The 140,890-nt window shown below is 55.3% G+C and overlaps 1 protein-coding gene across 10 annotated transcripts; it reads right to left on the bottom strand.

The window, feature by feature from the left end:
- Positions 1-27,040: 27,040 nt before the first annotated feature.
- NECTIN1 (nectin cell adhesion molecule 1) lies at positions 27,041-119,150 on the bottom strand. Of its 10 annotated transcripts, XM_073808090.1 has the most exons (10): positions 118,169-119,150; positions 78,934-79,013; positions 67,477-67,700; positions 66,820-67,170; positions 65,985-66,287; positions 65,442-65,559; positions 63,859-64,010; positions 61,625-61,747; positions 55,484-55,594; positions 50,016-54,319 (listed from the first exon to the last, which is right to left on the bottom strand). In XM_073808090.1, exons 4-10 carry the CDS (start codon positions 67,133-67,135, stop codon positions 53,769-53,771), a joined length of 1,674 nt encoding a protein of 557 aa, XP_073664191.1. In that variant the 5' UTR covers positions 67,136-67,170; positions 67,477-67,700; positions 78,934-79,013; positions 118,169-119,150; the 3' UTR covers positions 50,016-53,768. The 10 variants fall into 10 exon arrangements, 9 of the variants coding, with proteins under 9 accessions (XP_033717808.1, XP_073664191.1, XP_033717807.1 ...); XM_033861916.2 differs by lacking the exon at positions 67,477-67,700; XM_033861915.2 differs by lacking the exon at positions 78,934-79,013.
- Positions 119,151-140,890: the final 21,740 nt, after the last annotated feature.

Raw genomic sequence — 140,890 nt, 5'->3', positions numbered from 1 at the left:
GAATTCAGTTATAGAGAGGTAAAGAAATTCACACTTCTGCATATCTCAGTTATGACTATATGTTTAAAGCTGCTACATCCATCCTAAATGCTTCTTGGATCTGACCATTCCTCACCATCTGCACTGCTACTTCCTTTGTTTGCGTCACCATGATCTCTCACCAAGACTCTGTAACAGCCTCAGAACTGTCAGGACTTCTCTGCCTCTACTTTGTTTTTCTACCCCATGGCCAGAGCACCTTTTTTCTAAAATGCAGACAAAAAATATCACTTCCCAGCTTAAAACCATGGCTTAATGGTTTGTTTTTTTTTGCGGTACGCGGGCCTCTCACTGTTGTGGCCTCTCCCATTGTGGAGCACAGGCTCTGGACGCTCAGGCTCAGCGGCCATGGCTCACGGGCTCAGCCGCTCCGCAGCATGTGGGATCCTCCCAGACCGGGGCACGAACCCGTGTCCCCTGCATCGGCAGGCGGACTCCCAACCACTGCGCCACCAGGGAAGCCCCCTGAATGGTTTTTAAGGGCTTATTTTTAAAAAACTGACACATAATTCACATACCATAAAATTCAATATTTTCAAGTATACAATTCAGTGATTTTTAGTAATTTCGCAGAATTGCTGAGCCATCACCACAATCAATTTTAGAACATTTTTATCACCCCAAAAAGAAGGAAACCTGGTACCCATTGGCAGTCACTCTCTATATCCCCTCAACACCTCTATTCCTAGGCAGTCACTAATCAACTTTCCATTTCTGTAGATTTGCCTATTCTGCCTATTTTATTTAAATGGAATCATATAACCTGTGGCCTTTTGCATGGCTTCTTTCACTTAGCATTGTGTTTTCAAGGTTCATCTGTGTTGTACCATGTGTCAGTACTTCATTCCTTGTTATGGCTGAATAATATTCCATTGTATGAATAAACCAGATTTGGTTTTTTGGCACAGAGCAGGCATTCAACATTGTTCGTTCCCTTCTCCTTGTATTAGAAAGTTCTGTCTTAGACTGACCCTTAATTTGTTTCTCTGTGAATTTCAAATATCCGGTCTTGCAGCCACAGTAAAGACATTTCTTATCCACGATGTCTGTCTCATATTCGGAGTCTCTGCCCTTAAAAGCCTCTCCTCTGCAAACTCCACGTCTTCACTTCCTTCAGCTGCTCTGCTCCAGTCACCCACGCTGATGGGAGCATCACCTAGACTTCCTTGTAAGGCAGATCCACCCATGGGTACTGGCTGAATTATCTGTGGTTTTAGGGCATTTCTGTCAGCATGGGAGCCCTGTCTGATTCACTATACCTTGTAGAGTCTTTGCACGTGGTAAGTACTCAATAAAGATGTGTTGACTAAGCCTGCCTCCCTTGGTCAGAATGAGTCCTCTAGCCCTGAGTCCCTCTTCCCTCCCTTGGCTGCTCCTTGAGACCAGGGAGTGAGGCAGATAGTAGTACTGTAGGATCATTCATTCATTCATTCATTCATTCTTTCAACATTTACTGACCACATACTGGTGAACCAAACACCATGCTAGGGACCTTAATAAGAAATGTGTTACTTCCCTAGGGCCGCAGTAACAAAGTACCACCAACTAGGCAGCTTAAAACAATAGAAATGCACTCTTTCACAGTTCTGGAGGCTAGGAGCCCATCATTGAGGTGACAGCAGCGTCATGCTCCCTCTGAGGTTCAAGAGGAAACTCTGTTCCATGCCTCTCTCCTAACTCCTGGTGGCTTCTGACAATGCATGGTACTCCTTGGTTTGTAGAGTCATCATTCCAGTCTGTCTCTGTCTTCACATGGCATTCTCTTGGGTGTCTGTTTCCAAATTTCCCTCTTCTTAAAAGGACACCAGTCACATTGCATTTAGAATCCATCCTACTCCAGTATGACCTCATCTTAACTAATTGCATCTGCAAAGACCCTATTTCCAAATAATGTCAGGTTCACAGGCTCCGGGTGGGCTTGAATTTTGCGGGGAGACTATTTAACGTAGTACAAGAAATGATTCCAGCTGTCAAGGAGTTCATTGTCTAGTGGAAGGGGGAGCAGACACACTAACAGGAGTGATGGAGTGAAGGGCATGTTGGAGCAGAGAGCTCATGACAGGGGGAGGGAGAGTAGGAGGAGGGGAAAGGAGGACATTGGAACCAAGCCTCCTAGGGGGATAGGAGTTGGTAAGGGAAAGGATGTAAGATGGGTATTCCAGGCAGAGGAAACATCATGAGTAAAGGCCTGGAGAAATGCCCTGGGATGAGTAGAGAACTACTAGGAGTTCGTGATGCTGGAGCATAAGGTGGGGATCAGGAAGTGATGATGAGAGAGGAGGGTGGGGAACTGAGCAGGGCTGTGGAGTGCCTTGAACATCACTGGCCTTGTCCTATAGGTGATTGGAAGCCATCAAAAAGTTTTAGGCAGGAAAATGATACGGGCAAATATATCTAGAAAGTAACTCTGGTGTCTGTATGAGATGAGCTGGAGGGGTGAGACTGGAGGTCACTGCAATGGACCGAATGTTTGCGTCCCCCTTGAATCCATATTTGAAATTCTAACACCCAATGTGATGGTGTTAGAAGGCTAGGCCTTTGGGAGGTAATGAGGTCATGAGGATGGAGCCCTCATGAATGGGATTAGTGCCTATATAAAGGAGACCCCAAGGGAGTGCTTTCACTCCCTTTTCCACCATTTGAAGATACAGTAAGAAGTCTGCAACCTGGAAGAAGGTCTCTTCAGAACCCAACCCTGCTAGTACCCTGATCTCTGACTTCTAGCTTCCTGAATAGTAAGAAAGAAATTTCTGTTGTTTGTAAGCCACCCAGTCTATGGTACACCATTATAACAGCCTGAGCTGACTAAGCTAACAGCCCGAGCTAACCAGCAAACTGGTTATAGGCTGTTGCTAGTCCAGGCTAGAGATGTGAGGCTGTCAACTGCTGTTGTGGACCTTGTCCAGTTTGCATGGACTATTCTAGTGATAAACACCATGGACTTGCACCACGAATTCCATTTTGCAGATAGAACTTGACCTTTGTAAAAGGAAGGCAGAGAAAGGAATCAGAAATTGTTTTCCCAGAGCAAAGGTTGGATTTCCAGAGGATCTGAAGTCAAGGCTGAATTTCTCAATGAGCTAGCTGGGCTCCACTTGGCATTTAGACATCCCAGGGTTTGCTTTCCATTGATTTTCCAGCAGAAGCCTTCTCCACATCCCCGGTCTTTTCTTACATTCTCAGTCCTCTGTCAGATGCAGTTTCTGGCAAAGACCTGAAACTTTTCAAAGTGCCCAGCTGGTAAAGGAGCCCTTGGGGCCTGAGTGACCTGGGGATGCCCCTTTCCTGTATGACTGTGTAATGCATCTCTTTCCTGGGCTATGGAGATCTTCCATGGGCCAATGCAAATGTGAGTGGCTAGGAAATCAGAGCATTGCAGGACCCTCATCTGCCCAGCCCACCTGTGCCCTTGATGTTGGCTGTTTGATGTGAGAGGCCCTCTGCCTTTTAGTACATTGTGATGCAACCTACTTTCTCCAGTCTAGACAAAGGAGATGTTCCACAGGCAGCTGTAGTTGTGAGTCTGGGATGTTAGTGTCACTGTGAGTGGGAGTTGATTGGCAGTTGAAAGGCCCAGGGGACAGGCTGTGGGGCCACCCCTTGTCTGGTGGAAATAGGGTGATAAAAGACATGCGCAAAAATGCAATCCAAGAGAGACAGAAAAAGGGGATGGCTGGGGGACTGGACAATTCCTGTGGCAGCCCAGACAACTGCTTTTATTGATTCATTCTACAGGGAAACACTGTGAAAGGCTGAAATGGACCAAAAAGATAATTAGGTGTCCTGACTAGCATATTCTTGTTTTTGTTCAACCTTTCATTGTCTTTGAGCTATTTTACAGCTCTGCAAGTGGTAGAAAACCGATAATAATGCAAAGGCTTGCCGTCTTTAAAAATGTCATTGAATTGTGCTCAGTGGAATGCAATTGGCTATTGCCTGTGGAAAGACCCATTTTACATCTATCTGTAAATTCATGCCAGCATTCCTTATTTGCTTGTTGTTATGGACTGAATGTTTGTGGGGCCCCTCCCACCCCCGCCCCACTCCCGCCCCACCCCCGCCCCACCCCCGCCCCACCCCCAATTCATATCTTGAAGCCCAACCTCCAGTGTGGCTGTATTTGGAGATGCAGACTCTAAGGAAGTAATTAAGGCTAAGTGAGGTCATAGGGTGGGGCTCTGATCCATAGGATTAGTGTCCTTTTAAGAAGAGATACCAGAGACCTCACTCTCTCTCCCCCTTCCCTGCACAGGCACATACCAAGGAAAGGCCACTTGAGGGCATAGTGAGAAGGCAGCGGCCTACAAGACAGAAAGAGAGCTCTCACCAGAAGGGACCCTACTGGCATCCTGATTTGGGGCTTCCAGCCTCCAAACTATGGGAGATAAATTTCTGTTGTTTAAGCCACCCAGCCTGTGGTATTTTGTTATGACAGCCCGAGGAGACAAAGACATACATATTTGAGGTTCTTTGAGTTTTCCTTTGAACGAGTTGTAACATCGGGGTTCCCTCACTAATTAATGAGTGAAATAAGATTTTTGATACAGATTGATTTTATATTTGTACGTGACAGTCATGATTTTATCTTTAAGACAGAAATTATTCTTTGACCATTAACCATTCAGCTTCCGTGAACCAGGCAAACTGTGTTGATGGTTGGGAATACGAAGATGAATTTAACACAGTCCATGTCCTTACAGGGCTGGTTGTCTGGTACAGGGCAAGCAGGGAGGCAAATCAGCGATTGTCATAGAGTGACATTGCTGAGGCTGCATTGGAGGAGGTGGCTTCAGCAGGGATTTCAGGCAGGACTGGGTTTTTCTCAGTGGGAAAAGCGTGAGTTTGGGAATCAGACAGGTCTAGGTCCAAGTCCTAAATCTACCACTTCAAAGCTTTGCAACTTCAGATAAATTAATTTTCTTACCTGTAAAGTAAAAATAGTAGTATTTTAGCCTTAAGGGGTTGTGAGAAATAAACAAAGGTGCTGTGGACAAAGTGCTTAGCCCAGAGCCTGGCACGTAATAAATACTTGATACGTGTTTGTCTTTCATCCCTCCTTGGCTGGGATCTCAGAAGTGTGAGGAAGGCCCCCACTTCCTTTTGCTCCCTGTTAGATGACACCTGAAATTCCTTCAGAAGAGGAAAACCCTTTCATTACACAGCTAGCGAAGGGCTTGCAGTGTAAACAGCCTGGGACAGGAAATACAGTGACTGCAATGTACGTTAACAAGTAATTTGCTGATCCCAGGGCTTCCGCTTAGAGAAGGTTTTGATAAGAATAACCCCTTGCCTGTGAGTGCCTTGGAAAGCACTGTCACATCTCTGACACCATTTAATCCTCCCAGCGCCTTCTGGAGAGGGTAGGGCCGGGATAGTCATGCTCTTCTCAGGGAGGAGGGGATGTGGGCCCCGAGCAGTGAAACTAACAACTTGCTAGCTCCAGGTTCACCAGCTAGACCTGGGACTCTGGACTCAAACAACTCACGCTTTCCTCCAAAGAACAAAAGAAGGGAGAGAAGGAAGGAGAGAGGAAATGGAAGGAGGGGAAGGAGTCGCTCTAAAGAAGGGAACTGGGAGACCCCAAACGCAGAGAAGCTTGGGATCTGCTGTGCTTGGAGGAGACAGAGCCTCTGAGGGTGGTAGATCAAGCTGCCTGATTTTTAACCACAGTGGGCCTCAGTTTCTCCTTTTTTGGTAAAATGGAGGTAGTAATGTCTATTTCACAGGGTTGCTATAAGAATAAATAGGATAAAGGAAGCCAAATGTCGGGCACAGCACTAGGGGAGACGGCTGCAAACTGCACGAGGGCAGGGACGAACCTGCCTCGTTCACCTTTGAATCCCCAGCAATCTGTAACGCGCGGGGTACACGGGGGTGCTCCATAAGTATTCATTAAACGGACGGATAAATGAGTAGCATGTGCTCAATAAAGGGCCACCATTGTAATTGTGCTGGAGAAATGGGGTTGCCTGTGAACTAACCAAGTCTGGGGACATGGAAGGGAGGCTGGAGGCGCTGGGTCTGCAGACATCTATCTCCCAGGTGGCTGTGAGGAGGACAGGCTCAAGGAAGGACTTGAGTTCCTGGGCACCAAGGCTCTCTGGGACACCTCTGCTCTGATTCAAGGGGCCAGGAGCCAGCTTACTCTGCACCCAGGCACACAGTAAGCCCCAGAGTGCAGAGGGATACTGAAGCCCAAGTCCGTGCAGACCGGCAGGGGCAGCTCAAGTGGGTGGTCCAAGGGCCATGCACACAGCCCCTGGGGGGTGGGCAGAGAGAGCTTTGCTGGGGCCCCTGTGCTCAGGGTTGGGGGGGTGGTCACCGATGGCCAGAAGGACCCAAACTGCAACTGGATATCCCGAACACTGCCTCTCTGCCAGCCTGGCCTCACCAGGGGTTAGAATGATCCTTCAGGAGCATCTCCGTTCCTCCTATGACCCTCCTGGGACCATGGATTCGTGCAGAGATCTCTAATGGATTTCTGTGGAGTCAGATATTTTTGACAGAGCCTGTCTTTAGGAGAGGTCAGTGGGACCCTCCGTCCCCGAGCCTCAGAAGTCTCTGGTCGGTCTCCATCTGCATCTTCACTTCTGCTGTCTACAGCCTCCTCCACCCACTGTCTGGCTCCTTCCCACCATCATTTACCCTTGTTCAACTCTCCTTACGCAAAAGAAAACCAAAACCTATCTCCCTCACCCCTACCTGTCTCATCTCATAACATCTTATCCTTTCTCCTCCATATCTTGCTGTCTTATGTTCTCATCTCTCCTTTACTTCTCAGGTGATATTCCTCTGAAGGGAATTGCCAGTGGTCTCTGAAGTACCCCCCCCCCCACCGACCCACTCCAACACCCCACACCCTGTTTCTAAATCCATCCAATGGTCATTCTCAGGATGTTTCTGGAGCAGCATTGGACAACGTGGACCTCTGCCTCCTGCCCCACCCCCCGACCCTCCCGCGTCCACGGATTCCCTGACATGAGTCCTCCACACTCCGTCTGACCACCTGGCCTCTCCTCTCTTGGTTTCTTTGCTGGTTTTTCTCCCTGGGCCCCTCCCTTTTCTGGGGATGCTCCTGGAGTTCTGTCCAAGGTCCTCGCCTCCTCTCTCACACCTTGTCCCAGCCTGAGCTCATCCTCCCGTGGCTTTAATTACCATCTGTAGGCCCATGACGGCCTCTCCAGTGTGGGCTTGTCTCAGGAGCAGCAAACCCATACACAGAGCGGCTTGTGAACATGTCTGCGTGGATGCCTCGCAGGCACCTCCCTCAGCACACGCGCACACTTGATTGAACGCATTGTAAAGGCCCCTCCCTGCCTTCCCACCATGGTCACCCCCTCAGTGAACATCCGTCAGAAACCTGGGCGTGATTCTTGGAGCCATTCTCTCTTTTACGCTCCAAGTTCAGTCCTGTTTGATTTGATCCAGTTTTCCATGAGGTTTTCCCCTCCTAATTAGCTTCCCAATCCACTCCCTTATCTCCTTTCCAGTGGTCCCCAGCCTGGCGTGGAGGCCTCCTTCTGTTCTAGCCTCCGCCTGGGTTCCCTGCCTCCGGGCTCACCTCTGCTCACTCCCCTCAGCTCAGCCGGTCTCAGGCTCTGCCTCATGCCTTTTGCTTTCTGTCGGGCACATCCCCTTCCTTCAAGGTTCCCTCAAGCCTCACCTCTTTGAAGATTACTGCCAGAGTTAGAAGGAGTGGTTCTGGAGCCGACGGACCTGGTTCAAACCAGAGATCATCATGATTTGTGACTTTGGACAAATTTCATAATCACTCTAAGCTCGGTTTCTCCCTGCGTAACTGTAGTCACTGTATCGCAGATTGTTGCCAATGGAGTGTGTGTCTCTAGCTGGTTTGCGTTCTAGAGAAAGGTGCCAGTTGCTGGCAGAGAGACAGGAATCTTTGTTTTGAAAATGACACACTTTGGAGTGTGACAGGTAAAGTTCTCCAGCCTGCTCTCTCACCCACCCCCGCAGAGTGAAATCCAGGAAGAGGGGGCCAAAATGGCACAGGTGTGGGGAGGGTCTAGCAGTGGGACTGGAGGGCAGAGGCTGAAGAGAGGGCTCAGAGGATGTGCCTGGGGATGGGGGGGGGGTGGAACTTGCAAGAACAGGTGTGGGTTTTAAATTTCCAGCTGTTTGCTGGGCTTAGAGAAGCGCCCATCTTTTCCCCAGCTACTCTCAACTTTCGGTAAAGTTCTAAGTCCCTCCTTACGTTAGTAATGTTTGGGGGAAAATTAAGGGAAAAGCAGAGCCACTCCACCTGCCATTTCTTTTAGGAAGCCTTCCTTCCTGGATTCTCCCTGCACCCACCCCACCGCGGGTTGAGTACCCCACTTCTGTAGATCAACAAGAAGACAAAAACGCATGAACTCCAGAACTGAGGCAGAACAGGATTGAGAGAGAAGAGGACATCGTCAGAACGAGAGGGAATCATGAAAACACCAGGTCCTGGCAATTCTCAGGAATCTTGGAGAGCATGAGGAGGGGAACCATATTAATCTGAAGACTAAAGGAAAGGGTGAATCTCAAAGTCTTAAAGGGGCTTCAAGAGAGCATTTAGCTCATTGAGAATTAAATTAGATAATGTACTTAAAGCTCCTAGCACTGAGCCCAACACCTAGGATACTCTTCAAAATTTGGGAGTTGCTAATTTTCAAACACATGATAATGTTCTGTTTTATATTTGGCAAGGGTACAAAAATCTCATCAGAAGCAAGGTGGGCACACATCTGCAGGAGCAGCTGCAGACCTCTCCTGTATCTTCCCTGGCACCCAGTCTCCCTGGTGGGGATGCACAGCTGCTGGCCACAGTCTCCAGGCAAGGGACGGTCTTACCATATTTGGAAATGTCCATTGTTGTTATTGTCGGCTACTATTATTTTTAAAAACACTGTTCTTCATCCTCTGTGTCCGCAGAGCATTTACTGTCTGTCTCCATCCTCTGTCGCTGAGTACTAATCTTAGATCATTATTTTTCTCTTTAGATATAAGAAACCTGGCTGGTTTTCACGTGTGGTTTATGGAAATAGAACGACTATTTTTTGGTTCCGTGGTGTATCCTGTCTCCTGCCTCCAATTATACTGCAAGCTCTTTGAGTCAGAAATCGAGCGGACAGTTTTCCTTTGGTTCCTTTTGTCTTACACACAAGAGTGGCTCCACAGGTGTGTTGCTACCGTGGGTGTTAATTCCCTCCCTGGCTGGGCCCCGAGAGCCCGCACCTGGGCAGAAGGCTGGGATCAGCCCCTGTTCTGTTTTAGTCTGTTTCTTTACTCCAGTCTCTTGAGATATTCTGAGGTGCCCAGATGTGGTCATGGAGAGAAAGAGACAAAGAAGGGGGTCTTTGAGAGAGAAGGGTGAGCAGTGTGAAGTGAGGGACACCCCTAGGGCATGGAGATTACCTTCAGTCACAAAGTCTACTTCATGAGATCTCATCCAGAGACATGGTCCTTGGTTGAGGAAGTGTGTACACTTGTGAGCCATGTATAATTATTGAATTATAGAAGACTGACATTTTCTAGGCTGGAAAGGGCCTCAAGTTCATCACATCCAACTCCGACCCACTACCAGAATCTCCTCTTATATCTCTGGCAGGTTTTATTCAGTCTTGAACATCTCTAATGATAGAAAGTTCGTTGCCATCAGAGCAGGAACTTTTGGTTACCTAATCGTATCTCTTCTCTCTGTCACCCCATTTCCCTTCCCAGTGAATGATTTTGACAAGGGCATGGGTACGTGACATAATTCTAGCTAATGAGGTGGAGGAGAAGCCTGCTAAGGGCTTCTAGGAGAGGTTTCCTCCCTTTTAAAAAAGACACAAGAAGAGCTGGTCTCTTCTTCTAGTAGAAATTTGAGCTTAGATATGATGCCTGGAACTGTGGCCACATCCTGTGACCATGAGGGAAGCTCTGTTGAAGGCAGAGTGGAAAGACTGAGGCTCACAGAGCAAAAACATTTAAAAATAAAACAAATAAACAAGGAAGCAAGTGAACAAACAAACAATGGGGGAATTGGTATAGTCATTGAACAGCTAAGTTAAACAGCATTGGGTTGTATCTACCAATTTAAGCAAACCTCAAAAGCTGCTAACTCATTTGAAACACGTAGTCAATGAAGTTTACGTGAACTGCAAACAAACCAGGACTCTCTCAACCTAAATGTATGTGACTGAATTCTGAACCTAAATAAAGGACTTTACATTTGTCTCTTAAATTTTTTTTTTCATTTCTGTTAAATTTTATTTTTTGGTTTCGATCTAGTTGATCTAAGCTCTTATCTTTTACAGACCTTTTCAATGACCAATTTATGATACAGAATATTCCTAATTCCTTTCAACTCTACCTCTTTTACCCATAAGGTTTCAATAAGCACACTTTCTTCATCCAAAGAAATGATGAGAGCTGAAGCAAAGCAAAAGAGAGAGTCTGTAAGACTACACTGGAAACCCCAGGGCACCAATGTACAGACATTCTGAACCTACCTTGCTGTACCGGGTAGCCCATATTTCTCTATCTTGCCCACCTTTGGAAAAATGCCTTGCTGAAATCAGGATGTAGTGACTATGATATACTGATTCACCCGCTTTATAAAAATGGAACTCAGGGCTTCCCTGGTGGCGCAGTGGTTGAGAGTCCGCCTGCCGATGCGGGGGACACGGGTTCGTGCCCCAGTCCGGGAAGATCCTACATACTGCGGAGCGACTGGGCCCGTGAGCCATGGCCGCTGAGCCTGCGTGTCCAGAGCCTGTGCTCCGCAATGGGAGAGGCCACAACAGTGAGAGGCCCGCGTACGTCAAAAAAAAAAAAAAAGTGGAACTCAAATTAGCAGACCTACGCTGGGTCAGTGTGCTCCCGGGGTTATGACCTTCTCTGTACAAGTTTGTATGTGGTGGGCGGATGGTCAGTCTTCTCTGCAAACGTAGCTGGGTCCATAGTCCTGGTTTGGGGATGAGGACTGAGGTCAGGGATGGTGGGGGAAGGCGGGCAGAGCTAGAGGCTGGGCTGCTGGCTGGAAATGTAGAACGATAGCACAAGTTTTTTCTTGTCAAAGGCCAGAAAGGTTATCTCAGGCCCCTCAGACGAGCTACACACACTTCGGTTGCATTCTGCTGGACCTTTCTCCTCCTGAGCTTCCTGGACCTCTGCCAGGGTAGGGCTCAATCTGATTGATCCCAGAAATAGATCCCAGGGGGCTCTTGAGAAGGGCAGACTTGGTGGGGGAGATGGAGGCCCCCTGAAGCCTCTTCAGCCCATGGGGGGCCTAGATGAAACTGGGAATTCTGGGAGAAAAGATTTATCCTATCCAGGAGATAGGGACATTCCTGAGATGCCCTGGCAGTGACCCGCTCTGGCTCTCCACCCAAGATTGTGTACAAGAGCCAGCCTGGTCCCCTCCTTGCATTCTTTGGCCCAGGAACAAGAAGAAGGTTGACTCTGAGATGACCACGTCCCGGTCCAGTGATCTGGGGACTGGGACAGCCAGGCCCCGCTGCCCGCTCCCAGCTCTCCAGGGCCTGCTAGCCTGTGGGCAGATGTGAGTACGGGGGACAGACGGCACCTTCATAAGGCCCAGCCCAGATGCCCCCAGGACCCTCTCGATCAACGGCACTTGACACTCTGGAGATGAGCTCTGCTCCAGGCCCGAGGGTTGGAGGTTGCTGGAAGATGGGAGCCCCTCCGTGGCCTCCTGGGTTGGCTCTTTCCCAGTCAGAGGAGAGCCCGGTTGGAACAGAAGCTGTGTAGCTCCTGCAGGAGGAGGATCTCATAATTTGGGAGCCCCCAGGTTTCCTGGATCTCTTCCCCTGATGGTGAGCAAGGGCACCTGGCCCGATAGGTATCCCAAGCTCTGAGCGGCCAGCAGAGCGCGTGGCTTGACCTGTTTTGGTGACCTGCCTGCAATGCCTCTGCTGGTGGGGAATGGGAAGAAGGAACTTGCTATTTGAGTTTGGGGGTGATTTGTGGGGGGCTGGAGACCTGGGGGAGCCACCTCATGGGGTCAGCTCTATTGTCCTCTTCCTGTGACCCTAACGGTCAGCTCCCCAGCAGGAGAGGAGAGGCAGCAGTCTCGGCCCTGGCTTCAGGGAGGTGGGGGGCAGACAGTAGTCAGGGCTGGGGCTCTGTCTGGAAGCATCAGAGAGAGGGTGTGGAGTGTGTGGTGCAGGGGAGAGGTACGCACTCGGGCACCAGATTCCATGCATTCACTCTCCACCAGATTCCATGCATTCAACCAACTGGTTTTTTGGGGTTTTTTTTACATCTTTATTGGAGTATAATTGCTTTACAATGGCGTGTTGGTTTCTGCTTTATAACAAAGTGAATCAGTTATACATATACATATGTTCCCATATCTCTTCCCTCTTGCGTCTCCCTCCCTCCCACCTTCCCTATCCCACCCCTCCAGGCAGTCACAAAGCACAGAGCTGATCTCCCTGTGCTATGCGCCTGCTTCCCACTAGCTATCTACCTTACCTGTGCTATGCGCCTGCTTCCCACTAGCTATCTACCTTACATTTGGTAGTGTATATATGTCCATGCCACTCTCTCGCTTTGTCACAGCTCACCCTTCCCCCTCCCCGTATCCTCAAGTCCATTCTCTACGTCTGCGTCTTTATTCCTGTCCTGCCCCAGGTTCTTCAGAACAATTTTTTTTTTAGATTCCATATATATGTGTTAGCATATGGTATTTGTTTTTCTCTTTCTGACTTACTTTACTCTGTATGACAGACTCTAGGTCCATCCACCTCACTACAAATAGCTCAGTTTCGTTCCTTTTTATGGCTGAGTAATATTCTACTGTTGACTCACAAAAAAGCCCCGTGTGTGCCGGAGGGAAGCGGAGCCTGAGGGCTCTGTAGGTCTGGGGGGAGGGGACAGGCATACAGGATGAGGCTTCTGTCCTGGGCTGGCCCAGAGCAGCAGCTGGGGGCTGGGATGAGTATGGGAGAGGGGACAGTGTCCTCTACATGGATGGCCATTAGAGGCGGGTACAGAGCCCAGGGAGGTCAGTGAAAAGAGGCTTGGGGAAGTGGTCAGGTAGGCGGCCAGCTCCAGGTAGCGGTCTTCCCAGAGGAAAGGGTAGCTCTGGAGGGCCAGGGGCCTGGCAGGTCTCATCCTGGAGCTCCAGGGAAAGACAGGAGGGGAAGAGGGAGGGCAGGGAAAAGAACGGGTGATAACGGGGTGTGCCGCCCACTGGGCACCTCCCAGTCCATCCCCTCCTCCCTGCAATGTGGGAGGGGGTCGTTATTCTCCCTACTCCAGCGTTGGGTGGGGGAGAGTTAACCTGTTCACCCATGGCCACACGCAAGTAAGTGGCAGAGCAGGGCCTGAACTCAGGTCTGTCCAGGGCTGACCTCCCCGTGCTGCAGAGGAGGGTTTAGACGAATGGAGCGGGGGAAGGAGGAGAAGGGCGTTCTCTCTGGTGCGAGAAGTGAGTAGCAATGGGGTGACTGGGATCCTGAACTGATCTTCACTTGGCTCCCCGCGACCCTGAGCCCTGGCCAGTATGTCTCGGGGTCCCCAGTCACTCCATCCTGTTCCCACTCCCACCTGAAGTCCTCCAGTTGCTTCCATGGGGGAGCTCACCTTGGGGCTGAGGACTCCCTGGCTGCAGTGGCACGCTTCCAGGGCTGCCCAGCAGGGGGAGCTCTGCCCCACCAGCCCACTTTCCTAGGGTCTGACAGGGCTGGAGGGGCCGATGCAGCAGCTTCCATTCCGCCCTCTGAAGACAGCTGAGGCCAATGAGTGGAGGAGCCTGGCCGGCTCTGGGGGAGGCTCCCCGGCCCTATTCTCCCTGGCCTGCCTGGCCTGCACAACTCCTGGCCTCCCAAGAGATTGGACATAAGACTTGGGCCGTGCTTCCCTGCTGGCACAGTGGTTAAGAATCCACCTGCCAATGCAGGGGACACGGGTTCGAGCCCTGGTCCAGGAAGATCCCACATGCCATGGAGCAACTAAGCCCGTGCGCCACAACTACTGAGCGCGCGATCCACAACTTCTGAGCCCACGTGCCACAACTACTGAAGCCCGCGTGCCTAGAGCCCATGCTCCGCAACAAGAGAAGCCACCGCAGTGAGAAGCCCGTGCACCGCAACGAAGAGTGGCCCCCGCTTGCCGCCACTTGAGAAAGCCCGCACGCAGCAGCAAAGACCCAACGCAGCCAAAAATAAATAAATAAATTTATTAAAAAAAAAAGAAAAAAAAAGAAAAAGACTTTGGCCATTCGGCTCCCAAGCCCCTTCCAGGGGTAAGCCTGGGCCTCCCACCTCCTCCAGGCCTAGAGGGGAGGAAGAACATGTGAGATTGTGAGGGGTCCTGGGAGAAAAGGCCGTCCTCGGGAAGGGGAGGAAAGAGCAACCAGGGCCTGGGAGGTTGCTCAGTCTGCACACCCCCTGCAGGGATTTGCGGGTGTGTGTCTGGGGGTAGCGGGTAAGGTGGCCACTGGCTCCCCGGGCATCGCTCCGCCTTCCACCTCCCACCGTGCCCCGTGCCTGGCCGCATCTGGGCCATCGGGGCTCAACCGAGGAGGCTGGCCTGGCGTGGGGAGCCCGGGGGCAGGAACTTCCCTTGTCCACCTCGCCACCCTAAACGTTCCACAGACACACTTCAAAAGCCTCCACTGCTGGATGCGCGTGCGGAGGAGACGGGCAGAGGCCAGGCCTTTCGGTGGCGCCTCTGTCTGTGCCGTCCAGTGTGGCAGCCCCTAGCCGTGTGTGTCTGTTTAAATTAAAAAGAAAAATAAGATTACACTGACATCCAAGTCCGAGTCTGGTGGCTGTGTACTGGAGAGCTTAGATACAGAGCACCTCCATCAGCGCAGACAGTCCTATGGGGGCCCTGGGGTGTGTGGGGGGCACTGAGCCAGGAAGCAGGTAGGATTTCCTCACAGTGTGTTCGGGGGGGCAGGTGATCTGGAGGGTGGGGTGCTGCCATCTGAAGCCCTGGGGCTAGGGAGTCAGGGACGGGCTTTGTTGGAAGGGGGGCAGACATCCAAGGGAGGGTCCAGCGGGTCCCAGCGGGTGCGGCAGGCCAGCAACGTCGAGCCCGGCCTGTGTACCTAGGCTCTGAGCCCCCATGTGCGCATTTACAACCTGGGAAGAATAATTCCCATCAGATGGTGTAGGGATGGGGGCCTGAGAGAGGCCAGGGCTGGCCGTGTGGCCTGGGGGCAGGTCCCGTCACCTCCGGAGCCTCAGTCACTCCCTGGAAAAGCAGGACCAGTGGAGGCTCCGGTGAGCTGAGAGCTCAGGGCTGTTGGCTGTGGGAAGCCGTGCAGACTGAAGATCTGTGCCGTGTCTCCCCGTCCGGAGGGGGCCTCAGAGGGCCTTGAGTTCTACTTCCTAGGTTCTTTAAAATTATAATGCATGCAGAGCCGGCTGCCAAAGGAGGATTTGAGGCCGCTAACCCCTTATTTTACAAATGAGAAAACAAGCTTCGGGAGGTTTAGGGACTTACTCAAGTCACGTCTTCCTGAAGTTCCCCGATGTTTGGAGCCAAGAAAAGTTTCATAAATGCAGCCTCGGCCTTCCAGCTCCACCCCCCACCCCATCTAGACGCCATCATCCCCTTGAGGGATGTGGGGCTGGGCCGAAGCTGAGGGTGAGGACTTGGGCCAGAGGCTTGGCGAGAAGCGGCCGCCGGGCAGGAGAGCCCAGTCTGGAGATAGAGCTGAGTGTCTGGTGGGGGTGATGGGAGGGGGCTTATCAAATGGCCACTGCGTCCTGGTGAGGATGAGACCCAGAGGTCTGGGTTCAGGTGGAGCCTGTGTGCCCTGTGACCCCCTTGGGGGTGTTAGGACTCCTGTCCTACAGGGCAGCAGTAGGCCTTACTCCCTGGGCACATCTGCCCTGGTCTCTACACACTTCCAGCCCTGGGAGTACTATTGTAGTAGCAGTAGTATTAAGAGCATCAACTTACTGACCAGCAGCTGCAAGACAGTACTAGATATTTCACCTGCATTCTCTCCTTTAATCCACTCAACAATCCCATAAAGTAGATTACAGTCCCGTGTAACACATAATGTAGCTATGTGTCAGAGAGGTTCAGTGACTCGCCCAAGGTCACACAGCCAGTAAGGGGGTGGCTGTTATAGTTTTCCAGCTTGTTTATTGAATCCCAAGTGCTGGGAGCTTTCCTTCAAACACAATGGCCTTTCCAGCACCGGGCTCTGGCTGAGAATGTGCTTCCCGGGGTGCTGGGATGCAGGACTTTGGCCTGTCAGGAAGAGTTACAGTCTTTGTGGGGGGGGGGTGCGCTCCTGGAGAGTCTGGTCTTTGATGGGGGAGCCCAGCTTTGATCTCCTTTTGAAGTTACGGCCCCTGGAACCGGCAACTTCAGTGGGGAGGGCCCAGGGAAGGGGGAGATGAAAGGGCAGAGGCAGCCGGGGTGGGAGAGACAAGGGAGGGCGTGGGGGGCCGTGAAGAGACATGAGAGAGAAACAGATGTGAACCGAGAAAGGGGGTGAGGCGGCTGGTGAAAGGGAGAGTGAGAGGCCGGTGGGGAAGAGGGACTGGGGGACAGGAAATGCTGTGGGCAGAGAGAGGGACTGGCCAGTCCCGGGGCGGAGAAAGGAGACAGGGCCGAGTGGGCTGCGTGGGGCAGGAAGGAGGCGGCGTGGGAGAGGGTGACCTGGGGGCAGTGGCGGATCCCGGGGTCCCAGCTTCCAGCCTCTTCTGCCCGGGAATCTGGGCTACGGGGTGAGCCTGTGGCATGGGGCCCACTGGTCCCTCACCTCCCATCCTCCCTCTCCTTCCAGGGCAGGCACCTCTCTCTCAGACTAGTTCGCCAGTTGTCGGTGTCTAATGGTCTGGAGGTTCCAACAAATTTCTGGCCAAGGCCTCATTGATGGCATCAGATGGCCCAAGGGATGGAGTGAGGGGGAGGGGATCTCCCTGGGGTTTATGGCTCAGGCCTGTGCCCAGGCAAGGGGGTGGGGAGAGACTGGGGGTGGTGTTCTGCCTGCGGCCCGTGCACCTGTTCCTGTCTGACATCTTCCTTCCTCCTGCCGGGAGGGGAAGTAAGAACACGTGGTGGGAAGGGGCCAGGGGCGGGGGGCCAGCTAATTCCCGGCTGGCAGCCTCCTTCCGCTCCACCAAGCCACCAGCTCGGAGGCCCCTGCCCACCCGACCCTGGCCCTAGCTCTGCGCTCCCTCCCCTCCACACTGCCCAGCCTCCCTGGAAGCTGTCAATTCGTGACAGCTTCTCCCCTGTCCTGGGCACCCTGGTCCAGCACCTTTCAGACCCTGGACCCAAAAAGAGGGTCTCCCCGGGGCTCAGGATGGAACCCTTAGCTCTGCTGACAGTGGGAATGTGGGTGAGGTGGGGTGGGCAGTGGGGGAGGGGAAAGGCAGCAGAACCCCTCCCTTTCCTGGGTTTCTGCCAGCTGCGCCCAGGATTACACCCACCCCAACTCCCTGTACTTCAGAGGGGCCGGGAGGGCTTCCAAATTAGGATTTATGGGATTAATGGCTTTTTTCTGCCTCCCCCTGCCTGTCTCCCTCACTGCAAGCCTCATGCCCTCCTCCCGGGCGGTGGCGGGGGCCCTCCCCGGGGCCCAGACCTCACAAGAAGGCTCTGCAATAGCTGAGCTGCTTCCCTTGGTTAGTGGGGGAGGGGGGGAGGCCAGAAACCCCGCCTGGCGCCCAGCCCCTTCCTCACGCCAGCCGCAGCACCCTTTCCTTGGCGAGGGGGAGGCCCTGTCAGAGTAGGGAGACAGCCGATCCCAGCGGCAAGTTCTCCAAGGGTGGCTGTGCAGGGCCCTGGGGGAGGTCCCTGCATCCCTCTGGGTCTTCACTCCTCCATACCCACTGCGGGGGTTTGAGGCTCAAGGAAATCCATCTGCAGAGGCGGCTGGGGGATGATGTGTCGCAGGAACACAGAGCTTGAGAGGCAGCGGGGTGGAGATGGGTGGCATGGGTGGGAGCAGAGTCCTGGCCCTTCTTGGGTCCCAGGACCCAGCTGGCTCCTAGTCGGTGGGGAACGGTCTGCAGGGGCCGCCAGTGAGTCCCTCCTGGGTCCTGCCCCCATGCCAGCCCTCACAGGTTTCGTGGGACTTTTCTCACACTCAGCACTGCCATGTCTCTCCTGGCTGATCCTTCCTTTCTCCCTCCTCCTCTTTCTTTATCCTCTTCCACCCTGCTCATACCCCAGCCATCTCAAGTACAGGGCCCCAAGGTCAGCTTTCCTCATCTGTAGCTGGGTGGGGGGGGGGGGTGTGTGTGTGTGTGTGTGTGTGTGGACCCTTTGACCCAAGTCTCCAGCCCTATGATTCTACTTTCTCAGCTTGAGGGGCCTTCAGCTTACTTTAATCCCTCAAGAAAGCTCACGTGTTTGCTGAAACCCCTCTGACCTCACCATCTCCCCAAGCCAATATCTGAATTCTCAACCCTGTGGCCTCTAAGTGAGTCAGGATCCATGCTGCAGAGAGAGGCCTGCTCACCGCGCCCTGCAGAGCCCAGCTGGTCCCTTTTCACCTCAGGGGCCCTGGGTTGTCACTTTGCTGGGAGCCCCTCAGGGGATAGGAACTTTGCCTCAAACTGTTCAGCTGAGCCAAGAGAGGTCAAGGTCAGGAGGAAATGTGGGGGTGCAGCCTTGAGCCATGGTAAGAAAATAAAATGTGGCACCCAGGTGCCCATGATGGCTAAGGGGCGTCAGTGTCGCAGGAAGTGAGGCCACTTCTGGGAGAGGCATGTTCCCACTGGACCCGCAGAAGGATAAATGGGGGCCGCTGGAACAGGAAGGAGCCCTAGAGATTATTTCCAACCTCTCTGTTTCACAGGTGGAGAAACTGAGGTTCCAAAAGGGGAAATGAAGGTAACACAGTACATTGGTGGCAGAAGGGGACTACATTCCAGACCTCTGGGCTCCTGGTCCAGGATTCCTTCTCCTGCACCTGTCTGGCTCCCCCCCACCCCCCTTTATCCATCACTGAAGGCCCCAGCTCTGCATCACTCCAGGCCTCTGTGCAGCTGGGCATTTGCACTGCTGGGAAGTGTAGTGGGCAGCGTGTACCTGTGGTCCAGAGGCAGGGTGGGCCGCTAGGGGTCGTGTGCTAGGGTGGGCTCAGCTAGATGGTGGCATATTCCACAACCTCTTCAGACCCTAACATGGTGCTCCGTGGCCCTGGCATGAATTCCAGGGCTGATGTGTCCAGCTCTGCATAGTGGATGTCAGTGTTCTTTGGACCAGAGCCCTAGGAATGAGGCAGAAGGGAGAGATGGCAGGAGGGGGTGGGGGAGGGGAGTAAGGACCAGAAGAAGCGCCCCAGGGCCAGGAGTCGGGATGAGATGGGGAGGTGTGGGAGTGAGGTGGGTGCGTGAGGAGAAAAGGGAACCAGGGAGGATTGCACAGTATGGAGAGAAGGAGAGAGAACCAGAAAAACAATCAGTCACCCCAAGCATTTGTATATGCTCCGCTACGCTGTGTCCCCTTGGACTGATGTGGGGATGGGCAGAGGAGGGTGGGTCCCGCTCCTGGGCCCACTGCACTTGCCTCCTGGAGACTATCTGGGCCACCCCTCTCATTTTGCAGAGGGAAGAGAGTGAGGCCAGGAGGGGGGAAGTGATGCGACCTTCCAAGGTCACATGGAAGTAGCTGGCAGAGCAGCGGTGGCATAAAGTCAAGCTTGGAGTCAGAAGACCTGGCTTTGAATTGCAGCTGGACCACTTGCTGTGGCTGGTCAGATGATTCAACCCACCTGAGCCTAAATAAATAAAACAATAAAACAATTCATTACGTGAATCACTGTTGTTAGAACCCCGAGCTCCAACTTCCCCCCTGAGCTCTCTGGCGGCTCTGTATTACTTGATCTTAAGTTGATTTGGAAATTACTGGATAAGAGGGCTCGGAGGGCAGGGGCTGCCATGAAGCTGAAAGGGCAGAGACCCTCCCGGCCTTGCGTGGGCATTAGCTCTACCGACGGCCCCTGCCATGGCTGTGCCTGGCCCCTCTCCCTCACAGGGCCTCGGTTTCCCCTTTGGCAAAGTGATCCGTGACCTCTGAGGAGCTTCCAGCTCTCAGCCCTGGACCATTCCTCACAAGCTTCTCCCCAGCTCACTGCCGACGTTTAGGCAGGCAGACGGATGGACCTGTGCGCAGAGCAGGGGCCGAGGGAGAGAGGGCTCTCCCCAGGTCGGAGGGCAGGGAGGAGGGCTCCACGTCATGCGAGGCAGGCTCCTGTGACCCAGGCTGGTGCCCACTCTCTGCCTCTTGGCGGGGCTGCCTGCATGGCAGGAAGGGCAAGTGTCCTGATTTCAGCAGCGCCTGTCTGGTGCCCATCCGTGACTGCAGTCAGGAACACGTGGCTGGGCTAAGATTAGAGCAATTAGCTCCTGATTTCTCAGAAGTGAAAGTCACGCCCTGATCCCTTTCCTTCCTCAGCCCCCTGTGCTTCCAGAGCCTGCCTGGAGGTGAGGGTGGAGGAAACACCTCTTTTCCAGGAGGAAGGGGTCCGGGGGAGGAGGTTGGAGGTACAAGAGGCCAGAGGTAGGAGGAAGGGGAAGGGGGCTGAACAGATGGGAGGTCTGTCTCCCAAGCCATGAATTGGAGGGCCGATGAGGGTGGCCCAGGGCTGGGCACGTGGGCTCAAGGCAAGCAGGGCGGCATGTGAGTAGGAGCTGCTGAGGGCGAAAGCCCTGACTCGCTTTGTCCCCACGGGGCCCTGGAGGCAGGCGGAGCGTGGACGCCACAAGTCGGGACTCCCATAAGGTGGGAGGGTGGCTGGCACTCTGGGATGGTGTGAAGACCATCCTGCGGAGGCTGGGGACGGATGCCACACCTTGGGTGTCCTCATTCCACACACCCAGGGGTGGCAGGATGAACGGACCCCACCTCTTGACCTTCCCATCAACATGAGGTTGCCTGTGGACAGGTGCTTCAGCGGGATGTGAGGCCGGGGGTGTCCTGGGGCTGCCAGACACAGGCAGGGACCCCTCAGGGGGATCCCCACCGAGGCTGTCTGCTGAGAGACCACCAGCAGTGGGCCCAGTAACTTCTCTACATGGGTCCTTCCCAACTGAGGGCCATCTGTATGGAGCAGACTCGGCTCTGATCCCCACAGAGGCCTGGGAGATTATGGGGTGATGGCAAAGGTGCTTTGGGACCATCTCATGCAGGTGGGTGGAGGGGAGTTCTCCAGGGCAGGTGGGGCTGCCCTGGAAGCCCTGGCACGTTGCCTTCTGTCTTAAAAGAATCCATCTCAAAGAGGCAAGGGAGGAGTGCCCCGAGACTCCTGCTTGGACTGGGGGAACTTCGGCGACAGGTCAGGGAGTCAGCACCCTGTAGGCCAGGCGTGTCTCTGGCCCCAGGCACCAGCTTTTCTCAGGCTCTGCTCCCCATCTCATCCCAGAAGGTACACACCTCTTGGTATAAGTTTGGGGAACTGGTAGAAGTCTCACCCTGAGTTGGCCCCTGGCAAACTCAACCATCAATTCCATCCCAAGGTCATTCCTGCCCTGGAGTTCCCATACTCCCCGCTTTGTCATTGGAGCAGCCATGGACACGCAGCGCTCAGATCTGCCGTGGGGAGCGTGGCTGAACAACAACCCAGCTGCCGCCTGGCTGGATCCACCATGGCATTTGCAGAGGCCTCATGTCCCCTGGCTCCTCCCTCCAGTGACCGAGCATGGCTGTCCTGGTGGAGACCCATTCCTGAAGGGCAGGCCTCCTCTGAGGCTGGCCTGAGGACTCCCCTTTGGCCCGGGGCAAGCTTCCCAGAGCTGAGCTGAAGTCTGAGGCCCCTCCTTCCTTCCCCTCTCCTTTCTCAGGGCCAGACCTGTGTGGAGGCCAGAAGCCTGCCCCGCCTTCTCCTGTCCCCGCCCCTTTATCTGTCACAGGTGTTTCCCCCAAGGAAGCTCTTGTACATCAAATCTCGTCTTGCTGTCTCTTCTTGGAGGCCTCGGGTGATCAAAAGTGGTACCAGGAGTGTCTGAGAAAATAGATGCAAAAGGGAGAGTGGAGATTGGGCCTGGCTCACTCACTGCCTCGCAGCAAGGAGGCCCCACCTTGAGTGGAAAGGAGGGCCCGGAGAGTCCCTGGCACAGTGTGGCAGCCCAGTGGTGAAGCTTCCACCAGCGGGGGCCTGGGAGGACATCATGGTGGAGGGGACGCTCTCTCAGGCACAGTGAATCAGGCGTTGAGATGCCCGGGAAGTGACGCCGGAGGGGCGGCAGAGTTGGCTGGTTATTATTTAGTGATGTTGGCACTTACAGAGGGCTCATGAGAAACTGAGGGCCATTGACCGTTAAAGACTCAATGTGAGAGCTAGAGACCCTCTCAGGTAGCTTCCGCAGAGGCCCCGTCTCCTCCTGCTGTGGAGCAGTGGACATAGCGGCGGAGCAGATGTAGGATTTGAGAGCGGGAATCACAGGGCCCCAGAGATGCTCAGGCACGCCGGCTTTGTTATGCTAAGTGCGAGCTCCGGCTGGAAAAATCTGCAGCTCTGAAACTGTGTTGAGGATAAATGGATAGGAGCCCCCCACCCTGCCGGAGGATGTGTCCCTCAGAGCACATGGAGGTGCCCAGCCTTCCCCTGTAAGGGCTAACACCATTCCAGGCTTGCCCTGCAGGGCTAGAGGTGCCCCCCTTGAGAGCTGCCCCTACCTGTGTTCCTGGCTGCCAGGCTAATAACTAAGCTGGGGACAGCGGGACCTGATGAGGGAGGAGAGATTACACCCAAGGAGCAAGGGGTGGCACACACTTCTAGCACGTTCCAGCAGAAGCCAGGCGAGCATTCCTGGGTGGGATCTGGGGGGATAAACGAGACTGCATTGACCTGCAGGACACTTTCTCAGGATATGGGATTCAACAGCCTGGCAAGGACCGCAGAGAACAGGGCAAATTCACTGCTGGGGATACGGTATTCCCCAGTGCAGGAGTGGAATTGACATGCTGACACCACACTTAGCCCATGGTCTGCGGGCCAAGGGCCAAGTGGAGACCTCTGCGACTGCCCGCACCCCCCCCCCCCCCCCCCCCCCCCCCCGCCAAGAGAGTCAATCAAAAGTGATATAGTACCCGAGGTCGGGGAGAGATCGGTGTTGTCGTAGAGCCCTAAAGAATGCAGGGATGGGGGTCCCTGTCTTATCTCCATTTAATTCCTCAGTCTGGCCGCACAGGATGCTAGAGGATCACTGTCGACCACCCTAGGCTCCATCACGCGGCAGCCCCGCTGTAGCTCCCAATGCCTGCTGAAATGCCAGCTCGGTGGCAATACTCTGGAAGGCCTCTACATGGCGCTGTGGCCCGAGCAGGAAGAATACAAGGGATGAAGACAGGTGTGACCCCACTCACCATCACTCCCAGTGACCCAGTGTGGGGATGGTGTGCTTCCCATCCCTGCCTCTCTGGGCTCTGCTGGGCACACTTGGACTCCTCGTGTTCCAGGCCAGCAGGCAAGGAGTCACATCTTGGCAGGTGGAACTGGCCCTGACGGGCAGGAGGAGGTCAGCCTGCTGTCACACATGAGGCGGGGAGGGCTATGTGACAGGCATGGGTGATGACTTGGGCCTCTTCTGCCTTAGCTGTGAACGGACACATGCAACAGCCCTGGGCTGCGAAGGGTGTCGTCGTCGAGGGCTCAGACGCCTCAGGAATGAAGGCAGGTGACAGCTGAGCGAGGGGAATTTAGAACGGTTTCGGGAAGGAGAGGATGTGCACAGTTGTGGCCCTGAGATCTACTGGAGCAATAGGGGCTACACCCTCAGGAAGAGAGGCCCCGGAATCATGGAGGTGGAGATCCCCAGGGTGCCAGGGTGACCCGTGGCAGCTGTGGGCACACACGACTTAGATTTCTGCTGTGAGCAGCGAGCTGCCACCCCTCTGGATCCACCTCAGCGTTTCTGCTGCACCCACACTTCCCCAGCCTGCTCCCACCAATGACCGAATGTGATGGGGACCTTGTGCAGCTCATCCCTGCGGGATGCGGGGCTCCTCTAATGGCAGCTGTGGCTCGAGGGCTCTCTGTGGCCTGCCCAGAGCTTCTGTAGAGAGTGTGGCCGTTCGAGACTCTTCCTACTCAACCTTCCTTCCTTCCCCCCTCCCCGTCTACTTCTCCTCCCTCCTTGATCCTTCGCCGGTGTCCCCCCCAATGACTCTGTGTGTCTGATTCCATCTTGGCGTCTCCTTCTTGGGGGACCTGAACCAACACAAAAGCTTCAGAACTCCATCCCTCCAAATGTTGTTGCACCCGGTCTTCTGCTTCTAGCCTGGGCTATCCATCCTCATAAGACTGAGGAGATGCAAGCCCCTCTCCTTAAAGGTAAGGCAGTGCTTCTTCCTCCCACCACTGCGAGACATCTACTTTGGAGACTCTGGAAGTCCTCCCTGAGATCTAGTCCTGAGCCAGCCAGCTCTTCAAATTGTACCTGCCACCTGAGCGGACTCTTAGCCCAGAAACCTCGACAGAAATTGAGGGGAGGGTCACACCTTGCTTAGTGCCCTGGCGTGTGTGGGAAGCATGGGGCCTGGGCCACCCAGGCTGGGGCCACTGGGCTGGGACGAGCCTCTGGTTGCTGGCCCCCCAGACCCCTGCAGCCTCCCCTCCAGAGCCCTGCCTCGGTGAATGGCGCATGCTATCTGCCTGGTTCCCTCTCACTACTTGCTGGGAAGGAGAATTGATGACATCATCAATAATGTGACTTGTCTACAAGCTGCACTGCCAACAAACCCGAGCGCCGGGGATAAATCCTCTCCTGGCCCGGCAATTGCTCTGTAAGCCAAAAGGAATTACACTCCTCTTGGCAACAACACCAGCGCCTCCCCAGGATGCCGGAGTTGACCTGCGTACACCACCCCACAGGCCATTCTCCCAAGCGTCCATCCACCTTGATGCCCTAATCCCGTGGCCTCTGGGTGCAGGACACAGAGTGTGCCCATCACCTAGCCCCTCCTGCCCGTGGCGAGGTGGTGGACACTAGCCCACTCTGCTCTTCGTCCCAAGTAGTCGCCTTGTGTCTCGAATGCTTCAACTCATTTGGGGTTTCTGTCAATCCAATATGGTAGAACCTGGGGAGGCAAGGCTATCAGGGAGGGGACAGGGTCAGAGCCATGTGCTGGGGTCTGGGGCTTGTATGAAAGAGAAGAGCGGGAGGAGGGGTCATGGTGGTGGGCGGGGGCTGTCCTGGAGCTGGAGCTGCCAGGCTTGGCCTGGTTCCCGCCGTGCCCCCAGGGAGGGCTGTGCATGCCAGGCGGAGGGGGCAGCAGTCAGAGAGCAGGGCCGAGAAGTCGTTAGCGGGGATTAGGGCCAGCTGCAGCTGTCCCATTACATCACGGCGATCTTTATGCCGAGCCTGGGCCTACTCCTCAGGAGATCCCGCTGGAGTCTTCCATGACTTTCCAAATCACTCCCTTCCATCATCTTCCCTCTCCCCCAGGCCTCAGGCCCCCTGCCCGCCCTTTCCTGTTTTTTTTCTCCTCTCCCCCGCTTTCTCCTTTCACCCAGGGCTCTGACAAGGTTACTGACTCCTAACTCGGGGCTGCGCTGAGGAAGGGGAAGGCTGATTTGGAGAATCCTGAGGGGGAATAACTTTCTCTTTTCTGGAAACATTGGGGTCTCCGCACTCCCTCCTACCTTACCCACTTTCAGGCCTGGGGATAAAGTGTTTTCTCACTGTCCTGAGGCAGGGGTGGGTAAGATGAGGCTCTCCAGGTGGGAGATTCCACCCTGCCAGGTGCTGGTTGTGTGGCCCAAAGTGACACCCGATCTCCCACTCAGGACTCTAAACCCAAGCTCTCAGGGCCACCTTGCGGCTCTCAAGGCCCCTAGAGCTGAGGGGCAGCCAGGCAGCAGAGCTGGGCGTTCTGCTGTGCGCAGGAAGCCTGGGGCCTTGGAGGGCTCTGCCCGGGCTGGCGCCCACTCTGAGGTTCTTCAAGCCTCTCCAGGTAAGCTCCCCACAGGTGTGGCCATCACCGTGGCTGCTGTGTGGTAGGGCCTGGACTTGGGAGCCAGAGGACCAGGGGTTTGAACGATGCTTTCCACAATTACTTGCTGGATGACCTTGGGCAAACCTCGTCACTTCACTGAGCCTCAGTTTCCTCATCTATAAAATGGGGGCAATAATAGGATTTATCACACTGATTGCTGTGAGGGCTAAACAGAGTCGTGTTTGAAAAGTCTCAGCAAAGTGTCTGGCACGCAGTCCGTGCTCAGAACTGTCACTAGACTCCCTTTGCTGGAACCGGCAGGGCCAGGCAGTCCAGCCGGGGACACGGGGGTGTGGGCACCCTCACACAGGAAGGGGTTGTCCAGCCGCTGTGTGAAGAATGGACTTTGTGTCCACTGTGAGTTCTAACTCACTTCCCAGCCTCGAGGTTGATTGAGGAATTACAAACGGCTGGTAGTCTTCTTACCACCTGCGTAGAATCATAAGGGGGCGCTGGGTGGGTCCTCTGGGCTTGGCACCCTGGGATAGCTACCTCCCTGGGGGCAGGATTCGGCATCTCAGGACGGGCTCACTTTGGCACCTCCAACTGAGAGGGAGGATGGCAAAGCTGTGGAGACCATGACCTGGCTCTCCCCCTAGTGCCAGGAGAGAACGTGTTATCTTTGGGCCCAGGCGGTCTGGCCTGGGTCTCTGGACTGGCACTGTATGGGTACTGCTCTGGCCCCAAGTCCGCTGAAAGGAGTGGGCTCTGGGCAGAGGTGGCAGCCATTCAAGTGGACGCCGGCCCTCCGAGCAGCTGGGAGTGGGACCATGAGGAAGGGCTGGGGCTGGCTTTCTGGTGGTCGTTGGCAGGTCCAGGGACTGGGGTGCAGGGTACCGAACCAGGGGTGGGGCTGGGGGAGGGAGAGCTGCACATCAGGTTGGGGCTCTGCCCTCGCTGGAAACCCCACCCTCCTGCCCTGGTCGTCACGGTGCCTGTGGTGGTGCAACAAGGAGGGGCCTCCCCCCCTCAGCGGGGGGCTGTCCTGTGCCCTCCCTGTCCAGTCTCCTCAGCCTCCTCTGACCCCCTGCTCTCTCAGGCAGCTGGGCTTGTGGCCAGGCCGGGTGGAGCTGGGTTGGGGACAGCATCCTCAAGGTTCAGAGGTCCTTACCAAGGGGCAGTAGGGAGGGGAGGTCCCCAGACCATAGTAGGGGGGCTGGGCAGGCAGCTTCTGCAGTTCTTCCTCTTCCTGCTGGGGATGCTGCTTCCCAGGCTCCAGGCGAAGGATCTGGAAGAGAAGGGGCTGAGCGGCTGCACGGACTCTTGCACGGGCCTGCTCCAGGCAGCCCTCCAGGAGGGACGTGGATTCCCCTCCTAGGTTCCCACGCGCCCCCATCCTGCATTCACCACTTTGGTGGCATCTGGGCGGCACAGGGCAGCCTGAGCCGTTGGCTTTGCAGGCTCTCTCTGACCAGCCCGGGGCCACGCATCAATGGTTATTTTTAAATGAATGATCTGAGAGGTGGAAAAAGAGGTTCCCCTCGGGGTGGTGGTGGGGGGCCTGGGTAGGAATGGTCCTAGTGTGTCATTTCTCAGAGTAGAGGAGGGGAAAGCCCTGACCACGGTCTCTAGCCTGGAGCTGGCCTTGTTGGAACTGGCCAGGGCTAGTGGTGCACTTGGGACTGTCCAGGAGTTCATGAAGTTGGGAGGGCTCTGCCTTCAGGTTGGGCCCCCACCCTGAGCCCATTTTTTCAACCCCCTCCCTCACTCGAGCCACCCAGGCCCACCTGGATGTCCTCAGGTGCAAGGTGGCTCTGCCTGTTGGGAGAAGGCTCCAGCTTCTGGGCGAAGGGCAGGGTAGTCCTGGGGGAACAGAATGAGGCTCACATGGGGGTCTCTGCCCCAGTCAGGCCACCTGACAGTTACTGGTCCCGGAGGCCCCCTCGCAAGGATGGCCCCGGGCTCAGGAGGCCCAGGTGGCCTCCTGAGTGGCCAGAGATTGGGAGATGGTTACTCAGCGTAGTGGGATGGAAGCTGAGAAAGGCTCGCCCATCTTCCCAACCTGTCCCTCCCTCCAGCCTGGGCCCAGAGCCAAGTAAGTCAGGTGTCCTAGCTTGAAGGACAGTGGGAAATCCACATGGGCCCTCAGCGGGGGCCGGGACCAAGGCGGGGGGACTGAGGCCTCAGATGCAAAGCCTATGGGGGTGCTGTAAGTCTCAGTCATCGCGATAAAGAATGTTTTAATGCAATATTTAAAAAACCAAAATGAATGCAAAAATCCATGACGAACAAAATATCAACATTTTAAGTAAAGACAAGGTACGTAATAGGGCCACACCAAGCCATATCAGAGCCTGAGGCAAAAAGAAAAATCAGTATTACTGATCCTGTCTTTATTTAAAGTGTTGATATTTTGTTCATTGTGTATTTTGGGCATTCATTTGGATTTTTTTTTTTTTTTTTTTTGCGGTACGTGGGCCTCTCACTGTTGTGGCCTCTCCCGTTGCAGAGCACAGGCTCCAGACGCGCAGGATCAGTGGCCATGGCTCATGGGCCCAGCTGCTCCGCGGCATGTGGGATCTTCCCGGACCGGGGCACGAACCCGCGTCCCCTGCATTGGCAGGCGGACTCTCAACCACTGCGCCACCAGGGAAGCCCTCATTTGGATATTTTTAAAATATTGCATTAGAGTATTATTTCTCACAATGATGGAGGTTTTTGGTGCCTCATTGAACTTGGTGTCAGAGGCGAGTTCCTGCTGGCCACTCAGCTCACCCTGGTCCAGCTGGGAGAAGGTGAGCGTGTGTGAGGCATTTCACCTCTATGCCTCAGCTTCCTCACCGTAAACCGTGGATTATAATCGCACACGTACTTCTCAGAGCTGCTGAGAGGATAAAATGCATCTTCGTAAGCAGCGTAGACGTGGGGAGGTGCCTGTGCGCAGCGAGCCCTCCGAAGGCTTCAGCTCTACCGCAGGAGGGTTAGGGTCTCCCTCCCACCTCTCAGGCGGCAGGAGGAGGAGACAGGGCCTCGGGGGGCGGGGTAGCCCTGAGCCCCTTACAAGTCCGAGTGCTTCAGCAGGAGCCCATGGGGGTGGGCAGCGGGTGGGGTGGGGGAGGTTTGGGGGGACAGAGGATGGGCTGGTTTGCACTCACCCGCCCCCGTCCACCTCCAGCCTGCTCTTCTGCTGCCGGTGATACAGAAAGAAGACAGTGAGAGCCACACTGAGGATGAGGACCACGGCCGCGGTGCACCCCAGGAACCTGGCCATACTTCCTGGGCCCCCCTGGGGGAGGGGTTTTTCTGGAACCAAGAGACCAAGGCAGAGGATGAGAGAGTAGGACAGAGGGAGACATAGAGAGAAGAGAGGGAGAGAAAGAAAACTTTTGGAGTCAGAGAGGTGGGCAAAAAGTAAGAATCAGAGGCTGAGGCGGTGTCCTGCCCTAACCCCTTCACCTGCAGCTCCCCTCCCCCATCATGCTCCAGTTGTGGGGGGGTGTCCCAGTTAGGGCAGGACAGACCTCATATGCTGGCTCCCCAGGGCCCTGTAATCCCAGCCTCTGCTCTGATCTTGGGATCTGGGGCATGGAGGTGGGAATGGGGGCTGGGGAACACAGGCCAGGCTCAGAGGTGCTCAGGGGTGGGGGTCCCCACACCCTCATTCCATCTCTGGCCCTGCAGGGAAGATCTCTGTTGAGGAGTTTAATTTCCTTCCCCTTCCTACCCAATTAAACAGGCAAATGAACTAATTGGTGCTTTGCCCTCCCAGCTCTGGAAAAGTGTGAGGATCTGGGGAGGGGAAGATGGGAGCTTGAGGATGAATGGGGATCCTTGGGGGAAACCTAGTCTGTCCAGTGCCTGAGAAGCTGAAAAACACATAGGGCTGGAGTCTAAGGGGAGGGGACTAAGCCTCCCGCCCCGCTGTCTGGACCCGCCCGGGCGTTGCTCCGGGAGCCCTGGCTCCACGGGTGGGAAGTGGGGCTGGGGTAGGTGGCAATCCCTCTCAGCTTGGTCTCTGATGACCTGGGCAAATCACCCAGGCTCTCTGGGCCTTGGAAAGAAAAGGGCCTGGGAAGTTGTGAAGTTTTGTTGAATGATTTCTCAGCCTGAGGGGCGGCCACTGGGGGAGGTCCCTGAAGACAAGGACACCAGAGCTGTTGGAACTGAACGTGTGGCCAGGGGCACCTGCTGCTTTCTGGCCAGCCCTGCCAGCCCAGGCTTGGAATGGGAAGCGTGGATGACGCCAGGCCTTTCCCTTCCCTCCCTCTGCTGGGCTCCGTTTCTCACCTCTGACCTTCCCAACACCAGGGAGGAAGGGACTGAGGAGAAAATCATATGCACTCCCTTCCCTCCTTCCTCCCCACACGTATTATACGTAATTAAACAGGAGAGCTCCTGAATAGAGATGCTAAATTGCAGTTTGCAATAAACATCACGGAGCCAATTTCCTAAAGCGGGGTTGACGAGCACCTGCCTCTCTCTGTCTCTGTCTCTCTGCTCCATTCCAATGCCCTGAAGGAGGGGCTGTCTGACAGAGTCCTCCGTAACAGATTGGCTCCCAGTGAATCTGCAGCCCCTCTGGCTGGACTCCTGACCGTGACTGGAAGGAGGACTCTTTGCAAAGGCTCTGGGCCCAGCACCTATCCATCCACAGCTGGTGGGCTGTGGTCCTGCTGGGAGGGCAGTGTCTGCGTGTGTGTATCACAGGGACTTAGGAACCTCAGACTCCTCCATGGACCCTTACCCTCCCCCATCTCTCCTCTCCTTTCACAGACCTCTCGGGCTGGGATACTGCAATCAATTAAACAAACTTTGTCCTCTTTTCTCTAAACCTTAGCTTCTTAGCACCCACCATCATCTCCTTCTGGTCCCTCTTCTTTATCCACTCCTGCAGCCTCTGACTCTGCCTCTCCTTTGGTTTAGCAAGCATTTATTGAGGATCTACTGTATTCCAAGGCACTATTCTGACCCTGAGCAGCAGAGATGCATAAGTGCACATACCCTGCCTGGCTCCTGAAGTTCACGTTTTTCTCCTGCCATAGCCAGCTCAGCTGGGTGGGCCAGCCCTGTGTGGGATCCAGGCGGGAGGGAGAGACAGCTTCACGTCAGCCCTTTCCCTCAGCTCCCTGCTCCCGGGTGCCCTCTCCCACGCTCTCTCACCCGTCACCCCCTCAGTGACTCTGGGGCCACTTCAGCAAGACAGGGAGGCAGCCATCCTTCTAAGGGGCCTTATAGCATGCTTACAGTGCAAACACTAATATATGCAAATGAGTTTGTAAAGGCACTAAAGTGGTCATTAGAGAAATCAAGGGCCAAAAAGGGTGGGATACTGCGGGCAGGGCCTCAAAGGTGCCAGGGCCAGAGTGGATAACTCTGATTTTGTTCCCTCAAATTGCCCTCTCTCCATGTCCCTCTCAAAATATAAGTGCAAATTCCCTTGGAGGCCCTGGGCCCTGCCTGCTCCACATGGAGGGCCCCACCCTGGTGGAAGAAATACTAGTGGAGGGAAAATGAGAGATGGGGAAGAGAAAAGGGGAAGGCAAAGAGGAGAATCATTCTGAAGTCTCCAACATGTCAGGCGCTGCCCGGCGCCTTGGCTGATTTGGGGTTAGATCCTCATATCAAGCCTGCAACATTAGATAATGCTATTCCCAGTGAGCAAAATGAGGTTCAGAGAGGTTAAGCGCTTCGCCCAGGGTCACCCAGCTTGTCAGTGGCTGAGCGGCCCTGGAACCTGCATCTGCGTAACATTCCCCAATCAGGCCATGGCGTCTTCTTAGCAGTCCTGGTCCCTCACATGCATGGAACTGCCACCCCCTCTCCCTTACCAGACACAGCCCTACCTATCCCCTCACTCCCAGTTGCTTTGTCTCCGGGCCTCCTCCCCCTGACAGCTGTGAGGTGGGGGCCTGGCTCTGACCCCAGCTGGAGCCCTGGAACTGAGCCCCCAGACACTCTCTGGTTACACCGGGACAAATCCGTTCCCCAGCTCCAAAGGCTTTAGGGCAGGACCAGTCACCTGCAGGCAGCGGGGCTGGCCAGGGCTGGAGCATAGGGCCTGGGAGAGCTGGGAATCTCTGTGAGGGAGAGGGGGGCAAGGGGCCTCCCGGGAGCATCTGCTGTGAGCCAGGCTGGGTGCTGGGCTGAGGTTGGTCACATGGCTTTGTTCTACTAAAAAGGCTCAGAGAGGTTAAGTTAGTTGTCTGGAGTCCCACAGCCAGGAACTTCACAGCTGGAATTGGATCCAGGTCGACTTCTGAAGTCCCTTTTTTCCCTACTCTGTCAGCAGGGGCTGGTCGCTTTGCGTCCCAGATGCAGTCTGCATCTGCCCTGGCTCAGGCTTCAAGGATGGCCCCCAACCAACTCCTTCTTACCTGTCTCTGGGGTCACACCAGTGATATCCCCTATGCCTCAGTGCTCTCACCTGTCACTTGGGGACAGCGTGCCTGGTTTTTGGGTCCCTCAGACTGAGAAACTGAAATCCCCAGTTGGGAAGTAAACACAGACCTGGGTTTTGTCAAGGGGGCTGCAGGCCAGTGACAGTCAGGGGCTTCTTGGCTCTTCCTGGAACCAGACCAGCCCGCTGCCCTGAGGCCCCATGGTGGGGGTGGGAGGAGCTTTAGGTCCCACCCAAGGGTCCAACAGTCTCAGTCTGCTTCTCCCTACCACCCCCCTTCTCAGCCATACCTCGTTGGTCCTGAGTCCCAGCCTTTGCTCAGTGATGGGCAGTGGACCCAGACATCCTGCTTCACAGCCTGCTCACTTGCCTACCTGTTGTCCCCCGCTCAGTTCCATAAACACATCCCAACACCTTTCATTTGCCATGCACTGTGCCAGCTGCTGGGGGTTCTACCCCCGGCTAATGGGGAAATCTGACATGTATACAAATACTCTATTTTATGATTCATGCCCCAAGAGAAGTCTGTCCAAGGTCCAGGACAGGTGTAGGGAAGAGAGTGATTAGTTTTGGGAGTTCTTGGCTTCACAGATGAGGGCCCTTCTGAACAGGGTTTTGAAAGCATAATAGGAGTTCTCCAGGAGAATAAATGGAGAACATTGTAGGCAGGATAAGGAGTGTTGCAGGGACACGTGTGTGAGACGTGGGGTGTATAAGGGAAATTCCAAGCATTGGCTATGTCTTGGAAATTGGGTTCAAAAGAGGATAGACAGGGCATGAATCTGGAGAGAGGTATGTAGGGAGTGGACCTGGCTCAGAGGTTAGGTTTTATCCATAGGTAATGTAACCCCTCTCTCCTGCTGCCCCTGCCTGGGGACAGAGATGCTGCTTTCTCAGGAGCTGGACTGACCCGGGCTCTCTGTGGGCTGACCTTCCAGGTCTCCTTGGGGAGCACTTGGCCCTCCTGCCCACGAAGCTGTCCTGGGTCGGTCCGCCATCTGCTCGCCTTCTGTGGCACAGGCCGAAGAGGTGTTTCTGGGGGACCAGGAGCTCAGAGGAAGCTGGGTGTCTGGACTCGGCGCGGATGCTGGTAGGTAGGATTGGCTGGGGGTGGGGCTGATTTCACTGCCAAGGGCCCGCCCACCCACCGGGTCAGAGTCCCTCTGGCCGTTTCTCCAGCCCAGGGGTGCGGGAGTGGCTCCTTCCTGCTGGCCAGAGGTGGGCAGCCAGGACTCGAGTCCTTGTGTTCAGTTTGCTCCAGCTCCCTGTCTCCCTGTCTCTCTCTCATTTCAATGCTTTCTTCCCATGACTCCAAGTGGGGTGGCTGCTGCACCATCACAATGTGGGGCTGTGGGAATATCCTCTCTCCTTGCCCAGGAGGGGATACATCCCTCTCCTCCCTTGCTCAGTCCATACAGAAGAGCACCCTTTCATGTGCTTTCTTGTGACCCAGGTGGTGAGGGAGCCCACTCAGAGGCCTGGAACTGAGTGAGTCACAGAGCCCTTTCCTCAGCCCGATGCAACCAGCACGACTACCTGGCCAGCACGACTCAGACTCAGCCAGGTCTCTGCCTTCTCCTTGCCTTGGGCTACAGGCCAAAGAGGCTGACCTTAGGAGCTGCTGGGAGACCCTGCCTCCCTCTTCCCTGAGGTGGGCTCCTGGTCATTCCCCCTGCCCTGGGCTGGGTTGCCCTTCACCTTTGCATCTGCCCTGGTGGGTTAGTATTAGTGCAGAAAGCCTTTGACCACAGAATTTTCTCTGGTTCTGCACTCAGGTGGAGGTCAGTTTGCAATCACCTTCTTTGGCCCCTCTGGATGGAGACCAGGGGCTCTGGGCTCTGCAGCCCTGCCCTCGTTTCTCCCTCACCTCTGACTTCCATGTCATCTGTCTGCAGCACACATGAATTATGGAAAGTGTTTAGCACTGTGCCTGGCACACAGTCAATATGTAGTAAATGGCTGCTATTTTTGTTGTTAGCTACTCCATAAACGCATATTGACAGTGGTGATGATGTTGGTGATGATGATGTTGGTGATGATGATGGTGGTGATGATGTTGGTGATGATGATGTTGGTGGTGATGATGTTGGTGATGATGATGGTGGTGATGATGTTGGTGATGATGATGTTGATGGTGGTGATGATGTTGGTGATGATGATGTTGGTGGTGATGATGTTGGTGATGATGATGTTGATGGTGGTGATGATGTTGATGGTGGTGATGATGTTGGTGGTGATGATGTTGGTGGTGATGATGTTGTTGGTGGTGATGACGAGGTTGGTGGTGATGATGTTGGTGATGATGATGTTGATGGTGGTGATGATGTTGGTGGTGATGATGTTGATGGTGGTGATGATGTTGGTGATGATGATGTTGATGGTGGTGATGATGTTGGTGGTGATGATGTTGATGGTGGTGATGATGTTGGTGATGATGATGTTGGTGATGATGATGTTGGTGATGATGATGGTGGTGATGATGTTGGTGATGATGATATTTGTGGTGATGATGTTGGTGATGATGATGTTGATGGTGGTGATGATGTTGGTGATGATGATGTTGGTGGTGATGATGTTGGTGATGATGATGTTGATGGTGGTGATGATGTTGGTGATGATGATGTTGGTGGTGATGATGTTGGTGATGATGATGTTGATGGTGGTGATGATGTTGATGGTGGTGATGATGTTGGTTATGATGATGTTGATGGTGGTGATGATGTTGGTGATGACGATGTTGGTGGTGATGATGTTGGTGATGATGATGTTGATGGTGGTGATGATGTTGATGGTGGTGATGATGTTGATGGTGGTGATGATGTTGGTGGTGATGATGTTGTTGGTGGTGATGACGAGGTTGGTGGTGATGATGTTGGTGATGATGCTGGTGGTGATGATGTTGGTGGTGATGATGTTGGTGATGATGATGTTGATGGTGGTGATGATGTTGATGGTGGTGATGATGTTGGTGATGATGATGTTGATGGTGGTGATGATGTTGATGGTGGTGATGATGTTGGTGATGATGATGTTGATGGTGGTGATGATGTTGGTGATGATGATGTTGATGGTGGTGATGATGTTGGTGATGATGTTGGTGATGATGATGTTGGTGGTGATGATGTTGGTGATGATGATGTTGATGGTGGTGATGATGTTGATGGTGGTGATGATGTTGGTGATGATGATGTTGGTGGTGATGATGTTGGTGATGATGATGTTGATGGTGGTGATGATGTTGGTGGTGATGATGTTGGTGATGATGATGTTGATGGTGGTGATGTTGGTGGTGATGATGTTGGTGATGATGATGTTGATGGTGGTGATGATGATGGTGGTGATGATGTTGGTTATGATGATGTTGATGGTGGTGATGATGTTGATGGTGGTGATTATGTTGGTGGTGATGATGTTGGTGGTGATGATGTTGATGGTGGTGATGATGTTGGTGATGTTGGTGATGATGATGTTGGTGGTGATGATGTTGGTGATGATGATGTTGATGGTGGTGATGATGTTGATGGTGGTGATGATGTTGGTGATGATGATGTTGGTGGTGATGATGCTGGTGATGATGATGTTGATGGTGGTGATGATGTTGATAGTGGTGATGATGTTGGTGGTGATGATGTTGATGGTGGTGATGATGTTCGTGGTGATGATGAGGTTGGTGGTGATGATGTTGCTGCTTCTCCCCTCCCTGGAGTCCTGGCTTCTTCCCTGAGCTAGCATGCTGGGCCAAATTACACCTGTGGCCACCATAGCTTACTATCATATATGTGATACCATACCTGTATTCCATGTGCTTTTACTTGAATTACCTCATTTGATGCCCCCACCCCATTGCCTCTGTTGACAGATGGCTAACTGAAGGCTCAGAGAAATTTAATAAAATGCTCAAGGTCACACATCTCACTGATGATGGAAGTGAGGTAGGAACCCAGGTGTCCGGGTCCTCAGTGCAGAGCTCCGAGCGGCCTTGATGAGGATTTCTCCCTGTTCCTCTGCGGGGGAAGACAGGCCAGCTCCTTCCTTAGTGTGCCACTTACTTAGCTGTAGAATCTTGGGCAAGTCACTCAAATTCTCTGAGCCTCACCTGTAAAATGGCAATCACAACAGGGTTGTTGTCAGATGTAAATGAGCTAATGCATGTCAGAGCCCTCAGCACAGTGCCTGCGCCACTCAGTGCTTAATAAGCATTGGTTCAAGGAGGGCAGGGGACGTGTCTGCTCCTTGGGCAACTCCCAGGCAGCTCGGGCTGGGACCCCTCCTCTAATCTTGCCTGTGGCCTGCTCTCATCCCCGCCCTCAGCTTTCCCTAGTCCCTTGCTGGTCACGATCTGCAAAGCCAACCTGTCTAGGCCTGTGCGAGCCTTAGGACATCCAAGTGTGTGTGAGTGTATGTGTGTGTGAGTCTATGTGTGTATGGGTGTCTGTATATATATGTGTATGGGTGTATACGTGTGTATGTGGGTGTATGTGTATGTTTACATTTGCGTGTGTGTGACACAGAGAGAGAGACTGTGACACTCCTTGGGGAGGGCTGAGGGCGGTCACTTCCCACTCTGCACACAGAATTCCCGCCATCTGGAATGCTCTCCCCAGTGTCACCAGGGTCCCAGCCCCTCCCACCCAGCCCATCACACCTTGAGTTGTCATTAAGGGGAAAAAGGAACATGAGGGAGGCTAACTTTCCCAGAAGCCCGCTCCTCGCCACAGGGTTTGCTCCCAGAGCCCTCTGCAAAGTTGGGCCCAGCTGGAGAGGGTTACTGGGATTTCACGCACATTCCTGGGGGGAGAGGGACTATCTCCCTGTTGGGGACCCTGCCAGGCAGGACCCTGAGCCCCAGCCCTCTCAGAGGGAGGAAGATGAGCGAGGCTATTGCCCAGTGAGCTGGGGAGGGCCGGGGGGCACAGGGAAGCCATTTGTCTGTCATGCACCCTGTGGGCTGGGCTGGGCACTCCCTCCCGCCCCCCTGGGTGCCCTCTCCCCTTATCTGTCAGCTCCTAACTCCTTCCTCCCTCTCTCACAAAGGGCTGCTTTGAAGGGGAAAGAAGGACAAATCTGAGAAGGCACACAGAGCAGTGGGGAAAATAATGGCCTGGATGCTCCAGTATTTCTAGTGCTGTGACCTTAGCTGCTCTGAGCCTCAGTTTTCTCCTCTGTAAAGTGGAGAAATGGCAGAAATAAGTGAGATAACACACACGGAGCTCCTGGGGTAGAGCGGCCTCTATGACTTGTAGCAGCAGCAATAGTAGTGTTCTAACATCAGTGGTGTTCTCGGCGATTCCGACATTGAAGCACAATGTTGGTTCCCTCCTTTGCCTGGATTGTGGGGGAGGGACTGACCACCTCTGGTGAGCTCCAGATTCTTCCAGCCCCAGCAGGTGTTCCTTCATTACCCCTCACTGCTGCCCTCGGGAGCCACGGTCCAGCACCCAGCAGTAGGAAGCCTGGACAGAGCAAGGGGCCCTGGGCTCTGTCCTCACAGAAACCAAACCTCACTGGGCTGGGGTCGGTGTCACCTGACGTCTCAGGCAGGCTCCCCAGCCCCCTTCCCACTCTCAGCTGCTGGGCACAGCACAGAGACTTCCTGCACTGTTGGAGCCTCCACTGTCCCTTGCGGAGCGGGAGAGACCAGGGGGTCAGGGTGGCCCTGCGGGAGCCTCCTCTCTCTTCTAGTCTGGCTGGAGCCATTACAGCCATGGCCTGTCTCCCTGGGGTTGGGATGAGACGTCATGAGTGACAGGGTCACGTCTGACCTTGCCCCACTGTGGCGTGATGGTATCAGCTCTGTGCGCGGAGCAGAAGGATGTGAGGTCCAGGGCAGCTGAGACGGTTCCTAGGCATGGTCTGGGGGCTGGGCTGAAGGCTACGATAGCCGGTGGATTCCAGAGCAGGCTTAGCCCCAGGGCATGGTCTGGAGCTGGTTCAGGGCGCCAGTGGTGGGTGGGAGGAGGGGACAGCAGACTGACGGCCCCTTCCCCGCCCCGACATGCACGCTGCCCGGGGTCTCGGAGACAGCCTATCGTCCAAGCCCCTGCTCCCTGTTTTGGGGACCCATCACTCGTCCCAGTCTTGGTGGGTGCCCAGGGGGACCGTCACCACCCACAAAGCCCAGGACTTCCCCTGCACGGTTTGAGGGATGGCCGGGGAAGGGGCTGCATCTCCAGCTCTTTCAGGCTCTTCCCCCGCTGCTCCCCCTCTGAACAGGCTCTGGTTTTTGGGGAGGGGTCCCATGGGTCTCATTGTGGACCCATAATGGTCCCCACACACCCCCCCACCTACTGCCTAAACCTCCTGCTGCAACAGTCACTGCCTATGAGGATAAACTTCTTCCATGTTATTTTATCTGGGGCAAGATGAGCCATTTCCAAAAGGAGTGTTACTAGGAAAATAAGAAGAATAGGAAATAAAAACATACAGGGGTGGCCAAGTTCATGGAGGACCTACTTCTTCTAAGGTAATTTACCATCTAGCCACAGACTCACTAGAAATCTCCGAAGGTCAGTGCTGCTGGCAGAAAGCTTGGGCAGAAAGCCCTGGGAGGAAGTGAGGTCTGTCACTGGAGGTATTCTAGCAGGGCCCTGATGCTTCCTTGGTGGGGAATGACCTTGACAGCTCACTACATAATGATGGTCCTTCACTTCCGCATAGAACTTCACGGTTTACAAAAGGGCTTTCGCTGGCGTTCTGGAGTCTTTGGTGTAATCCTAGGAATTAGGCACGGCAAGGATTAACATCACTGTTTCGCAAACGAGAAAACTGAGGGACAAGAGAGAAGTGGCTTCTCCCAAGGTCACAGGGAGGTGGAGGCCACACTTGCTGGGACCCACATGTGGAGCCACCAGGGCAGAGCTGCTCCACCCTCAGGGCGCCCGTGCTTCTTTCCTGACTCAGTCTCTCGTGGACGCCCATCCCCCCTACCTGCCCCTTCCTCCAGGGTTGGACCACATTTGCAGGGTACTGAGGAGGTGGCTGGAGGTGATTCTGGAGTTAATGGGGCCTCAGCAGGGAGAGTGGAAACACCTCTGGAGGGACACATTAGCCAGATAAACTGGGGGCTCTTGAGGCTTCTGGGAGGGGCTGGGTGGGGAAGGAGACCTGAAAAGGCTAGAATTCTGGAAGCAAAGAGCCAGAAGCTGAGGGGCTGTGTCTGTCTCCCTGCGAGTCACGGGTGTTGATGTTTTAGCCGTCTGTCCATCCTGGGCAGGGGTCCTCTGCAGGACCCCTCTCCTTGTGGCAGATCTCTCAAATCAAGCATATACTGAGAGTAGTACTCAAAACGAGGGGATTTAGATATGGAAATTCTACGTTAAAATGCTGTGAAATTCAATGGTGCTTCTCTGAGCCTTGCCAAGGTGGGGAATGCACCGCACACAGGAGGAGCTCTGGTTCTTCGAGGGGGTGCGCTGGGCTTGGCGGGGGGGATGAGCTCCAATGCCCTGGGGTCGCTGGGGGCCAGGGGTTCGGAAGACGCAGCAGATCTGGAGGCCTTCAGGATCTGGACCCTTCTGGGGAGGTGAGGAGGAGAGGAACAGCTAGTTCTGGCAAGTTCTCTGAGTGGCACCATGGCAAGCCCGAGAGATTTGAATACATTTGTTCACCCCTCTCCAGTTGAGGGGAAAACAATCTCAAGAAAAGAAACAGGGGACACCTGGACTCTGGGTCCTTCTTGGGAAGAACACTGGAAGAGGTCAGACTTGGATTGGGGGTGGGCGTCTGGGTGGGGGAGGTGTGGGATGGTATTGCCTGTGCGCAGGCCACGTGCCTCGTAACACCTGCCCCTCACTGCAGCCCGCGAAGTAGGCCTTATTGTCTCTATTTACCCCACTTGCCCCAAATCACCAAGCTGATAAGAGACAGATTTGGTGACTGAACCGAGGTCTGTATGACTCCCAAACTGGGCCCGCCCACCCATGCTTGCGTGTGCCTAGGCCGTGCTTCGGGGTCCCGGAGTACCACCTCAAAGGGGCCTGTGTGTGTGCCACACATTTCGTAAGTTATAAGCGGGTGTAAAACTGTGACCATGGTGGCATTTTGTTTCTTTTCAATGGGAGGTTCAGTAGGGAGCGAAGAGCACCTGGCTTGGAGTCAGAAGGCCTGGGTCCAAGTTATGAGTCAACCACCCGCCACCTGTGTGACTTTGGGCCAAACATTTAACATCCCTGAGCCCCGGGTTAATCATCAGCTAAATGGGGTTCCTTGCTGACTTCCTCAGCTGGCTGTGAGGATCCTGGGGTGCCGAGTGCCCTCCGGCTACCCAAAGCGCCTGGTCTAGTCTAACTGATTCCCGATGCAAACATTTACCTGGAGGTCCTCCCCACGCTGGGTATTCTACATCTTCTCCAGATCACTTTCGTTTTCCAAAGTCATCTCTGATACCATCTCTTCCAGGAAGCTTTTCCTGTGAGCCCCGCCTGCCCCTGATGACTCCATCTGATACCAAACGTGGTTCCCACAAGCTCAGTCAATCCCCGCCTGGGATACTTGCTGCTTTGTGTGCTGAAACTTGTGTCAGGCCCAGGATCCCCCCAGGAGTTAGGCTGGTGTGGCCCCCTCTCCTGGCTCTTCTCCCACTCTGTTGTCAGGACACGACTCTGCCCTTTAGGAGGGCTGCAGGCAGTGGGAAGGGTGGTACAATGGTTAGAGCATGGCCTCTGAGGCCAGACCGCCTGGGTTCGAAGCCCAGCAAACTCTGTGACTTTGGACAACTCTCTTCATTTCTCTGGTAATGATGGTAATAGTAATTCTAAGTCTGAGGTAAGGATTTAATATCATAGAGTAATTTGAACAGTGCTTGACACTTGTGAGTGATATTATAAGTCTTAGCTATTAGTAAAAGCCCTTGATTCACTGTGTAATTTCCAAATGTTATATAAATGTAAGGAATTCTTACCGTTGTTAGCCTTCTGGGACTCGATTTCCCCAGTTGTGGGTTGGGGCAAATGATCTTTGAGGTTGCTCTGGCTCTAATGGTCTATAATTCTAAAATAGGTAGATAGATGTCTTGCTTGGGATCTGCACGTGTTGTGCTGTAGGGGCAAAAGGATAGGGCAAAGGGCAGGGCACCCCAGGACCCAGGCTCAGGAAGGGAGAGGATGATTGCTGGGAGGTGATGGCAGAAAACACCTAAAAGGAGGCAGCAGGTGTTGGAGGGTGAGTCTTCCCAATCAGGGGGTTCCTGTGTGCCGTTCTCACCCAGAGCCTGCGGGAAGGCCAGTACCAACCAGCGTTGGGCCCCAGTTCCCTTGTGAGCCTGTGATGTCTCCTGAAAGAGCTGCACGTAAGGGACCTACACTTTTCATTGAACGAAACTCCAAGTCTTTCTAGGGTGAACTCCGGAGGAAAACCCTGGAGACACATAGCAGCTGACACCCCCTAAGTACGCTGTCAGAGGAGACATGGGGAGCCCACTCCCACTGTGGCTTTCCCAGTGGGGACCGCTTCTCTGCTCAGACCTTGTAAAGGCTTGGATCTCTGCTCTTCTAGCAGAGCAAATCCGTCCCTTCTCTGCAGAGGAGGGTGGCGTGGGGTGTTCTCACCAGTGAGGGGGCTGCTGCCCACCCTCCCCCATATTCCCCCTCCTGCAGCAAGCCAGACTCCTCTGGAAGCTACCCCTGCTCACTATCGCCCCAGACACCTGGCCTCAGGATCAATTACAGTAGATAGAGGCAATGGAATGGGGCGTGGTGATTCATCACTGTCAGGGCTGCAGGGGACCTCTCACCCCAGCCCCGCTTTGTCTCCAGGGGTAGCCCAGGAGAGGCCACCAAGCTCCCATCTCCCCGGTTCTTTGTTCCACACGTAGAAAGTCATGAAATCAGAGCGGCGAAGGGTTTTGCTCAGAGTTACTGGGTGAGACGTGGCAGAGAGGAAGCAGAGCTCAGCCTCCTGATTCCCAGTCCAGGCATCTTTCCAGCACATTACGTGCCTCCTGCCTTCGGTCCAGCCCTGACCACCTGCACTTCCCTGCCAACCCATTGTCATCATCAGCGAAAAGCCCATCTGGGTGTGGCTCACCGTCTCCTGCCCTTTTTTTGGTGAAACTCCAGGAAAACTGCATTGCTTAGGAATCGATCGTGGGGAGCAGATGAAGGTTTCCCAGCTAATTCCACCCAGTGTCATCATCGTGACACTTCGACAGCTCATTTCAGCCACAGGGCATTGCTTTGTGTCTTGTGTCAGAATTCCCGATTGCCAATGGCTGGCCCTTCCTTCCTGCTACTCTGGGACTCTTCCAGAGCACACACCATCCTCCCTCCTCCTCTGGCTCTACCTGTCCTGTCCCCGCCTCCCCAGGGCCTCCTAGGTACCTAGAACAGGGACCTGTCCCCAGATGACCACAGAGTGGCTGGATGGACACTAACCCATCCTCCAGGGAATGCATGACAATGGATTTTCCAAAAAAACTTTTTTTTTAAGTCTAGGACCCTTTCAGAACTCCAAATCTCTGATAGTCATATGAAAGTGTTGACATCCTTAGTCATCGGGGAAATGCAAATTAAATCACGAGGTACCTCTATGCCCTTGCCAGATGGCTAAACCTAGAAGGATAGATGATACCAAGTGTGGGCAAGGAAGTGGAGGCATCAGAACCCTCTTACACTGGGGCATAAACTGGAAAACCGTTTGGCTGTATCTATCAATCCTAATTCCGTTCTAAACAGGAATGAGTGTTAAGTGCTCCAAAGTGACATACAAGACTGTTTGCAGCAACTTTATTCATAATTGCCCCAAACTGGAAACCACGCACGTATTCACTAATGACAGAATAGAGGGCTACACTGTGGCAAATTCACACGATAGAACGTTACACAGCGAGGAGAGGCACACTGCACGGGTACATCTCCTAGACATCGTACTGAGTGAAAGAAGCCAGGCACACACGTAAGTGCGCGCTTTGCATGATTCCATTTATGTGAGGTTCCAGAATGGGGGTGTGTGCCTGAGAGGGAGCTTGAGCGAGCCTCCGTGACTTGATCTGGGGCTGATGACGTGAGGGTATGCATATAACATGGTTATAAAAATGTGGAGCTGTTCCCTTAAGGTTTGACACTTTACTGTTTGTATCCCTCAATACAATTTTTCCTTTAAGTTCAAAATAACAAAGGGTTAAAACCTGACACAGAATCCTGGAAAGTAAAACAGTGGAAAGTTGAGACCCATCCTCTTGCCTCCCACCTCAGGCGGCTCTGGGGCATTCCTGAAGACGAAACTCTGGAGGGCATGCTGGAAGCCTTTGCTCTGGAGTAACTGTGGCCTCCTGTTCCCACGGCTGGCCCCAGTCCCCCACCCACCGGCGGTGACCTAGCATCGGAATCCCCACCAAAGCCGTGCCCTTGAGGGGCACATCGCAGCCCCTTGATGCCTGTGTCCCTCCCACTAGCTGGTGGGTCTTTGCGTGGGATGATGCAAATCAGGGAGAAAGGAACTAAGGGGATGGTCACCCCGCAGCCAGGAAGGCGCAGAGCTGGGATTCTACTTGGACTTGTCAAGAGTCCGAGTGCCTGATGTCGTCTCTATGACAGGTTCTGTCTCCATGCTGCAATTTGCTGCTGCTAAGGGCAGTTGCACAGTGGGGAAAATAATAGTAAGAGCTAATATTATCCTAGCTTAACCGAGCACTTACTCTGTTCCAGGCATTGTGTTAAGTGCTTTATAAAGGGATGATTCTCCTTTAATCCCCACAGCAGCCCTCTGTGGTAGGTACCGGTGTTATCTGCTTTACAACTAACTTTCTCTCTCTCTAACTATCTTTATTCATCCCAGCAGTCTGTTCACATGGATTGAGAAATAAAGCTGGGGGAAAGCAAGCAACTCGCCTAAGGTTCACACAGCGGACAAGTGGTAGGACTAGGGATTGAATGGAGATCAATGGACCCTAAGGCCCTGCCTCTTTCCTTTTACCAGGTTTTCAATAGATGTCGAGTGTGAACTCAACTGATGATAGAACCAGCATCTGAAAGGAGCCCAACAGGCTGAAATGCTGACTTTGCCATTAAGATAAAACAGAGCAGAGATACATGAAAAGCGCCACATTCGGGAGAAAAATAGGCAGCCCAAGTGCAGGTGAGAGAGGTCTGCTCAGAGGCAGCACACGTGAAAAAGACTCAAAGGTTTATTCATCCACCCATCCATCCACCCATGCATCCGGAAATTTAACCACCACAACGGAGCCCCTCTGTGTTCCATACCATCACCATGAGGTCAGCTGGGTTGGCCGTGTCACAGAGCAAGAGAGAGCACACCAGGTTCAGGGAGGACATGCAGAGAGTCTCCCACCCCTCCACCCCCATCGCCTGCTGGTCAGATCAGTTCCTGGAAACAGCATGTATTCCCTGGCCCTCAGAACGGGAGGGAGCTGGTAATGGGTTTTCTTCAGGAACAGCTGGAGTAATGGGGTTGTTTTTAAAGGCTCTTTTTTTTCTTAGAGCAGTTTTAGGTTCACAGCAAAATTGAAAGACACAGAGATTTCCCATATACCCCCCTGCCCCCAAATATTCACAGCCACCACTACCAAAATCGCTCACCAAAGTTGTACGTTTGTTACAATCAGTGAACCTCCAGAGATACATTATGCACACCCAAAGTCCAAAGATAACTGGGATTTTTGATGTGAGTCAACTCACAACAAGTCACTCCACCAAGGCTTGAACCCAGGTTTGCCTGACTCCTAAGTCCGGGTTCCTAACAGATGTGTTGCTAAGTGGCCTGATGACTAGAGCAGAGGGAGAATCATATGAAAAAGAGGTTGGGCCGGGAGTAATCATCTCCAAATACCTGAAGGACTGTCCTAGGAAGGCCAGATCATGTAGCTTCTCAGGGAAATACCTAGACCAATGGGTGAAACTTAGGGGAGGGAAATTTTGTCTGAATGGAGAAGTTACCCTTTGATGCTAGGGCTTAGCTCTAGAGGCAGTGCGGTGCCCCTCTCCAGAGGCACCTGGGATGCTTGGAGGACAGCCCTGCCTCGGGGTGGTTGGGCCATGCCACCTGCAAGATCTCTTGACTCTCACTTGGACGAGTTCGGTTTGGTTCAACCTTTACTGACCACCCACTCTGTCCACCCTGGGCTGGGTGCTGAGGACGAATAAGATGGGGTCCCAGCCCTCCAGGGGCTTACAGCCTGGCAGGAAGGCAGCTTGTGTGGTCCTATCACTTGCTGACTCTTTTCTCATCCATGGAGGCTCTCTCGAGGCTGAGGTCACTAACTGAGGGGACAGTGGGTGGGAGGAGTTCAGGCTGAGGGCACCCCAGCCTGCCGGTCTGTGAGTCAGTTATTCCCCCAAAGGTCTTTGCTCCCTGTGGAATGGAATAGCTTCCTCAGAGAAGGCTCTGGAGGGGCCCTCGGCTAGACCTTGGGCAAGGAGGAAAGGGCATACGGGGCCCGGTGTGCCACCTTCCCTCTGTCTCTCTCCGAGGGTCCCCCCTCATCTGCCGAACTGGACTCTAAGGGTACTATCACTGTCCTTCATCAACCCCATTGGCTTCTTCTAAGGTGGGATCACTGAGGAGCGACATCCCCATTCGGGGCGGGCCTGCGAGACTGCCTGCCTGAGCTTTGAACTCAGGATCCCACTTTCCCTCTCACAGGTGCTCAGAGGCCAAGCGCTGGGGAATGTTCTAAACCCAGAAAACCTGCTTTGTTAGTGTTACAATCACGGGTCCACCCTGGCTCCCTACTTGCCTCCAGGGACTGGCCTCCACTGCAGTCACTGTCATCCAGGATCCCATCTCAGAGGGGATGAGGATGGCGATGATGAAGATGATTGATGATGGTGACAATATAGAGCATATTTGGTACCCAAACTCTTATGTGTATTAACTCACCGAATCACCTAACTACCACCCCTCAGTCCCAGTTTCCCACCTCATGACGTGCCTCTTCCTCATGATTGACACCTTGGACGGCCTCTGCCTCCACACCGGCGGCTCTGACTCTGGCTGTACACTGGAACCTCCTGGGTAGCTTGTTGAAAATACAGCTGTCTGGGTCCCAACCCTAGAGCTCTGACCCTATTGGCCTGGGGGTGGGGCCTGGATATTTGATTTTGTAAATCCCCCGGTGATTTGGGTTGTGTGTCCAGGGTTTAGTTCCCTGGCTCAATGGAGCCTGCGGTGTGGGTTGATGATGCCCTGGGGCTGGTTCCTGAGCCAAGCAAGGCCATTCCTATACCTTTCCTAGCTTGGGATGAGTCTGGCCAGAAGGGCCAGTTTAGATGTGGCCCAAGGCAATGCAGCGAGGGTGCCCTCCAGCTAGGGAAGGCGTGGCTGGCAGAGAGGAGGGAGGGAAGGGGGCAGTGCTTGCAGCTTCTCATCTGGGAGTTGATGCTGGGGTTGGGGACTGGGATTTGGCCTGGCTCTGCCATCCGGCCTGTAAGCCGAGGCAGAAAATAGGGTTTGGGGGCCCTATACGCCAGTACCAAGCTGGAGCCCAAGCGTTGCTCCCCAGTAGCGTCTGGCTGTGGGGAGAGGACAGAGGGGGTCTAGGAGCAGGGCCTGGCTGTTCTCCTCCAGCTTTCACAGAGCCCTTTCCTCTTCCATTTTCCCACCAACCTATGTGCCTCTCATTCCTCAAAACCATTGCAGATACCACCTGTGATATTCTGACTTCTAACAGGAAGTGTATATATGGCCTTCGTCTTGTTCCTGGTGCAAATCCTAAAGCCCTTGGAATTTCCTAAGGAATAAGAGTGAGAGAGGTGTCTTGTCATTCTTAGGACATCCCTTTCCACCACGCCTGAGTTTATGTTAATGAGCTGGCTTTTGGAAAGCACCTAAGGATGGGGGTTGGGTGCCAGGCAAACGAACCAAGTTTGGAGCTTCCGACCCCACCCCTGACCTCTGCGGAGGGGAGAGGGGCTGGAAATTGAGTTCAGTCACCAATGGCCAATAATTTAATAGGTCATGCCTATGTGAGGAAGCCTTCATAAAACCCCGGAAGGACAGGTTTGGAGAGCTTCCCGGTTGGTGCTGGGAGGGCATGGAAGCCCCACGCCCCTTCCCGTATACCTTGCCCCCTGCATCTCTTCCATTTAACTGTTCCTGAGTGGGATCCTTTTACTCTAAACCAGTAATCTAGCGAGTAAACCGGTTTCCTGAGTTCTGTGAGCTGCGCTAGTAAATTAATCGAACGCAGGGAGGGGGTCGCGGGGACCTCTGATTTATAGCCAGCCAGTCAGAAGCACAGGTAACACCCTGGACTCGTGATTAGCAGCTGAAGTGGGAGGAGTCTCGTGCGACTGAGCCCTGAACTGTGAGATCGGATGCTACCTCCAGGTAAATACTGTTAGAATTGAGCTGATTGCTCGGTGGTGTGGGAAAAAACTACATCAGCACCGGGACCCGAATCACACCTCCTTTTCCGGAAAGTCTTCCCCATGGGCCCTGTCTGACCGATGGTTCCACTCAATACCAAGTGTGGCTCCCAAAAGCCCAGTTTACACCCCATGGGCGTTTGTCCTATTCTGGGGCCGTGGGGGAGGGGTACTGAGCCTTGGGTCGCATCTAGTATACCCCCAAGGGAGTCAGGCTGGTGCCACCCCTTCCCCGGGATTCCTCCTCCTCCTGCTGCTCCCAGGACATGGCCTTGTCCTTGAGGGTATTCAGCACATGCGTTCTGATGGTCTGGTTACCAAGCCTTAGTTTTCTTTCTAGGCTCCAGTTCTCCACATGCTGAACGAGTGTGTTGGACTAGAACGATCTCTTTTATTAGAAGAATTAATATAAGATGCTAAATTCCAAGTCGTCCTGGAATACTCTTAACACACCTTTGGTCTGGGGAACTTCTACACATCCTTCAAGGCCCAGGGGAAAATTCACCTCTTCTATCAAGCCTTTCAGACCTTCCCAGACAAAATTAGTCATTCCCGTTCTGTGCTACCACGGCACTTTACACACAGCTCTGCTTCAGTCCATGGCCAGCATGGCACTGTTTTGGGGTTTAGGATCCTGGAGGCTCTGAATTCTTTGAGACCAGGGACTCTGGGTGGGACTGTCACAGGGTCGCACAGTGCCTGGCCCAGGGTGGCCAAAGGAAGGAATGCATGAGTGGATAAATGAATCCCTCAATTCATCAAGTTCATTCCCTTAACCATCTGCAGAGGGTAAGGTAAGGAGGATGGGAGAGAGGACTCCTTGGTATCCAGAGAGGAGCTTTGGCTGCCCAGCTATCTCAGTTCTGGGCCCACAGTCGAGGTAAGGCAATGGTGGGCACACCCCAGGGGGACCTTGGCCTCTCAGGTGGATCCTGTCTCCAAGCCATCCAGCGTTTTGTCCTCTGCTCTGCTGAGGGTGTGGGTGGAGCACAGGGGCAAGGGTTGAAGTTTGGGCAGAAGTAGCCTAACTAGCAGAAGGTCCTTCCAAAGCCTAGCTCAACTAGAAAGCTACGTGTGTCCTGGCCTCCTGGTATCTTGGGGGATGGGGCTGTGCCTGGGACTAATTGGCTTGCCCTCCTTCGGCTGCCGGAGAAAGTCTTGGCTAATTTGCCGGAACGTTCTAGTTAAATGCCAATTAGGACATTCTGTCCATTGCTCTCTTCCAATATATTAATAATGTAATTAAGCATTTATTGCCTGTGCAAATTAAAAATTAACTTAAATGGACAGCCTAGAGAACTGAGGAAGTGACCGCTAAAACAACCAATTTGCATCTCACTCGAGTGTCGACATCCAAACACAGTCTAAGGTGCTGGGTTTGACTTTCCAGTGAGGGACCCAGCCAGCTGCCAACAGCTGCTGGCTTCTCGTGCTCCCGCCAGTTCCGCCCGCCCCAGTCCTATGTATGGAGGGCGTGGTCTTGCCCCAGATGGGCGGGAGTGCTTGCTGCCGGGCAGCCACCTAGGCTTCCAGCGTCCCCACCCCCTTTTCTCAGGGGTGTATGGTGTGGATTTCAGTGAAAGGAGATGCTGCTGGGGGTGGCTGGGAGGGGGCAGTCACTGAAGCCCCTGCCACTGCCACCCCTGGATCGATTTGTCCTGCATTCCAGTCCAGAAGATGGGAAGCAGATGGTGCTGGAGCGGGGAGGGGCGAGGTAACCGAGGAACTAGGAGACCTTCCTTCCAATCAGCCCCCTGGGAGGTGGGGCGGGGTCTCTGAGAGCTTGTGGGGGATGCAGTCGGCAGTATCCTCCCAAAAGATGAGAGGATAAAGCTCCCGTCTCTGCCCTGTCCCCAGGGATCTAACACGACAGGTGTGACATTGCTGGTTTTCTTCTCCAAACCGCCACAGGAGGGGACTTGGCAGGAAGGAGCAGGACGGTGGGGGGGCGGGGGGGGTGAGGAGGGGAATTGGAGGGGCCTGAGTAGGAGCTCTGGGGCAGGAGGGCAGGGGACTCCCTCTGCACCATCGGTCCCCAGCCTCTCAGGCCGCATGTTGAAGGGCTCCCTGCTTGTGTCTGAGCGGCCAACCCCTCCCGATGCAGCTGTCCACGGTGGTGCCACTTGTGTGGAAGGCGGTTCAGTGGCAGCCCGGGAGCTGTGCCGAGGACTCAGGCAGGACCCTCACGTTTGCCCTTGGGGCTCCCGCGAGAGGGCGGGTTGGGGCTCCTTTGGCCTGGGCAGGGGGCTCCTCCGGGGTCCGAGTCAGTGTTCCAGAGCCATGGGAACGGGGCCCGGGGTGGAAGCTGCCTTCCTTGCGTTAGGGTGCCGGCTCATCCCCGCGTACCCTGTCCTGCCCCCAGGTCCGTGGGGAAGGGCCCAGCTCCCGAGGGACACGAAGCAACCGGGGTTGTTTTAAAGACTTTATTTATAAAAAAGTACATTTTTCAACCCATCATTTTTTTTTTTTATACAAGTAAAAGGGGGTGATGCAAACACCCCCTGGGTTAGAACCAGGAGAATCTGCTGGGCCGTCCCTGGGACCAAAGACGAAAACAGTGACTAAGAAATTGAAGCAAAGGTAGTGCATCACACTCCGGGGGGAGGGGAGGGGGCAGCTTCTCCTGGATTTTGTTTCCATTTATACAAAAAAAGAAAACCATTTTTTTGTTTGTTTGTTTGTTTCCGGCCAAGAATCCCATTCCTCACAGCAGGAGTCAGAAAAGCAGCAGCACGGGTGGGGCAGAGGCTCCTCTGGCCGTACAATCGGGCTGCAGCAGCGAGGTCCCAGAAGCCCTCACCGCCTGGGCCACGGCACAGGGGCCTGGGCACGTCTCCCCGTGGGCCTGGGGCCTGGTGGGGCCCACCTGAGGGTTCCTGGTGGCAGTCAGGCCTAGAAGGTCTCCGTCTGGCCCCTGAGAGGCCTGGCAGCCCTCCCCTCCTCTCACGTGAGCTGCCCACACCACCTGACACAATCCCCAATTCCTCTGCTTGGAGGACGGCAGAAAAATTATTGCACCAGTGACTCGGGCACGCGGGAGGGGGTTGGCATGGGGGCACGTGCCTGGGAAACAGGGCCCCCGTGAGTCTCTCTTATGGCCCGAGCGCTGGGAAATCAGTTTTTCCTGAAGGGCTTTCAGCAGGACCAGCCCAGCCCCCTGGCAGGTCTGTGGGGCTGGGGCACCTGTGCTTGGGTCTGTCGGGGGGTGTGCGCCCTCGTGCACGCACGGGCCAGGCCTGACGCAGCTGCACGTGCGCGCCTGTGTTCCCTGATTCCACGCTGCTGCTCTTCAGATGCTTCTGATCAAAGGGGACTCAGAGGGTTGTTACACATTAGAACAATATCAAAATCTTAAGGAAAGAGGGGTATTGGGGAGTGGGGGGCGGGCAAGGACGGGGAGGGCAACAAGAGGCAGGATGACAAGTGGGGAGGCCTTGGCACGATGCAGACCAAGTTTATTTCATTTCCAGCAAAGGCAGAAGCTCAGCTCACGTTGGGGGCACGGAGAAGCAAGACGTCCTCGTCTCTCTGCTGGGCCAGACCTTCCCTGTGCCAGCGGCTGTGGCTATGGGCCCAGCAGTAGTACCCACCGCCCCACAAACTTGGGGCACAGAAAACCCTGTCACCCCAGGCCCAAGTGCTGACCCCGGCCTCGTGCCGACTCTTGACCCCGGGTAGCAGCTGCCTTGCTGGGCGCGCTGCTGATGGGTCCCTGCCGAGGCAGGAGCCTTCTACGTGGCCCACACACCTGGTGTGGACCCCACAATTTGTGCTTTGCTGGAGGGGAGGGCTTGGAGGTGTCTTAAGGGGGACTCAGTGCTTTGGCTAGGCCCGGGGGCCTCCTAAGTCCATCATATAAGGAGGAAGAGGGGGTGGCAGTGCAGATAAAGGAGACACAGAGGAAGAGTCCTTTCAGTCTTGTGATTTCAAGGGGACAGAGAATGCCTCTATCAGGCAGGCCCCTGGGATTTCCTCCTGCCTGGGGGGCAAGGGGACCAAGCAGAGGGGCCAGGGTGGTGTGAGGTGGGATGGGGTAGTGATGTAACATGGAAAAGGTCCTCTGCCCTGGGGTGGGGGGGGGGGACACTACTACTGCTGGGAGATGCAGCCCAGCTCCTCCACCCCCTCTGCCCTGTGGCTAGAAAGACCCCAGAAGTTTCTCCCAACTCCACCCCATCCAGTACTCCCAATGCCAAGAGAGGGGAGTACCGCCCCAGGGCTGGCATGGCTTCAGACTTCTGCTACGTGGCTACTGGGTGGTCTGGGCTGGGGCGAGGGCAGTGGGGGCTGGGGGGAGGAGCGTGACCCAGCTGGCGGGTCCAGGGTTGCCAGGGCAGAGATGGAGCTGGCTGGGGGTCCCATAGCAGCACCAGGGAGGGGAGGAGTAGGGCGGGAGGCTGGCGCCTCCCTTGGGAAGCCTATGGCAGGGTGGGTTGGTGCCCGTGGGGCACAGAGTGGTCTGCCTAACTCCCCCCGACACTTGCCATCCCACAGAGCCCCTGCACCCTGGGCTGAGTTCACTGGAATCCTCATGGGCAGGTGTGAACCTGCCTCTCCCATCCCAGGGTCTTTCCCATCTAGAGTGCCGGGGGGATGGGGTAGGCAAATGGAGGAACTGAGGCACTTGGAGCTGGGGGAGCAAATGAGGGGCTGGGCGGGGCCTTCCTCCATGGTATCCTGGGGAAGACCATCAGTCTCCGGTGATTGACAGGGACCCAGAGCCCCATTCAGGAAGGGAATCTACAACTCAAAGGGAAAGCTTCTCCAGGGTTCCCCACCTCATCCAGATGGAGACCAGCGATGGCTGAAGCGGGACGGGGAGGGTGGCGAGCAGGAGCTTCAACTCAGGATCCCTGGCTCCCCACTCCGCTCGCACCTTCTGGCAGGCCCGGAGCAGCTGCATCGGCCTTTGTGGGCCAGGAGCTACCTGCGCTCCGCAGAGTCTTATCAGCCTGTGTTTGCAGAGCTCCTACTGTGCGGGCTTCCTTCTCCGGTGCCCTCTGCATTGATCCTCCTTCACCTGTAGCTCCTGGAGGTTATTCCCTTCTGGGATCCCAGCTCTGACTCCCCAAGAGAATCAAGAATTGCTAGCACTTGATTGATAGGGAGAAATTCAAGAAACTTCCACGCTATAAGGAGCAGTTCAGAGCCAGCCTGAGATGCTAGGGTGGAGGCACCGAAGGGCCTAGTGCCAGCTCTCACTGGAAGCTTCTGAAGGCTGCCCCCATCCTCAGCTGGAAGGAAGGGGGAGAGGTGGAGCAGAGAGGTGGGCCTTGGGCAGTGTCCAGCCTGGGTAAGGCATGTGACCCCAGGGGGAGCACAGGGGTAGACATGAGCGGCGTGTGTGTGTGTGTGTGTGTGTGTGTGTGTGTGTGTAAGTGTGTGTACGTGTTGGTAGAAGTGTATGGGAAGTGTGGGCCAGAGTCTACCTGGAGTCCCACTATGTGGGCAGCAGACTGGGGTAAAGAGGAGGGACACACCAGAGCTGGGCCACCTTAACTCCCTGGAGGCCAATGAGGAAAACAAATGTAAAACTAACCTTGCCAAGTAAACACACTGCCCAAGGCCTCAGGTGGGGACCTCAGCTTGATTCCCTTAACAAACAAAGACAACCCTGGATGCTTCAGAAAAGCCACCCCCCTCCCCTCCCCCTTGGGCGCAACGGCTGCCTCGACCGGGGTCCGAACTCCAGCTCACGGTGGGATGGGGGAGGGGGTGCCGGGTTCCCTCTCCCAGGGAAAAAGGAGCAGCATCTGGGGTCGGCGGCAGGGGGCTTCTCCTCTTGGAGCCCCTTCAGCCCTCCACTCGCAGAGAGAGGACACAGACAAATTCCAGTGTTGGGGGCAGGGGAGGGCTGTCTCCCCAAACCCGGGAGGGGACATCTAGGTACACAAGACGGGACTAGGGCTCCCTGCGGAGGGAGGCAGGTGGGGTCAGGGGAGGAAAGGTACCAGCAACACCGAAGCCACAGTGAACACACACCAGGGGGGAGGGTGGGGGGGCAGGGAGGAAATCAAAACAAAGCCAGGTCGTGTGCCCTGGGCTCCCAGGTACCCCGAGCAGCTGGGTGAGTCTCTGCCGAGCTCCTGGGGCAGTGGACGGTGGGGGGCGGGCAGGGGGCGTGCGGGTGTGGGCTTGGGGCAGGGGCTCTGCAGACGGGGCTACACGTACCACTCCTTCTTGGAAATGAAAGACCCGTCGTTCTGAGAAACCATGTTTTCCGCCAAGTCCAGCTGCTCCGGGTCGTACTGGTAGCCCAGAGTCCGGTCCCCGTAGCAGCCGTCCTGACGGGCCTCCGCCTCGTCCACCGTGAAGTAGGGCCGCTTGGCGTCCTCGTCGTATTTGGGGTGAGGGCCGCCCGCCTTGCGCTCGCCCCCTCCGCCTTCCTCCTCCTCCTCTTCCTCCTCGTAGCTGCTGCCGCCCAGGGGCCCGGCTTTCTTCTCGTCATCCGAGTCCTCAGGGTACTGCAGGTTCTGGGCCATGGGCGGGTGGTGCTGGGGGATGCCGGCCTTGCTGTAGCCATTGCCGTACACGTGCTTCTTGGTGCTGTAGTCGCCCTTGAAGGTGTGGCGGCGCCGGCGCAGGGCCACCACGATCCCGCCGACCACAATCAGCACCAGCATGATGCTCCCCACCACGCCCCCAATGATGGCCGTGGGCACCGGCCCGGCGCGACGCCCGTGTTCGGGAGGAGACGGGGTGTAGGGGAACTCTGGGTGAGGAAGAGAGATGGAGGGGGACATTGTCAGTGTCTGCTCCTGGGGAGTCAGCAGGGGTGGCAGGGGAGGGAAAGCCAAGAAGTGGGCCCAAGGCCAGCTCCAGTTCCAAAGGCCCCCCCCAGCACCCCACCCATCCAGGAGCCCAACACGCTGCAGCGTGGGTAGCTGGGGCCAGGGAGAGGCAGAGACAGCCTCGTAGCCCCAGAGCCCCCATGCTGACTTTCTCCTTGGATGTGGAGCCAGCCCACCCACGACCCAGGGTCCAGTAGACGCCAGTCACCGCCATGACACCCCGTGAAGTAAGTATGCTATTAATCTCCCTCCGGCACACGAAGAGGCGGGGCTTAGAGAAGTCAAATAACTTGTCCGAGGCCATCAGCCAATGACGCGTCGTTGATTCTCTTGCACCGAAAGCCTGTGCAAACGTCACTGCGCCCCAGCACCACACCTTGGCTTCTGAGACTCGGAGCCTGGAGCAGACCGGGTGCCCCACGCCTGATTTCATCTGCTCCGAGGTGCTGGCCCCGTAGATGCCCCGTGAGTGCCAGACGCCCGGGCCGTGGTTCTTGGCTGCAGTCTGGCCCTGCAGGGCAGGGTGGGGGCCAGGGTGTAGCCAAGCTGGGCTATGAGCACAAGACGCTCAGCACGGCTGTGCAGAAAGGGCGCATGAGAGTACGTCAGCAGCAAAGATGACAAGTACACACGAGCGAGCACGCGTGCCGGCATACACCCTTGTTGTCACGACCGGCCCACACACGTGCTGATGTGATGAACGTGTGTGTACAAATATGTACACACTGAGGACAGAGCAGAAACAAAAAGGCAGAAAAGGTGAAAAGAGAAAGGAACTGGGTGGGCAGGGAGAGAAGGCTGGGCCGGTGTCTGTCTGCCAGTGGGGTCGGGCCAGAGGCCGAAGGGGTCCCCAGGTGAGGCTGAGGGAGGCGGTTCCCAGCACCACCACAGGGTGGCACCGGAGACCACGGCTGGCCTTGGACAGGAGGAGCCGGTGGGCAGGTCCAGGGCAGGCCTGGAGGGCTGACCTCGGCTGCTCTCAGCCCTCCTCTCTTCAGGCCAAGGGAGGCGGTCAATCTGGGCATATGTTCTGGCCTTTGGGAATCTGTTTCTGCCAGCTCACCCCCCGATTCAGCATCACTCACTCCGTGGGAATCCTGTTCCTCCTATGAGACCAGTCCCTCCTCCCAGAGGTGGAGCCGGTCTGGTGTGTGAGCCTGTGGGGTGCTGTCTGCAGCGGGAGCAGGGCAAGGATTCTAGAAGAGAAGAGGAAGGGCATTCCACGAGTTCGGGCTGGAAGGGCTAATTAAACACGGGGGCCGAAGAAGGGAGGCGACTTGCCTGCGTCACACGGCTGAGCTGGGACCACCCAGAGGCTCCTGCTCGGGCCTCTCCACGGGCGGGAGTTGGCAGAGAGAAGCACGACCACTGAGGACTCAGCTTCCCACTGTCACCACTGTGTCCTCAGTGCAGGTCACCGAGTGGCTGCCCAATAAATATTTAGTGAATATTTGTCCTCACCGCCCACTTCCAGAACAGTCTCCCTGAACCTCAAGCGTCTTCTCCTGGTTCACCAGGTCCCATCTGTTTACCGCCCTGAAAAGGGCTGCACACTTGCTTCCCGCGAGGTGGGAGATGTTGCCACAAGAAATGCCCAAGAGGCAGCTGGCGGGAACGTAGCCACCTCTGTACGTTCAACCTGCCGGCTCCCTCTTCAGTTCTTACCCCGTACCTGTGTGCTCTCTCCTCTCGCCACCTGCCTCATCATCACTCCATCCACCCACCCACCCATCCACTCAGCAAACATGTACCGAGCATCTATTTCGCTAGTCACAGGATACAAGGAACTCACAGCCCAGCTGAGGAACCAGATGACACTCTTAGGCAAAGCAGCATGTGGACATCAAGGGCGCTGGCCGATAAGGGCTTCAGGAGTGCAGTGCAGGAAAGTCCTGCGGCCTGGAGTTTGAAAAGGCTTCTTGGAGGAGAGAAGACTTAGGCCAAGCCTTGAAGGATGACTAGGACTTGGAGAGGCCAGCGGAATAAGAAAGGCATCAGGTGGAGGAACCTGCCCTTCCTCTCTGACATGTTTCCTTTGCCTTCCAATACATACAAGGAGTCCTTGACCTTCAGCTTTCTTTTTGGAGCCTTCTGTCTGCAGACTGCACTGCTGGGCCTTCTCTCTGCTCCAGCCGCCTGGCTGGGGGCTCCATCCTTGGACCTTACCCTCTGCTTTCTGTCCTAGGGACAGACCTGGCCTCAGTATCATGAGTTCCCTTGATTCTGCTGGCTCTCCAAACCATCTCGGGTAGCTAGCTCTCCCCCAACTCTGGGGCTTTATCTCCAAAGGCCTCTGGGACAGCAGTTCCCAAGCTGTGGCCATGGAACCTCAAGCCATTGGCTCAGAGGGCTGGCAAAAATACTGGGGTCAAACGCTTCGGGAAATGTCTGTGGAGACAGAGCATCGGAGCCCTTTCATCTTCTCATGCACACTGTGGACTGTAAGAGGAACACAAAGAGTTTCCCAGCCTACTGGAACACAAACCCCAGCCTCCTGACTCAAAGACCATTCACAGGAGAAGTATTTGGGGACACACTTTGAACACTCTTCTATCTAGCACAACCTCACTTGGAATTCTCTCCACCCACTCAAGGCCCATCCTTCCCAACATGGTTCACCGTCTTCCCTCCAAACCCACTCCATTCAGCACCACAGCTCCACCATCATTTGTCTGCTCTTCCAGTTTAGAATCTTATTGACCTTTGACTCTTCCTTCTCCATCTCCTGGGTCAAAATCTGCCCCCGAATCTTGCTGGCTCTTCCTGTTCAATAGCTTCTCACTTGACACCAGGTTTTACTTTTACAGCAGATCCGTGAATCTCCCACCTTCATTTGGTCTCTGCCCCGCCTTTAGTCACTCCATCCACAGTCACCAGGTTAATTTTCACTGTGTAGACACTACCATTCCCTTTCTCAAAAGACTAGCAATGACTTCCCCATTGCCTGTTGGACCACGTCAGTCTGGTCTTCAAAGCTTCCATCACGCAACTTGATCTTGGGTCTGGCCAACTCACCGTTCTTGCTGTCCAAGTAGATTCTTTTCCTTTAAATTTATTTATTTATTTTGGGCTGTGTTGGGTCTCCGTTTCTGTGCGAGGGCTTCCTCTAGTTGCGGCGAGCGGGGGCCACTCTTCATCGCGGTGCGCGGGCCTCTCACTATCGCGGCCTCTCTTGTTGCGGAGCACAGGCTCCAGATGCGCAGGCTCAGTAGTTGTGGCTCACGGGCCTAGTTGCTCCGCGGCATGTGGGATCTTCCCAGACCAGGGCTCGAACCCGTGTCCCCTGCATTGGCAGGCGGATTCTCAACCACTGCGCCACCAGGGAAGCCCGCAAGTAGATTCTTTACTGCAGACCTTTGCTCATGCTGTTTCCCCTGCCAGGAATGCCCTTCCTCATCTCCTTCTGCCTATTTCAGTGCTTCGGTTCCCTTCTCTGTGCAGCCTTCTCTTCTCCAGCTCACACTTCTCTTTCTCTTTAGAATGTTTACATACCAGTGGTCTGCAGCTTTCATTCTGGTATAAACAATAGCTTACTCCATTTCGTTAATCATACACTGACATATTACAGTAAGGCCTGACAGAACAACCCACAGTAAATGCAAATTAGGATCTACCATGATTGGCTCTGGTCCTTCTGCCAGTTTTCAAGCGGCTAAAGTTCTTTTCTTCTGCAGGAACAGGGAGAGGGGTTGAGGAAGCGGCAGTGTCATGATAATTTGGGACCGACTCAATTCGGTGTGTTCCCATTGTGTACAATATTAGTTCAACTATATTTACTTTTATGCCTTCAGTAGCAACAGAGACCCAAGGAGAAGTAAATCCCTCCTACATTTCACTTGACTAGACTGAATTTTTTGGGCCCCACTAATCACAGTATGGTAGAGTTTACTGTATTGCCTGTTTCACGAGAGTGGCTGCTGTCCCAACTAGTCTGTAAATTCGAATTCAAAGTAAATCTCGAACCTGACCTCTTCTCACCATCTCCATCACTACTACTCTGATCCCAGCCACTATCATCTCTCACCTGGATGGTTGCAGTAGCTGCCTAACTGGCTTCCCCAATTCCACTCCTTCCCTGTACAGGCTCTTCTCAGCTCGGCAGCCACAAAGATCCTGTGAAACCTGAGCTGAAAATGCTCTGCATGATCTGTGCCTCTACCTTCATCTCGTGCTTTCCTCCCAGCTCGCTCCACTCCCAGCTTCCTCAGGGCCTTTGCACTGGCGGCTCTGCACCCTGGAAAGCTCCTCCCCCCGGTGTCCCATGCTCACTGCCTCAACGCCTTCGGGCCTTGGCTCCAACTTCTCACGGGGGTCACCTTCTCGCCAAGGCCTCCCCTGACTACCTTATCGAAAATCACAGCTCACCAACTCCCGCCCCCAGCACTGTGAACCCCTCACCCTGCTTTTCTTTTTTCCTGATCACCTTCAAAATGACCACATAACTTTTCAAACGTACTTTATCTGCTCTTTGTTGTCTGTCCTCCTGTGCTAAAGCGTAAGCTCCACGGGGACAGGGACTTTGGCTCATTGACGTAGCCCCCGCCCCCTGGACGGCCTGGCACGTGGCCGGAGTTCAAGAACATTTGGTGAATGAATTCTACAAAGGCAAGGCCATGGCTCAGAGGGGAGCCTCTGGGTCTCTTTCCTCTCTAGGGCCTTCTGTTAACCTTTTCCCCACCTGAGTCCTAAGTATGTTTACTCTTCCCTGGAGATTTTTGGGACCAAAGGGAACCCTGGTTATTTTGCCTACTTTAGGGCCAGCCTGCCTAGAGGCAGAAGACCGGTTAAGGTGACCTTCCAGCAACGCAGACTTGTGTGGAGATGCCAAGTGAGGGTGCAGAAGGAGTGCACGTGGGGACCTAACTCATTTGTAGGCAGAGGTGGCTGTCTGGTGTGGAACGGAGCGCCCTCCCCTTCCACCCCTCCAGCTGTCACATGCAGCCAGTAGCTCCCGTCTTTGTGCCAGTCGCAGAGCCTCAAAGCCGCAGCTGGTGGGAGAGAAGAGCTGGGCCGTGGGGTCATCTGCGCTTCCTGGTGGGGGACCAGCCGGCTCCCCTCACTTCCTCTTACGAAGGGGGCAGCCCAGCCCCATTGCTGAAGGCTTGCAGCCTCCCCTCAGGGATGGCAGGCTGGCTGGGACCCTGGGGCAGTGGAGGCTCCGCATTCCTTTGGGGCCGGGGGTCTCCTGACTGAGGTGGGTGGGCTAGTACAGGGGCTTTGGATGGATGGGAGGTGGAGCGAGGGTTAGGGTTTAGTCTGGTTCTAGGATCCAGAGGAGGTTTGAGGTCAAAGAGAATGTTCGGGCTTCTCAAACCAACGCCTGCTGCTTCCGCAGGCAGGCAGGCAGGCAGTGCTCTGGCACCAGAAGCCTAGGCCGGGAAGCTGTGAGAACTACACCTCCCAGTGTGCAGTGCTGCGGGCCCAGGGAGGGGGGAAGGCCTGAGGTCAAGCTCTGGGAAGCCCTTCTCCTGCTCCTGCAGCTGCAGCAGCCGTGCACTGCGCAGACCAGTGGGCAGGGCCTCATCGCGGTGGAGGGGAACTGAATCCTCCCAGGGGTGTGGACGCAGCTGCCTCCCCACAGGCTCCTCAGTGCTGCCACGGGCGGCCCGGAGGCGGCCACATTTGCTCACAGCACAGCTGCGGGCCCCTTCTGCACACTCAGCACGCAGACATCGCTCGCCTGCTCGCCTGTGCACGTTGACACGCTCAGAGGCACACGCCCACACGCACGCCCGGGCACGCACGCTCGCAGGCTCACACAGCCCTCCCTTCTAGATGGACCTCCAAGCCCCACCAGCCCTTGGTCTGAAGGACTCCCGGCCTAAAGCGCAGACCCTGTTGCCTTCACCCCCGGTGGCTGAGCCGGCTCAGCGCTGGAAATGGAAACTGGGGACACCCTGCATCCCGGTGGCCTTCCTGCCTGGCTCCTGGGAGTGCCCTGGACACTCTTCTCTGGACAAACCCAGTCCCAGGGGCAGATGCTGCCTTCTTTGGCCTCTTTCGTCTGGTCAAGGCCATACCCTCACAGCCCTCCCCGTCCTCAGCGTTGCCCCCAGAGGGAGGACGGAGGGGAGCTCACAGGTTTGTTTTGTGACTAGGGGCCAACCCCATGAAACCGCCCCTGGGAAATGGGCTTCTCTGCGGGCCCGGGCCCCGTGAAGTGTATCCGCAAATTCCGGTGGGTTTGTCTCTTCTGCTGTCAGTTGCACGGCCACAGCCTGGACCTGTCGTTTCCCTCTAGAAGAACACTCCTTGTACATACAGCCCCTTACTGGTCCCCCAGGAGCTATCCACACAGCCTCCCAGGCGCTCAGTCTCGACCACCCTCCTTGCCACGCTGCTGCTTTCGGAGGGCGCCCGTGGCCAACAGAGAGGAAGCTCTGCTCCCTCTGTCCCCGCCCCCTCGGCCCCAGCCACTCTCCTCCCACACACTTCCTCCATCGCTGCGGCTCACCCACCACTCATCCTTCAAGGAACAACTCAAAGGCCACCTCCTCCGGGATCTGCGATCCCAAGAAGCCTGTGACAAAGTGTGTCTGTGCAGGTGTGCCCTGCACACACGTGTGTCTGGCACGCACCCTGCTGCACGCCTTCCTCTGCTCTGCTCTTCATTTCCCTCACCAGATGCGCCCAGGGCAAAGCTATTACCTGTAGGACGCCCAGAATGAAAAATTAAATTTCCACTTATCCATCTCGTTCATGCATTCCCTCCAGACCAGCGGGGCTTGGAGCACAGGGCACGGCTGTGCCCCCCGGAGACCAGCCGATGTGGGAGGAAGGCTGGTGGGGTCGGCGGCTGCCCGTGAGTACGAGAGTGAACAGAGCGAACAGCTCTGAAAAGGTTCAGGCCGCCCGGCTGAGTCTTCCTGAGGGGGCTGAGAGACCTTCCCTCGGGACGGCCAGTGAAACAGCTCCTGGGCCCATCGATGATTCAGGGAGCATCACACTTCCCTGGCTCCTGCCTAACTGGGCTGTCAACGACAGAGTCCCCTTACGCAAGGCCCTTCTCACCACCCATGTGTGTGGCTTTGGTGACCACCCCCATCCCGCTCTGTATCTGGGGAGCACGCGAGGACACGCTGCATGCCTCTTCCAGCTGGAGCCCTGCACGGCCCCAGCCCACCTTCCCCGCAAGGCCACCTAGGCCTGACCACAGATCCCACTGAGGGCACCACTGGAGCAAACATGCCCAAGGAGATGGCTCACCTCCACGCTGGTTTCCCTACCTTCCTTTCGTCTCTTTTCCCAGCCTGGGCCTGGGAAGTTGCTCCCTTTCCTTCCTCCCTGCTCCTGGACCTGCTGTGGCTGCCTGCTGAGCAGTCCTGCGCTCACGGTGGTCCTGTGTTCTCCTGGGCTTTGGGAGAAGGGAGGCCCTGACTTTCCTGTCCCGGCCCTGCCTCTGGGGTAGGGCAGTACCACTTAGCCCCGTAAGCTTCGTGGGCCTCTGGCCGGTCCGCTTATGCTGGGCAGTGGGATCAATGGGAGGTCATTGCTCCAGGGTTTCTTGGCCTCCGCCCCTGATTTCCCAATCAGCAGTTTCCCCAGAGAGCCTGAGTGGTGGAGGGGGATGCGGTGGTGGCGTTGGTGCTCCACTGCTGGGTGAAGGTATTCCCATGCAGGAAGTCCATGCTGTGTGCTAGGCCGTGGTATACGGACTTGGTGTGATCAAAAGAAGCCTGAGATAAGTATGATGATCTCTGTATTACAGACTAGGAAGCTGAGGCTCAGAGGGGTGAAGGCCACACAGCCAGGAAGAGCCAGTATGTGAACACATTCAGGCCAAGTCTGTGCTGTCCGTCACATGACCCCCATCCCCCCAGGTGGTCACGCTCCCTTATGACACTGTTCACCCTCATGTGCCACATGGCCAGAGCTCAGGCGCCTAGGAGGCTCTTACGGAGCTTTGCTCAGACTTTCTCCAGGGGGCGAGAAGTGTGTGACACTGGCCTTACCATCCTTGCCAACTTACGGGAACGCCCAGACCCTAGAGTGGGGGAGGGGCTGTCTCAGCTTTCCCCAGGCTCCACCTCTGACATTTCTTTTTTTTATGGGGGGGGGCGTTAAGTAGAAAAGAATAGCTCTATCGCTTTGCCAGGCAAAGGGGGACACAGCGGGCTCACGCCTTGAAAACTGTGTGTCCCCTCTGACATTTCTACCACCTTAGCCAGTCCGAGAGCCCAGAGCAGGGAGTTGAAGAAAAGAGCAAGTGACAAGTGACTCCATCTCCTTCCAACCCTGGTGACAGAGGTGACAGAACAGCCCCGAAGACAGGTGGGTGCAGCCCTCGGACAGCTTCGGGCTGTTTTATCAGCAGCTGTGCCTTGAATGTACCCACAGGTGAGGGCTCCCACTTCTGAGAAACAGGCTCAGAGCTAGTGAATCCTCAGGACTTGCCCAAGCTCTGTGCCTGGAGCCAGGAACCGCCGCCCAACATCCAGTATCCCTGAACCTAGCTCACCATCTCTCTGAGGTCACTTCCTGTCCAGCTCAGTAGCAGCATGATGTCACTTCCTGTCCTAGGAGGGTCTTTCTGTCACTTTCTCACCCTGGAACTGGCTCAGATACAGGGTTAAAGACACCCTGGTTGCGAAGTCGTGATGGTACTTTACCCCTCTGTTGGCTTGTTTTGATCTTTCCATTAATAATGATAATGACAGAGACAAGATAATAACACGAGCCATTTATTGACACACTGGTCTGTGCTAGGTGCTTGGCCTACGTTATATAAATTCTGACGACAAGCCTTCAAGGCATGTCATACTGTGCCCGTTTTACAGATGACGGCTTGTCCAGCTGTCTGACACGGAAGCCCATGCTCCTTTCACGTTCCATGTGATGTCTCCCCCAGAACATCCCAGCCCCTGTGTTCCCTTTGCTCTAAGAGGTCAGGAGGCTGTCTCCCTCCCATCTGCCCTGAGAGAGAAAAATGCAGGGAAAATAGCAATTCAGTTGCAGGGCACACACACCACCATGGCTTTGGGCTCTAGCCTGGCTTTCCCTCTGTATCTTTGCTTGAGGTAAGCCTCGTCCTCCAGCCCACGCAGGTTTCCTGAACTGCAGGAGCAAAGCTCGGAGGAGATGAGCTCCTCCCACAAGCCCACCCCACCAAGGCAGCATCACAGGTGTGCAGACCCATGGGCAGGCTCTAACCACGCCCACCCCCAAAACAGCATTGCTGTAAACAGCACTTCCTTCCTTCCTCCTGGAGCCTCCTTCCCGCCCCTCTCTGACTGGCGGGGGCGGGGGGGGGGGGTCACCTTGTCTCACACACAACCTTCAGAGAGGAAAGAGAAAAGCAAAGCAAGACCAGTGGCTAGAGCTCAAGGGAGAACCAGAGAAGCAGGGAGAGGAGACGCAAATTTCCTACAGTGACACAGCCCATAGGTGGTAGATGCTGGCAGTGGAGGAGGCGGTGGGCGCAGAGAGGCGGGGAGTGGCAGGGAAGGGGGTAGCTTCCTACCTGTGATATTGACCTCCACCTGGCCCGAGCGGGTGCCGATGGGGTTGGTGGCCTCACAGACATAGGTTCCTGCCAGGCTGTAGTTGATAGGTCCCCTGAAGAAGAGAGTTCTGTTCTGGGCCTCCACACCCTTGGGGAGGGAGCCATTCAGCCTGCAGGGATTGGGAGACAAGGCAGAGGGTTATGACTCTCCAGCCCCGAGAAGCTGCCCCTGTGTCACCCACCTGACTTCTACACCATCAGCCCTTTGGCTGAGTTAACAGGCAGCATCTGTCTCGGAAGGGGTAAAAACAATCAAAAACAACAATCATTCAGTGTTTCACATTTGCTCATCACAGCACTGACATGCAGACAGGACAGGCAGATACTGGTTCCACTTAACAGAAGAGAAACAAGGTTCAAGGCCAAGGAAACATAGCTAGAAAGTGACAATTGGAGCTCTAGCCAGAGCTCTGGACTCTTGGCACAGTGCTCTTTCCACCACACTGGTTCCTTGGTTTCCTGGGTAGCTGGTTAATAGTCTGGGGTCCTAACCCCAAATCTACTAAAGCTGCACCACTTGGGTCACGGCCTAGAATTTTAACAAGTTACTCAGGTAACGAGATGTGACCCACGTTTAGGAATTATGTTCCATCTCACCATGTCATTTTCTTGCTGGGCATGTCACAGGTCTTTTTCACAGGGGGAGAGTCCTAGAAGGTTCCTGAACACAGGAGACCTTTTCCTTCCTCCTGATCCTTCATGCCACAAAACTATTATTCTGTTGGACCCGGAGCTGAACTTGGCAAGCAGGGCCCTGCCCACTCGCACCTCCGGAACTACTTCTGGTTCCAGGAAGTGGATGGTAACAAACAGTTAAGGTATGTCAGTGCCTTCTACTCCCTAGAAAAAGAACGTAGACACGATCTGGGCAGCCGTATTCTGGCCACCCATGTCAACCTGCTTCCTAGCTTCCCCACGCCCCTGTCTTTCTGCTTTCTGTGTGTCCCATCCAGCTCTTCTCTGGGAGGAACCTTGGCTCAGGCCATCAGAGCTGGCTCGGGGGGGAGTGTGACTAGACCCTTTGAGGTCCAGGCCCAAAGACCACGAAGCCAAGAATGGGAGGATGGGCCTTGGGACGAGCACTCTATGAACACAGGCATTCTGGGCTGACTGCTGCCTCTTCCCTGAGAATCTGGGGGTGTTGGAGAGAAGGAAAAGGAACAAAGAAAGATCTGGGATCCTCCAGAAAGCCAGCTTCCCTGGGGACATCTCGATAAAAATAAATAGTGGGGGCTAGGGTGGGAGTGACTCAAACTGAATCACCACAGCATTCTTTATTAGGGAGCAGAAGGAAGGCAGATCACAAGGGAAGCCCCCCTGGCAGAATGGTTTGTCCCACGGACCCTGATGCTGTCCAACAAGGGGGTGTATGTGTGCGTGTGTGTGCGTGTCTCTCATGGCGCCTCTCCCCTTCTCACCGAGCACCTGAGCCTAGACCTTCATTTCCTCTCTGCCCAAGGTTTCTGGAGGTGGGGTGGGTGGGCCTCCCTGTGACCAGCAAGGTTCCTGGCAAAGCGACCAGCCAGCCCCGCAGCACTTACGTGGTCCAGTGGTACTCGGTGGCTGGGGGGTTGGCATCAGCTTTGCACTTGAGCTTCACATCCATCCGCTGCAGGTACCAGTTCCCATCAAACCCCTCGATGGTCACCTCGGGCTCGTCTGTGGGACAAGAGGTGATGTTTGAAAAGGGTGAGGTCAGGAGAGCAGAACTTGGGTGAGGGAGGCTCTGATGGGGAGGGGATGGAAGGGGAAGTGACATGGAAACAGCAGGAGGAGGGGGTAGAATGACAGGGAGGGTGGAGGTCACGGACCCTCGGAGCAGAAACAGCAGGGGAATGAGGAAGGGGGAAAGAGAGGGTGGGCAAAGGGGGAAGAGGAGGGGAGGACGAAGAACCCCCAGAAAGAGAGAGGGAGGAGGAAGGAAAAGAGGAAGGATAAGGGGGTGAGGGAAGGAGGGGTGGGGAGAGTGATGAGAGGTGAGAAGCGAAGGAGGGAGGGCTGGCGAGGGTGGGGGTGGTGGGAGGGGACCACGGCGCCTGCCCCACCCCGGGAGACCCAGCCCTCCGACACTCTGCCCCGCTCACACTGCACGCTGAGGGTGAGGCTTTCCCGGAAGCGGTCCATGTGGTAGTTGACGATGCAGGCCAGGGACTGCTGGTGGGCTTCCCGGCTGGGCACCAGGCGGTAGCGGCTGATGACGGTCACCGTGCCATTGGGGTTCCGGATCTCCTGGTACTCCGCCTCACCCTTCAGCCGCGTTTCCCAGGACACCACACTGGGAGGCTTCCCATTGGCCGAGGTGCAGGTGGCCACCAGGACCTTGTCATCCTGCCCCTTCCTGGCTCGAAGCACTGCCTGGGCGCCCTCTATCCAGTTGGTGGGTTTGGCTGCGGGGAACCAGAGACAGCCATGAGTCTGGCTCTGTTGCCTTATCAAGGACACACAGGCCAGGAGGGCAGGTACCTGCCAGGCCTTGCTTCAGGTCACCCTGGCCGTCCATGCCTCTCAGCTACGCTTCACCGAAGCCCCTCCCAGCACTTCTCACAGGGACCTCTTCGGGTCTAACCCGCAGCCTTCCTGCTCTAGTCTTTGTATCCCCTTTTGTCACGCGGAAGTCTTCTTGGAGTCCTGCTGTGCTCAGGAGGCACTCTCCCTTACCACGGCGTCTGCCTGCTTCCTGGCCACCTGGAAAGTGCCCCACGGTGGGGCTCCAACCTGAATACTGATCCTCAGCTCTGTCCACAGCGAAGGCCCAGCCCCCATCCCCAGTGAACTGAGACAGCCTGGTTAGAAGAGGCCAGAAGTGCTAAGCCCAGAGCACATGCCGACCCAAGGAGCACATCTGGGGCCACTGAAGATGGCCAAGCCCCCAGGCCACAGGCCCCACCCAAGCAGGGAGGAGTGGTCCGGTCAGCTTACCCATCACAGTGAGGTTGAGCTGGCTCTCTCGATTGCCGGCAGGGAAGGTGGCAAACTCGCAGATGTAGACGCCCTCGTCCTCCAGCTCCAGGCGGGAAAGGCGAATGGTACCGTCTGTGAAGGAGGGCCGTAGGAACTCCACGCGCTCGCGGTAGGGGGCCAGCACCGAGACGCCCATGGCCGGGTTGTAGATGGCCACGTTCTGCTTGGAGCCATTGGTGGCCTTCTGCCACGTGACCTGGGTGATCTTCACGCCGGGCAGCGGGTTGGCGAAGCTGCAGTGCAGCACTACGTCCGTGCCGATGAAACCGTACATGGAGTCGTTCACCTGGACCACCTGGGTGTGGGCGCCTGGTCGAGGGAGATGGCAGAGGGGGGTCAGGGACAGCCACAGCCCCCGCCCCAACTCCCTGTGTGCTGGTCTTCTATTTTCCAGTAGTCATTATTTAAAAAATTCTGACTCTAAAATAATAATTGCTTGTTATAGAAACACTGTTGTGGGCAATACTAAAATATACTGAGAAGAAAATGGCAACAACCCGTGATCCCACCACTCAGACATATCACTGATCATCTGATAGGAAGTGTTCTCTTTTACATTCTTCTCTATATATCCAGGTAACCATCTGGTTTTTTTACACAAAATCAGAAGCGTACCGTAATCTGTTCCATAAACTGTCTTTTCACTTAGTGATATATCATCAGTGTCGCTCCATGGCAGTAAATACCGTCCACACCCTGATTTTTGAGGAGGGTTGAATGTGCTGTTTTTTGAGCAGAGGCTCAGCAGAGGAGCCACCAGCTGCTTCACCTTCCTGGGCCTCGGTTCCCTCGTCTGATAAATGGGGCGGGTAATGCAGTCCTCTCTAGCTCACAGGTTGCTAGGAGAACCAAATGGTACGACGGATGAGAAAGTGTCAGGAGGCAGGAAGCGCTGGGGGAGCACCGGGGCCCACAGTGGCCATCATTATGGCCACCTCCACTCAGGAAGGGCTGAGGGCCCGGGCCCTGGGGTGCACTGGCTTGGCCCCTCTTACCCAGCAAGGCGGCTGCACGAGGCTCAGCCTCTCTGCTCTAACTCGCCTTCACAATCAAGCCTGGATGTCTTAACTTGGCATCTGACGTCCTCATCACCTGGGTCCTGCCTTTCTGTCCATGTCTCTCCAAACATGAGGCCTTCCAACCAGGTCAGACTGGACCCCTGCTCAGAACGTGCCATATTTCTGTGTTTCCTTCTCCCTCTTCCCATTTAGGTATCAATTTCTGAGTCTATTATCAGCACTGGAGTTACGTCAATGAGCGCGATTCAGTCCCAGCCTCCAAGGAGCACAGAGCCCTAGATGCTACATGTCTAGGCCTGTTCCTCTCGTTCCCTGGAAGGCCCTGCCCCTTTCCCACCTATGGATATCCCACTCAGGCCGCCTCCTTTGGGAAGCTTCCCTGATCCTCCCAACCCTATTACAGCTCTTTTCTGCCTGGGAATGTGGTTGTTCACACCTCTGGCTTCTCCTCTGCCAGACGGTGAGCTCCTCCAGAGCAGCGTCTGTGTCTTTTCCATCCCTGGAGCCCCAGCGCCTAGCCCATTATCTAGCACACAGTAGGTGCTCAGTAAATATTTGTGGCCAGACAAATGGCACCGGAAGCCGTGAGAGGAGAGGTTTGCAAGAGGGAGGGAGTGATCAGTGACATCGAATGAATGAATAAATCCCCTCTAGTCTCCCTCCCTACCAAGTGGCTTCTGTTTGAGCTTTTCCTTAACTCTGAACTTGGCTCAGTCATTCACTCCAGTGGGCTCGCTCCTGAGCTCTGTCATCAGCCGTCCTTCCATTCTTATTTCACTCAGTTACTTTATTGAGTGCCATCAGTAACATCAGTGTCAGGCCCTGGACTGACCCAGAGCCCGAGGGATGGCCTAAACGCACAGCCCCCCTCCAAGGGAGTCTGCTGCTGCAGACTAGGAACTCGGGGCTTACGCCTGCCTCTGCGTGATGGAGGTGTGAGCAGGCCACACTCTTCTGAAGGGTCCCGAGACCATGGTCAGTGAAGTATGCTGGCCCCCACGCCTCCCCTCAAGAAGGTACAGGCCAGGTCTCTCCAGGCACTGCGGTATCCCCTGTGTTTGGCACACAGTAGGCACTCAAGACATGCCTGCTGAATAAGTATATCTTTGGCCCTCCAAGCTAGGCCCTCGCCACGCTCTGAAAGCTTTCCTGATGGTTCCCTCCTCTATGCCCGCTCACGTCCACACAGCCCTTCAAGGTCCACCTGGGGTACCACCACCCCACCCCTCCAGCCGTCCCCTTGGCCGGTCTGGGGGGTTCTGACATGTCCCCGGTGGAGAACACTGTGGGCTGGTGGGAGAACCATGCCGGAGACACCCAGCAGGGGGTCAGGAGGGCTGGCTTCTAGCCCGGCTCCGTCTTGAGCTCACCCCGGCACCTTGGCGGGTCACTTCCCCTTCCCGAGCCCTCTTTTCCTCCCCTGTAAGGGAGCAGGCTGGACTCCACGATGCCAATGGTCCCTTCTGGCCAGTCTGATTCCCTGAACTGCAGCCCAGCCCAGCTGTGGCCTCACCCCAGACACAGTCCCACAGTGAAGTCAGTGGGCCAGTAAGCCCAGTACTCCTGCTGACTGGCCAGTTGGCAAGCGGCTAAGCCCTAGGCCTTCCAGCAGGGTAAGTGGGTGCTCCCTCCAACACGCCCAGCCTCTACTCACCAAGCCTGCTGGAGGCTGCCCAGCAGCTGAGATAATGTGGGTATAATTGGGGAACTTTCACCACACAAAGGCGGGAACAGGAAAAGCCAGTTGGGAAGGCTCGGGCCATGGTGGGGGGGTGGGTAGGGGTGTGGGCACCAGGATCTACCTTGGGATTGGTACCAGGGCACAGTGGGGCCTACAGTGGGACACAGCCCACCAAGTCCGCTGCCACCCCATCTCCTTTCACCCCCTGGGGAGGTAGGGACAGGCAGCGTTCAGGGCCTGGAGCACAGGCTGACATTCGTTCGCCACGTCCTCAGCAGTGACCTCACTCTGCAGAGCTGTAAGCCAGGAGGGGAGACGGCTGACTGCGGCCTGGGCGTGGGGAGGAGAGGCTTCTGCAAGGGGCTCAGGTGCCCCAGAAGCCCCCTCTCATCAGCGCCTCACCAGGCTGAGGTGGCCCTCCCCATCCCACGTCTGTTTTGGGGTTGAGGCTGCTGTCTCCTCTCCTGTGTGACTCTCCCAGAAGCAACCCCATGGCAGGCGGGGCAGCGAGGAAGGTGCCTGGGTGCCCGCTCACTGCGCACTAAGTGGGTTCCCTGGGCTCCTGCCCCTCTGCCCCCGAGATGAGCGGGCAGGCAGGCGGGAGGACCTCTAAGGAGCCGGCAGGTGCATCCTGACATGGGCCTCTCTGCCTACAGCTTACTGTTAGCCTTGTCTGCTATTTCCACTGTAAGCATCTTTGCCACAGATGCCTTTGCCACATTTCTTGCCGCATAACTAATTGTCCATAAGTCAATTTTGCCGAAAAAGATAAAATAATAAAGTTTAAATGAGGGACATTAAAAAGGCCATAATGAAACAGGAGAAATGAGTAACAAAATTAAAAAGACCTTATTGCAAAATACAAAATATTTGAATTTAAAATGTGTGTAGGGACTTCCCTGGTGGTGCAGTGGTTAAGAATCTGCCCGCCGATGCTGGAGACACAGGCTCAATCCCTGGTCCAGGAAGATCCCACATGCCGAGGGGCAACTAAGCCCGTGCACCACAACTACTGAGCCCACGCACCACAACTACTAAAGCCCGTGTGCCCTAGGGCCCGCATGCCGCAACTACTGAGCCTGTGTGCTGCAACTACTGAAGCCCGTGCGCCTAGAGCTCGTGCTCTGCAACAAGAGAAGCCACCGCAGTGAGAAGCCCACACACTGCAACGAAGAGTAGCCCCCGCTCGCTGCAACCAGAGAAAGCCTGCGCACAGCAATGAAGATCCAATGCAGCCAAAAATTAAGAATAAATAAATAAAATGTGTGTAGATGCATGGCAATACCGTGCAAAGAACTGATTTTCTTTTGTGGGTTGTACTTGTCTAAGCAGTAAGCACTTGTCTTCCAAGTCTTTCGTTCATATTATTTTATACATTTGTTGATTCGTCTCCTCATTGGGTATCGAACTTTTTCTTTTCTGCTAAAATGTCTTCCTTCATTCAGAGAGGTATCAGTTTCCGAACACTAGGGTGCATGTTTGTAACTGAACTTTGTGTTGCGTTGGGAGAGCCTCTGCACTGCTGTGTGTTCTCAGCACATTGTCTTACGTCCATTGATAGACTTTCCAAAAAGTTCTATGGGAAATGTAGGCTCAACTCTGTGCCTTTGAGGCCCTTGGCCTCTTTCTCCTCCAACGTAGTGTGTTTCAAAATACAAAACCAACTCTTGGGGAAAACCATCATCTTCTGTCAGCTTGATAAAGCCATCAGTAACGTCACTAACTGGAAGAAACGCTAGCGCATCTCAACTAGTTGAAACCGAACTGTCAAACCAAACTGTCAACCAGTTATTTTCTCTTTCATGGCAAAATTGCCTCATGGCCAATTAGTTATGTGGCAAAATGTTTGCAGTAAAAATGTTTTTGGTGAAAGCACCTAGAACCGCTGCTGTTAGCAGGGCCGGTGAGGCGACCCTGGCGGGTGGGCATAAGGGAACACTTGGAATATGGGGTTTGGGGTCACTGAGGGCAGGGATCCTAGAGTTGTGGAATTGGGAGGGGCTGAGAAGACTGGTAAGGGCTGAAGACCCTTTCCCCCCACTTTAGGCTTAGGGACCCGGAACCCAATCCACGTGTCTTGGTTGGGGGATGCGGGGGTGAGGGGAGTATGTCCCTCATTGTTTAGATTGGGCAGGTTGGGAGGCTTTCAGAGAGCGGGGCACACTCTACCGCAGTGGCTCTGACAGCCAGGGTCAGACTGCTGCAGGCGCCACTGGAAAGTGAGAAAGGGCTAGTTGAGGGCAGGGACCCAGGAGAAGGGCCCTCCTCTGTGCAGGACGAGGTGGATTGTAAGCCTTCTCTGGAAGGCCTGAGAGAAGGGGTGCACTGCAGGGGAGTCCCCTGGGAGACCACACAGCCCCCTTCCTCGGCTGGTCCGTGCCTCTCCACCAAGCACTCCAGCCCTGACAGCCCGAAAACTGATGCTTATGTCTCCCCTACCTTGCCCAAGCTCCTCCCACCCTCTGAAGAGAAGGTCCCCATCCCCATCAGGCAGTATGGTGGGTTGTGAAGAGCCAGACAGTGTGGGTTTGCATGCCCCCTCTGTCACCTACGAGCTGTGAAAATTTGGGCAAATGACTTAACCTCTCTGTGCCTCAGTTTGCACTGAGGATGCACATCTGTAAAATGGGGATTATAATAATACCTATTGTAAAAGTTGTTGTAATGATTAAACGAGTAAATGTGAAACTCGAGGACAGCACTTAGCACAAAATTAAATGCTCAGTAAATGTTAGCTGCTATCATCATCATCACCACCATCAACATCACCATCATCACTATCATCATCATCACAATCACCATCATCAGCATCATCATTTCTCATTTATGAAGCAGGAGGCCTCCCTTCCCGGCACTTCATTCAACAAATACTTATCGAGGGCTTCCCTGGCGGCACAGTGGTTGAGAGTCCGCCTGCCGATGCAGGGGACGCGGGTTCGTGCCCCGGTCCAGGAGGATCCCACGTGCTGCAGAGTGGCTGGGCCCATGAGCCATGGCCGCTGAGCCTGCGCGTCCGGAGCCTGTGCTCCGCAACGGGACAGGCTACAGCAGTGAGAAGCCCGCGTACCACAAAAAAGAAAAACAAACAAAAAAACCCACAAATATTTATCGAGCACCTACCCAGTACTAGGCACTGTATGTGTGCTTCTAGTCCCCCTCTTCCAGGAAGTCCTTCTGGACTCCTCCTACTTAGCTGACACGTCTATTCATTGCCCAACTGCATATAACATGAATCTGTACCCTTTTTTGTTTCCTGGCATGTGTGTTTGGCATGTTTTCTACTGTATCCTCCCGTCTCCAAATAGACTGCAAGTCTCTGTGGGAGAGGGAAGGAGCAGGTTTGACCTTGGGTTGAGCTGATCATGTCACGGCTGATGCTGGCAGGGTCCAGGGCTTGGAGAGTACTCTACAGACTCTCTCTCGTTCCCCAAGCAGCTAGGGCTGGTCCACAGAAGGTACCATCTCTTCTTCCCCACAGGCTCCCTCTTACATGAGAAGCAGAGGCTGTCCCAGATGTGGGAACCAGGACCACCAAAATGGTAGCACAGTGGAGCTCAATGGACCATGCAACCCATCATTTTACAAAGGAGGAGACAAGGGGCCAGAGCAGTTGGGTCACTTGCTCAGGAACACAGAACAGCAGGACCCAGCCCAGTGCTCTTCCTAACCTGCCATAAAAATAGACTCAGGGGGGCTTCCCTGGTGGTACAGTGGTTAAGAGTCCGCCTGCCAATGCAGGGGACACAGGTTCGAGCCCTGATCTGGGAAGATCCCACATGCCGTGGAGCACCTAAGCCCGTGCACCACAACTACTGAGCCTGAGCTCTAGAGCCCGAGAGCCACAACTACTGAGCCCACGTGCCACAACTACTGAAGCCTGTGTGCCTGGAGCCCGTGTTCCGCAACAAGAGAAGCCACGACAATGAGAAGCCTGCGCACCACAATGAAGAGTGGCCCCCACTCGCCGCAACTAGAGAAAGCCCGCACACAGCAAAAAAGACCCAACACAGCCAAAGATAAATAAATTAATTAATTTAAAAAAATAGACTCAGGTTCTCAATCTAACGCTCCAGGGCCTCATTCTGGGTGGTGTCCCTCCTGTGTAATCTCAGTGCCTCCATTGCTCCTGTGGAGAAATGGCACAAAAATACCAGTTACAATACTGCAGCCACAGTGCCTGCGGGCTACCTGTGCGGGGCTTGGCGGGCAGGTGGGTCAAGGGGCTGGGGGCCAGGGCTGGAGCCCACATTGGAGTCCAGTGACTACGTGTCAGGTGCAAGGTCAGAAACAGGGACTTTTGGGAGCCAAGGTTGGGGGCACCTGCAGGAGGCTGCTATGTACAGAGCAGGAAAAAGCCAGGGCGGTGGGGAGTGAGGGTGAAGAGATCCACTGGGACCTGTGTCCTTGGCAGAGGGGTTCTTTTTTCTCTCTCTCCAGTTTTCTTATTCTTTTTTTAAAAATGCTATTCTATTTAATTAATTAATTAATTAATTAATTATTTTTCTCTGTGTCTGGTCTTAGCTGTGGCACGCGGGATCTTCTCTTGGGCTCTTCATTGCGGCATGCAGGCTTCTCTCTAGTTGTGGCGTGTGGGCTCCAGAGTGTGTGGGCTCTGTAGTTTGCGGCACGTGGGCTCTCTAGTTGAGGCACGTGAGCTCAGTAGTTGTGGCATGGGGGCTTAGTTGTCCCATGGCATGTGGGATCTTAGCATCCCCTGCATTGGAAGGTAGATTCTTTACCACTGGACCACCAGGGAAGTCCCAGCAGAGGAGTTCTTGCATCCTAAGGATACCAAAGAATGAGTCTGTTTCTTTTCCTGACCTCATGCCCTGCCTATTTTCTCCCTGGCCACCCTATGAGCTCCAGGGTCTGGGACCCAGGTCCCGGGGACCTGTGCATACGTGCCTCAGTTTCCCCACTGGCGCTGGGGTCGGGCAGTTTGGGCTGCCTTCGTGGCTTCTCAGAAGTGCTGAGCCAACAAGGCAGGCATCAGGCCTGCCCCCGAGACGTCACGGACCTGCAAAAGCCCCAGCTCAGCAACAAAACACAAAGGCTCCTCAGCTGTGGCCGACAAACCTGCTCCCCAGGGCCCTGCCCGCCCGCCCTGCCTGCCATCGAGCTAATCCGAGGCTGGGGCCACGGGTTCCCACGCAGCGGGGTGTGGCCCAGAGCGGGGGCTGCTCTCCTCCCCGTACCCACCTCGACCAGTTTGTCCCCACCTTTGAAACCTCAGACCCCTCTCTCCCTAGCCGAGCAGGCTGGGACTGGGCCCATGTGGTGGGTGAAGGGGAGGGCCGGGGCCGGGGGATTCAGCACAGGCTACCTCTTCTTCGGTGCCCCATTCCTTTCCTGAGACTCTGCCCGGGTGGGCTGAAGTGGCAGGCCTGGCCTGGGTGGGAGGCACTGGGCCCTGCAGAAGGGGCCTCTCTGAAATCGGCATCCTTTGGGATCCATCTCTAGGGCTTTCCAGGGATGCTCCCCTGTTCCCTGCCCTGGAACTGGTAGAAAGGAACAGGAAATCCGGTGAGAAACCAGCTAAGTGGTAAGTGGGAATGACTCACCCATTGGAGGGGGGAGAGCCTCCAGACGAAACCCTGCTGAGTCAGCACAGTGACCTCAAGGTTATAGGTCCCCTCCTCCCAGTGCAGCGACTTCTCCAAATGTCAACTCCCAGGGCTGCCTAGCTCCTCACTTTCTGGTGTCATGGCCTAACCTCAGGGGGGAGAGGCTAGTGAGGTAGAGGGTGAGATTTGGAAGGAATCCCCTTCCTACAGTCCCCTCCTCTGGGAAGATTTTCCCAATCAGTGTCGCCTGGACCCAATCGCTCTGCCAGCAAGAACCCACATGAGCAGGGCTCTCACTGAAGTCCTTTGAGCTTGTCCTGTCTTGTATCTATGCCCTGGGCATGTTTCCCTATTAGTTCTGGAGCTCCCCAAGTGCCCAGGCTGCATCTCCAACCTCCAGCCTCTCCTCTACATCCAGGATGGGGTCCGGGGCGAGCCAGGGCAGAGGGCTCAGTGAGGAAACAGAGAAGTGGCAGCTGGCCCAGCTCTCGTCCCTGCACCCCTAGCCCCCCCTCACTGGGCCTGGACATGGCAAGAAGGCGTGAGGGCCGAGTCCAGGCTGAGCAGCCCGGCCCGGTGCCACTGTTAGCTCAGCACTAATGCCCCCCCGGCCTCCTGCAGTGCAGGGGCCTTGCCTGGTGGGATTCTCTCTGGGAGCAGTGCCTATCGGGACGGCCCCAGGTGTCCTGGAGCCTTGCGTCCCCTCCACATCCACCTTACCAGCAGAGGTGCTAACATCCCATGATCCCACAGCCAGGGGCTAATTGCTACTGTCCGAACCCAGGCGTCTCCACCCCTCATCTGGGGTCACAGCAACTGCCAATGTTTTCCTCTTGGCTAATGCACACCCTCCTCAACTCCCCACATGGAGCTGGTTAATGATGGGCTGTGGGGCTGGCGCCCGGCGCCTGGGGCGGGTGAGCACAGTGCCTGGGAGAGGAGGGGGCGCGGCAGCCTGGGAAGAGCCCCAGAAAGAGCCAGAGTGGAAGCCCGGGATCTTCCAGACGGGCTGGGCGGGCCCTGCTCTCTGGCAGTGCGGAAGCCCCCGGGGAGCGGTGGCGGTGGGGCCTGCTCTGGTCCCATCTCTCCCTGAGCCCTAGGAGGATAGGTCGGGGGTTGGGGATGAATCAGGGAGCTGGGTGTTGCCTTCTCCCACTGAGGAGCAAGTGGCCAGGGACACCTGGACGGCTCTCCTCCAAGCCTGTTTTCACACTGGCTGCCCATCCCCAAAGCCCAGGGTAGGCTGGTCTTGAGCAGCTCCTGACTCCACTCCTGGCATCCCAGAAACAGGGAGCCTCTCTCGGCTCTGCCCCCTCCGTCTCTAGCCTTCAGGCTCCACCTCTCGGTCCTCTCTGTACTGCTCATCCTGTACCTGTCACCTTTCCTCTGGCTGGATGGTGGGAAGGGAGGGTACTTACTGGAAATTGGGAGAGGTGGGCTCTGGCCCCCACTACTTGGTCATTTTTTTCTGTACGGCCTTAGGTAGGGCAGTTTGCTTCTCTGACCTTAGTTTCCTTTTCTGTAAAACGAGAGTGCTGGGCCCCATGTCCCTGGAGGACTCCACTTTGGACGTCACCTGTCCAGCTCTCTCTCTGCCCCTGCTCTGCACCTTCCCTGGATCAGCCTCTGGAACTTCTCTACCAAGTGGGTGCTCTACCTCTGTATACTGCCCATCTCCTCCAAGAAGACCTCCCAGATTAAGTGGAATGCCAGGAAAATTCAGGCTGCACGACGGCAGAGCCGGGGCACACGGGGCTCTTCCACGGCCACGTAGTCACCAAGCGCAGCTGGTGCCAGCTCCTAAATGCTTCTGAATCCACCTTTGTTCTCCATCCCCACCGGCCCCAATCCAGGCTCCTCCTAAGTTCCCTCCCTCCGGCTCAGCCCCTTTCCTACCCACCCGCACCTCCAGCAGAGGCTCACTTCCTTATTTTCTCAACATTCCTGGGCCGGGAACCCCCAGTGAAGTAAATCCCAACCCCTTTCCTTTGAACCCAGCACTTACCATCTCATCCCTGCCGCCCTTCTTCTCCCCAGGCCTTGCCCCTGGTGCAGGCCACCATCATCTCTCGCCCAGTCTACTGTACTATAATGCCAAGGACACATACCTGCCTCCAGGCTTCCCCCTCTAATCCATTTTCTGCTCTCTAAAATACAAAGCATTCTCGATTTAAAACCCTTCCATGGCTTCCTACAGCCCTCAGGATCAAGTCCAAAGTCCTTTTGGGCTCTGGACCTCGTCTCGGGCATCCGAGACTCCAGTTGCCTCTCCCCTGCCTGCTCTCTCTCTCCTGCCATGTGGGACAAGACCACCAGGTCCCTGCCACATTCTTCCTTCCATTAAAAACACATACCCCGGGGCTTCCCTGGTGGCGCAGTGGCTGAGAGTCTGCCTGCCAATGTAGGGGACACGGGTTCGAGCCCTGTTCTGGGAATATCCCACATGCCGCGGAGCAACTAGGCCCGTGAGCCACAACTACTGAGCCTGCGCGTCTGGAGCCTGTGCTCCGCAACAAGAGAGGCCGCGACAGTGACAGGCCCACGCACCGCGATGAAGAGTGGCCCCCACTTGCCGCAACTAGAGAAAGCCCTCACACAGAAACGAAGACCCAACACAGCCAAAAAAAAAAAAAAAATAATAATTAAAAACAAAACAAACAAACAAACAAAAAACAATAAAACCCACATACCCTGCTACCTGCCCACACCTCTTTATCCTTCCTGAATGACCTTAGCCTTGACTTTTGGGGAGGTTTTCCCCCTTCCCCCATGAGTGACGTGTTCCTACATCCCGAGGGTCCCAGGACCTCAGCATACACCTGTCATAGCATTTCCCCTACTGAGCGGAAAGATCAGGACTTCAGCCCAGTGCCAGGCACCTAGTAAGCATAAGGGGGCCTCAAGTGGCTGGAGAAGGCTGTGAGCCAGCTGGGGTCCCAGGCCAGGGTTAGCCGTTTCTCAGGTCCGACTGCACCTTCCTGGAAATTGCACATTAGCCAAGGAGGGGGGCCTGTACAGGAGGACACAGCATGGTGTGGCCAGGTAGGGCCGGAGGACAGAGACAGAAGGTGAGGCCTCACATCTGCACGGAAGGGAAGCAGGTCAGGGCCTGAGTCTCCTCCTTCCTGATGGAAACCAGGAAGCTACATCCCCAAAGGGTGACCGCTTGTCTGCCCCCCAACCCCATATCCTCCGCTTGCTTCCCACTTGCCACCTCCCGATTCTTTCCTCTGTCCTCTGCCCCAGTTCCTAGCACCCGGCCCCACCTCCTTCCTCACTCCAGACCGTAAGGTGAAAAATACTCTTCTCACCCAAGCAAGCTGCGGCCCTGAGGCCCTGAGGCCCTGCTCCTGAGGTCTCAGCCCTGCAAAGCCTGCACGCTCTCCAGCTCCACGCCCCTCACTACATAGCCTGGATTTCTCCCGGCCTGGTCAGGCTTTTGAGGCTTCAAAGACCTGGAACCACCTGGCTCTCAGGCCAGGATTCAGACAGGTCCCCTCTCTGTGGCCGACGCCGGCCGTCTCCACCCCGGCTGCAGCAGACGACATATCTCGCAGCAGACACACGGCAGCCCGGATTCCCCTCAGCAAATGTGTGTTTTTAATGACACATTTTGGGGAGTGTAGGCTGCAGCCTCCTCGGAAGGCTAGTGTGGGGTGGGAGAGGCTGGGGGCTGCCGAGAACACAGGGAGAATTCCCCAAGCCTCCCAAGGCTCCGGGGTGACAGATGCATTGTCCCAGCCCTGTGGGTTCCATGCCAGTGGCCACCACCTGTTTAGAAGTGGAGGTCTCTTGATCTACCTCTTACCAGGAGGGGCCTGTCGGATACCCCAGTGCCCAGCTCCAGACGCCCAGGCAGCTGCCTTCCCCAGTGGCAGGGGGCTGGGCCTGTACGGGGAAGGGAAGGCAGTCAGGTGGGTATATGGTACCAGTTTCAGGGAAGGCTCAATCTAAAAGGGCAGGGTTGGGGTGGGAGACTGATGGGGAAGCGGTTAAGAGGAATATGGCGGCGGGCGGGGGGACGTAAGTAATTCATTCATCCATGAGCACTGACTTTGGATGCAGAGAGACCCAGGCTTATATCAGCTCCTTATTCGCTGGGTGACTGGGCAAGTTGCATCAACCTCTCTGTGCTTCAGTTTTCTCATGGATAAAAGGGGAACACTTACAGGACTGTCTCCTGGGGTGGATGTGAAAATTAAATAATTCACATCAGTTCTTAGCACAGTGCTTGGCACAGTTATGCTACACAAGTGGTTGTATTCTTGTCACTATTATAGTCTTGGGGAAAGGAGCTACCTAGGAGTCAGGTAAGCTGGTTTGATCCCAGCTCTACCAACCCACCATGTGATCTCGGGCAAGTCCCTGTTGTGATTAGGCCACTCCCCCGGAGCAGGGGCCCTCAGCCTCAGCACTGCTGACACGTGGGGCCTGATAACCCCTCGCTGTGGGGACCGTTCTGTGCACCGTGGGGCATTTAGCAGCGTCGCTGGCTTCTACCCGCTCCACGCAGTAGCAGCCTCCCTCAGGTGTGACAGCCAGAAACATCTCTAGACATTGCCGAGTGTTCCCCGGGAGGCAAAACTGCCTCCAGTTAAGACCACTGGCCTAGAGGAAAGGGCAGGGAGCTCAGGCAGGGGTGTTGGGGTGTGGGATGCATGCGCAGGGCAGACCTTAGTCCGCTGGGTGAGGAGGGGAGTGGGGAAGAGGGTTGGGGGCACTCCGGAGGGGAAGTGTCCTGATCTCTCTCGGGGCAGAGGAGCTGCCGGCTCCTGTCTGGAGAGCCTGCTCCCGACCCGGTGGAGGAGGTGCGTGTTTGGGGGGAACAGGTGGAGAGAACAGGAGGCCTAGGGAGTTTGCACCTGACTGCTGCTTGCTGTCAGAACATGGGTGACAGGGTGGCGTGCAGTCCTCAGAGGACAGAAGAGCATGGGGAAGGGGGAGTCGGGGACAGGCGCAGACAGGGAGACACTCAGTGCCAAGAGGCCGCAAAGACCAAAGGGCTGTGTTTCTAAGAGCAGAAATGAGGTCGGCAGCATCTTCCTTCGGCTGGTAAACTGCTATCATTTCGGAAGGATTGTCACCTCATTTGGTTCCTGCTTAAGTGAAATCCACAACATGTGTTCTCTGCATTAGTGGAGTGCTTGTGCTTAATTAGTGGCAAATTCTTTCATATTAAAGTCATTAAGTTTTGCCGTTTGCTCCTCTCACCCCCGGCCTGGCTCGCCTCTGTCTTTCCTTTTAAGGCAGGTGGCCTGATTGCTTCTGTGCAGGTTGTTCAGCCTCGAGGCCTCAGGAGATGAGTGGGCATGCGCGCGCGCACACACACACACACACACACACACACACACACACACACACAAACACCACGCCTCCCTGTGGCATCTACAGCACCAGCCCTTGTGCCCATCGCACCCTGGACTGGCATTTTCGGCTCCCAGCACCTCCGTCCACACCCCAGCCTCCTCCACGTGGGCTGGCAGCTCTGTGTCCTGTCGCCCCCGCCCACCCCGCCTCTGGGGGCTCCTCCTGGGCAAGGCTTTAGGGTCAGAATTCTTCCTGCCGGGAGGGACTCTAGGGCTGGAGTGGGAGGGATCGTCCAGGCTGCAGGGTGGGTGGGGCCGCTGCTGCTCAGAGGACAATGACAGGGCGGCAGGACTACACGGGACTTGCCCTGCTGGTGCAGCACTGAGGGTCTCAGGAGGGATGCTGGGGTTCGGGGGGGAGACACAGGAAGGCCTCGGTCTCACTGGTCCCTAGTGCTGAAACGCAGCCGCCTCTGCGAAGGTGCTTTGTAGCCACAGCACAGTGGCAACCCTGGACTCCTGGCAGGGCGTGGGGGTCAGTGATTAGGGCCCAGGACAACCTCTTCCCCTCTACCTGCTTCTGAAGAGGCTTAAGAAGGAGAAGGGGCCTGAGAGGGAGAAGGTGGCTGCTGCAGGCGCCAGACTTGCTATTTCATCCCTGGGCAGGACACATGGGTCCGTCTGGACCAAATGAGCAATACTGTAGCCACATTGCAGCCCAAGGCTTAGCTCAGACGTAATACTGCCAGGCAGGGCAGGAGGGGCCGGGTCTCTGCTGGGCCCCCTCCCTGTACAGATGGTACAAGGACAGAGCCAGGCCTTGGGCGTTGGCTCCTGGGACGCTTTCTGTTGACTGTGGGGATGGGGGATGGGAAGAGGGTGCTCCTGGGCCTGCAGACGGGGCCTCCTCTGCATCTGGACTCGGGTGCAGGGGAAGTGTCTCGGGTGCAGCAGAAGGGCCCTTCCCTGCACAGCCCCTCCTTGGTGAAGCCCCTCCTGAATGTCTGGGTTGCCACAACCTGGCCCCAGACGTCAGCAGGTCAGCCTCCCTCTCCACACCTCCCAGTTCAGGACTGTCTCCATCCCCCCAAAGCCTTCTGTGCCACCCTATGAGCTCCGCTCCTGGGCTTCAGGCGGGCGGGGAGCAGTCTTGACCTCACGCACACCGGGCAGCATTAAACCTCCGTACTGGGCAGGGTCTAGGGTGCAGACAAGAGGCGAGGGCAGGAAGCAGGGAACCGGCAAATGCTCGGGTCACAGTTTCTCTCTGATTGACCTTCTTCAGCTAGTGTTGCCCCAGGGGCCTCCCCTAAAGGGTCTCCAGTGGGGGGCTGGAGCTGGGCCAGGAAGGCAGGCCGCTAGGGTCCCTCAGGTCAGGGCCGAGGGCCTGCTGGGGTAGAGAGGAGGAGGTAAACCTCAGTCCTTATGCTCCCTTGGCCGATGGGAGAACCCAAACCCCACAGAGGAGACACTTCCCGATGCCTCAGAAATTCGGACTTCCTTCTGGGTAGCATTTGAATGAGACCTGGGGTGGCCTGGGTCACGGGATGCAACAGGTGAGCAGAACTTTGGGAAAAGGGAAGAGAGAGTCTTTCAATGGTCCTTCCGTCACATCCAGAACACCCTCCCCTTGCACACCCCCATGCTCAACCCACTCTGGCTCAGCTGCAACCCCCAGCCCCGCTTCTCTCCCCAGTGTACGGCTCAAGTGAAAATGACCATTTCTCCTCCAAACATAAGCAGGAGGTGCTGGATCCCCAACCTCTCTAACACCCCTTAGCTGTGACACCCCCAACTCACTGTTACCCCAACGGTAACCCAGAATAGCATCCTCCTCAAGCCGCAGTATGAACCCCCAAACCAGCCCCAGCGAAGTCTCCGTGTCAGTGCCAACCTAGACCGCAGACCTGGGTCACGACCCTAACACTTGTGCTAACCTCTTCCTGCTTTTAACCACAGAGTGAAGCACAATCCTACATGTGGTTCTAACCTCAACTCACTCCAGATCTGAACTCAGCCTCAGCTCTGTGGTACCCCGGAAGGAAGGCAGTCACAGCTCACGGTTTTTGTCCTACCCAGTAATCCCCGACTGGGGTGGCCAGAGAAAGCAGGGTCTTCAAAGGGTCCTGACATCAAGTTGCAGGGATAGGCTGGCTGAGCTAGAAGGCCTCCCTCTGTGGGTGGATCTGCCTGACGGGGGGCTCATCCTGCTCTCTCCCCACGCCACCCCATGGCCCAGGACCTTGTAGACATGTCTAGTTCCTGGGCTGTCCCTTCCCCGGCGCCCAGGAGGCTGAAAGGGGTGGTGATGGGGTACATGCTACCCAGTTTGTCCTGCTGTGATTTCAGCAGCAGCCGTCACTAGCAGTGGGACCCACGATCACGTCCCACACGTTCCCCGAAGCCCAGCCTGTTTCACCTGTAAAACGGGCCTGAGCACATCCACCTCTTTGGCCGGGGAAAGGATGGAGTGAGGGCATCTGTGCCAAATGACCCCTCCTGCCTGGCCCCATGGGGCTGCCATCTTCCCTCCCCCTCGTTTCTCCACCACTTCCTTTGTCAGCGGCGCTGAAATCATCACCCTTTTCTTGGCAAAATGCTGAGAGGAGAAGGTCCCTGCCGTTGTCACAGCCTGTCCTCTTCCCACCCTGTCGGGCCAGGGCAGGTGGGGTGAGAGGGAACCCAAGAGGCAGGAGGCGAAAACCCCAAGCCCTGGTCACTTCCCCCCAGCCCTGCCCACTCTCCCCCGACACGGGCAGTGCCGTCGTTTCGACTGGGGGGGTGGTCTTTCCCATTCTCCCCACCCTCTCGCCCCCGCCATCCCTCTGCCCAACATGAATCTATCAGGAACCTCGCCCAGTCCCACTTCCAGCTCAGACTTGTTAGGGTTCCAGGAGTCACTGGGTAGGGGCCCGGCATGCCAGGACCTGCTTCTCGTCCTGCCTTGCAGAGAGCTAGCACGTAGTCAGCAGGGCACAATACCCAGCGGCGGGGATGCAGCCCAGCCTCTGCGGCCACCTGCTTCCCTTCCCTTCTCCGCCCTCCCTCTCCTTCCCATTCCCATGCCCTCCTCGCCCTGCCCACCGCATTGCCGAGAGCGGCCCCCAAAAGCCAGGAGTGGCCCCTGGCGGGATGCGTATACGTGTGGTGGGGAGCAGACCCCCACGTTCTACTAAGTCTGGGAAGGGTGTTGCCTGCTACCCACAACTGCCCCAAGGCTGAGCCCAGCCCCTTAGCAGCAGAAGCCAGGGGTCTCACATGCTCCCCTCCCTCCCTAGCACAGAAAGTACCAAAGGATGACGTTCCCTGCCGGGCCCCTGCCAGCCCCCTGCCAGTGGACGGTAAGAACAGTTACCTGTCTGTGCCAGGCCGAGGTCTGAATGTCTACAGATATTAACTCACTTAATCCTCACAACAACTCCGGGAGCTACGTACCATTTGTTGTCTCTATCTTACAGATGAGGAAACAGAGAGGTCAAGTAACCTGCCCAAAGTCACATAGTCGGTGAAGCCTATTTGACACGGCAGGCTGGCTCCAGAGGCTATGCTCCTCAAAACAACACCGGCTGCCCGCGGCCTCCCCGCTCCCCCCTCCATGAGGAGACGAGTGGCCAGTACACACCTACCGAGCCCCAGAATCGTGGGTGAGGGTGCACGTGACACCTGGGACCCTTGTCTGTTGGCAGCCATGCTGATGGGGCTGGGAAGGGCTCTTCGTTGGGAAGGCAGACACCATCCCCCCTCTCATCCAGGCTCTGGGTGAGGCTGAGCCCCCCAACACCACTCCTAGCGGGACTACTGGGCCCAGGGCAGCCCTGGCCAAAGGGATAATTCTGGGCACTCCCAAATCATTCTTCCTCTGCTCTCTTTTCCTCCCAGTCCAGGAGCTAAGAAACTCGACTTCCAGTCTGATCTCTGGCTCTGGATCTTCCTCTTTCTGTCCCTGGGATTCCGCACCTGTGAAGCCTGGTGTTCACATCTTCCCCCAGGGCCTCCGGGGATGTGGAGCTAGGAGGACCAGGCGTGCAAAGGGCTAACGCTGGCCACCATCAGTTAAGCACCTATGATGTGTCAGGCATTGACATATATAACCTCACTTACTCTTCATCGCCATCCCCGGGTGTGCGGGGGGAGTCCCCTCAGCCTCGGGCCCAGACAGGAGAGTGACTGCAACCCCTGCCTTTCCCAAGGCCCCAGAAATGTCGGGTTTTTCTTTTCCTTCTCATTTCTCATCCCTGCTCCTCCCAGCTGGCCTGTACCACACTTCCACCACCACGTCGTCCCCTCCACAAGCCCCGCCCCATCCACTCTGGGTTATTAGCTACCTGAAGCCCCCGGAAGTGGGCAGCGGGTGCCAATGAAAAATGGGCAGACTCTTCGTGTCCCTCCCTGAGCAGGGGGCTGGAGGGGGTACTTGGGGGCCCAGCTTAGCCCACAAGGTGAGCAGGAAGCTTGGACACATCTCCCAGCCAGCTCTACCAGCGGGCTTCCCATCAGAGGCTGCTGGGTGGGATGGCATGTCAAATTAGCTTAACGAGTGAGGCCCCAGCTTTAATTGGGGCCCTCTGCTTTGCAGTGCTGTCTCGGGCTTTCATTTTTAATGCTGGGAAAGGGTGGGTTTTCTTTCTCTCTCATTCCCATGCATTTTCACCCCGGCTAATGGCTCCTCACTCAGAAAGGCCCCTACAACTGCTAATTGGGTTTAATTACTGGGGTAATTAATGATGCTATTGGAAAACTGAAATGTTGTGGGTGAATTCTGTGTATAAATAGATAGGAAAGTCAAAGGGACAGAGAACTCACACAGACCCAGGGAGGAAGGACCAGGCTGAGAATCCTTCAGCTGTGGTGCATCCCCTTAGATGGGGACCATCTGGCCTAAGCTCCCACTTATAGGGGAGGAAACAGAGGTGCGGAGAAGAGCAACTCATTCAAAGTCGCCAGGAAGTTGGTGGGAACGGGGAAAGGGGGAGCTGGCAGGGCTGGGCCCTGGAAGAAGAGAAGTGGGAAGGTGTGACTGTAGCCACCTGGACTCAATACTGTGATAGCGGGTGTGAGAGTACCTGGGGACAGTTATCAGCCAGACACCGGCCCATAGCAATATACTGTGGTTGTTTCTCTTGTGGTTACAAAGGCCCTGCCTCTGGGTCATTAGATAAGCGAATAGCTCATCAAGCCGGGAGACAAGTCAGGTGTAGAAAGAAAGAGCGGTGGGCCGGTCGCGGAAGGCTACGGACCTCTACACCTCCTCTAGCTGCGATTCTCTCTCCTGTCTGGTCTGTATGGAAAGGGCTAGATGGGCGTCTCTTTTTTTTTGTTTTGTTTTTGCGGTACGCGGGCCTCTCACTGTTGTGGCCTCTCCCGTTGCAGAGCACAGGCTCCTGACACGCAGGCTCAGAGGCCGTGGCTCACGGGCCCAGCCGCTCCGCGTCATGTGGGATCTTCCCGGACCGGGGCACGAACCCGTGGCCCCTGCGTCGGCAGGCGGACTCCCAACCACTGCGCCACCAGGGAAGCCCCTAGATGGGCGTCTCTTAAGGCATCTCCTGTATCTTTCTTGCTTGGCTCACACTAACCAGCCTCATCGTGAAGTGATGAAGACATTCACCCCTGGAACCTCACGGTGACCTAGAGATTTTGTACTATTCTGGGGAGGGAGGAGACTGGAGGAAGGAGCATGAGATGAAGGAGGGGAGAGGACCGGCTGCCTGGCTGTGGACGTTTGGTCAGCTCTAGGTGGGTCCACGTGCCCCTAAGGCCCTGATGACGCCTCCGTGCTGAGGGCCCCCCGCGTGCACCTGTCAACTGGGCAGCTCCGCACTGAACTCTTCTCTCCAGCTGCTCCCTCACCACCCCCGTCCCTCCCAGGGCCCCATCGCATCAGTCACCTCATTATATCCATTTGACTCTCCTTCCTCTGGATTTCTAGAATACAGCCCTTGGCACTGCAGTTCAACTGGGAATTGAGGCCTCCACCATTTCTAATCTGGAGTCCTGGCACAGATTACACTAAAAACAGCGGACCTTTAGTAAGTGCTCACTATCTAAGAGGTATTGTGAGGCGCGGAATCTCATTTCCCCCTCACAAAATTCCTCCCAGTGAAGCCTTCCTGTTCATGTTGGGAAGCTGAGGCTCAGGCTGGTGAAGTGGCCTGTCTAAGCCACAAGTGGATTTGAACACAAAGCAGACCTTGTCACACCAGTGCCCTCCCCACCCCCACTTTCCACTGCCTCGGGCGAAATCTAAGGCAAATCTGAGCTGCTTAGCAGCCTTCACAATCTGTCCCCCTGCCCGTATTCCCAGCTCCTCCTCTGGGCCCTCCGAGGTCCCCACCCGCCACACCAGCTCCCACCCAACTCAACACTCAGGTCCCCTGGCCACTAGCTCTGTGCTCAAGCGCCCACAGCACGAGCCTTCCCCGGGTGCCCAGCGTGGGCTGTCTCTTACTCTGAAGCTGCAGTGCCCACACAAGGCAGGACCCCGATCTGTGTTTGCTCAGTGAACTGCGAGCCCAGCTAGAGTCACATCTCAGAGGACAGACTCGGACGGGGTGCTCTGTTGACTGCTCCAGTCATTAAGCTCTTTTAATCAAGACTTCTTAGAAAGCTCACGATCAAAGACTCCCTGGAGAATGCCATGATTATGTATAAAAAGGAAGGATTCTCTATAAGAGAAAGACTGAGAGGCCCCATATGTGAGAGATGCATCCAATTCCAGGCCCCAACGGGAGGTGGGAAGACCCCCCCCACCCCAACCCTTCCTTTGCAGTCCAGGGTGCCAGGGCTAATCCCATCAGTCTTCTCTTCCAGCCCCATTTACCCTGATGATCCTGGATCCTGGAACAAGCCAGAGGAAGGTGCCGCCCATGTGGTAGATGTTGAAATTGAGACCCAGAAGGGTGAGGTGATTACTAGAGGCTCTATAATAAATTAACTGAGATCAGAGAGTGAATCCAAGTCTCCTGATGCTTCTTTTACTCTTCTGGTCCCAAAGGGATGAAGAAGAGGAATGGTGTAGACACGGTGCCTGGCTGAGTGAAGGCCTCTGGGTAGGAGTCATTGGTGGGCAGGCTGGCGTCCCACGTCCTGTTTTCAGAGACCCAAGCTGGCCCAGATCAAGGCGAAGATGGCCAGCGCCCCTCTTCCCTACTCCCCTCAGTGGCCCCAGGCTGGGGCCCTTAAGGGTGAATCAGGAGGCGCTCTGGAGCTCACCACCAGCCTGCCCCCTCGGGGTTCGGGGTGGAGGAGGGAGGAAGCCTGAAGAAGCAGGTCAAAGCAGATCCTCCCCACGTGCCCCACCCCCACTGAGAGTGGGCAGAGCCAGAGCCTGGAGGACCAGAACCCGGGCGCCCTGTCCTGACACGTCCCAGAGAACAGCTTGAGTGGGAAGTGAGGGAGTGAGTCAGGGCTCGGGGGCCAGGGGTGGGCGGGGAGAATGAAGGGGAGAACAGAGAGCGACAGGCAGGTGGCTGGGAGGTCTGTCCCACCTCAGAGGACGTGGGGACCAGGGCTGGCAGGAACCACGGAAAGGGTGGGTTCCCAGGGTGGGAAGGAAGCAGAGTTGGCTCAGCGGGCTTTGGCCCAAGGCCCCGGCTTCCCAGGTTACAGGCTCAGACACGCCCTGGGAGCAGGACTGCTGGCTGTAGATAGGGCAAGGCAGGAAGCAGCACCTAGCCTCCACCGTCTGGGGAAAAGTCCTGCGAGGCCTAACAACAGGGACCTAGCTGTGCCATTTCACCCTGACAACAAGCTACAATCAACAGGAGGCCGGCAGGCAGAGGTTGGGGGAGCTGCCTTTAACTCCTATCTCCCACACCACCCCCATCTCCCCATCTCCCAGCAGGCCTGACAACTCTAGGTGCTGCCCACCACAGCGGGCAGGGGCTGGCCCGGGGAGGGGCAGTGCCCCCATTGCTCAGGGGAAGGCCCCTCTCACCCGCAGTGGATGCAGGGGGTGGGCAGGTTGGCGTGAGGACTAGGGCAGGGAGACGCTTTGAACCCAAGACAGGCCGGCGGGCACTGGTTCTTGGCTCATGGCAGAGAAAGTGGGGGGGGGGGGGATGGCTAAGGCTTGTGCTATAGTTTCTTTCCTTTTATGAGATGTGAACTCAAGCAATTAAAAATATGCACTTTATTTTATACAATCTGCCCTGTTGTGTCTCTTCATCTTTGCTCCAGCCCTGTTCCCATCAGACAGGTTGGCATTTCCCAGCAACTTTTCATTTTCAAAGTGATTAGACAGATTGTGTGTGTCCCTGTTTTATATGAGGCTCAGTCCTCCCTCCTTTGTGGGCTCCCTCACCCCTAAAAGTAAGTACTAGTATTTGTGCTTCCTGCCTCCCAGAATTCTAACAGCAAGCTGTTTTAGTTCCTCCAATACTGATTGAACCACTCCTACGTTCCAGGCACTGGGAAGTGCTTCCCGTTTAGGATCTCACATCATTCTTACTTCCATCTTTTGGAGCAAGTACTGACGTTCCCATTTTACAGAGGAGGAAACCGAGGCCCACTGGTTGAGAAATTTGCCAACTTGCAATGCTAAAAAGTGGCTTCTGTGCACTTTCAGAATGAGACTGCCCTCTGTTTTTCTGTCTCTTCAGTTAGAACCTCTCCTAAGACCAGATTTCAGCTTTTTAGGCAGGCAGTGCCCAACTCATTGGCTGACATTCGTAGGTTCTCTGCGGATTTGCTGAAGTGAATAAGATGGACTTCCCCAAAGGACAGGGGGGGCATCAGAGGCTGAAGTCCTCGGTGACCTGCCCAGTCTGGGTCTCCTCCCAGCCCAGTTCTGGGAGCAAGGGAGGGAAAAGGAGCAGAGTCTGGGGCTTTGGAGTGGCTGAGCTCTCCCCATAGAGCCAACTGGTGCCCGGACAGGTAGCCGGGCACCACACCTACCCAGGCCCTGCCTTGCCCCACATGCCGCCCCAGGCATCAGTTGGCAAGGGCTCCAAGTGGACCTGGGCAAGAAAGCAGGTCCTTAGAAAGGCGACATCCATACCTGACCCTCTGGGCCATGTGGTAGCAACAGAGGGCAGTCACGCCCAGGCAGAGGTTGAGCCTCTGAACTGCCCAACCAGAGGTTAGAGAGAGGGGCTGTCATATACTACCCTCTGCCTCTGACAAGCCTTTACCCCCCAAAACTCTACCTAGGTGACTAAATAAATCTCTTCCCCTTCTTTCAAGGTCTTCATAGTAGGAGATCCTATCATTTTCCCTGGGAAACTGCTAAAATGTTCTAGACACTTCATTGACGGAGAAGTCCTTCCTAAAGTCTGTCCTCAATTCCTCTTACTGCGGTGGAAGCACACTCTATCCTGTGGTGTGCTGGGGCCTGTTGGATCAGGTGCCAGAGCTGGAGATCAGGCAGGTCCTCCTCTTAAGGAGAGAACGGGAGAGGTAGGGAGGGGACGCGGGTGGTAGCAGACAGACCTGGGCTGAGCTCTTCCACTCACTGGCAGTGAGCACTCATGAGATAAGTTTCCTTATCTGTAACATGGACTTAATGTTTGATCACTATATGGCTATAAGGATTCAATAAAATAATGTATGTTCGTGGATAGTGTGACATAGAGTAATTGCTCAGGACGTGGCAGCTGGTATGTAGGTACTTAGGGGTCATGGACAGAGCCAAGAAGCTGAGACCATCCCTCAGGGCTGGAGTAGGCCCTTTCTAGCATCCCAAAGTAGGCTCCAGACCCTCCCCAAACACTAAGGCTACCCCCATTTGTTTGGTTTCTAGAAGCTGCCCTGTGCCCTCCTGCAGAAGAATGGACAGCCTCAAAGCTCCCTGATAGATCTCAGCTCAATTGTTTTTCTTCCAAATCAGCATCCTTAATCTGGTGCGTGGCCTGGTCCTGGAGTCCTACGGCAAGTGGTTGGGGACCCAGGAGAGCTCGGAGTGTGCTCCCCGCAGAGGGTAAGGGGCCTCCGGGGTGGGTGCCAGCACAGACGTGTATTCATACTGTGGGCCCTGAAGATGCAGGAGAAAGAAGGACCAGAGGGGCCGGAGGTGTGACGAGGGCTGAGGGGCTTCTCCCGACCTCCTTTCCCAGTACCTCTAACGAAGTTCTGAGTGTACTCGCAGGAACTCTGGGACTCTGTCCCACATCTAGCCAGCCAACGCCAAGTCTGCCAGCTCCACTCTCTCCCTGGGTCCTTCTCCCACCACCCCAGCTGGCCACATCCAGCGCTGTCAGGGCCTGGCCCCGAGTCCTGGAGGGCAGAGGCCCCCATCCCAGCTGCCTGCCACACCCCCGCGCTCTGGCACCTCGGGCTTCTGGGCCTGGCTGGAGTCACAGGACGGCTGGGAGGGCTCCTTTCTGACATCTCTCCCGGCTCCCTCATCGCTCACAGACGTGTGAGGGACGGCGGCAGGAGCCTGGGATGTGGCCTTTTGAAAGACACTGGTGGATTCACTGGGCATGGGCACTGCCTCCCAGAGCAGGCGTTAGGAGACAGCTGAGGAAACCGAGGCTCAGAGGTGCTTGGACCACCACAGTCCGTGAGCAGAGGAGCATGGACGAAAACCCCCTGCTCTCTAAGGCCTCCAGAGCAAGGACGCTGCTTTGCAGGCCCACGAAGACGGGGAAACTCAGAGCCTCTGGGTCTCCGTTCCCCATCGGTACAATGGGAATTCTAACCCCCACCCCGCCGGCACTAGTGGGTCTGCTGAGGGCATTTGCAAAATAAGACAAGCTCTGAAGAGAACGGTGCTGCTGCCCATGAGGTGCCTGGCTACTACCGGTCCATGATTTGAGGGCATGGAGCAGGGCCGTGTGCCCTGTAGGGGTGAGGCCCCTCCTGAGAGCTCTGCCAGGAGGCCCAGAGGGCACGGGGGTAGTGATCTTGCCTCTGGACCTGGGCCTTGTGGTCTGGCCCCGCTAGGCAGATGTCCCACCTCCCCTCCCCCAGCAGGGACGCTGCCCTGTCCGGCTGCCACCAGCCCTCAGCCTGTTCTTGGCTCTGAGGGTCCCTGATGTAACACGTTCCTCTTGTTGTGATGCCATTCACCAAGCGCTAACACCTAGTTCATGAAGGGGCCGGGGCTGGGGGTCAGGAGACCCAGGTGCTGGCCCTGGTGGCACCATGAGCCAAACATGGGACTTTCTCCTTTGAGGCCTCAGTTTCCTCATTTCACATACAGGAGCTGGACAGTCCACGCTTCCTCCGGTTCCCCCCAGCCTGACCAGTCCAGGAGCCTCTGCTCTCTAGGCAGCCCCCAACCGGCTCCACACGCAGAAGGCAATGAGCTCTCGGGCTGATGCTACCGGCTGGGCAGTGTTCACCTCCACGTGTTCCCAGGGCCCCCTGGGAGCAGCCGGTTGGCAGGAATGGAACCTCTAGGATGCTACCACAGCACGGCAGGCAAGAGAACAGACTGGATTTTGCAACCAAGGCGTGGCTGGTTCTCGAGGGCTTCTCCTCTGCCTGGCGTGGAGAGCTTTTCTCAGAGCTGGTTATTCTCCAAAGTGGCGGGGCTGGGCCCGGTTCTGGGATGGGGGCGGGTGGTGAGGGAAGGCACCCACTCTGCAAGACGAACCCCCACTCTCGCCCACGTCAAGGGCCAGCCTGAAGGAGTGCCCGGTAGCGAGGGCAGGCTTCTGGGCTGGAGACCTTGAGCTCAAACCCAGGAAGTGAGGCATCTGTTAGTAAGTGAGACTCTGGCTATGAGTCAGGTCTCTGCAGAGCCCAGGGGTGGGGGTGGGATGGGCCGTGCCGGGGAGCAGAGCACTTGCCCAGCTGAGTTCTGGTCTTGCCTCTACAGCGATGTGCTGTGTGTTTTCCATAAGGTCCTTAACCACTCTGTGCTCCCTTTGGGTCATCTGTGAAATGGGAACACCAATGACTGTTTCTTAATACCTCCTGAGGTTACTGTTAGGGTCAAACCAAAATGACCTTGTGAATACGAAGAAACTGTGAGATCTTTCCAGTGCTTTACTTATGTTCCATCACCCATAGTAACATCGAGAGCTGAGTTTGCACCCAGAAGGTATCAATAGTTGCTGCTTCCCGTTCTCCCAACGCCCCTGGTGGAGAGGCAGGACCTGACTCGGTTTCTGGTAGAAGCTCAGAGAGGTGAAGTCGCTGAGACCTGGTGCTGGGGTTTTCTGGGGCTTTACCCCGAGCTGTGCCGCCCACAACGGGACTCAGCACCCCAGGTAAGTGGACAAGAGAACTTGGTGGGGTCCCTCTCAGCCTGCAGTCCCTAGAACGGGACCCCGAAGCCCAGATCCGGCCTCTTCCAGACTCCTCCCTTCCTTCTGCTCAGGGGGGCAGCTGGAGAGGAGATGAATTTGGTAGAGATGTTAATTAGTTCTGACAAATTAATAAAGAAAGCCTCATTTATTCTCCAGATCTAATTTCCTTCCCCGTGTTTATTTTCCTGCCCAACAAGCTGCTGATAAGGAAATGGACGGAAAGGTGTTGGGGGTGGAGTCAATCTGGATGGACGCAGCCCCCATCACCCTGCCTCCTCCGTGCTGGCTGCCTGCGTCCACCCTGCCCCACCCCTCCACTGCTCTGGGAAGCCAACCCCAGACATTAAGCTGTCAAACCACTCCCAATTATCTCCCTCCATGCCCGCCGGCTCCAGGGGCGACAGTTGTAGCAAGCTGGCGTTGACTCATTCTGTCACTGGCCTGCCCTGCTCTGGGAAAATGCAATTTAATGAAGTCCGATGGCAGGGCTGGGGCAGACAGGGTCCCAGGAAAAGGGTGGCACCAGCTTGGGGACAGCGGATGTCTCTTTCTGTGGGACGGTGCCCTGCGATCTGTCTGACTGTATCTCACCTTCGGAGCTGAGCCGAGGGGTCATCCCATACCTCCCCAGCCTCCACTCCCCTCTTCTGCAGCTCTGCACAACCAAGACATTGACCTTCTCCGTGAGGGGCCTCCACCTCCCTCGGCTGCCTGTTTTAATAGCGTATGGTCATGACAGCTGGGAAATTCTTCCTGCTGTTTTATCTTGATCCCTTTCACTGAAAAGCAAGTGCATTTCCCCATGCCTTTTGATTCAGAGCCCGGGAGAGGGTCAGCCACCACCAGATGCCATCCAGGCCAGTCCCAGATTGGGGGAAGAGGCTGTCTGTATACTGCCAAGCCTGCTCTGTGCTGCAAGAAAGTGTGTCTTCCCTTTTGAGTTTGGCTGGGCCAGGCCTGGCCCTGCCACTTGCTCCTGTCCTGGTCCTACCTCATCAGGGGCATCTGCTGGAGATCCCAGTTCTCTCGAGTTGTACAGCAGAGAGGCTCTGGCATCAGGCTCCTGGGTTCAAATCCCAGCTCTGCCACTGGCTAGCTGTGTGACTATACGCTTTCTGTATTGTACTTGTTTCCTCATCTATAAAGATGGAGAAAATGCCAGTAAACTCCGTACAGGTTGTTGGGAAGATTAAGTGAATTTCTACAAGCGAAGCACTGAGAGCGGAGCCTGGCGCGGGAAACGTTATCTCAAGGTGCTGCTGCCCGTCACGCCTACCAGCACCCAGGAGTACCACGCCTTCTGCAGATGCAGGGCCCCCACGTGTGCTCTTCCCTTTTCCTTCTCCTCTTTCTCCAGTGTCCCTTCATCCTTTAGGTCCCTCCAGACTGGGTTAAGCCTCCTTGCTGTGTGCTCTCACCAGGCCATCTCTTTGGCTACTGCCACACCTGTAGTAACCTGTTCACTGTTCCCTGCTAGACCATAAGCTCCATGAGGACACAGACGGCGCCCACCTGCTCAAGGCTGGATCCCAGCACCCTGCCAGCGCCTGCACGCAGGCCTTAGTGATCAGTCACTGAGAACGGATTGATGCTGGTACAACTGGAGGGGCCAAGGTGCTGAGCTTCCCCCACCCCGGTGGAAAGGGTCCGGGACGCTGGTGGGTTTGAGAATCGCTCCTGGCAGAGACAGAGGGGGCCAGGTCCTGCCTGGCTCTGCTCTGAGGCCCAAAGGTAGTCAGGAAGGGCCTTCACGCTGGCTGCCAAAGGGACAGAGAGATGTCTGACAGCAAAGGCATTCGGACATCCCCAGGGCTCAGGGACCAGCTGGCCCCTGGGAAGTCCCAGCACCACATTCTCCTGTGCCCTTCTTGGTCTCTGAGTGCCTTGGACTTTCCCGAGTGGTGAAGTCTAGTCACTGGTCCCACGCACATCACTGTACACCGAGGATGGGTCAGCAGGGACTGCACAGGGACAGCTAGTCTAACACTTTTTTTTTTTTGCGGTACGCGGGCCTCTCACTGTTGTGGCGTCTCCCGTTGCGGAGCACAGGCTCCGGACGCGCAGGCTCAGCGGCCATGGCTCACGGGCCCAGCTGCTCCGCGGCATGTGGGATCTTCCCAGACCGGGGCACGAACCCGCGCCCCCTGCATCGGCAGGCGGACTCTCAACCACTGCGCCACCAGGGAAGCCCTAGTCTAACACTCTTGCTGTACAGATGGGAAAGCTGGGGCCAGAGAGTGCCCAGGGTGACTCAGCGACAAGTGGCTGAGCAGGACTCCTAACCCCGAGGCTGACGCTCTTTCCCCGAAAGCACACTTGGCCCATGTCAGCAATCCCGCTTCCTGTGTGACTTCCACATTTGATTCCTGTCACCCTGCATTACTGCTAAGGTAACTCCCCCCAACTGCAACGCTCCAAGTGAGATCCCCAAAGGGTCAATCGCATACGACGCAAGGTAGCTCACTGCCAGGTTAATTTAACGCGCGCTCAGCCCTTCCAGATCATCTACTCCACCGCATCACGCCTCTTCTCCAGGACCAGTCACCGCTCTTCCCAACCCACTGGGCTCAGCTCCTTCAGAAACCTGCTCCCGTGAGCCCCTCCAGCTCCAGGCTTGGGGACCCCACCTGAGCACCAGGGACGTGGACCTGGGGTGGAAGGAGTGCCTCACCCAAGGCCGCATAGCTGGTGTCCCTGGTTGCCATTGTGTTCCTGCTGGTACACCGAGGGCAGGGCTGTCTTCCTTCTCCCTCTGGATCTTTCCAGGGCTATCCCAGAGTTTCTTGAGATGGAGAAAGCCCAGAGCTGCGAGAGAGGGGCTTCCGGAGGCAGAGAGCCGACCCAAGCATCGGAGGGGTCCTCCCGGGCCCTCTCAGTGTCCACCTCTCCATCTATAACTTGGAGTACTAAGCGTTGCGAGGGCTCAGAGGGGGTCTGACTCTCCTCGCTGGGGTAAAGACAGGACACCCTGCCCCCTCCCAGGAGGGTCTCTCCAGCCAGGTGGACAGATGCAGAAAAAGGGCTGAAAGATCAGCTGGGCCTGTGTGCACGCCAGGGAGTGAGGGGAGGAGGTGGGAGGGGACCTAGATGAGCTGGGACACGGGGCAGCAGGCGGTGAGCCGCTCCCACGACAGGACAGCCTGCATCCCAGGCCACGGTGACAGACCCAAGGCTGGCGGAGGGCTCGGACATTCTTCCACTCAGCCCGGCAGAAGCTTCTAGAAAAAATGTGCACGGCTCCAGCTAAGAGCCTGCCGCTCACATGTGGAAATCTCCAGCAAGTCCTGGACCTCTCAGAAGCTTCCTCAAGTGTAAATCAGGGATGCCTACCCTGACCTGCAGAGGATGCCAGGAGGATGAGGCGAGAGCACCCTGTAGATGCTATAAAACCCTGCAGGAAGTGGGGCACCGTCGGAGGGATTGGGATGCACAGGTCAGGGACAGCTCCTGGAGCAGGGTGTGGCAAGCAGGACTTTCAGGGGGGCTGTGTGGGTGTGTCTGTGTGGGTATGTGCGAGGGCTGCTTAACTTCAGACCAAGGGTCACCAGAGAAGGCCTCACTGAGAGAAGGACATTTGAGGGAAGGACCGAGGAGGCGAGCCTGCCGACCGTGTGGCTGCCTGGGACAAGGGCATGGCAGGCAGAAGGAGTAGAGGTGCAAAGGCACTGAGGCGGGCGTGTGCCTGGTAAGTTTGGTGGGTGTGGCTGGAGGGGAGAGGTGCAGGGGCCAGATGATGGAGGGCCCAGGCTTCTTCTTTGAGCGAGACGGGAGCCGTTGGGGAGTGGGAGCAAGCGGAGAACTAGGTTAGGTTTGGACAAGACTACCGACACAGTAGGGAGTGGAGGCAGAGGCACTGGTCAGGAGGCCCTTGTAATCACCTGGGACATCTCAGCAGCCTCTGCAAAGATGGGGAGGGAGACCCAAGGCCAGAGGCAGGGCAGGGTGGGGGAGGGTGCACTCAGGTCTTGGGAGCCCACCTCTCCCACCTCTCCAGGTAAGACAGCTGGCAGCCCACTCTCCCTGCAGACAATCTGTCTTCCCCATCCTGGGCCTGAAAGGGAGGTTGGGAGGGGCAGGGGTGAGGAGGAAGCCTGCACCTAACAATGGCCTTGAGCCAAGACAAGCACGATGCTTGTTCCCCTTTATTTATGATTGTTATGGGGAGAAATGGAGCCTCAGCTCAGCCAGGAGCCAGGCCCTCGCTCCTCTCCTTCCACCTTTCCTTCCGTCCCACCTCTTCCCTGGGCACAGGCCTTCCTCTGACACACAGAGATCAAATAGCGTTTCACTCAAAGGGAAAGATGTTATCTCCCCTTACAATTCAGCACCAACACCATCGGACTGACATCCCCAGATTAAAGGCAATTAGGCAGCTTTGTTTCTGCAGGGGCAGAAGGTCTGCCAGGCACCCTCCTTGGGAACCGGATCGCACCGTGGGGAGGGCCAGTGGCTCCGGTGACTCCCCGTGGAGAAGGCTGCCGGCCTCACTTGGTCCTGCCCCACCCTGGCCACCAGCCCCTCACTGCTCCGCCGGCAGCAGGAACGACCCGATTCCCTCTGCTCCAGAACTGCTGGTATCTGTGAAGAGGGAGGGACCTCCCGACGCCCCCAACCCAGCACCACTCTCTTTTTTCCACATCCCCAGCGCTCAGAGTAGGCGCGGAGGCTCAATTTGTCCCCCCCATCACCGTCCTCCCAAGAAAATACAATTCTGTCTGCTTTCCAGCCTGTTTCAAATAAACAGTATGGGATTGCCCCATCAGGGTTTCTAATCTCTTGGAAATGACATAAAAGACAAGAAAAGAGAAGGGGTGATTCCTTCAAGCCAGAGACCCCGGGCCTCCGCTCCCTTCCCTCAGTTAATCTGTGTTGATAGCACACGTGAGAATAGGTGTCCTCCCGGCCCTTTCAGAGCATTTGTGCGCCCCCTCTCATTTACTCCTCAAGGAAATCCTCAAAGTACGTGGTATTATCATCCCGCTTTTATGCTCAGTTGGCCAATGTCTATAGGAGGAGAGAGGGTCCCAGAGGACCCTCAATTCTTCCCCATGGGGCTGGGTGAAGAGGGAGAGGGTTTTAGAATCCATCGTTTGCCTTCTAGCAGTTTCCATCTGGCAAGGACACTTAGGACCACTGATATCCCTGCAGGCTGGGGTGGTCAGGGAGAGTCCATTCATCCTGAAGGGACCCTTGAAGGATGGGGAGGTTTTCATCAGACACAGGTGTAAAGGCCACCACCCTTACCTTGTCACAAAGCTCCCTGGGCACCTGGCCTCCCGCTCACCCCACCGGCCTAAGCCTCACGCTGCCCTCGCCGTCCCCTGCACTGGGCTCTCTCCTCCAGGATACTTTGGACACGGGCTCTTTCGAGTCTGTGAAGCATTACTGAACACATACTGTGTGCCAAGCACAGCGCTAGTTCATCTGGGTAGAGGCGATGGTGGAAGCGGCAAGAGGTAGGAAGGCAGAGGAACAAGAGAGAATAAGACATTTTCTTTCTCTGTGCAAGCTCAGTCTAGCAGAGGACCAGACATGAAAACAAATAATTACTGAGTGATAAGTGCTGTGTTTTGTTTGTTTGTTTTTTAAAGTATGAACCAAAATCCATGGGAGTTCAGATGAGGAGTGATTCTGAGGGTGATGGAGGAGCACAGAAGAGGTGAGATTTTTAGCTGGGTCTTGCAGGATAAGCAGGAGTCCCTCAGAGGCAGAAGAGGGAACAGGAAGAGGGAAGACGGTCTTTAAAAGCCTGGCTGTGGCTAATGTGCTGGCTGTGTGGTGCGGAGGTGACACCCAAGGGAACTGGCCGCCAGTTTAAAGAGGGCTCTGTACCAGACAAGGGTCTGCACTTCACCCCCTTCACCCTGCTGGCAACTGGGAGCCACTGGTGCTCTTGAATCAGGGTGGTGACATGGAAAGAGGCACATGGGCTGCTCAGTGAAAGACACCAGCCACAAAAGGCCACTCCGGGTATGATTCCACTTATATGAACTGTGCAGAACCGGCAAATCCAGAGACACAGAAGCAGATAGCGATTGCCAGGAGCTGGAGGGGGTGGGATAACGGCGAATGATGGCAAATGGGTACAGGGTTTCTTTTCGGGGTGACGGAAATGTTCTATATGAGGGAGTGGTGATGGCTCACAACTCTGTGAATATACTAAACCCCGCTGCATTGTACAATTTAAGAGGATGAATTTTATGGTAGGTGAATTATGTCTCAATAATAAAAGAAGAGGCACATGAAGAAGGATGGTGGCAGGGAGCTAGATCCCACCCCGACACAGGCAGGCTGGCCACTAGGAGACCTCTGCAAGGTTGCGGAGCCCCCACATTTGGGTGTCCCCTGCTCAGCACAGCTGCTCTGAGCATCGACGTTCTGAGGTCTTCCCTCCTCTGCCCCGGACTGATTCTGCTGGGGTGGTGGGCACTGGGGAGATCCTGGGACCCCCACCTCTGGGCAGCCTCCCTGCCCCACATCCAGGAGGTGGGGCGGCACCTTATGCCTGGGACCAGAGCGACAGACGGGTCACCTGACAAGCCACACCACTTATTTTTGAAGACAGGCAGGTCCCCTGGTAATAGAGCAGGCACGGAAGAGGCTTTGCCATAGATGGGGAAATTAGGGCAGAAAATAACACTATGAAAACAGAACTGTCTGTCCAGAAATAGGAGAGAAAACGCCTCACCCTCATCCCAGTGTGTCCGAGTCTGTCTGAGCCCCTGGGAATCCAGGGACCATCCAGCTTCAGAGCTGCCCACCCCCCCCCCCAGGCTCAGAGTTCTTCTATCTGCCACGCACTTGCCGGGGCCACCCTGCTCACTAGGGCCAGGGGGTGGGGTGGGTGGGAGAGCCCTGGGTACAGGGGGCCCTGAGTGTCTCTAAGGCGGCAGAGGGAGCACTCACTCCCTTGGGAGGGAAGCAAGGGACCCCACTCTCAAAGTCCTGTCATGTGGAAGGTCCGTGGGGACCGAGGTTCCCTGGACACTGGCTGGCGGGGGGGGGGGGGAATGCATCAACCATCAAAGTGGGTTGAAAGTTCTGATGCTTGTAAAGTGAGGGGTGTGCATGTGTGTCCTCCCTGGCTGAAGGAGATCTAAGATGCCCGGATGGGGCGAGGAAGTGGTTTGTAGGCAGGGGTGGTTGAGGCTCAAAAGTGCAGGCAGAAACTGCAGGGCTTTGCGCCCCCAGATTTCCCTTCTAATCCCAGGTGTGGGTAGAAGGACAGGGCTAGCTCCCCAGTCTGCTGGTGGCAAGAGCTTATGAATGGAAGCCGGAGGGAGCCATGTATACGAAACCCAAAGGAGCCTGGGAGAGAGCAGGGCTGGGCTGAGCTGGGAGAGGGGATGCTGGGGGACTTCACGCCCTGGCAGGCAATAGCTTTATTTTTGCTCTGGGCTTGGGGGTGAGGGCAGGGCAGAAAGGAAAGGGCGAGGCAGAGCCGGTCTGAGGGGGAGGACATCACTGATTTTTCCCAGCATCCCCCAGGCCACTTCTCTCACCACAAACCTCAGTCTCAAGCCACTTGGTTGTCATGGAAACAGGACGGAATGGAACAGATGGTCTCCACTAGACAAATTCCAATTAAACAGGGCAGAGATGGATCGGGAAGGGGGTATGATGTGACTAGGCCACAGAAGGCTCTGCCCTCCAACCTAACCTGCCTACCCTAGGCTGCCCCAGGATGGACAGGAAGCCCTGGGTCACTTCCAACAGACCATGGGCTGGGGTCAGAAGGAAGTTCTGGGAGGAAGATCTCAGGTGGCTGGAGAAAGCTGCCTGGGGGGAGTCACCACCCAGTCCCCCTCACCCTCACTCCTTCAATTCTCAAAGGTGAGGGGCTTGGAGAGGGGCTGCACTGGTGGGGAGCCACATTTAAATCTACAGAAACACTGAAACAGAGACCCACGCACGCATGCATGTCCAACCAAGCACACGTGTGCAGTTATAGACGTGTATGTATGTGCACGGTTGCAGGCACAGAAACACATGGGGGCACGTGCAGAATGATTAAGCCAAGTCATTAATCAGAGACATTCTTAGAACAGTACAAAGAAAATGCTTTAGGAAAATAAGCAATTTACTTCAACTTACTTAATAAACATGTATTAAGAATCTATCAAGTGCCTGAAAATAGGGATTATAAACACACACACACACACACACACACACACACACTCACACACTCACACACACACACACACACACACACGAATGATATCGTCCCGGGCTTAAGGACACGGAATCCATGAACTAATACCGTGATCACGTGCTATGGTAGGAATGTTCACAAGTGCCACGACGGTACCAGGGAGAAAATGATGAACTTGGGGAGAGGAGTTAGAGAAGAAAGGGCCTTGCAGGATGACTGGGACTTTACCAGGCAGTGAAATCAGGCTCACCAAACAGAGGGGACAGCGTGAGCAAAGGAATGAAAAGTGAGGGAGGGCGTGTAGAGGGGACAAGCGCAGGGTGCCTGGCCAGTGGAGTAGCTAGTGGAGGAGCAGACCCCCAACAAACCCTGGCGTGGAGGGCACAACTTCTAAGTCAGACACAAACACCTGCACCCAGCAATGCACCAACACACACCCTGGGAAACCACACAGCCACACACACCTTCACACACGCGCGACTACAGAGCCCCCTGCTCCCTAGGGGTCAAGGCGTGGGAGGTAAATACTTAGTAAATGCTGACGAAATGGCAAAAAGATGCTTCTGTTTGCCACAAACAACACGACGTGAGTATGGGAGGTGCCAGGAGAGAGGGAAGCAGAGCAGTTTTCGCATCTTGGCTATGGGGTTAAACAAAGTGCCAGGAAAACGGGGAGGTGCGCGGGGGAAGGAAACCGCAGAGCTTACTGGGCTTGAGAAGGAGGGCAAGCCAGCAGCTCCCATCGGTGTACTGTACATTGACGGGGCACCTACTGTGTACAGGGCACTGAGCTAGAGCCTGCAGAGACTGTAAGGCTGAGACCTCTCCTGCAAAGACCTCGGCGTCTAGGGTGAGGGGAGGAAAGCGAGACAGCGCCAGACAACATAGTACCAGGAGACTGGGGAAGGGGCCATTTGGGAACCAGGTATTTCACAGGTATTTTCACATGTTGGGGCTTTGGGCTCAGCCAGCAGCTGGAGCCAAGGCCCAGGGGCAGGAGTGGAGGAGCCAGGAGCAGTTAACTCTGGCTGCAAACTTGAATGTGCCCAAGTCAGGCAGGGGGAGATATCTTTGGAAAAGTAGGTTCTGGCTACAGCAAGAGCCTAGACCAGTGGTTCCCACCTGGGGGTAACTTTGCCCCCAGGGGATGATCAGCAATGTGTAAAGACATTTTTTCTTGTCACATGGTGGCGGGTGGTGGGAGGAGGCTACTGGCATCCACCTGGTAGAGGCCAGGGATGGTGCTAAACACCCTACAACGCACAGAATTACTTGGCCCAGGACGTCAGCAGTGCTAGCTGGGGCGGCTAGAGCCCTGGCCTTGATCACGGAGGCTGTGTTTAAGACAGCAGCACCGGGGAGCCCAGGAGGGCTCCAGGCAGAGCAGGAGCATGACATGCCCCAACTTCTCCTTGCTCTCAGTGTGTGCAGGCCACCCAGGAATGGGGAGAGGCCCTCGGACGTCTCAGAGGGTGATGGTGTCGGGACTGGCACGGGATGGGGGTCTGACAGAAATGGGACCAATAAGAACTGGCGACAAATCAGATGCAGAGGATGGAGAAGAATTGGTCAGAGCTCCACTGAATGCAAAATTGCGGTTCCAAGTACAGAAACGGGCAGAGTCCAGCGAGGGCTGTGTCCCAGGAAGAGGAGGATTGTACGTGGGGCCTGAAGCGGGACTGTCCAGCTGGCGGTAAGACCAGCTGGTCTGGGGAGCAGGTCAGGCTGAAACTGGACAGAGCAGATAGAGGGGATTGTTCTCTGAAGGCTAAAATTCCCCACACGGCCTTCCCAGCCCCCTCCATGGCTACAAGCTCCCGGCTCCCCCATCCTGAAGACATTCCAGAAGACTCTAGTCTTCTTTCATGTGTGTCTGCATCTGGTCTCCCTCAGAATGCCCTGGTCATTCTCCTCTGCCGCTTCCCCCAGCCACTCCTACTCAGACTCCAGGTCTCAGCATCAAGGTCACTTCCCCGCAGGAAGCCTCCCCCAGGTTAGGGCCCAGGTGTCTCCTTCGCAGCCCAGTGCAGCCCTATGCAGACTTTAATCACTTGAGTAATTCCCTAGACCCGCTCTGTGTGCCATCCCAGAGCCCAGAGCAGGAGGACACCTGTTTTCAGACGGTACATCACAACTGGGCTCAGCCCCAGCTCTTGCCAAGGACTGAAACAGGCAGGAGAGGCTCCCGGTGCCCTCGCTTCAGCCCTTGTCTCCTTTCCCTTTTCTGCCCTTCCTTTGCCACCTCCCCGTCACCTGACCACGCGGCTTACAAAAACAGTTCTAGAAAGAACTGTTCTGATAGCCACCAGGACGGGATTGCACCCAGGAGTCAGGAAAAGGTGTGGAAACCAGGACAACTCCCAATGGGAAGTGTTCCAGTAGTTACAGATGAAAATGCCACCCAAAGGCCAAACCTCAAGGACATGTGCCCCCCCCCCACGCCATAAGCCTTTGAATAAAGGCTTTAATGTCAATTTGAATGGCTTAAAGTACTTTTTCTTGACATACCTGGCACTTAATAGATGCTCAACGAACATCTGTAGACTAACTGACCTCACCTAAAGGATTAGGGAAGAGTTACCCACAGGATCACCCCAGGACCCCATCTGGTCAGCAGAAAGGGCCCAACCAAATCAGTCAATGGGAGCCAAGGAGAGTGAGTACTGAGACGCTCTCTGGGCTGGTCAAAGGGTCTGCCCTCCCAGCAGGCAATATCTAGGTGCTCCAAAGAGCCTGTGGGAGCAGGCCTGCAGGTCACTAATTACTCTTGGAGATTAAACACCATGCTGGCTCTAGAGACCAGAAAGCAGCTGGGAGAGGGGGAGGGCAGAGCCTAGAAGGATCTCCAGGGCTGGAGGTGGGGGAGCTGAAATTGGGGAGAAAACACGAATGATTTACTAACCAGAGTTACTAATTATTAACCAGCTAGACTCCTGGACTTGAGGGCCCACTTTGCGCCTTCACCCCTACACCAGTGTTGAATCCCGAGCACCTCTGGAACTCCCCCGCCCCGCTCCGGAGGCTGCCCCACCTCCGCCCCACCCACCACAGACTGCCCCCAGCCCCGCCTCGCTCTTTATCTTACCCCACCCTTCCCAGTGGCTGCTACCATTGAATATCGACTCCTTCTCCCCACACGGGTGGGGTGTCAGGAGACAGAGGGATGGCAGCGATAGAAAATATTATATGGGGGCGTGTCTGGGTGACCCAGAGGCGGCCAAGGGAGGAGCCATCCCCTCTTCACTGCTCCCCTCCCCGCCCCCTCCCTCCAAGCGTAGCTCAGCTCCTTATCTCTCCCTGCTCAGCCTCAGGGTTTGGCAGGTTTGGCAAGGGGACCACCGTCTGAGGCTGGGTGGGGAGGGGAGTTGGCAAGGAGCAGCGAGCCTGCGGGACAGGGCAGAAGGGGCTCCAAACCACGCCTCCTGGGTTTGGGGGGGCAGGGTGCTGGGGCTCAGGCGTGTGGAGACGCATTGGGGGGCGGAGCCTGACTAACCTCCTCTGGGGTTCAGGAAGGAGGCTTCTGGTTTACCCTCAGGATAAAGAGAAGGCCAGACTCTCCAGGGGCCAAAGACTCATTTCACCAATGGCCACGGGAATCCACGGCTAAGAAGCCCGCAAGGGTCTTCTGGGGTGGGGAGGGGACGCGCTTTTAGTGCCTGGACGGTACTGATGAACTGCCTGCGGCGGTGGTGGTGGTGGGGGGGGGGGGGACAGGCTTGCGGCTGCAGAATCTGTATCACAGTCTGTGTATCACAAGGTCAGATGGTGAGGTGCCTCACCCCGCCACATGCCGTGGCTCGCGCTCCCAGCGCCGTGACATGCCACAGAGCCACTGCACAATGGCACGAGACACCAAGGGGCGACAGGAGAGGCTGCCAGGAGACCCCCCCCCCCACCCCCGAGGCATCCCTGTGGGCACCGCCTCCCACCGGTGACCACACCCATTCCAACCGGTCCCCACCTGTGCCAGTTAGGGCACAGGCTGCTGGGAGAATTAGGGGGCTGCCCCCACCCCGTCACAGTGAGGTGACTGCAGGCAGAGGGTCCCCCGCCCTCCCCACTGTCCTCTATGCCCTGATTCTCTGCAATATGCTCCCTCTCTCAGGCCCCTCACCAGCTTAATTCCTTAATTCCCACTGGAGATAAACGGATCTTTCACTGCAATTTATTGTTAATCCAAAGGAAAACAGGGGCTGGGAAGAGGTGAGGTGGAGGTGGGGACGGGTGAAGGCAGCTAACCCACTCCCTCCTCCTGGCCCCTGGGACAGCGATTGCAGCTGGGGGCGCCTAGGCTGAAATCCCGGGGCCAGTCCGCCGGCGTTTGGAGCACCACACCTGTTACCGGGGATCTAGACAACTTGGTTCCCAGGAAAGCATCTGAGAAGGAGAGGGTATCAGACTTGGCTGGCTGAGTTCATGGGAGAGAAGACTCCGGGTGCCAGAGGCCATCTTTAAATGCCTGGAGGACCCCCATGTGCAGAATCAGATGTGTTCTACAGGATTCCAAGGGGGTAGAAACAGGACTAAGAGGTGGGAGCTTCAGGGATACAGGCTTCAGCTCAGTACCAGGAAGAATTGGGGGCAGTTAGAGCTGTATGGGCTTCCATGTAGGGTGGTGAGTTCCCCATCACTGCAGGTATTCATGCTGAAGCTGGATGATCAACCAACAGGTAGGGATGTGGTTGGGGGGTTTTAAGAAGCGAATGGGTGTTACATTATTTGACTCCCCTTCCAACCCTGAGACTCTAAGGTTCTGTGACTTACTCTTCTGGTCCTCCCCACCTTCACCTACAAGGCAGGAGGTATCCTCAGCTGAGGGCCCGGCTGGGAGGCTCTTCCCAGACCTGGGGCTGGGAGGGGACAGGTGGGCTCAGATGTATAACCCGCCTTTAATAGTCACCCCCGCCTCTTCATGTCCCAGCAGGGAGAGTTTAGGGAGAGTGATGGGCTTAGGCAATTACCTCATGAGGCCCCAGCTCCTCCTCTCCATCTCCCAGCCAGGCCACTGTCTTACGGGCATGCAGAGGTGGCACTCTGAGGTGTCACCTGCTGTGTGTGAGGTCAGAGGGCTGGCGCTGTCCCATGCTGTACTGGAGGCATCAGTGCACACGGGGTTGAGTGGGTGCAGGAATGGGCCTACCACCCCTCTCCCACCACACACCCAGGGCAGTGGGAGTTCCATAAGGGCTGGCATCGGGCCCTGGGGGCAGCCGGACTCCTGCACCCGGGGTACTTTGGTCGAGGGCGTGTAACTCTTGCTTCTAACTACCCTTTAAGAAGGGGGCACAGGATGGCTCCAAGGGTCACCAGGCACCTTTCCAGGTGACCATCTGGGCAGGGGGGTGGTTTTCCAGGAGACCAGGGGCCTGAGCGCCTGACTCTTCCTGAGTTCATCACCATGGAGAGGTCACAGGAGCCCTGCTGAGGGATACCCCACCCAGCGGGTCATGAACTGCTGGGAGGGCTCCTGGGCCTGGCTTCCCAGCCCCTGGGAAGTGACCTTCCTCTAGACCCGGGGTCCCCAGGCGGGCAGTAGCTCATAACAGCCAAGTGGTGTGAAGACTCGCTCTGTACCAGGCACCGTGCTAATCACACCACGTGGCCACATGCATTCTTTACCCCTTCTAAACCTCCCAGTATCACATCCCCATTTTCCAGTGACGGGAACTCAAGTCTGGAGAAGACAAGACATAGGTATATACACGGCCACATGTAAGTAATAAAAGGCAGAGACCGCTTGGCTCCAAAACAAACAGTGGGTTCAGTCAATTTGCTGGGAAAAATATAGTCAAACCAGTTGTTTGTGATCCTATAGACAAAACAGTTATCTAAGATTGACCTTCTGCATTCTCTGACTGGTGGCTGGGGGACAGTGCAGACCCTGCCTCGACAGCCATCATCTTTGATTGCCTACCTCTCCCTACTCTTCCCCTCACCCCCCAGGATCCAGACTCTGCCCTCCCCGCAGGGAGCTGGGTGAGAGCCCCCCACCTCCGCGGGGGGGAGAAGATGGCAATCAGAGTGTGATCAGGAGCAGAGACACACACACGCACAGAGCACGTGACCTCATGCATGGGCACACACATACACACACAAACCATAAACCTCTCTCATACACACACAGAGGACATAAAAACACTTGTAAAGAAACACATAAACCAGCACAAATTATCATTACAGTGCAAACTGTGTACACAAGTGCCAAGGGGGTAGGAGTAATGGAGTGATGGGAGATGGGAGAGGATAATGGAGCTGTTTTCTGGGAAGGGTGCTTCTGAGCAGAGCTGGGCTGTGTGTGTGTGCGTGGGGGGGGGGCTGACTTGCAGAGTAGCTAGCTGGTGGCACTGTCTGCCCGCTGTCCCAGGCTCCCTGGAGGGAAGGGGGAGCCACAGAGACCCTTTCCATTTACCCCACAGCAGTGCTGAGAGGTGGGGGGCCAAAGACTGTCACCTCTCCTCCTCCACGACTACCCGCTCCTTCGGTTCCAGCCCAGAGGCCTGTTATCTGACTCCTGGGAGGCGTCGAAGGTTGGGAAGGGTGCTGAGGCCCAGGCAGGGGAGGGCACAGGGGAGCAGGGGCAGGGGGTTGTCATCTAAGTTCCCCAAAGCCTCATCCATCAACCGAGCAGAGATAATCAGGGTGCGCAGCCGGCCCAGGACACTGATTACTCTCCGGGCACCGTAAACACAGGGAATAAATCTGGGAAGGGGCTGGGGCGGAGGTGTCTCGGTAGCAGGGCCGGCCACCCTGCCTGGGAAGGGAGAGGCAGCCCATCCATCATTCTGAGATATGCAGCAATCTAGGCCAATGAGATCAGGATGGTTTGGGGATGGGGGAGGTGGGCAATCATAATAAAATAATCCAGTGCAGTGTGGCTGTTCCACTCCGATCTTATTCACACTCAGGGAGAAGCCCGTCCCTGCCTCTGCTCCAAGTTTTACCCAGAAGCCGCTGTAGAAGCTTCTGCCATTGACTTAAAACCCTCAAAGGAGGCCTGGCCTAGAAGGCACCAAAGTGGCTTGACTCAAAAGCGCCCGTGGGCATCGCAGGCTCCGGGGCAGGCAGGCTCTGGGCAGAGCTGGCTCCTTTGTGCTGACAAGGCAATCCTTAGGTTTGCATGGAGGGCAGATGGGTCTTAAGCCCTCCTTCCTCCTATGCTTCCAAGTACTTCCCGGGTGCCGGGAGGATTCCAGCTCCAGGAACCGATCGCATAGCTCTGGCCTGTGTCTGGGCCACAGAAGTTGCACCGTAATTCAAACTAACGGAGCATGGATAATCTAGAACAGCAGAGGGTCTAGGAGGAATTTCTCTTTGGCGTCGAAACATATCAGATGACTGTTTTGCAGCTGAGTTACCTTCCTAATTAAGCAAGGGAGTTTGTGAGGCCTGAGCACCCGTGGTAATCTGCAGGGTCAGGGAGTGCTGGAGGAGCACTGGGCCCAGGTGACCCTCGAGGGGACGATCACACGTGAGCCATCTGGAGTCCACTCTTGGTCCGCGACCACAACACTGGGAAAGGGTTTTGATTTTTCCGCTCCCACGATCCTCCTTCTTGGGACAGTTTGATACCTCAGCTGCAAGGCGGCCAATGCCTCTGTCCCCCGCTCCCTGTCTTGAACCTGCCCGTGGTACAGGAAGAACCAGGCCCTTTCATCCCAGGAGATCAAAGCAGCTGGCACATGTGAACGCCCTAAGTCCTCTCCCTGCCCCTCTCCCCAGGTAGGGGCCACCTCCCTTGCCATCTTTTGGGATCTCTGGGTGAGGGCAAGAGGGACGGGAACCTTCCGGAAGCTTAGGACAGGCCCTGGCATAGGATCAGTTTGCTGAGCTGTGGACCCACCCAGGATCTGGGGCCAGCCTGGGAACACCTACTGGTGGCAGTTCCAGGCAGATTCTCTGGGAGGAGCTATTACACCTGCCTCTAGTCTCACAGTGAAACATGGTGGGAGGCCCCCAAACGGCATCAGTGATGCTCAAAGGCTCAGGGGATGAAAGAGCAATAATGTCAAGACATTTCCCTCTAGCACAGGCACATTAATACTCCCAAGACACAACGGTGACGGTGGCGGGATATACCAGGAATGTAACAACTGTACTTTTAGTACTTGTAAGGTATCCGAAGGATAAGTAGTAACCACAGCCGAAACTCCCTGATGATAAGCACTAATGACTCCCCAATGCTCCAGGGAGGCCCCAGGTCATTCCTGCACCATCAAAGGGAGCAGGAGCGTAGGCTATAAGATGCTACGCAGCGGGGATGGGCATTCTTTTTTTTTTTTTTTTTTTTTTTTTGCGGTACGTGGGCCTCTCACTGTTGTGGCCTCTCACGCTGCGGAGCACAGGCTCCGGACGCGCAGGCTCAGCGGCCATGGCTCACGGGCCCAGCCGCTCTGTGGCATGCGGGATCCTCCCAGACCGGGGCACGAACCCGTGTCCCCTGCATCGGCAGGCAGACTCTCAACCACTGCGCCACCAGGGAAGCCCGGGGGATGGGCATTCTTCAGGCAAGGTCCTGTGTTACTCCAGGCTTAGTAAGCTGTCTTCTTCCATCACCCAGAAGAGAGGCAGCTTAGCCAAGTGGTAGGATCATGGACACTGGACCTGAATCCTGCCTTTGCCACTTACTAGCTATGTGACCAGAGGTGAGTTACCTAACCTCTGCTCAGGTCTCCTTTGTTCATATGTTAAAGACACCGAATAAGTTATTACACGTAAGATGTTTACAACAGTGTCTGAGTGTCTAAAAACTCTTGATAACAGTTTGCTGTTATTGTTATCATCATCACTGTCCAAACAAGCAACGACATATCCACTTAGCATGTACTATGCAATGATGTATCCACCTACTACAGTGCTATCAGATAGCCCATGGTGTGGCCAACCCTGTGCAAGGCCCTAGGGATTCCAAGCTCTATCAACAATGGGCCCTGTCCTTTTGGAGCTCTCAGTCTTATGAAGATAAATCCCAGGCCCAAATAACTATAGCAAGATGCAGAGTGGTTATTGCCTTGGGTGGCATGGATGAGGTGCTGGGGACGGGAGGTGGGGGCTTTGAGTGAGAGAGGTTATCTCCAGCTGGGGGCTTCATGATAAGAGTAGCTCTCGACCTCAGTTTTTGGATATGGGAAATAAGGGCGCTTTGGGGGGAACAGCACGTGTAAAGGCACTGAGGTGGGAAAGCATGAGGTGTGTGGCTGGCTGGGCCTGCCATGCCCGGAGAGGTGGTGGGAGCTGAGCCAGAGAGGGGGCAGCCGTCAAATGCTTCTGGGCGTGTGAGTATCCTTCTCAGGCACGTTTTAGGTATATTCATCCAAGAAGCAGTGTAGGCAGTTTGGAGCCAGAGAGCCAGGAGTTGGGGATGGAGGTGAGCCAGGGGCTGCTGCAGGAGTCCCCGAATGAGGACACTGCCACCAGCCCCTCCTGCAGTGGGATCCACGTCAAGTGGGTCAAATGGCGGCAAGGCTGGCTCGGCTCTGAGGCACCTCGTCTACTTCCTTTGTCCCAGCAGCTGACAGCATTTGCCCAGGAGAGACCAGGAGTGACGGAGGGGATACCTGGGGCGCTGCTCAGGGGTCAGGGAATGGAGCCCATGGAGTCAGCCCACCAATCCCACTTGAGGCTCGAATTCCAGACAAGCTACAGGGCCTTACAGGGGAGCATCAGGGGCAGGCATAGATCTCCAGCCCCCGTTTCTCCAGAGCAGGGCTGACTTGCCGATGTCTTCCCAAACAGCTTGGCGCTCCCACCTCCGCTGACTGATTTGGCGGGCGCTCACGTGCTGAAGTGTGGGCTGGCCTGTGTGACCCCCGCGTGGAGAACACCAAGTGAGCCCGTGTGCGCTAAGAACCAATTACTCCGGGCTGGCACTCTCTTTCCTCTACAAGACCGAGGCTCCAAGAAGGGGCATGGTTTTCTTTGCCCTCGTCTTGTTTTTCATGGCTACGTTCACTGAGCCCTGGTGGTATGGTGGTGACTGGCTGGTCTGCGGGGGAAGAAAGATAAAGCAGAGGGGGAGGGCACAGGCAGAGGGGCTGGCTGGCAACAGACACCAGAATCTGCTAAGAAAGAAAGAATCCCGTCTTTGGTGGGAAGAACCCCAAGATGGAACCAGGGCTCCATCACAGCGACTGTGGGCAAGTCACTCCACCTTGGGGAGAGGAGAGGGGCCAGGAAGCCCCTGTGGAGGCTGTCAGCTGGTGAAACTGCATCTATAGGGAATGAAAAATGCTTCTCACATGGGGTCTCCAGGTCTCTACCCCCACCTTTTGGACAGAAAGATGGGCTAAGATTCAGGCCAAGGCCGTGTGGAAGGCTCCAGACGCCACCTCTGCTGCTAGGACGTGTCTCTCAGATCTGTGTGTGGAGGTGGGCGTGCTGTCCCCGTGCCCTCTTCTATGGAATGACAGTGATCTGCTGAGCTTCTCAGAGAAGGCGGACTCCTATGCGTAGCCCTGGAGGGAGCTGTGTCCTTGCCTCCTTAAGGTGGGGAGCAGAACTGAGGGTCCAAGTGGGCAGGAGGGACTCCATGTTCCCAGCTTTGGGGAACGTGCATTCCAGGAATGTGCGGGTGCGGGTGGGGAAGGAGGACCCTGCTTAGGCCCACAGATCAAACTCGAACTCCCAATGGGACATGCTTGTGCCCATGGCCATTGGCCTGTTTTGCTGCCTGGGCCACGCCTGCAGCTGTGTCCCAACGGAGCCACCAAGCCAGCGGAACTAATGTCCTCTAATGAGATCCGGGCCAGAGTGGCCAGGTGGGTTTTATTGTCTGTGGCTTGGTAATGAGACTTCTCATAAACTGGGAATGAAATTGGGGTCTGCGTGGACCAGAGAGGGGTGGGGGATAGCCTAGGAGAGGGAATCGACTCTGCCTACCAAATCCCCGCCTCACCCCCTCCACTGTTCCAGTCAAGTCCACAATGCTGTCTGAGCACCGCTCTGCCCCGGGCCAGGCCCACACGCTGGCTGTGTGCCTGCCTGTGCCCGGAGGCTCTGTGCTTACACCTCAGGGGTCGTGCCCACGTCTCAGGTCGGATCCCTGGGAGTGGTGCTCTAGCATCTGAAAGGACATGCTCCCCTTGACATGCCCCCTCCCCCAAGCTGTTCTGTTGTTGGGCATCTTGTGCTCTGTGCCAACCTGGGCTCTGTGGTCAGCTCCAGCTGCCACCCTCCAACCTAGATCCTTAACTTATCCCTCATTTCTCCAGGGAGCCGCCATGCTCTGCTTGTTGTCGGGGAGAGTGTAAGCTGGTGGTTGCTGGCAAAGTGAATGACCACCTCACCGGACACATTCTCTCGTGGCCTGCTTCAGCCTCTTCCGCATCTGTCCAGCCCAGCCCATCTCATCTTCCTCATCTACTGAATTTGTAGTCAGAAGACTTGAAATCTAATTTGGCTACACTGGCATGAAATGGTCAGCAAGGTACTAAACCTACACCTCGCCTTTCTCATCTGTAAAATGGGAGAGCTACTGATACCCTTCACATGGGGTCACTGAGAGGATCAGCTGAAACTATGAACTGAAAAGACTGTCACAACCATCTTTATTATTATTGGTGAAAGGACTGAGCCTTCAGCTGGAGAAACCAAAAGGACTTTCTGCCAGCGAGAAGGGCATGACCCCAGGACAGATTCTCTACCTCTCGGACTGTACCATCTTGCCTGAAGAGCCGGTACCGTGGACTGCTGGGAAAGGGTCCTGTGGCCCACTCTTCTCCCAAGTGTGGAAGTTTGCAGGGGCTGAGTCCCAGGCCCTCCATGCCAGCCTCAGGCTGCTGCCCCAGCCAGCACTCCAGATGGGCCATGGTGCCCAGCTGGGCCCCAGCCAGGGAGTGAGGCAGGTGCAGGGGAGAGCGCTCGGTGACAGGCTGCAGAACAAAGGTGCACAGCACCTGCTGCTCGTGCCATACATGACCACCAGGGCTGGGCTCAGGTAGGTGCCTGCAGCCAACCAGGCCACCTGAGTCCCCCAGGGCTGCTGCAGCCTTTGCCATCATTTCCAGGTGGGGAAGAGAGGTCAGCAGTGGGCAGGCAGCTGAGTGGTTCTTTCTCAAGGGACTGTGAAGTCGGCACTGCCCAGCTGGCAGACACAGTGGGGGCCAGGACCACTCAGAGGAAAGGTGTAGGGAACAAGAGCAGCTACCACTACTGAACATTTATCACATGCCTGGCAATGCACTAAGCACTTTTCATACATTACTGTCGATCTAATCTTCACAAACCTCCTTTGAAAGCTGTATCAGCAGAAACCCATTTTACGGATGGGAAAACTGAGGCCTACAAAGCAACTTAACCAAGTCTACTCAACTGGCAATTGGTGGAGATGGGATTCAAATCCAGTCCAGCTGGCCTTGCTTTGCTCTCTCACTCTGCTGGGTGGCCAAGATGGGGTGATCTCCAGGTTGTGGGAAGAGGAACTGAGCTATGTGCTGCTCCCTCTTGACTGGGGCCTGGGACCACTGCTACTCTACCCCAGAAGACTGTGAAAGGCACAGATCCCATGAGTCCCTGAGAATACATAAGCATTGCCCCTCTGCTACCCCAGAATAAACCTTGGGATTATCCATTGCCCTGAAGAGCCTACAGTCTGCTGTCAGGAAGACCTTCTTTGTGTCCTTCTTGAATCTCTCCTGTTGCACTGAGTTCATCTCTCCTTGTCAGTGTTCAGATATTAGGTTTGATGTGTTTTCTCCTATCTTTTCCCTCTCCCCATTTCCCAGCTCCAAACAGCACAAGAGAATCCAGAGCTTAAAGGGTTAACCGGACTAAGGGGTGTTATCTCCAGCTCAGGGCTTTCCCTGTGCAAGGTGATCCCTGCTCAGATCTTAAGTTACCTCCTGCCCCAGCCAGCACATCTGCTGCTGGCTCTGCAGACCTGGTCTCTATGGAGAGGGGCGGGCATCATGGGGCAGAAACATTTACCAGCTGGACTCGGGCACAGGGTCCTGGGATCCCAGGACTGGCCTCTTCCCCACTCCTTGCCCCTCATCCCCGCTTGCCTTTTCAACAAGGGGGCTCCTGCTTTCTGCTGAATGAACTGGGATGCTTCCAGGTACATGTATGTTGCCAACCTGGGCACACATATGGTTCAGCAGGGCTTTTCACAGCCCACGACTCAAGAGCTCCTTTTTAAATGCCCAGAGTACATCCCCTTTCTCCAGCTGATCCTTTTCCCCAAATATTCATGCAGGAAGCAAAGATGCCAAAATAGTAGCTGAAACTCTGTTTCTTGTGGCCCCTCCCAGCCGTTCAGGAATCCTGAGAAGCAGCTGAAAGTCTCTCCAGGTGAGCATCCCCCGTGAGGATGCAGTGGCCCAGTCTAAGGCCAAGGGCAGAGCAGAAAAATAAGGCAGTGTCCAGGCTTCCCAACCCCAAAGGATATGACAGCTCATCTTGGAAGGAGCTGGCTAAGGGCAAATCTTAGGTCTCCTCCAAAGTCACCCTCACTGACACTCTGACATAAACACAGGTGTTACCAAGGCTCACGGCCACTCACAAAATCCTAGTTGGAAAGCCATAAGAAATCAATTGCATGTGAATATATATTTGATGTGTATTTATGGCCCCTGCACCATGGTGACCCATAGATCCCAGTGCACACACCTCCTCGTCCTAGTCCCCATGGGTCTGCACGTGCACAGTAAATTGTAGATGACCAACACATGCACACACAGTCTTGCACATGTGTGTGTGCACCCACTCTATACTGAAGGTGAGGCCATAGGCAGATTGTCAAAAATGTTACAGCCTAAGCCCCACAGCTGGCTGATGGCCATTCTAGCCTGGCTCACTGGCTAACCTTCAAAGTTAAAAAAAAACAAATCAGCGTAACAGGTGAGTATACAGACACCCTCACTGACTCCCCCAGCAGGTAGGAGCCATTCAGTTTACCAGGTTAACCAGGAAAGATACAATCAGGAAAATTGAAGGTATATTCACACCTCCCTTGGGTATTTTCTGTTTGTGCTGAACAATGAACATTAGTCAGCTGCTAAACAATGGCAGTATCATGGGCACAGCAACTGGGGCTGCCCCCCTGCCCCCCACCCTCCCCAGCCTGGCCCACTTGCTCAGCCGTCAGCACTAGGGTTCTGGCCGGAGACCATCCTGGCAGTGCACAACTGGGTCCCGGGTCAGGCCAACGAGGTGGATTCATTGTGCAAAGCTGAGCAGCCGAGAAGGGAATGGATATCAGAGTCTAGGCCAGTATCAGGCGACAAGGGGCGGCCTGTCCCGTAAACACAGAGAGTCAGGCTCAGAGACACTTTCTAGACCACTCAGCCCAGGGTGCTGGGCCCAGGCTCTGCCGTATCTCCTCCTCCCTTCCAGCCTTGACGATTTGGCCTTGAATCAGAGTCTGAGACATTCCACAGCGCTGCCTCCGAAATGGGCACTGGGATTCCTGCTTACCGGCACTGCAAACCCCAGGCCAGCAGGATTGGTTTTGCCATAACGTCCTGCCCAGCAAGCCAGAGCACACCACTGTCTGTGAGCGATGGGGAGAGAGGAGAATAACCCAACAGTCCTGACACCCCAGGTTTCCCACCATGACAGCGAGCTCTGCATAGGCTGCAGAGAAGGGGGTGCTGCGGCCCCGACAGGTCTTCCGAGGGTGTGCGTGACACCTGGGGCGTGTGTTCTCTTTCCAGACAAAAGGTTTGGGGAAGCCAATTAGGGAGGGTGTGGTGTAGGTGGGACACCAGCTCAGCGCACCTGCTTCTAAGACAGGTTCTCTGCTTCCTCTCCCGGGCTCCTCCTGTCCCTCTGGGATGCAGCCCCCGTGCCCCACTGGCCCTGTCCTCTGAGTGAACAGATTCATCTCAGAGGCTTGTGGGGCTTCACCACCCTGCCCGGTAAAGTCTGTGTTGTTGAAAATATACTTCTGTGCTTACACATCAAGAGCCGGATTTGGAGTGTTTTGAAGTCCGTGGGCCACCACACACAGCCCGGGGGGGGGCTCCCCCCCCACCAGGCTCCTCTCCTCCACCCTCCACGCCCCCTGCCATAGCCTAGGAGAACCCAGAAAGGAGCATCAGGCTGCCAAGTCCCCAGAGAGAAGCAGCAGCGGGCAATCAGGAGGGTGCCTGAGGGTGATGGTAAACGGGGTGTGGGAGGGCAACTTCTGGGCCCACCAGCCTCTGTCCAAGTGTCGTGTGGGCACTACCACATCCACCTTCCTCCCCTCACAGAGGCACCAGGGCCACAGGCACCGGGTAGAGGAGGCTCTCGGGTCAGGGAACTCTGGCTGCCCCGCTGACTGACGCTACCCAGTCATGACAATTACGATCAATCAAGGAGGCGTATTAGCTGCCTGTCTGAGCTGTGTGGTTCCTTCTCTGCGTCCCACCCCCTCAATCTGGATTTTTGGTGGGAGGAGTGTCTACACTTGAGCCAGGTGACAGTGTCACCTCCCTGCCCCCACTTCCTGAGTGGGAGGAAGCAGGGCAGGCCTCCAGCCCCCCAAAGAAGGAATGAACTACCAAGCACAGCACCACAAAGCTGGGGAAGAGAGTAACAAAAGGAGGGGAGAGTGGGGGGGGCAGTGAACATCCCCTCCCCAAGCCTTCCCGCTCTTTGTCTGACCCAGGATTAGGTTAACCCCTAGTTCGCTGGTCCACACAGGCCTCAGGAAGGCTGTCCTTTTGCTGGGTACTGGGTGTGGGTAATATGGGATTGAAGGGTTCCCGGAAGCCCAAACCCCGGTGTCGGACAAGTGCTAGAGCCTGAGCTTCTAGCATCTCCTGCTGGCTTCCCAGGAGGTCCAGGGAAAGATAAAGACCTCTTATTCTCACCGCCACCCTGCTGTGTGGAGGGACGCAACCATGCCTCTTTGAAATGGGCAGTGACACCTGTGTGCCCAGGAACTTACCCTTACCCCGCACACCTAGCAGGGCAGCGCCCCCCGGGCTGCAGGGCCGGGGGCACCGTGGTGCGGACTTTCACAAACCATTTTCTCCGCCATCGGCCACTCCGAGGCATTTTCGGAGCCCTGGCAGTGAGCTGGTGGCGGACGGGGTACAAAAGTGAATGCGGCCAGGTTCCTCCCTCCCAGAAGTGCAGGCCAGCCCCGCAAAACACACAACGTGGCTGGCCCTCAGATAACAGACAGCCCTCCGAGTCTGCAACACCGCACGTACCTCCTCCGCGGAGCTGCAGACACAGCCGAGACCCAACATTCTCGCCCCACGCGGAGCCGGTTTCTCTGTACTTCGACCCCTTATTTTGCCACCTAAGGCCGGGGCCACGTGCTCCAGCCAAGCCCCCACTCTGCCCAGCCTCCTTCCCAAGCCCCCCATCTAGCTAGCGCGGGAGGTAGTCTCAGGTTTCCTTCACGAAGCCTGGAGGAACTCCCCCAAACCCCTCCCCCACTCCACCCGCCAGCCCCGACTGGCGCGCGGTGTCCCCAGCCACCGTGGGAGCCAGGCAGCTTCCTCAGGGACACAAAGGGTTAAATCCAGGCGAGGGGACTCGGTCGGATTTGCCTCCTAAACGCATTTTCCAGTTCATTCCCCAGCACAAAACGCCCGGGCCAGTCCCAGCCTCCGCCCCCACCCCATCCGTCAGAGGGGCCACCGCGGGCCACCCCCGGGGTCGGGCGTCGCGTTAACCCCTCGGCCGCCAGCATCTCAAGGAAGGACACGCGGGGCACCCTCGGGAAAGTGGGTCACGCAGCTACCTGGCTGGCACGAAGCCCGCGGTGCCTCCTGCGGGGAGAGCCCCCGCAAACTGCGATTGCAGTTCCGAGGCGAAGCCCAGCCCTGCGCAAGGTGGGGAGGTTGCGATCTCGCGCCGCCGGGGCCTCAGCCTCCGGGTAAAGGAGCCGCAGGTGAGCCCTGCCGCAGGAGCGGGCTCTCCGCGTCGGTGGTGGGGCGACGCGGTGCGGCAGCGCCCGAAACCATCTGGCAAAGGGGCTGGTAGAAGAAACGAAGCCCCCCTGCTATCCGCCAAGCCCTGCAGCCCACCAGATCCGAGACTGACGCCCTCCCCCTGGGGCTGTTGTCTCGTACCCCGAGACGGTGATTATTTTGCATTTATGTAACATGAAGTGTTTGCAAACTGCTTCCGGAGCTGAGAGCTGGTTATTGAATAAATAGAACGCTATTACATATTATTATTTTTGTGTGAAAAACTGCGCGGAGAAAGTGCTTTCTTGCTACACAGAGATGTGCATCCTACTGCTTCCCTGCAGGGCAGGCTGTTCGGCTGCTCAACCTCTCTTTCTCCGCCGTGCCACCCGTTACCCCCTTACCTAAGCCGTGACCCAACTTTTCTGGCTCCTTTCACTCCCTACAACCCAGACGTGCCTGCGATCCAGCTCCCAGCCCCGGGGGAGGCACTGGATTGGGGGGGGTGGTGTGGAAGGGAAAGGCAGAGGCGGAACGTGCTTACCTGGGAGGAAGAAGGCGGTCAAGCCGAGAGCGAGTCCCCACCAGAGTCCAGCGGCGCCCGCAAGCCCCATCCGAGCCATCGGGGGCCGGGGGTCCGGCGAGAGGGACCGCGAGGAGAGCGCTCCTCGCGCTCCAGAAAGCAGCCCGGAAGACGAAGGCGATCCCTGCAGGCCGGCGGGCGCTCTGAAGATCCAGGTCAACCTCAGCCGTCGGCCCGGGCGGGGTGGGCTGGGTGGGATCGGCGCGGACGCAATCCGGGGCCCGGGCGGCCGCCGGCTCAGAGGCTCGGCAGATGCCCGCCGCAAGTTGCACGAGTCATGCCCCCTTCTCCTCCTCCGCTCTCCTCCCCGCGCCGGTCCCCGCCCTCTTCTTCCACGCAGAGCCGGGCTGGGGAGAGGGACCCACCCCCGGCGCGCCCGGCTGCCCGGCGCGGGCTCCCGGCCCCCGGCGCGCTCACACCCTCCCGCTCGGCTCCAACTTGAAGGCGTCCATGGGCGGCCGTCCTCCGAGGGCGGCGGGACGAGCGAGGGCGGCGGGCGGGCGGCGCGGTGGGCTCGGGGCCCAGGCGGAGGGCGCGCGGCTCGGCGGCCCAGCCGATCGGGCGGTGCGGCTCCAGGCGAGGAGAGCGATCCGGGGCGCCGCGTCCCCGCAGCGCCGCAGCTGCTCGCTCTGCCGGGTCCCGGCGATCCGCAACAATGTGGAGCTGCCCGGGCACCGAGTCGAGCCGCGCTCGCTCCTCTCCCTCTCTTTCTCTCACTCGCCGAGCTCCAGCCTCTCAGCCGCTCTCCCCGTGATGTCAGCCCGAAGGGGAGGGGTTAGCGTTAACCCCCTCCTGGCTCCCACGCGCGGCCCGCGCTCGGCCCCGGCCTCCGCCCCGCCGCGCACACCTTCCGGCCCCTGGCAGAGGCGGATCCCTAGCAAGGGCCGTGGGGTCGCGCTCAGGCCCACTGCTCGGGAGATGCCCCTTCGGTCGCCTTTCCGCCGGGGAGGGGGCCGAAGGGCTAGCCGCCCTCCTCCGTCGCTGACAAAGGGAGGCAGTGACCCCTAGCGGCCGGCGTCAGGGGAGAAGCCGCTCGGTGGGGGTGGAGTTAGGACTGGGTGGAGGCGGGGCTGTGGAGGAGCGGGCGTGCAGTACGGAGAAACCAGGATCCAGCAGTGTCCGAGGCGAAAGGTCTTCTCCAGGCCCTCTCCTCCAACCCTGGCCCCACTTTACAGATGAGGAAACAAAGGCCCAAAGAAGGGCAAGGCGGCTCGCCCAGGGGCATGAGCAGAAAGTGGCAGGGTTCGGATTAGAGCCCAGAAGATCCTGCTTCTCCGCATCACCTGAACGCTAAATGGAGAGGCAGCTATGCGGGGGGATCCTCCGGAAGCTGCCAGGGAAGTCGGTGGTGGGCATTCGTGGGTGACATGGGGCCGCTGAGGTTTCTGGTCTTTTCTAATACACGCTCCCTTCAGGAGTTCCTTTTCCAAAAACTGAAGCCCCCTCCCCTCCCTAAATAGAGCAAGAAATCTTGCTCTGCCCCCTTTGTGGAACCTCTGTTTTGAGCGATTTGCAGGATACCCGCGAAAGGGACCCATCCAGTGTCCGCGGCAAGGCAGGGACTCTCCGCCCCATCCCATTCACCACCCACCACATCCGGGTGTGGTTGGCTTCCTGCCAAGGCTGCTGGGCCCTCTGGGCCCTTGGCAGCCCGGCGCCTGCTCTCTGTTCCTTCCCTCCGGACCCCATCCTCTCCCTCAAGAGGAGACAGACAGAAAGAGTTTCCCGCTAAGGAGAAGCAAGTTCTTCCCGGACGCCTGACCAGACAATGCTCCCTTTGCCCATTGCTCCCCTTTGCCCAGCAGGCAGGAGCAGAGGGGGAGTGGCCCATTCCTGATAAAATGTAACTTCTAGTTCCTGGGAGTAGGCAGAGCAGAAAGAGGATGGGCAAGGAGGACACCGCTTTCCCATTATTTGGGATCTGGTCCTGGAGTGTCTGTTGGTTTCCTGCTGAAGCCTGTAGACTAAAGTGCTCATGTGAATATTCACACTCATACATCCATCTTTTACATTTAACAAATGTAATTGGGCTTTCTTTGTACCAAACACCATACCGGGCTTGGGGATACAGAGACATCGTCATTGCCCTAAGCGCACTCGGTCTAGTTAGGGGGCAGAGGGGGAAGACAAACAGAAGCAGATGTTATAAACAAGCATTTCATGTGTGTGGTGTGTCCCAGAGATGTGCACACATGATTTGACAGGTCTCAGAGAAAGTGCCCAGTTCAGTCTGGGGTGGGGTGGGGATCAGGGAAGGCTTCTGTGGGGAAGGCACACAGGGGCTGAGTGAGTTATCTATCAGACAGAGGCAAGTGCTGGAGGAGAGAGGCATTAAGCTGTACCTGAACCTAAGACTCAGGGGAAAGGAGAGACCGGCAGTGAATACCAGGTAGCCACCACGAGGGTTTTACCTGGAGAATGCCTTATCAATTTGGTGTGTGGTCGTCTAGTCTGGCCCTATAAGGACCAGTGCTGGATTGAGTTCACTGCAGTGGTCTCAGACTCTGCTTCTGAATACTTGATGTATTCACCATTGGGCTGTCACCTCCTCCAGGATAGGACCACTTGTAGGAGATGGACTGGATAGGTTGAAGGGGCAGTTCCAGATGCACCAATGCCTGCTAGTTCCCCGCTTACGTTCTCCCATCTCTCCATCGTTGGGTAAGGCTTCTTTGATCTTCTGCCATTAAATGGGCTTCCAGAGAGACTGTGCCTGGGGGTTGGCATGGCTGCCTGGGGATGGGTTGGGTGGAGAAGATGGAGGCGGATTAAACCAGTCCCTGAAACACGCAAAGTACCAACATGGGTGCCAGCTTGTATGTGTTGTGTGTGTGTGTGTGTGCACGCGCGTGGGTGTGCGGGTGCGGTGGGTTGCAGTAGACAGAAAAGGGAGCCAGGAAGGGACAAAGAGAAATAAGATAGAGCTTGTTTACTCAGATAGATGATTCACTGAACAAATATCTTTTTGAGCATCTACTATGCTATGTACTGAGGTCACCAAAGACAGCAAGAGCCACGACTCCACTCAAATAACTATATTATAGGATGGAAATTGTTCGCTGCCAAAGAGAGCCAAAAAGATGCTGGCGTCCAGAGGAGACACCGAGTGCTCCTCATTGTGGAGAGCAGGGAAGGCTTCTGGAAGAGGTGGCCTTGAAGGGTTGATCAGATTTGGACCAAGGGAGATGGAGGGGACACTTTCCGTGGAGGGAACAACTTGTACAAGGACATGAAAGTTGGAGAGGTTGGGGCCTGTTTGGGAGCAGCAGGTGGTCCAGCTTGTTTTGCATTTTGAAGATCATAAGAGAAAGGGACAAGAAAGTGAAAGTAGACTGTGAAAGGTCTGGAATGTTTCCCTCAGTGATGGGAAGAAACATAGGACCAAGCATCAGGAGACTAAGTTCTGGTCCCTACTCTTAAGCCGGAAGGAAGCCTAGGAGTCATTCTTGCTTCTTCCCTCTTCTTTGACCATCATATTCCAATTCAAAAGCAAATGTTGAGTATGCCTCCAATAGATGTCTTAAGTCTAGTGACATGGCTCCACTTCTACTGTTATCACCCTAGTCCGTGCACTCATGATTTCTGCCTGATCCTTGCAATATCCTTGCAGTAGAGCCAGTGCACACTGAGGGGAGGGGGTACAATGTAATGCTCAAGCACACAGGACTCTGGAGCTGGACTGCCTAGATTTGAATCCTTAAACTCCAGTTCTGTCACTCAGTAGCTGTGTGTCCTTGGGCCACTGACTTAACCTCTCTGTCCTCAGCTTCCTCATGTGTAAAATGAGGGGGAATAAAATACTCAGTCATGGACTTGCAAGGATTAAATGAGTTAAACACATTAAGTATTTGAAACAATGCCTGGTGTACAGGAAGAACGGTTTAAGTGTTAGTCATCGTTATTACTGTAATCTCTCTCCCTGCATCCAGTTTCGCTCCTCTCTGCCACAGTGCCAGAGGGATACATGTATTTTTAAAACTTCTTATTTTGAAATAGTTTTGGGCTTACGGAAGAGATGTAAAAATGGTACAGAGTTTTCAAGTGTCTTTCATCCAGCTTCCCCTAATATTAATGTTTTACATAACCGTGGTACCTTCGTTAAACCTAAGAAATAAGTATTGGTATAATACTATTAACTCAACTACAGAATTTATTCCGATGTCTTTTTCTTCTGCTAATGTCTACTTTATGTTCCAGGATCCAGTACACAATACCCCATTGATTTAACAGTGGATTGTCTTCCAATGCAAATGATTAGGTCCCAATGCCTGAGAAGCCTTCCTTGGCCAGCCAGCCTCTGAGGCCAGTGTCAAGTTCTCAGTAAGGCCATCGAGGCTGCCTGCTTCTGCAGCCCTTTCTCAGCCTGCTCCAGGGCTTTGAGTAGGAGCCGCTGGGCTTTCCTGAGGTTCCAGCCACCAAACTTGCTTCCTTGGGCTTCACCGAAGCTGGAGCTGCCTCAATGTTCTTCTACTTCTTTTGACCAGCTACGTATCTATCCTTCAGGGCTCAGTTTACATGTGTCACTTCCCCCAGGGTGGCCCACTTTGCCCTTCAGACCAGGCGAGTCCCTTCCTATATGTTCCCACAGTTTCCTTGGCATACTTGTGACCACTTTCAGTAGTTGTTTATAATACTTGGTTCACTCCCTGCTGGGCTGTCAGCCCCTCCAGGGCAGGACCACTTCTGTCTTGTCCTCTGCTTTATTGCTGGTACCTAGGATGTGTCTGGCACTCAGTAGGCACATTTAATGAAAATGTGTTGATTGACTAATACATCTTGTGCAACTTTCTACCAGTCACTTCTCCTCTCTGGGCCTGTTTTCTCACCCGCAGACTGATGAATTTAATTTTTTCAGTGGTTTTCTAACTGTGGTTTGAAAGCCCTAGAATTTCCTGGGATCCCTATTCCCTGCTTCAATAGGAAGCATGTTTAAAGAGCATACTGTTTTCATGCTCTTCAACATTGAGCTTCTGAGAAAGAGTCTTCAGAATGGACTCTGCTGCTTAAAAAGTTTGAACCCCCTGACATATTATTACATTGTATATTATGCATTGCATATAGTTGCATCATTTTGTAACTCCATGTTTTTTTTTTTTTAGGGAGGTGAGTCATGGTTATTTAGCCTTGACCATTTCTTGGAAGAAATTGCGATGTTTCTCTTTCTTTTTTTTATAAATTTATTGTTTTTACTTATTTATTTTTGGCTGTGTTGGGTCTTTGTTGCTGCGCATGGGCTTTCTCTAGTTGCGGCGAGCAGGGGCTACTCTTCTTTGCAGTGCACGGGCTTCACATTGCAGTGGCTTCTCTCGTTGTGGAGCACGGGCTCTAGGAACATGGGCTTCAGTAGTTGCAGCACGTGGGCTCAGTAGTTGTGGCTCACGGGCTCTAGAGCACAGGCTCAGTAGTTGTGACGCACAGGCTTAGTTGCTCTGTGGCATGTGGGATCTTCCCGGACCAGGGATCGATCCCTTCTCTGCTGCATTGGCAGGCAGATTCTCAACCACTGCGCCACCAGGGAAGCCCAACTCCATGATTTTTGTTTTATTTCCCGCAGGCAATGGTGAACCATTGAAGGTTTCTGAACAGAGAAGTGCTCGTTGGGAGCTGTCGGAGCTGGGCTCCCAGGAGATGAATCTGGCAATGACGTGGGTAGGACAGACAGATGATGACTGGTCAGTGAGGGAGGAGGGGGGTGAGGAGAGAGGGTTGTCATGGAAGCCAAGTGAGAAGAGACTTTAACGGGGGAGGAAGTTTCCAATAGTGTCTGATGCTTCAGAGAGCAGGTGGGAATCAGAGGAGGCCTTTGGATACAGTGGCAAAAACGCCAGTGACCTTTGAAAGGGTGGTGTTGGGGGCAGAACCCAGATCAAAGTGGGAGCAGAAGAATGTGGAAGGTGAAAAAGCAGAGGCAGCTGGTGTCCACCCTGCTCTTGAGGAATTTGGTGGTGAACAGAATGAGTAAAATGGACCAGAATCTTGAAGAGGATTCGCACAACAGAGACCAAGGGGCTTATTCGCCCCTTTGTGATGGGAACTCAAAAGCCCCTGAGCATCCTGGGGCAGAAGGAAGAGAGCTAGTGGACGGCTAGGATTGGCAAAACAAGTGTAAGAAGGGAAAGAGGGTGTACTTCACGGGGCAGGCCCTGGAGGAAGCGTGGCTGGTGGGACTAGGGTGGAGGAGGGGTTAGCCTTGGAAAAGAGAGGACTCATTTTTCTCTGAGCCTGGAGGGAAGGTGAAGAGAGCAGTGAAGATGGAAGTTTTGGGGGTGGAAAGCAGGGAAGTTAATAATAAGGTCATTGCAGTCAAGTAGGAGTTGAAGTTAACTGCAGAGAGAGGCTGGAAGGTGGCCTCAGACCTCATAAAGGAGAAGGCCAAAGGAGGTGGAAGTGAGGTGTGATTAACAAGCTCCCAAAACCCTGACTGGAAAAGGAACAGGCCTAGCCTGTGTGCTTTCACAGAGAAGAATCAAGACCAATTGATTCAATCAGGACCATTGTCAGTTCAGGGAACCGACAATGGAATGAACTCCCTGTCCTTTTTCAGACTGAGGCCCCAGGTCCACTTATCAGGGATGCCCTGGATGGGATTCTTGCTCTGACGCGGAGAGTATACCAGATGAATTCCACGTTCCCTCCTGGCTCTGAGACTCAATGACTACAGGAATAACAGTCTGCTCAAAGGACAGGCCCTTGGGCTCACCTTTCTTACCTTCTCCACAGCTGAGGGCAGTGACTAGACAGAGACCAGCCCTGAGGAAGGTGTCCTACCCAGGAGACTGTCCCCACCGTCCCCCCTCGGCTTCCACAGGCTCTTCCAGAGAGGCAGCTGTTGGGCTCGGGGAAGGCCCAAAGTCAATACAATAAAGACTTCCCCTCCTGGCCATCTCCCAGGCCCCTCTGTGTCATTCACTAATTGACTAATAAAGCCCACTTTGATGTGAGGGGAGTCCTGTTAAGAAGTCCCCAAGATTCCCCAATCCCCTGAAATCTGTTGATAGGACGGGATGAACTTGAACCTACATTAGAGTGATATGCTGAATGGGAGTCACCCTCTCCTGTGTCCCCAGTCCCCAACCTGGGGTCAGTGGAGGCTGAGGGCAAGGCGAGAGAAGAGGAGGAATCTCATGGAGGAAGTGTGGCCAAAGCCCTAGCCAGCTCCAGAGAGGACTGGCTGGCATTGGTGCCCCCTTCATTAACCTGACAGGCCAGCCTCACCCCAGGCAGTGCTCCCGGGGGGTAGTTGGGAAACCACAGCATCTAATTACTGTTATCATCACCCTGGTAGCTGTGGTGATTATGATGATGCCTCCGTATCCCGTATCCCACAGTGCTTAGAAACATTTAATTATTGTTATTCTTACAGAGATCCCTGCAGAGCCTCCCTATTGCCATGCTGCCATTGCTCTTGAAGATGACAGATCAGTGGAATGCAGCTGCCCCCCAGGTCCGATGATCTACTGGGTCAAAGTGGTACCTCAGTGGCTAATAGGCAGCTAGCGTCTCCCTTGTGGGCCATGGTTTCCTAGGCATCTCTGTGGCTCTGAGGGCTGGAGCTCTGAGCGATGATTGAAAGGCCACAGTTCCCTCTCGAACCACCCAATTCTCCAGAAAGAAGGGATTCCAGAAGGTAAATCAGTCTACACTCTGCCTCTGGTTGGAATTCCCTCAACACGTTCCTGTGAATCACCACATCCAAAACCCTAGGGAATTCTGGATGTGATGGGGGGATCATTCCTCATTTGGGGTGGGAATACTTAAAATTCAACAGTGGTGCTAAGAAGAGGGTTTCAGTGAGGATACCCATGGACCAGGGAGCTTAGACCAAGAGATGGGAAGAGGATGGGTCAAATTCCAGCCTGGAGCATACCCAGTGCAGAAAGAGGTGAAAGGGAAAAAGACTTAGAGAAAGAAAGAAGACACTCAACCTCCCACCCACACTCTCTCCCCTTCCGTGTTGCCTTTAGATTCAGGATGGAGGGCGGCGTTGTGGTCAGGATAATTATCAGGATCGTGGAGAGGAAACAGATTTTTTTTGAGAGCCATATGGAAGCTGAGAAATGGAATTTATTTTAAGGGAGGAACAGAGTTCCTGGGTCAGCCCAGCCCTGCAGAGAAAGTGCATGGTGGACGCTCGCCCTGGGAGTGGACGTGAAGCTGCGTGTCCTTCTCTAGGGCGCTGATCTTTTCAGGATCTGATGAAAGCTGTGTCCCTCTGCCCTGCAAACAGCACACATGCCCGAGGACGGTGTTTACATGGCAACCCGCAGGAGCCCAGCTGGGGCCCTGAGTTAGCAATCCCTGCTGAGAAACGGGTCTTTCAGGAAGGAGGCAGCCCTGAGCCCAAACTCCCTGTGATCTAAGCTAATGGGTGTTAGTGACATGGAGGATCCACAATGAGGCAAACCTAAGCGAGAGTTCTGTAATGTGGAGTGAAAATGAGAACAAGCATGATACTTACACTTCATTGCGGTTCTGTAACAACCCCGCGCTTAGAAAGAGAAAAATGCAAAGGCAACATGGAGAAAGGAAAATGCTTCGTGAGTGAAGTTTTTTTTTTATTTTAAAAATTTGCTTTAATATCATTATGAAGTTATTTTAATAGTAGACTTAGTTTTCTTCTATATTATGTAAAGTGCTTTCCCTCCAGAAATGAGCGTCTCTCTGAATTCTATTTGATTGAGGTTAGTATTAATGACCTGTACTCCTGGACACATGCTTCTGGAGAAACTTGCTCCAGGGCAGTGCCAAGTGGTCTGGAGAGGCCATCCAAAGGGTGGGTCACTGAATTTTGAGGACTCTCAGGAGGCAGTTGGGCAGGGAGCGGATACGAGATTTGGAGTCAGGAGTCCTAGGTTTGCATCCCGGACAAGAAGGGTGGTCAACTGTCCCATTTTGCCTGGGGCTGAGGGGGTTCCCGGGACATGGAACTTTCAGTGCTAAAACTAGGAAAGCTCTGGGCGAACCAGTGAGCTGGCCCCTATGAACGAGACACTTTAACCTCTCTGTGCCTCAGTTTCCTCAGTTGTAAAGGGATGCTGATGATTTCCAAGACCTTTGTAAAAGCGGCTTGTAAACTCTACCATCTTCAGCCCTGTTGGGATGATGATGGTGATTGGTGGGGTAGGATGGGGGGACGGAGTGGGGAAAGGAGTGGTTCTCCCCAGCCTTGAGATCTGAGAACCCAAGAGCCTGTTCAAATGCACACTGTGATGTAGATATATGGAGAGCTTGAGACAGCCGCTCTCTCTCAACAGGCTTTTAAAAACAATTCATTCAACAAATATTTATGCACCGCCTATGACCTGGTACCATGCTAGGCATTGGAATAAAGCCATGTACTACTGAGACATGCTCCCTTTGTGGCTGGGGCCAAAGTCTAATGAGGAAGAAAGGTTCTATTAGAAAGTGGGATGATAAGGAGATCTAGGGGCCTATGGGCGTGTCAGGTGAGTGGGGACCCCTCCCTAATCTAGGGTCAGGAAGCTTTCCTGCAGAGGTGAGCTGATCCCTGAGGGGTGAGAACTGGCTAGCCAGGGGTGTCACATGGAGAAATCAGGCAGAAGGAAAGGCAGTGAGAAGGCCCAGGGGGCTGGGTGCATCAAAGGACTGAGAGTTCAGTCTGGCGGGTGTGGTGCAAGAGGAGTGGGAAGCGGGGGGCCTGGGAGGTGCACGCCCAGGTTGTGTGGGCCTTGTACACTGGAGTTTGGACTTAATCCTGAGGGCAGTGAGGAGCCGTGGTGGTGTGGCAGAGAGAGCAAGGATGTTTCACACCTGGCCACCGGGCAGCCCCAGCCCCTATTTGGCTAAGATGGTGTTCCTGGGCCAGGCACTGGGTTTGGCCTGTTACAGCCACGTCCTCTGGACCTGAAGGTGCCAGCTGTCTTTTCTGCTCCCAAGGCCCTCGAGCCTGGCCCATCTGCTGAGCACTCCTGCGGCTTCAAGTGTGGCGTAGTCAATCCCCTGGCAGGGGCCCTGCTGCCTGGCACAGACTGGGGCTCCAGAGAGTAGAGTGGCACCTGCCCGCTCAGGCAGGCTGCTGTCACCACAATGGGTGTGTGGGCCTGATGGCTGCTTGGCAATGAGCTCAGGGCATGCCAGGGGCTCCCACAGCCAGGCAGCTGATAAATAATGAACAATTACACCATCAACCCAGGTACAGGGAGGTGGGTGTGTGCCCACATGCATGTACGTGCATACACATGCTTGCATGCACACACTCAGATTCACTGCAACTCAGGTGAGCACATGGAGAGAGTCCCTGCTATGTGCATGACATGAGTAGGCACACATCACGTTACACTCGCCCAACACTGACACACAGATGGTACAAATGCTCCACAACTGGCCTCCCATAGATGCCTGCATACATACACTGGCCCAACCTCCATATCAAATGTTTAGCAAAATGCCTGGCATATAGGATTATTATATTGCTATATTTTAGTATGATATTATACTAAGACACTTGAATGTGTGCCCATGAACCGATATACTCATAGCCACATACATTGCCTGTATGCGCCTTTAAAGGCAGGTGACGATGCAAGAACTCCGTCCTTCCACAAATCTGGTGCATATACCCCCGTGCCCACAAACAAGCTCACTCTCAGAGACACACAGATTGCCATAATCGGCTTTCCCAGTGGCACCTACACACAATCACAACAGCAATAATAATAATAGCAAAACCAGGCTGGGTGATTGCTTTATATTTTTCAAAGGCTTTTGAGGCCCGTAATCTCATTTGATCCCCACAGCAGCCCGGTGAGGTAGGTGGGTGGAGCAGGCATTATCACCCCAGGTTTACGGTTGAAGAAGCAAAAGCCAGAGAGGTTAAATACACCATCTGGGAGGCAGCCTGGAACCCAGATCTGACTTCTCCGTCGTGAGCTTCTCCTGGCCTCCGATGCCTGTTTGACAACTGCTAGCTGTCGCCATGGAAAGCGGCAACCAGGGTGGGGGCCTGGTGCTAGATTCTGGATTCCTGGTCAAAACATTTCCTGGAGTCAACTGGGCTGAGAAGTGGGAATTGGAGGCTGATAAAGGGAAACCGCCATCATTAGAAATCCCATAAAATCTCATTTACAGCTCCTGTCAGATGAAAGGAGCAACTGACTGCGTTGGAGGGAAAAGCAAATACGGATTTCCTTTAGGATGGCCCAGCCTCAGAGAGCTGATCCCAGAGGGTCCAGAGGTCCTGAGCTGGGGGGCGGTCCTGTCCCATCAGCGCTCTCCCCATCTCTGTGCCCTTCTTCTCCCCTCTGTCTGGGCTGGCCTCTGGGTCCTTCAGCTCTGGTAGTAGAAGAAGGGGAGAGAAAGGACAAAGAAGGCGCCTGCCCCTTCCCCAGACCCTTCTCTCCTCTCGCACGGCATCTGAAGCCTCCCTATTTTGCTCGGTCCTGAGCTTTCAGGACCCATTCTGTCCCCGGCCTGGTTGGGGCAGAAATGGAGAACAGGCTGCCAGCCCGACTTGACTTGGCCTGTCAAGTCCGTAGAAGCCAGGCCCTGAGGCCTCAGATCCAACAACTTTAAAAGTGATGAGACAGGGCTTCCCTGGTGGCGCAGTGGTTGAGAGTCTACCTGCCGATGCAGGGGACACGGGTTCGTGCCCCGGTCCGGGAAGATCCCACATGCCGCGGAGCGGCTGGGCCCGTGAGCCATGGCCGCTGAGCCTGCGCGTCCGGAGCCTGTGCTCCGCAACAGGAGAGGTCACAGCAGTGAGAGGCCCACGTACCGCAAAAAAAAAAAAAAAAAAAGTGATGAGACAGCTTTCTTCAAAGGCCTGTGCTCCACAGGGGAGGTGGCCTCCTAGTGAAGGAGCAGGCAGAGTGATCATCCCTTCTTTTGCTTCTGATGGTGCTGTTGCCTCACTTTGGTTTCATCATCACTGTGTGCCTTAGTTCCTGCTTCTGCAAAATGGGCATCCTAAGAATAGCCTTACAGTGCTGTCATGAGCATGAGGCGAGATGTGTGAGGCCCCAGCACTGTGACCCTCACACTGTTGGGCTACTGAGGAAGGAGGGCCTCCCCTGCTGGGGCTGGAAGGGTGGAGTGGCAAGAGGTGCTCCCCAGCCTCCTGGGTGTGCCGGCTCTGGCTGGGAGGGAGGGAGGGACAGGAGGGGACATCTGTTTGACACTCTTGTCAGCATCTGTTACCTAGTGTGTATTTTCCCAGGAGCTGATTACATTACAGCATGTGTTGATAAACATTTGGAGTCGGAAGGAGTGAAAACTGAGCGGAATGTTAAGTGAGTGGTGGTTTGGTCAGGATGCTGAGAAAGGGCTGGCTATGCCAACAGGACGTGGTGACAAGGGCCCTGACCTGGTGGCTTCCTAGCCTGCCAGGCTCCTTTTGCTCTCTCTCTCTCCCCTCCCCTACGCTCCCTGTGTTGGGTCCCAGCAGTATATCCAGAGATGGTCCCAGAGGCAGCGTGTTACAGCAGAAGAGGGGTGGGATTAGGACTCAGGCAGTTATGGGTTCCAGTCTAGGGCCAGTTCCTCAACCTCCCTGAGTGTCAGTCTCCTCTTCTGTAAGGTGGGCTTAACAGCCACTCCACAGAGTGAAGTGAGGGTTAAATGAGAAGACATCAACCATGCTGGTACGTGGAGCTAAGCACTCAGTAAACATGGGTTCTTTTCCCAGTTTACCCAGAGGAAAAATGTCGCCCTAGTCTTGATTATGCTTTGGATGTTAGGTAACCGTTTCTTATGTCTACTAAGAGGAAGTGGGCTCATGTTCTGTATAATGCAAACTTCCTCACTTCCAACCCTGGTTGGGCCTGCAGCAGGCAACCCAGGGTGGGTGTGAAATCTTCCTCCCGAAGTCTTTATATTAACCTGTTCACACATGACAGTAGCAGTCAGTTAATTATTTGTGTAGTTATCTGCCTGGTGTCTTTCTCCCTCACTCATCCACACACTTTCTGAGGACAGGGACTGTGTTATCTGGTCATAATCAAATACTCAGGGCCTAGTCCAGTGCCTGGCACCGGAAGGGAAGGATGACTCTCACCCATTCTGCTCTGATTGGTCCGGAGCAGATTGGTCAAGATAACCCCTATCCGAGCTCTGTGGTGTCTTATCCCATGGCTGTTTCTGAACTCAGAGCACTGGCTGTACTTCCTACTTGGCCTTTGGCGTAGATTACCTCGGATTAACTTTTCCTGGATCTCTTGTCTCTCAGAGGTTGTGGGCTTCTGGAGGACTGGGGTATTTAGACCTTCAAGAGAAGGACATGCAATGTCGACAGATGAATGGATAAAGAAGATGTGGGAGATATCTATCTATCTATCTATCTATCTATCTCTCACACACACAATGGAGTATTACTCAGTCATAAAAAATAATGAAATGATGCTATTTGCAGCAACATGGATGGACCTAGAGATGATCATACTAAGTGACATAAGTCAGACAGAGAAAGACAAATATCACATGATATCACTTATATGTGGAATCTGAAAACATGATACAAAGGAACTTATTTACAAAACAGAAACAGACTCACAGACATAGATACAAACTATGGTTACCAAAAGGGAAAGGGGGGGGAGGGATAAATTAGGAGCTTGGGGTTAACAGATACACACTGCTGTGTATAAAATAGATAAACAACAAGGGCCTACTGTATAGCACAGGGAACTATATTCAATACCTTGTAACAACCTATAAAGGAAAAGAATCTGAAAAAGAATATATATATGTATAACTGAATCACTTGGTTGTACACCTGAAGCTAACACTTCTAACAGCATTGTAAATCAACCATATACTTCAATAAAAAGAGAGAGAATGGCGCCATAGATGCAAGGACAAACGTAAAACGGGGGCTTCCCTGGTGGCGCAGTGGTTGAGAGTCTGCCTGCCGATGCAGGGGACACGGGTTCGTGCCCCGGTCCGGGAGGATCCCACCTGCCGCGGAGCGGCTGGGCCCGTGAGCCATGGCCTCTGAGCCTGCGCGTCCGGAGCCTATGCTCCGCAGCGGGAGAGGCCACAACAGTGAGAGGCCCGCGTACCAAAAAAAAAAAAAAAAAAAAAAAATGTAGAACGGATTCTCCAGCTTCCCTGGTCCTTGGCCACTTTTAATGCAACTGAAGGCTGAGGCCTTAGAAATTCCATGGACATGAATAAATGAAGGAGGGAATACTGCTCCTATCTCCCTCCCCCACCTCGGTGCACCTGCCACCCCCCGCCCACCTCCAAGCGGGCGTCCAGGGGCCTCTCAGGCTACTGGGATGCCGGGGTGGGAGGAGCATGACTGCCGAGCGCCACCTAGCGGGCATGGGCCGGGGGAGAGAGCTTCTTCCCGGGACTGGGGGACGGGCGACCGCCGCACGGAGTCGGAGAGGCTCCAGCCACTGCCCCTGGCAGCCCCGTGCTACCAGAGGTGTGGAGACCTTTTTCGGGAGCCCTGGCTCCGACGGCAATAAGTTGGGATCGTGCGCGCCCGGGAGCTTACGAGGTGGCCTCCCCCCAACCCCCAGTTCTTGTAGTGGTTCCCGTACCTTCTCAGCCACAAAGAGGTCATTGATTGGGAAGAGGAACCGGGCCGTGGCAGGGAAGCTGGAGGGGGCCCTGCCTCCTGCAGAGTGGGGCTGGGTGTACTGGTCCTCGGGAAAGCTCTGCCTCCTGGGCGGGCTCCTTGTCCCCCTCCTGTTCCGTCTGCCTCCTCCTCCTCCCCTTCCCCCACCTAATTTTTGCATCCACATTTGGACTAATCCGCAGCAAAATGTTCATCCCAGGGTGGTCCACCTCCCCATTCTCCCCAGTGTGTGGTCTCCTCTCCTAGCAAAGGTGTTCGTGGCACTTAGGGGCCCTTTTTAATACCAGGCGAAGCCGATATTGTTAGGAAGGAAGAGCCGCTGTCGCAGCTGCTGCAGACAAATAATATGCAGTAATGCATCCCGGGCTGATAGGAAGGTTCGAATGTGCTGCTGCTCCGGTTTTGCAGCACTTTGCACTCTCCAAAGAATGGCTCATGGATGGCACACAGCACCCAGGACAAGTGTTGGGGGACTGCGTGAGGTGGGGTGTCAGTCAGGACAAGGCAGGGGTAGGAATAGGTTTGGCTGGAGGGGGGCTGCTTCTGACCCTCCTACGAATTCTTGCTTCATTCCTTTTGCAATGGGGAAGTCCTTACCTCTCACAGCATCCGAATTCTGGGCACTGCGGCCCTTTAGAGGCCAGACCTGCCAGGACTACCCCAGGTGCACTATCAGTCCACCTCCATCAGAGACAGAACCAACACCCAATTACCTTGTCCCATTCCTGGTCACCTGCCCCACGCTATCTTGGAGCTGGCCTGCAATGGGGGCGTGGAGGCTGGCAGCTGGTGCCTGTAAAAAGACAACCGGGAGTGGTAGGAAACAGGCTCCTTGAAATCCCATTCGGTGCCTCCCTGAAAACTCCTGCTTGCCACCTGCTCGCCTGCGTGTACACAGGAATAGGCTGGGTGCTAGGGGAGGGGGCTGGCTGGGGATGTTGGCTTGCCTGGCCTAAAATACTTCTCCCTGGTCCCCAAAGCCAGTGTGGAGACCGCACCCTTGTATGTGTGTCCCCGTTTGTGGGCAAGGTTATGCCCATGTGGGTGCCAGGAGATGTGTGTTTATTCACATATTCGTAGTGTATTGGGCTCGCAAGGGACTTTGGAAGAGATCCCCCACCCCCACCCTGCTTCTGCCACATCCATGCCAAGTGCTCATCTGGGTTCCACTTGATTGCTCCTGGTGACAGGAAGCTCACTACTTCTTGAGGCAGTCCCTCTCTGCTCCAACAATTGGAATACTGAGGTGGAAATTGTTCCAGGCAGCCTGGACAATTCCCCCAACACCATAGGAAAATAGGGCCAGGACAAGGTGTCAAGAAACAGCACCCCAATATAGTTACAGACAAGGTTTACTGCCTACCTGCTATCAGCCAAGCACTGCATTAAGTGTTGCCCATATATTCACTCTCATAATCTTCAGAAACTTCTATGAGGTCATGTTTGTTGTTATCCCATTTTATTGAAGAGGAAACTGAGGCACAGAGAAGCCAAGGCCCTTGCCTGAAATTTCACAGCCAAGTAGTGGCAAAGCCAGGATTCCAAACCAGGAGGTCTGGCTCTGCCTGAGCTTAATCACCACATTATATTGCAGGCACCACCGAGAGAGTGAGAGACAGAGAGAGAGATACACGTGTGTGTATCTTCACCACCATTTCCGTGAAGCACAGCTCAGTGATGTTATAGGCAACTAGGATCCCAGGATAAGAAATTAATATAATACATTAGGAATTGCCCTTCTTGTTCTTTCTCTTTCTCTCCTTCTCGCAACCCCCTTCCTCCCCACTTCTCTTCCTTCTTCATCACCATTGCCCTCACCTTCATCTACATTAAAAGTCATCTTCTGAGCACTTGTATGTGTTCTCCGGAAGCAAGAAATTCATCTGGGAGTTTCCAGGCCAAGACAGATGTACTGGCCTAGACAGACATTGGGGACATCCTCACAGTGAAGTAGCCTAGGATAGATGAGGTTGTAGATGGGGAATAACTGGGGAAGAGCTATATTCACGTCCCACATCCGCCAAGGGTTAAGTGGTACATGGTTCAGAGAGCTTTACGTTCAGTTTTATGTGTAGTTTGGGATGAGGTTATCACTTCTTCTCTAATTAGTGCAAGAAGGCTTCCCCAGGCGCTGCTTTTGGGAGCTCTCCTGCTGTCTCGGCTTTGCCATCTGTCCCCAAGAGTGAGAACTGGATAGAGCAGCGGGACGGAAAAGTGCTAGATTGGGAGTCGGGGCGCCTGGATCTTCGGCCTTGGGTCTGCCTCCAGCTTGGTGTGTGACCTTCAGTAAATTACATTTCCTTCCTGGATCTCCACTTCCTCACGTGTAAAATGAGAGGTTAAGACTCATTGGTCTACTAGGCTCCTCCAGTGGGTGTACTCCCTGAAGTCTAACAGCTGTGTGCAGGTGGGCAGGTTGTGCACTGTGCAAGGATACTCAGGCAAGGGGTGGACAGGGGCTGAAATCCAGCCTATGCCCTTCTCACCAGCCCATGCACCATGATGGGGCCTGCATGCATCTGGAGAAAAAGGCATCTTTTTCTAATTTGCACAGAGGAATCACATGGATCAGCAGTGACCCTGCCAGCTCCCCACGCAGATCGGCTCCCTGTGGCGCGAGTCGGAGTTGGGGTGTTGGTAAGGGGAGTTCTTTTAATCAGAAAGTGACATTGTCGATTGGGGGATAGAGGAAGGAACAAGGAGAGATTCCATGGTCTGTGAACGTCCAGGGAGTGCTGGGTGAGCAGGGAGCAGTGGGGAAACGCCAGCTCAGAGCTAAACTTTGGATAGAAAGGGAAGTGACGGTGGGTGACCCACATGGGATGGGCCCTTGGGCTGAGGTCAGGGTATCCCTGGGAGCAGTGGTTCTCTCTGTCCCCCGCCCCCCCCAGCCTAGCTCTCTCCTGTCTCCTGTCACCCCAAAGCAGCCAGTCCCTTTGGGGTGGCTCTTTTGGCCAAGCTCTCCTTTAGAGGGAGATGGGAAGGGGTTGGGTTTTGTCCAGGGCCCTCTGAGAGGGCTGTCGACTTTTAGAGGGTGTTCCTTACCCAACAAATGGCTTTGGAGGTCCTCTCTGGGCAAGGCCCTGTGGTGAATGGACAGGCAGGGACCCTGCCCTCAGGGAACCTACAGTCTAACAGTGCTTTTGTCCACGGGTCTAAAAGGAAATGACCCCTGTCCCCTGAGATGGCGAGGTCCGTGGACATTGTCGGACGCCAGTCTGGTCCCTACCCTGGGCTCAGTTCAGTCTGAGGCAAAGGGTCTTACCCTGCATCTGGGGACTCTGAGAGGCTACTCCCTTGGGCCTTAGTGGCCCTTGGGAAGTAGGAGATCAAGTGGGGACAGGTTTCTGAGGCCCCCAGCACCCAGGGGGAATGTAGGGGTCACTTTGGAGGTGGGGATGGGGATGAAGGGCTTCCAGAAGGGAGGAGGGGAGGTGTGCAGGCTGGGGGACTCTGCTGGGGGAGCAAAGCCTCACTTTCACTTGGCGGGGGCTGACTGAGAAGGCGGGGACGTGGGAGTGGGCCCTGAGGGGGGCTTGTTCTGTGAGGTGACCCGTGGCTGACCACAGCCTGGCTTCTGGAGACCACTTCCTGTCCCTCCCCCTTCCTGAGTCAATCTGAAATACCGCATCACGTGCTATTCGATGCTCCTTCACCAGAGAAAGTACCCCCTTCTGTGTAATTCGAAGTTGTTCGCGCTGCAGGTCCTGTTCGTACTCACACAGCCCAGCAGTTACAAGTTTGGGGTGCCAAGGCTGTCTCCTCAGCAGTCCCAGGTGGGTGGGTGTGGAATGGGGTGCATTTAGGTCCTGGAGCTGTCGTCTCTGCAGTGGCGACTCCAGGCAGGCCTTATGCCCGGACCAGGCAGGCCCACGCCACTCTCCCGGGTGCCCCTACTCCTGTTCTCCACAAGAACGGGGCCGCAGGGAGGCTGGTCACGTGTCTCTCACTCACACGGTGGCCGTACCAAGTGCCATTTTGTTTTCAGGATGTCTTCTGCCCCCTGGCTGACTTGCACGCAGTCTGTGATCCCCAGTGAAGTGGGACATGGGCTCGGAGCAGCTCATGCTGGAGAGGCGGCTGCCCTGGGATGGGAGCAACAGTGGGTCCTCTACCCTGTATTATAACCACAGCAACAGTGACGATGACGATGGTGATAACGATGAAGATAATTGAGAGCTGACATTTATTGAGCTCTTACTACGTGCCAGACCCCATTCTAAGCGCTTACACACTAATATGTAAGCAACACAAAATTATCTTACAGTTCTGCAGGTTAGAAGTCTGACACAGGTCTCACTGGGCTAAAAATCAAGGTGTAGGAAGGGCTGCATTCCTTCCTGCTGATTCTAGAGGTGATTCCATTTCCTTTCTTTTTACAGCTTCCAGAGCCTGCAGCCCTTGGCTTGTGGCCCCCTCCTCTGTCTCCAAAGCCAGCAATGTTGCATCTCTCTGATGCTTCTTCTGTCATCACATCTCTCTCCCCAAAAAGCTTCTCTCCTTTTAAGTTCTCATGTGATTAGGTTGGGCCCACCTAGATAATCCAGACCAATCTATCTCCAGAGCCATACTTTAAACACATCTGCAAAGTTCCTTTACCATGTAAGGAAACATCTTCACGGGTCCCAGGGATTAGCCATGGACATCTTTGGGGTCCACTATTCTGCTCCCACAATATAATTGAACTTTTTCATATGATGGACCAATGAGGTAGGTAGTGTTACTACGCCCATTTCAAAGGTAAGGAAACTGAGACACAGAGAAGCTAGGTAACTTGCCGGAGGTTTCCTTGCGAGTGGTAATATATTAGGGATTCAAATGAAGGCAGCCTGACTCCAGAGTTGTACCTTATAGTCACTGTGACAAAAGCCGAACCAGAGAGTGGGAGGCAGAAGACGTCCACGTTTCACGTGGTGAAAGGCAAGGTCCCCCTAGATCAGCCGAGCAGCGGTTCAATAAGTTTATTGAGTACCGACTACATGCCAGGTCCCGGGAGGGGTTTCGGGAAGGTTTGACGGAGCTCCAGTGCAAGCTCCAGTACGAAGCTCATTCTCTTTCCACATCCTGTTGCTGTATGAAGGGATGGGGCCCTCTAGCTGGGAGGTTAGCTGGGAGAGAGGATTGTGCTCTAGTGGGCATAGTGCCTGGGGCTCAGGTGGGGAGAACTGGGTTGCCCTGCAACCCACAGGACCCTGCTGGACCGGCCCAGAGCCCTTGGGGGCCGGCTCACCGGACTATTCCTGCCCATCCATCATGATGGGGAATGGGCCCTCAGTGAGACTGGGACCTGCAAATCATGGAAATTAAGACCAGTTAGAGGGGGAACTGGCAGCCCCTTGGTAGGACTTCTGGCCACAGAGCCGGCTCTGGTACTTTATGGGTGTTTCCCCCCATTTTGTGGTCCAGCTGGAAGGTAGAAGCAAGCCAGCTCAGCACAAGGCCTCATCTAGATGCTTCTGGGCCACTTAGAGGGAGAACCCACCTCAACAGGATCCACAGCTCCCGCCGCAACCCGCACAGGCCCTGCTTTCCTGTCCACGGGGACCGCCAAAGTCAGCACTTAGTCCGTGGAGCCCTCTCAGCCCCACACAGCGGTTCCTTTCTCGTCACCTCCGCTCCGTCCTCCACACAAGACCTCTGGAGGCTCGAGCCTGGGAGCCGCAGGAGGGAGAAAGGACGGCAAGTCACCTTGCCGGGCTGCGGGCGCCTCGCCGCCCTGCCCCTGCTCCCCTCCTTCAGTGCTCCCACATCACCCGCCCCACCTGCTGGAAGGGCTCCCCCTTTCCTGCCGGGGTGACTCCCGATCAAATCCTTCCGCCTTCAGGAGGCTAAGCTCTTGGAAGGTGTGCAGGCTGGAGTAGGAGGGCCCCACGGCCCTGGTGGTGCCCGCAGGACAGTGCCATTGATGCAAGGACAAAAGAAAACGCATTCTCCAGCTTCTCAGGTCCTTGGCCACCTTTAGTCCTTGCCCCCTGCTCGCCCTTGTCCATCACCCCATGCTCCTCCTGTGATGAGGACAGAGATGTGCCTGTGCCCTATGGGGAGGGCTGGAGCCGAAGGGGCCTGAGAAGGGCAGAGGCTTAGCTGGAATGGGGGGAGGGGTATCTGGGAAGAGGAAAGCTGGTTGTCTGAACCCTCCTCTGGGTGGAGCCTGTGACACTGCAGGGGGAACCCCTTGCCCCCACTCTGCCCTGGGGTCTGATTTTATATTTTTACATTTTTATTGGAGTATAATTGCTTTACAATGGTGTGTTAGTTTCTGCTTTATAACAAAGTGAATCAGTTATACATATACACATGTTCCCACATCCCCTCCCTCTTGCGTCTCCCTCCCTCCCACCCTCCCTATCCCACCCCTCTAGGTGGTCACAAAGCACCGAGCTGATCTCCCTGTGCTGTGCGGCTGCTTCCCACTAGCGATCTATTTTACGTTTGGTAGTGTATATATGTCTATGCCGCTCTCTGGGGTCTGATTTTTTAGGTCAGGCCCACTGGGCTGGGTTGAGTTCACCTTCTGGAGAAAGAGACCCAAGTTGGGTGGAGGGGCCACCCTGCCCTAGGCCTCTGAGCCGGCCATCAGCTGACCTTTGCTTCTTCCGTCACAGCGGCCCTGGACTCCCAGCCTCACCTGACTCAGCTGCAGTTGGAGCCCCGTGATGGAGACACCAGGGCCAGGTGGTGTTTCTAGCACAGAAAGGAGACAGAGCTGGACGGGATGGTGCCCACGCCCTGGCTCACACAGGTGAACCTGGGGGAGGGGAGGAGATAGCCAGGTCATAGGGAAGCCTGGACCTGGATACTTGGAGACAGGTGGGTCAGAGAGGCCGCGTGGGGGAGAGGCACAGCCTCTGCCCAGGTACCGGCAGCTCCACCGCAGCCATGAGCCCATCTCTTCCTCTCTCAGCCTCCAGCTGAGGCTGCTAAGGTTGTTAAACTCTACCATTCTGTGACAAAGCATGGTCAGCTCGACCTCCTGACTCATCTCACTGGCCCTGGGCACACGGCTTAACCTCTCTGTGCCTCGATTTCCTCGCCTGTAAAATGGGGATAACAATAGTATCTTCCTCATAGGATTATGATAGGGATTAAGTGATTGAATTACTTAAAATGTATAAGATGGTAACTGCCACATAGAAAGTGTTATACAAGTATTAGCTATTATATTATTACTTATGTTATTAAAAAGACCATACTATGCTTTTTAAGACTTTAGGGTCTGGAGTCAAGCAGACTTAGGTTGGGGTCCTAGCTGTTCCACAAATAAGCTGTGTGACCTTGGGAAAGTTGTATAACCTTTCAGAGCCTCAGTTTCTTTTTCTGTAAAATAGGTCTAATAATAATAATAATAATAATATCGACTTCACAAAGCTGTTGTGATGATTAAATGAGACAACTGAATAAATTTGCTAAGTGAATTGTAACGTACCTCGCACAATACCCTGCTTCATCTTCCTGGCTGGATATTAGATTTAGGACAGTCTCTAAGGAGCAGGTAGGACTCCTGACAAATAGTCATGACCTTCCAAGTGGCTGCTCTCGATTGGACACTGTGAGCACCCAGAGCAGGACTATGGTTCTGTTCAGAACCAGGTCCAGAAATGGTGTGGTGGTGGCGGCAGGTGAGGTGGTGGGGACTTGGCCCTGCCTGGGCTTCTCACACCGAGAGTGCACGGATGCACGGCCGTGGACAGACCCACGAAGGGCACAGATGGGCTTTGTCCTCAGTGGGCGTCTGCGGACAACGATGGCGCACCCAGGGTGCTCAGACTCAGTGGGGAGGAGTGAGAGAAGCATCACACCCCAGACAGCATTCCCTGCACTGCAATTCTGTTAGCTATACGCGCTCACAGCTCTCTAGTTTTTAATTCTTTAATTTATTTATGGCAGCGTTGGGTCTTTGCTGCTGCGCACGGGCTTTCTCTAGTTGCGGCCAGTGGGGACTACCGTTTGTTGTGGCGTGCGGGCTTCTCATCGCGGTGGCTTCTCTTGTTGCGGAGCACGGGTTCTAGGCACGCTGGCTTCAGTAGTTGTGGCACACGGGCTCAGTAGTTATGGCTCGCGGGCTCTAGAGCGCAGGCTCAGTAGTTGTGGCACACGGGCTTAGTTGCTCCGTGCCATGTGGGATCTTCCCAGACCAGGGC

Source organism: Tursiops truncatus, chromosome 8 (assembly GCF_011762595.2).
Source record: "Tursiops truncatus isolate mTurTru1 chromosome 8, mTurTru1.mat.Y, whole genome shotgun sequence".
Taxonomy (NCBI): Eukaryota; Metazoa; Chordata; class Mammalia; order Artiodactyla; family Delphinidae; genus Tursiops; species Tursiops truncatus.
Note: the sequence above shows the minus strand (reverse complement) of the source record. Positions and strands in the feature narration are given on the sequence as shown.

Bases quoted from the DNA above. Each gene is read 5' to 3' on its own strand.
- NECTIN1 (XM_033861910.2), bottom strand. From the start codon at position 118,247: ATGGCTCGGATGGGGCTTGCGGGCGCCGCTGGACTCTGGTGGGGACTC. The intron at 66,288-66,819 runs GTAAGCTGACCG...GGTTCCCCGCAG, and splicing joins GCTCAACCTCACTGTGATGG to CCAAACCCACCAACTGGATA. The intron at 61,748-63,858 runs GTAGGAAGCTAC...CCCAAAGCCCAG, and splicing joins GGTGGAGGTCAATATCACAG to GAGAACACAGGACCACCGTG.